The 112,453-nt window shown below is 40.8% G+C and overlaps 4 protein-coding genes and 1 long non-coding RNA gene across 6 annotated transcripts; 4 read left to right on the forward strand and 1 right to left on the reverse strand.

Moving 5' to 3' along the window:
- Positions 1–538: 538 nt before the first annotated feature.
- LOC141905888 (proprotein convertase subtilisin/kexin type 6-like) lies at positions 539–23,783 on the reverse strand. The gene is made up of 24 exons (XM_074794969.1): positions 23,318–23,783; positions 18,274–18,378; positions 17,343–17,474; positions 14,558–14,692; positions 13,252–13,328; positions 11,587–11,675; positions 10,323–10,495; positions 9,530–9,751; positions 8,078–8,178; positions 7,781–7,884; positions 7,586–7,703; positions 7,185–7,495; positions 6,911–7,110; positions 6,155–6,243; positions 5,879–6,072; positions 5,462–5,618; positions 5,022–5,177; positions 4,817–4,932; positions 2,437–2,539; positions 2,001–2,210; positions 1,678–1,883; positions 1,458–1,570; positions 1,218–1,383; positions 539–1,137 (listed from the first exon to the last, which is right to left on the reverse strand). Exons 1-24 carry the CDS (start codon positions 23,483–23,485, stop codon positions 773–775), a joined length of 3,810 nt encoding a protein of 1,269 aa, XP_074651070.1. The 5' UTR covers positions 23,486–23,783; the 3' UTR covers positions 539–772.
- A 209-nt stretch (positions 23,784–23,992) lies between these two features.
- LOC141905710 (coiled-coil domain-containing protein 171-like) lies at positions 23,993–40,960 on the forward strand. The gene is made up of 29 exons (XM_074794687.1): positions 23,993–24,076; positions 24,813–24,890; positions 25,120–25,353; positions 25,431–25,731; positions 25,866–25,945; positions 26,206–26,380; positions 26,453–26,565; positions 26,655–26,743; positions 27,361–27,496; positions 27,577–27,669; positions 27,757–27,851; positions 28,083–28,148; positions 28,244–28,382; positions 29,043–29,133; positions 29,972–30,075; positions 30,158–30,409; positions 30,578–30,616; positions 30,740–30,907; positions 31,130–31,318; positions 32,151–32,670; positions 33,237–33,386; positions 34,059–34,273; positions 35,221–35,403; positions 35,742–35,933; positions 36,287–36,487; positions 38,945–39,223; positions 39,712–39,821; positions 39,896–40,015; positions 40,339–40,960. Exons 2-29 carry the CDS (start codon positions 24,858–24,860, stop codon positions 40,376–40,378), a joined length of 4,407 nt encoding a protein of 1,468 aa, XP_074650788.1. The 5' UTR covers positions 23,993–24,076; positions 24,813–24,857; the 3' UTR covers positions 40,379–40,960.
- Positions 40,961–42,706: 1,746 nt separating this feature from the next.
- On the forward strand, positions 42,707–61,681 carry LOC141906485 (sodium- and chloride-dependent taurine transporter-like). 2 transcript variants are annotated; one of them, XR_012619346.1, is made up of 14 exons: positions 42,707–43,084; positions 48,691–48,822; positions 49,225–49,462; positions 54,361–54,493; positions 54,655–54,789; positions 56,374–56,477; positions 56,560–56,684; positions 56,849–56,961; positions 57,041–57,178; positions 57,266–57,365; positions 57,484–57,584; positions 57,666–57,842; positions 58,010–59,862; positions 60,062–61,681. XR_012619346.1 is itself a non-coding variant. In XM_074795802.1 (13 exons), exons 1-13 carry the CDS (start codon positions 42,823–42,825, stop codon positions 58,187–58,189), a joined length of 1,938 nt encoding a protein of 645 aa, XP_074651903.1. In that variant the 5' UTR covers positions 42,707–42,822; the 3' UTR covers positions 58,190–61,681. The 2 variants fall into 2 exon arrangements, 1 of the variants encoding a protein (XP_074651903.1); XM_074795802.1 differs by having other exon boundaries at positions 58,010–61,681.
- A 7,360-nt stretch (positions 61,682–69,041) lies between these two features.
- On the forward strand, positions 69,042–69,881 carry LOC141905143 (uncharacterized). Its single transcript, XR_012619242.1, has 3 exons — positions 69,042–69,077; positions 69,156–69,251; positions 69,865–69,881. It is a non-coding gene; the product is annotated as an uncharacterized LOC141905143 (long non-coding RNA).
- A 7,317-nt stretch (positions 69,882–77,198) lies between these two features.
- On the forward strand, positions 77,199–106,433 carry LOC141906105 (cadherin-related tumor suppressor-like). Its single transcript, XM_074795302.1, has 17 exons — positions 77,199–82,503; positions 85,042–85,240; positions 85,899–86,242; positions 86,470–86,671; positions 90,417–90,607; positions 90,690–91,605; positions 93,680–93,860; positions 94,155–94,405; positions 95,113–95,294; positions 96,069–96,701; positions 97,011–101,021; positions 101,130–101,233; positions 101,500–101,828; positions 102,110–102,339; positions 102,432–102,546; positions 102,775–102,921; positions 103,056–106,433. The coding sequence occupies exons 1-17, from the start codon at positions 77,278–77,280 to the stop codon at positions 104,762–104,764; spliced, it is 14,970 nt and encodes a 4,989-aa protein (XP_074651403.1). The 5' UTR covers positions 77,199–77,277; the 3' UTR covers positions 104,765–106,433.
- The last annotated feature ends 6,020 nt before the right edge of the window (positions 106,434–112,453 follow it).

The raw sequence follows: 112,453 nt of genomic DNA on the forward strand, positions 1-112,453 counted from the left end.
TTGTTCTAGATTTGAGCATTAATAAACTACGCGATGAATGATGATTATCTGTTTATAAAATGATTGGTTAAAATAATTATCTAAAAATGCAAATTGAAGCAATAACTAAAAAAGCATTTTGAATCGGGGGGACTGGCTCCCTGATTTCAGGGAAGGAGGGCCCCACTTCCTCCCTGGTTACATCAAGCTCTATCGGTTTGAATTATTTACACTGGGATTGGATGAAAACAAACAGCTTGATCGTCCCAGGGATCTGGCTAAGTCGAACACAATGTAGGTGTAAGTAGCCTGCAGTAGGTGTAAGCCCACTGTAGGAGGGAGGCCCAGAGTGGGAGGGAGCCCACTGTAGGAGGGAGGCCCAGAGTGGGAGGGAGCCCACTGTAGGAGGGAGGCCCAGAGTGGGAGGGAGCCCACTGTAGGAGAGAGGCCAGAGTGGGAGGAAGCCCACTGTAGGAGGGTGGCTCAGAGTGGGAGGGAGGCCCAGGAGTCAGCCGGAGTTCATTCTTGTTTTCATTAAGAACAGATACTTTGGTGGAAAATGTTATTATTTGAAGTAAAAGAACTTTGTTTAATCCCGGCTACAGACAGACCTGGTCCAATTACCCAATCGAGGCTTGGATTTAAGATCAGTCTCAGTTCTATTCAGAGCCGGTCGGTCTGACAGTTAAACCGTGTAAGTTTTAAACGCGCGCGTAGCCTGTAAGTAAGAGCTAACAGTAGTTTATACTGAGCAGTAAATATAAAAACATCTTATACTAAAATCATCGTATTATCAATCAATAATAACATCCTCATCACCAGGATACAGCTCCATTTCCTCTTCATTATCCCCCTCCTCATCATCGTTATAGTCATCTTTAGTTAATAATATTTTATCTGTGTGATGGTTGTATTTGGTTGGTAAAGCCTGATATCGGACTTCGGGTTTGAAACATAATAAACCATTTGAATACAACTGTAACGCGCCGAATACAACGAAATATAAACACACTATAACGATACAACTCATTACCGCGACAACGCCAAAATAATGACTCGATAAGAGAACGTCGCTCCCGGTGATCGGAGACTGGCGATTCTCAATCCCGACCTCGAGCGGGGACAATTCTTTAATATTACGATCTTCTAAACAAATACCTGAAAATGACATCAGGTTTATAGATTAGTGATCCTCAACCACGTTTTACTGTTAACTGATTATAGCGTAAACCACCTACCTGAATCCGGATGACAATTACAGCAGTTATCTCTAACGGTATCCGAGCAACAGAGGACGCATTCACGACTCTGTTCGTTATAAACACGCGTAGGGTAACAGGAAGTACAATTACTAGATCCACGACCTTGACACGTACGACATAGCGGGTCACATGACTTACATTCCTGTAATAATAGTGAGAATGTCGCGAGGATTTCTCCAATAAATTACCGTCTAACTTTAAAAACAATGTTTATACCTTCGATGAAATGCTGTAGTATTTATCTAATGGACAGGAAGGAACTCGTTGACATATTCCATTTATCAGCATGTAACCATGGTTACAACTTCTACAACTACGAGGACCTTCATCTGAATAGAGAGAGAGAGAGGAACACATTGAATAACAGCAGCGGCAGCAGACGGACAGATGGAGGGGCAGACGGGCAGATAGACAGCTTCAGAGAGATGAATCTTACCTGAACATGACCTACAGGTCCGGTGACATTTAAGGCACTGAGTTTTCAAAGATTTGTAATATCCGGCTGGACAATTATTTAAACATCTACCGGATAATAAAACCTTCCCAGTCGCGCACACGGTACACTCATTAGAACTCAGTCCAGTACACTCTATACATAACTTACTACATCGTTTACAAACACTAGATACATCTGGGTAAAACCTAGAAAACAGTTATAACAGAAACTATTTAAAGTATCTTCAAAATAGAGATTTTGTTATTATAATCATCGAGTTCTATAACTGTGAAGTCCGGTAACAGATCCACTTTTATACATACCCCGAATTACATTTTGTTTGACATTCTCCATTTGATAAAACGAGACCATGTTCACATTTCGTGCATTCGTTTATTCGACCACCGGAACACCTGCGACAATTCATGTGACACTCGCGACACTCTGACACCTGCGATGCGTCCTGGCCGCGGTCCGTATGGATATAATAACCTCTACCACAATGACTGACACATTCACCCTGATCTAAATACCTGCAAACAGATTAACCCTTTAGTCATTAATCCATTAATCTCCTTAAATCCATCTGACACAAAATCAACAAACATAGGTTTTAGGGCCATTTATATAAAGCATGTTTGCATCAATAGAAGAGTGAGAAGGGGGACTTGACATTTCTCCCTTCAAACTACTTCATGTATGACCCCTAAATCTAGGTGAAAGACTGGAGAAATTGGGTGAGATTTTGATATTTCTTACATGTTTTGTTTGCAGGATAAACAATCAAATCTCGTTTCACTGCTGCATGTTTTACATTTGTTGTGACATCGATGACAAATTCCTGATTCATCTTTATATTCATCTAAAATACAATGACAATACAATTCATTACTAATAACATCAAAGAGGATCAGTTTGATACGACCACAGTGAAAGGAGAGTAGTTTGAGGTGACCACAGTGAAAGGAGAGTAGTTTGATAAGACCACAGTGAAAGGAGAGTAGTTTGATATGACCACAGTGAAAGGAGAGTAGTTTGATACGACCACAGTGAAAGGAGAGTAGTTTGAGGTGACCACAGTGAAAGGAGAGTAGTTTGAGGTGACCACAGTGAAAGGAGAGTAGTTTGATAAGACCACAGTGAAAGGAGAGTAGTTTGATATGACCACAGTGAAAGGAGAGTAGTTTGATACGACCACAGTGAAAGGAGAGTAGTTTGAGGTGACCACAGTGAAAGGAGAGTAGTTTGAGGTGACCACAGTGAAAGGAGAGTAGTTTGATAAGACCACAGTGAAAGGAGAGTAGTTTGATATGACCACAGTGAAAGGAGAGTAGTTTGATACGACCACAGTGAAAGGAGAGTAGTTTGAGGTGACCACAGTGAAAGGAGAGTAGTTTGAGGTGACCACAGTGAAAGGAGAGTAGTTTGATACGACCACAGTGAAAGGAGAGTAGTTTGAGGTGACCACAGTGAAAGGAGAGTAGTTTGAGGTGACCACAGTGAAAGGAGAGTAGTTTGAGGTGACCACAGTGAAAGGAGAGTAGTTTGAGGTGACCACAGTGAAAGGAGAGTAGTTTGATAAGACCACAGTGAAAGGAGAGTAGTTTGATATGACCACAGTGAAAGGAGAGTAGTTTGATACGACCACAGTGAAAGGAGAGTAGTTTGAGGTGACCACAGTGAAAGGAGAGTAGTTTGAGGTGACCACAGTGAAAGGAGAGTAGTTTGATACGACCACAGTGAAAGGAGAGTAGTTTGAGGTGACCACAGTGAAAGGAGAGTAGTTTGAGGTGACCACAGTGAAAGGAGTGTAGTTTGATGTGACCACAGTGAAAGGAGAGTAGTTTGAGGTGACCACAGTGAAAGCAGTGTAGTTTGAGGTGACCACAGTGAAAGGAGAGTAGTTTGAGGTGACCACAGTGAAAGGAGAGTAGTTTGAGGTGACCACAGTGAAAGGAGAGTAGTTTGAGGTGACCACAGTGAAAGGAGAGTAGTTTGAGGTGACCACAGTGAAAGGAGAGTAGTTTGAGGTGACCACAGTGAAAGGAGAGTAGTTTGAGGTGACCACAGTGAAAGGAGAGTAGTTTGAGGTGACCACAGTGAAAGGAGAGTAGTTTGAGGTGACCACAGTGAAAGGAGAGTAGTTTGAGGTGACCACAGTGAAAGGAGAGTAGTTTGAGGTGACCACAGTGAAAGGAGAGTAGTTTGAGGTGACCACAGTGAAAGGAGAGTAGTTTGATACGACCACAGTGAAAGGAGAGTAGTTTGAGGTGACCACAGTGAAAGGAGAGTAGTTTGATACGACCAAAGTGAAAGGAGAGTAGTTTGATGTGACCACAGTGAAAGGAGAGTAGTTTGAGGTGACCACAGTGAAAGCAGTGTAGTTTGAGGTGACCACAGTGAAAGGAGAGTAGTTTGAGGTGACCACAGTGAAAGGAGAGTAGTTTGAGGTGACCACAGTGAAAGGAGAGTAGTTTGAGGTGACCACAGTGAAAGGAGAGTAGTTTGAGGTGACCACAGTGAAAGGAGAGTAGTTTGAGGTGACCACAGTGAAAGGAGAGTAGTTTGAGGTGACCACAGTGAAAGGAGAGTAGTTTGAGGTGACCACAGTGAAAGGAGAGTAGTTTGAGGTGACCACAGTGAAAGGAGAGTAGTTTGAGGTGACCACAGTGAAAGGAGAGTAGTTTGATACGACCACAGTGAAAGGAGAGTAGTTTGAGGTGACCACAGTGAAAGGAGAGTAGTTTGATACGACCAAAGTGAAAGGAGAGTAGTTTGATACGACCAAAGTGAAAGGAGAGTAGTTTGAGGTGACCACAGTGAAAGGAGAGTAGTTTGAGGTGACCACAGTGAAAGGAGAGTAGTTTGATACGACCACAGTGAAAGGAGAGTAGTTTGAGGTGACCACAGTGAAAGGAGAGTAGTTTGAGGTGACCACAGTGAAAGGAGAGTAGTTTGAGGTGACCACAGTGAAAGGAGAGTAGTTTGAGGTGACCACAGTGAAAGGAGAGTAGTTTGATATGACCACAGTGAAAGGAGAGTAGTTTGAGGTGACCACAGTGAAAGGAGAGTAGTTTGAGGTGACCACAGTGAAAGGAGAGTAGTTTGATGATGTGACCACAGTGAAAGGAGAGTTTACCTGGTTTACACGCTACCGATCGAATACAAACTGCATTGTTTAACTGTAAATTAGGTTTACACGATAAACACTGATTATATTCGGGTCCAGAACACGTTTTACAGCGACCATCACAACTAAATACAAAAATACAAATACAAATCAATATTACAAACCCCCTTCTCAACGCTGTCCTCAATACTGTAAGGTTTTGTTGATTACAAACCTGAGACATTCAGCTGCTAGTTTATTGCCGTAGAAACCAGGCGGACAGACAGACACGCAGGTACCGTTAATAAAAAATGCACCTGTCAGACAAGAGATGCAGTTACGATCAGTCGATCCGGTACATTCTTTACATTTACTGCTGCACGTGTAACAACTAGATCAATAAACAACAATATAAACAATCACAGTTAGATTGATTACAGCGCCACCTGTGAGGAGAATATAGAACTACACAGCGCCACCTGTGTGTAGAATATAGAACAACACAGCGCCACCTGTGAGTAGAATATAGAACTACACAGTGCCACCTGTGAATAGAATATAGAACTACACAGCGCCACCTGTGAGTAGAATATAGAACCACACAGCGCCACCTGTGAGTAGAATATAGAACTACACAGCGCCACCTGTGTGTAGAATATAGAACTATGTACGTACCCTCCATTAGCTCCACGGAACTGATTCATTCTACACCGCGTAACACATCTATTCTGATCGAGTGAAGCGCCACCTGGACAACTAGTACATTTATCAGCACGATGTCGACACGTCTGGCATGTCGGGTCACACTGTTTACACGTCATAGCAGAGACATCTATCAACAATACATTATACTAAATTATCATCTGAGATTCTCATATCTATCTGAGATTCTCTCATATTTATCTGAGATTCTCATATCTACGCGAGATTGACACATCTATCTGAGATTCTCCCATATTTATCTGAGATTCTCATATCTACGTGAGATTGACACATCTATCTGAGATTCTCAAATCTATCTGAGATTCTCGAATCTATCTGAGATTCTCATGTTTTCAGTTAATTTCGAGGTTTAACACGTAATGTTGTTACCTGCGTAATATTCATCAGGACAGGTGGCAGCACATGTACCGAGTTGATCGATGAAATAGAATCCGTCTGCGCACGATGAACACTGAGTGCGATCTGGTCCGATACACGTCCAACACGACTGATCACACTGGATACATGACCTCTGTTCCGGGTTACTATAGTAACCAGTATCCGGACACTGTGACACGCATCGACTATATAAACAATCAAATATCAATCAATAATCTAATCACTAAACTGCGGCAGCGGATTACGGATTGCGGATCAGTTTTTTACCCGTTTGTTCGAATTCTAAAATGTCTACAATCAACGCACTCATCAGCTGAGGGACCATGGCAACCACTTAAACATTCTACATTACATTTCTACAACAATCAAAACAGTTTTAAACAATAAACCATCGGTCGTTAATCCTGTCGGTCAGTCAGTACGCCAGCCAGCGCACCGGTCACTCAGTCCGCCAGTCAGCCGACCGGTCAGTCAGTACGCCAGTCAGCCCACTGGTCAGTCAGTACGCCAGCCAGCCGACCGGTCAGTCAGTACGCCAGCCAGCGCACCAAACACTCAGTCCGCCAGCCAGCGCACCGGACACTCAGTGCGCCAGCCAGCCGACCGGTCAGTCAGTCCGCCAGCCAGCCGACCGGTCAGTCAGTCCGCCAGCCAGCCCACCAGACAGTCAGTACGCCAGCCAGCGCACCGGTCACTCAGTCCGCCAGTCAGCCGACCGGTCAGTCAGTACGCCAGCCAACCCACCAGACAGTAAGTCCGCCAGCCAGCCGACCGGTCAGTCAGTGCGCCAGCCAGCCCACTGGTCAGTCAGTACGCCAGCCAGCCCACCGGTCAGTCAGTCCGCCAGCCAGCCCACCAGACAGTCAGTACGCCAGCCAGCGCACCGGTCACTCAGTCCGCCAGCCAGCCGACCGGTCAGTCAGTGCGCCAGCCAGCCGACCGGTCAGTCAGTGCGCCAGCCAGCCCACCGGTCAGTCAGTCCGCCAGCCAGCCGACCGGTCAGTCAGTCTGTCTGATACTTACCAGTTGATCGTTTCCATAGTAATCAGGATCAGTAGTTTGATCGAAGTAATCAGAATCGTATTGTGTTGTTGGATTCATCTCCGTTCGTTCAGTAACTCGACTATTTTTAGAGCGGCCATTTTTATGATGCATGCTGGTATGTTTAGTAACTGGATTATGCTCTGTTCCGTACATGATGATCTGCCATTCTAACAATTCACCTAGAAATACAATCAAAACTTCTCTGAATTAAAATCTGAAAACAGCTGCGCCACCTATAATCAGTGATACGTACCGTTATTACTCATACTGCCAGTATTCTGTATAGTAAGCGTCCACTTGCCGCTCGGGTTTTCCCCCCAATATTGCACGGACATCAGCGGCCATCTATCGAATTCTCCAGCCTGCGTGTCGTGTTTCCGTGGTACCAATAGCGTCGATTCAGTTCCGTTCGGTGACAACAATAGAATCTTTAACGCTCCCCGGCGACTGTATCTTAGCGACAGCTTCAACTGAACGTGTTCTAAAAAGCGCACCGTACTATCGGCTCGATCGTGACAACCATTCGTTTCTATAGATACAGCTATTCCTCCACCCTCTATTAGTCTATTAATTACAGAAAATTACTCTCAATACTTTTAAATCTAATGGTTTTAATTGTTGTGAAAACGATAGTAACTATAGTAACGGACAAACCTGTGAGTATTATCGGTGACGGATGAACAGACGTGTTGAGGAGGGACAGTCGACCAAACCTCAGCGAGGTCTACCATAGCGCTAGCATCCATTAAACCATAACCATACTTTAAACTCACTAAACGACAATTCACAATCAGTTTGAATTCACAGTGAATGAAATTCAGTAGTTTTAATAGTTTATAATAAATGTACCTTTTCTACCGACTCCATTTATAATCCATTCGCCATCGATCATAGGAGCAGGATTAGCAGTTAGTACGACTATATGCTGTAAATCTCTCCATGTTAAAGAAGGACTGAAATGATAACATGGAATAAACACCGCGATGAATCTCACAATGAATCTCACAATGAATCTCACACTGAATCTCACAATGAATCTCACAATGAATCTCACAATGAATCTCACAATGAATCTCACAATGAATCTCACAATGAATCTCACAATGATTCAGCTGATTCTCTATGTTACAGTTTATACAAACTTACTTTGCCTCTAAAGCTAAAGCACAAATTCCCGCAGCAAGAGGAGCTGAAGCCGAGGTTCCTGTATGACTCTCTGTACACTGATTACGTAAATCTGTCGTCACCTAAATATACATGATTACAGGAGTAACAGGGGACCTGATTATAGGAGTAACAGGGGACCTGATTACAGGAGTAACAGGGGACCTGATTATAGGAGTAACAGGGGACCTGATTACAGGAGTAACAGGGGACCTGATTACAGGAGTAACAGGGGACCTGATTACAGGAGTAACAGGGGACCTGATTACAGGAGTAACAGGGGACCTGATTATAGGAGTAACAGGGGACCTGATTACAGGAGTAACAGGGGACCTGATTACAGGAGTAACAGGGGACCTGATTATAGGAGTAACAGGGGACCTGATTACAGGAGTAACAGGGGACCTGATTATAGGAGTAACAGGGGACCTGATTACAGGAGTAACAGGGGACCTGATTACAGGAGTAACAGGGGACCTGATTACAGGAGTAACAGGGGACCTGATTACAGGAGTAACAGGGGACCTGATTACAGGAGTAACAGGGGACCTGATTATAGGAGTAACAGGGGACCTGATTACAGGAGTAACAGGGGACCTGATTATAGGAGTAACAGGGGACCTGATTACAGGAGTAACAGGGGACCTGATTACAGGAGTAACAGGGGACCTGATTACAGGAGTAACAGGGGACCTGATTATAGGAGTAACAGGGGACCTGATTACAGGAGTAACAGGGGACCTGATTACAGGAGTAACAGGGCACCTGATTACAGGAGTAACAGGGCACCTGATTACAGGAGTAACAGGGGACCTGATTATAGGAGTAACAGGGGACCTGATTACAGGAGTAACAGGGGACCTGATTATAGGAGTAACAGGGGACCTGATTACAGGAGTAACAGGGGACCTGATTACAGGAGTAACAGGGGACCTGATTACAGGAGTAACAGGGGACCTGATTACAGGAGTAACAGGGGACCTGATTACAGGAGTAACAGGGGACCTGATTACAGGGTATCTACCTGAGGTACAGCACAGGCACACAGTAACAGGGTATCTACCTCAGGTATGGCACAGGCACACAGTAACAGGGGACCTGATTATAGGGTATCTACCTCAGGTATGGCACAGGCACACAGTAACAGGGGACCTGGGGCGCAGATGCTCAAAATTTGGTCACAGTTAAGAAGTGACATAGTGACTACTGAGATTGTTGGTCCAGCTAGTAGGTAACTTTAACCAACCCAACTGATGAGCCAATGGCTCTACTAGCAGGTATTGTGATAACTGGCTCTTCTAGCAGGTATTGTGATAAAATCATCTAAATGAACCTTTACTGTTCTAATGTGAAGTTTAGACTGTGATATAGAGATCATCTTATTCCCTTATTTTACAAACTGAATAAATCACGAATTGAAACATGAAATCTTACAATTTGTCGTTCCTTGATGGGTAGATTTTCTCCACTACTGTAAGTTGTCGCTAGTGTTGATGAACACTCTTCGAGATACCAGGGTTTTTTATTATTTTCCGATACGCTACTGATCGATAGGGTATACACACTATTAGTGTATCCATCACAGTTACATGAATCATCGTTATTACCACCATTACCTGACGCCCAAACAAATATAGATCCTTTACCGTTACGACCCTACAACAACAACAAGATAACAACAACACGCTGTTTGTATCACATCATATCAATAGATGTATCTCTCTGCTGGACTGGATATGTATCTCATAATCTCGTTACAACATTAGTATTTCTGAAGATGACTCTGAAGGACTCAGAGTGTTTCATCAATGGTTATTGTGTACTGTATTTAAAGCAGGAGGATCAATTTTTCCAACATTTTTACGGTTGTTCATTTAACTTGTTCAACTATAAGAAGAGGTTAAGACTCCAGTTCCACAGTTGTGAATTAAGAGTTAACTCAATCAGGGGTGGATCCTAGCACTATTCCACTGTATTCCAGAATATAGCCAGAAAAATATGAATAACAACATATTTTCTACAAGTACCTAATCTACCAGGTCCAGAATGCCTTTAAATACAAGGGAAAAGAGTGAATTTTTTCTTGGGGAGGAACCCAAACCCCCCTTTAATGAGCTCCGCCGCCGGCATATCATCGTGCAATAATTTGTAGGAATATAGTTATATTGAATACAGAATTGTGTAATTGGATCGCGAACATTCGCAATCTTCAGTAAACATATCATACCTTCTTAGCTCCTTCCTGAAAAGCTTTTTTAGCGAGTGCAGCTGGACCATCTACAACTTTCCCATTATCATCCGGTCCCCAACTAGCTGAATATATATCTATATGTTGTCTGTTTAAACTGAGAGATGAAGCTTCTACGACGTCACTGACATCACCATCTAACATACGAACTCCTGGAAATATTATTCATCATCGGTTTTATTATTATTGTTCTGTTCATGACGTTTACTATCAAAACTTAAACTCATTTATCAGAGTCAAAACTAACCAAATTTATCCGTCAAAACTGCATAATACACCAGATTTAATCTGATCATAGATATATATTGTCAAATCTAAATATTCATCATGTAGTTTTGACTGTACACCCACACCCTATAGTCTGACATTTGACTTCATCCCCCCTGATGAAGTTCTCTAACTTCTAGTATTAGACACTAGTCAGGTGTAGACACTAAGAGTGTGTAAATAAAACCTGTTTAATCAAATACTTCGATCCAAATGACTTCATCAAATACAGAATGCGTAACCGTGATATTTCATCGAGAGATTTTTGCGTGGTTTTTATTTTTAAGGATGTGAACATCTTAGAACGGTAAGTAGAGTCTGAGGGCAGTAAGAGAGGGGAGGGGAGAGGGGGAGAGGGGGAGAGGAGAGGGGAGAGAGAGGGGGAGAGGGGGAGGGGAGAGGGGGAGAGGAGAGGGGGAGGGGAGAGGGGGAGAGGAAAGCAGGTTTGATATAATATTTATGGAATATGGATTATGGAATAAACCCAGGTACAGACTGAGAGTAAATAATAAATATCTAATGGAGATTGATTGAGATTATAGGAGTAATGGTACAAGGAATGATAGTAACTACGACTCCCGGAGTAACGCTATGGGTGACACTAACTACTGACGGGTAGTTACTACTCCCGGAGTAATACTATGGGTGACACTAACTACTGACAGGTCATCTTCAAATGTCAGAGATATTTCATTGTACAATACGTGATGCTTAATTCAGATTTATAGCAGCAGAAAGAGACAGTCAGCCCTCCCCCTCCTCTCCCCTCCCCCTCCCCCCTCCCTCCAGCCGTTATCACAATACCCCTGGGTCAGAGATATTTCACTGTCATACATCATATTTCAGATGTTGTGTCCTTGTAAAACAAACTGCCCCCAGCATACAATATATACATAAATAAATAACAGAGAAAGTGAGACAGAGAGAAAAGAGGAGACATTTTGACGGTTCAGTGCCCCCCCCTCAAACCGCGTACCTCCTATTCTAGCGTTATACGCTACACCTACACCACATTTATTGTTATTAGCGATAGCGGAAACTTCTCCAGCGCAACGAGTTCCATGTCTGAAATAAATATACAGTTTAATCAATTCATTGTCATTCTATATACAAGGCCGGATCATAGGCTATAGATCACTGTAAGATTATCTCTCACCATTTCTATTTTCTGAATATAATTTTGAAATGTTTAAACTGCTGTTGGATGACGTAGGGTTTTACTGGATTCATTGATTCTATTTCTGATAAATATTTCATCTATTTGAAAAGGTCTTAGTTTTATTCTTAAATTTGTTTTTCTCCAAAAAATAAATCGATTGTTTTTGTAACTCACGAAGCCGAATTGAAATAGTTTAAAAGCGTCGAGTATAAATAATTCACAACTAATTAAACGGCACCGATAATTAGACAATACTGAAAACGGCACTGATAATTAGTCAATATTGAAAACGGCATTGATAATTAGACAATACTGAAAACGGCATTGATAATTAGACAATATTGAAAACGGCACTGATAACTAGACAATATTGAAAATGGCACTGATAATTAAAGAATATCCGATAGTAATTAATGACCGTCACCAGACAGACCCCCCATCAGCCATTACCGGTATTCTAGTGAGACCTACGAATAATTGAATTTAGTTTCATTTATAAGAGATGAAAGTACAAGCCTTAAAGGTACCATTAACCGAGTCAGTATCAGTCTGCAGGTGAAGCATTAAAACTGCCGACAGCGGCATCCATTTACCAGCGGCCGGCTTTTAGCTATTCATTCTATTATTTCGTATCGAATTTGTAACGCAGTATAAACACTATATATTCTATATAACAAACAAAAAAACACCTGAAAACCATAAAAAAATGTCGAGGTTTATATCATATTGTATTTATATAAAATAATCAGATTCATCCTTAACCAGAAACTAAAACCGAGCAGCAGGGAGAGAGAATTCATACCACAATCAGTTACTGAAAACATCAAAAACATTAATGTGATTAGTGAGTGGACACTGAGTGGATGAGTGGAAGAAGTGGATGGAGTGGGAACTCGTGTGATTAATGTTTTATCATATAAAGCACTGAGTAGGATTTATAGCTCACTATCACACACATAGTTAAATAGACCGGTAACATTTATACCATACTAGGAGAGTATGTAGGGTGTATAAACCAGGAATTATTTTTACGAAGAAAACCTTCTCATTTTCACTTTCTACAAAGTTATAAACCGGTTATTCGTTCCTGGACATTTATTGTCTGTTTCGAGATTTATGTTAGTTTGAAATGGAAAGTGAAATCGTAAATATTTTTTCAACAACTGATTTTAATGGTCTCCGTGGCTGCACACACACACATCGTAGTCAGCCGTGTTTTAAATTAAAACACGCTGAAATTTTCAACCAGAAAAACGTGACACGTAAAACATTTGAACGTCAGAAAAAATATTCTTAAAAGAGTGAACAACATAAAGGCATAGACAATGAGTGTGGAGCTGGTGATTGTCCCGACAGCTCGCCGGTGATTGTCCCGACAGCTCGACGGTGATTGTCCCGACAGCTCGCCGGTGATTGTCCCGACAGCTCACAGATACACAAACACACGTAACATTGTATTTTAATATCAAATATAAATTTTACCGGTTTTCGTTTTTATCGTCGTATCTTGGCATCGGATCATTATCATTATCATTGATATCATAACTCGCCTCAGGGTCCTACAAATATATATACAACACATGTATTAACACCTGTACACCTAAACCACACTTACTAAACACCCACACTTACTAAACACCCACACTTACTAAACACCCACACTTACTGAACACCCACACTTACTAAACACCCACACTTACTGAACACCCACACTTTACGCTCAAGCGGTGGATGTTTGTAAGCTGGTGATTGCAGGCTGAAAGGGGGTGCTGGTTACAGGCTGCAGGTTCATACAGACATAGTCTGGGCCCACGGACGCATAATCAAGATATAATCTACAGTACTGGATGGGCTGGTGATGGGCTGGTGATGGACACGTGATGGGCTGATGGGCTGGTGATGGGTTAGCGACAGGTTTTAATTAGTGTCAGATTGGTTTTTGGAATTGAAGAATATGTTTTGAGTTCAGTCTCTTCATCGCGACACCAGATACCGGTATCAGATATTATCAGTAATGAAATATCTAAAGCTTGACATTTTAAAACAAGAAATGACTTTGTTGTTGTTGTGTGGGTTTTTGTATTGTGTGTCACTTAAGAATGATAGCAAAAAAGATCCCTGAATAATTTCAGCTCAAATTTCTTCATGCAGAACATGAGAAACCTGATACACGTTTCCGCAATAGAGTCTGTTATTAAATACCACAATCAAAACAACCACAGAGAGGAAAGATTGTCATAGCGGAAATAGGTGAAAACCTGATGTGTACTCATTAGAATTCCCACACCTCTCCCCCTCTCTACCCCCTCTCTACCCCCTCTCTACCCCCTCTCCCTCCCCCTCTCCCTCCCCTCTCTACCCCCTCTCTCTCTTCCACCCCCTCTCCCTCCCCTCTCTACCCCCTCTCTACCCCCTCTCGCTCTCTCCTCCCCCTCTCCCTCTCCCCTCTCCCTCTTCCCCCCTCTCCCTCTCTCTACCCCCTCTCCCTCTCCCTCCCCCTCTCCCTCCCCTCTCTACCCCCTCTCTCTCTCTTCCACCCCCTCTCCCTCCCCTCTCTACCCCCTCTCGCTCTCTCCTCCCCCTCTCCCTCTCCCTCTTCCTCCCCCTCTCCCTCTCTCTACCCCCTCTCCCTCTCCCTCCCCCTCTCCCTCCCCCTCTCCCTCCCCTCTCTACCCCCTCTCGCTCTCTCCTCCCCCTCTCCCTCTCCCCTCTCCCTCTTCCTCCCCCTCTCTCTACCCCCTCTCCCTCTCTCTCCCCTCTCTCTTCCTACCCTCTCTACACTACTCACATAATTAATGTATAGATCTGTGTGATTGTGCTCGAGTCCATCGTCTAATAGAGTTACTACGACTCCCTTGCCAGTGTAGCCTTTAGCCCAGGCAGGTTTAACGTTCATATCATAACCACTGTTACCACCACCGTGCTAGAATTATAATCAAATACATCATCAACTTCAACTTCAACATCACACAATATACAATTTATACAATGTTTTCCAAGTAAACCATCGTGGATCTGTGTTCTAAAATCCTACAATAAGATGAAGGAGTTTAAATGAAACACTATCTACGTTTCCTTGAGTTTATCAAATATCGATATCATTAAAACATTGAATAAATGAGATGATATTTCATGGTATGAGATGAATTCTCATGTAAATTATCTAATTATCATCATTTATTATCAAATTACACCAGGCCAATTTCCTCACATATTTATTCAAAGGATGGATTTTTAAAACTTTTAATGAAATTAGTTTTCTCTGAATTCAAAGCATTGTAATATTGAAAATAGAGTATCTAGATTACGACCGATCAACGGATCTAGATTACGACCGATCAACGGATCTAGATTACGACCGAACAACGGATCTAGATTACGATAGATCAACGGATCTAGATTACGACCGATCAACGGATCTAGATTACGACCGATCAACGGATCTAGATTACGACCGATCAACGGATCTAGATTACGACCGATCAACGGATCTAGATTACGATAGATCAACGGATCTAGATTACGACCGATCAACGGATCTAGATTACGACCGATCAACGGATGAATCAAGTCTCCTATCATTCAATTAATTGAATATAATACTTGATAAATAAAGATATTTCTATGTTTAATTTCCGGGTTTCTTTCATTTCAAATTCAACTTTGAAATCAGGGATTTTGTGAAACAAGTTTTTTTTAAATTTCAAATATCTAATTTATTTTCCTGTAGTTCTGGATACAGGGATAATAATCAGTATATTAATACTGATCTTTGGTCTATTGTAATTGATATTTTCAGATATTACATATCTGAAGTGTAAATAAATGCCTCCTAACTCTAGATGTGATTGGCTGGAGTTGGTCACCTGATATTGACAAACAGTCCCCCCACCTAGGGTTAGCACATGGCCACTAACCCTAACCCTAGCTTCTGATTGGTCAAGAGCTGGTCACCTGATATTGACAAATAGTCCCCCACCTAGGGTTAGCACATGGCCACTAACCCTAACCCTAGCTTCTGATTGGTCAAGAGCTGGTCACCTGATATTGACAAACAGTCCCCCCACCTAGGGTTAGCACATGGCCACTAACCCTAACCCTAGCTTCTGATTGGTCAAGAGCTGGTCACCTGATATTGACAAACAGTCCCCCCCACCTAGGGTTAGCACATGGCAACTAACCCTAACCCTAGCTTCTGATTGGTCAAGAGCTGGTCACCTGATATTAACAAACAGTCCCCCCACTTAGGGTTAGCACATGGCCACTAACCCTAACCCTAGCTTGTGACTGGCTGAAACTGGTCACTTGATATGCAAAATAGCATCCACCTAGGGTTGACCCTAGCTTAAGATTGGTCAAGAGCTGGTCACATGATGTAAACAGTCACCAGATTATGAGTTATGACAATAAATATCAATAAATAAGATCTATCAGCAGACAGAATTAGAGATTAGTAAAACAATCAATTTGATATTGAAGAGAGGGAATTAGCAGGGATGAGGAGGAAGATATGAGGAGCGAGAGAGAAGAAAAGAGGTTATATTTTTAAGAACTGTACTGAATTTTTAAAGCACTGAGTGAAGATGAACTGAACTGTAGTGAATAAACACAGGATGCTGAAGACAGATTATCTGTAACGCGCCCTCTCACAGATAGACACAGATTATCAGTAATCCCCTCGAACTCACTCATTGTATAAACAATCATTACATATCTCAGTTAATAAGACTATTACTCAGTGACGTATACTACTAGTAGTAGTAAAGATGATTTTTGTGTGACTGATGGATGTGCTGCTGCTGCTGCTGCTGCTGCTGCTGCTGCTGTCGCTGCTGTGACATTGTTAAGTGAATTTGATTATGATGAAGCTATAATTAAAACTATACGGAGACCGAGACAAGCACTGACCAGTGCTGACCACTGACCAGTACTGACCACTGACCAGTACTGACCACTGACCAGTACTGACCACTGTACCACTGACCAGTACTGACCGCTGTCCACTCAGTCACCTGTCCTTTCTCACTATTTATTCCAGGTAAATATAACTCAGTGTTCAGTATTTGTCCAACCATAAAACTGCTTCCTACGCGACAATGCCTCCTGCCAACCGGCCTCCTGCCAACCGGCCTCGCTCGATCAGTAATAGCATCATCTCAGGTTTCTGTGTTTATATCAATTTGAAGCTAAAGGAGCAAGAGGATGAAGAGGAGGAAGAGGAGGAAGAGGAGGAAGAGGATGAAGAGGAGGACGAGGAGGAAATCTTTATTCAAATAAACGCATATAGAACCAACATGTTTATTTGAAACTATTAAAATGTCCGGTATTTTTAAAGTCTATTGTTTGATATCTGTCGTGTAGTTGTTTATGTGGTTGTGACAAGATTTAATGATGAGCGAAAATACAAACTCTGACATCTCGATGAGGCAAAAAAAGATTCTATTTCCATCTAAACAAAATGCATCAATATCAGAGATCTTATCGACTCACAGCACACTCTCCCCCGGACTCCCTCTCCCCCTCCCCCCCCCCGTAGACCTGTTGTGTCAACGAGATAACAGCATGATACTTACTAGATACCATTCCTTAGAGTATAACGGATCATGAAACTGAGGAGAGTCGACTCCGGGAGTCTCACGGCGAGTCTTCTCAATATAATCACGTTTCACTCGTTTCTTAGCAACTTGTTGTTCACTCCATAAAACCTGCAAAATACTGGCACCATTATTATCATAACATGTGACACAGAAAGAGCATAGAGGGAGAGAGAGAGGGAGAGGGAGAGTGAGAGGGAGAGAGAGAGGGAGAGCGAGAGGGAGAGCGAGAGGGAGAGGGAGAGAGGAGAGGAGAGGAGAGGAGAGGAGAGAGAGAGAGAGGGAGAGGGAGAGAGGGAGAGGGAGAGTGAGAGAGGAGAGAGAAAGGGAGAGAGGGAGAGAGGGAGAGGGAGAGGGAGAGGGAGAGGGAGAGGGAGAGAGAAGGGAGAGAGGGGAGAGGGGGAGAGGGGGAGGGAGGGGAGGGGGAGAGGGAGAGGGAGAGAGAAGAAGGGAGAGAGGGGGAGAAGGGGAGGGAGGGGAGAGGGAGAGGGAGGGAAGCTTGAGAGTGAAATGAGAATGCTGACTAGACGTCTGCTCATTGTGTTGTTTTTTCAGCTCAGTTATTTTTGGTGAGAATTAGTCTAAAATGTTAATGATTAAATGTATGTCAGACGTGGTGTAATCCAATAGACAGAGCTGCACAGTCTGCACGCAACTAATCTCACTGAATCTCATCTTTCAAGTTAAATTACTTTTCTCAAGTGCCATTTACCAACATCATCAGAAACATCACGTTATCCTCATTAGACTCGAGGAACTCGAGGAGCGCGAGGAAATCGGATACAAAACTCTGCTTATCCGGATTCTTACCATAAACAACATCAGACATCAAACTGTGATTGAATTCAATGAGGGGGTGGGGAAACTCTGTCACGTGGGGGTGGAGAGGATTCAATCTATAAATTCTTACCTGTGAATGTGTTATCAGTTTAATATGGTGATGTCTATGAGGAACAGCTGAACGTTTTTCTATCTGATGATGCTCAAATATATAATGATTCTCTAAACTTCCAACCTGAAAAATACAAGACAAATTCCAGGGTACATGAAATATCCGGTGTAAACTGTGGACAGGGGTATCCAGTGTAAACTGTGGACAGGGGTATCCAATGTATCTGAAACTATGGACCGAGGTATCGCTGGACGATCAGTGATCACACACAGGTCTAAACGATACGATCAGCGATCACACACAGGTCTAAACGATACGATCAGTGATCACACACAGGTCTAAACGACACGATCAGCGATCACACACAGGTCTAAACGATACGATCAGCGATCACACACAGGTCTAAACGATACGATCAGTGATCACACACAGGTCTAAACGACACGATCAGCGATCACACACAGGTCTAAACGATACGATCAGCGATCACACACAGATCTAAACGATACGATCAGTGATCACACACAGGTCTAAACGACACGATCAGCGATCACACACAGGTCTAAACGATACGATCAGTGATCACACACAGGTCTAAACGATACGATCAGTGATCACACACAGGTCTAAATGACACGATCAAGCTCACAATGAACGTTACTGATGGAAACAGGAAATTAAACATCTCATACAGAGACTCGGAAATAAAATGGTTTTCAGTGAAACACAAGTTAATTGCATCATAAACACTGTGACCCTCTCCTCTCCCTCCCCTCTCTCTCCTCTCCCTCTCTCCTCTCCCTCCCTCTCCTCTCTCTCTCCTCCCTCCCTCTCCTCTCTCCCTCCCTCTCTCTCTCCCTCCCTCTCTCTCTCTCCCTCCCTCTCTCCTCTCCTCTCCCTCTCTCCTCTCCTCTCCCTCTCTCCTCTCCTCTCTCTCTCCCTCCTTCTCTCCTATCCCTCCCTCTCCTCCCCCTCTCCTCTCCCTCCCCTCTCTCTCCTCTCCCTCTCTCCTCTCCCTCCCCTCTCTCTCTCTCCCTCTCTCCTCTCCCTCCCTCTCCTCTCTCCCTCCCTCTCCTCTCCCTCCCTCCCTCCCTCTCTCTCTTCCCTCTCTCCCTCTCCTCTCTCCCTCTCCTCTCCCTCCCTCCCTCCCTCTCTCTCTTCCCTCTCTCCCTCTCCTCTCTCCCTCCCTCTCCTCTCCCTCCCTCCCTCCCTCTCTCTCTTCCCTCTCTCCCTCTCCTCTCTCCCTCTCCTCTCCCTCCCTCCCTCCCTCTCTCCCTCCCTCTCTCCCTCTCCTCTCTCCCTTCCTTCTCTTTCTCCTCTCTTCCCCTCCTCCCTTGTGTCTCCACTCACTCCACTCTCTCTCCCCTCTCCCTTCCTCCTCTTGTCTCATCTCTTCCCCTCCTCCCTTGTGTCTCCATTCTCTCACTCCACTCACTCTCTCCACTCTCTCTCACTCCACTCTCTCTCTACTCTCTCTCCCCTCTCCCTTCCTCCTCTTGTCTCATCTCTTCCCCTCCTCCCTTGTGTCTCCATTCTCTCACTCCACTCACTCTCTCCACTCTCTCTCACTCCACTCTCTCTCTCCACTCTCTCCACTCTCTCTCACTCCACTCTCTCTCTACTCTCCCTTCCTCCTCTTGTCTCATCTCTTCCCCTCCTCCCTTGTGTCTCCACTCACTCCACTCCCTCTCCCCTCTCCCTTCCTCCTCTTGTCTCATCTCTTCCCCTCCTCCCTTGTGTCTCCATTCTCTCACTCCACTCACTCTCTCCACTCTCTCTCACTCCACTCTCTCTCTACTCTCCCACTCTATCACGGTGAGAAGATATTAGCCTCAGTCATCGGTCGTATGTGAATTAATGAAATGAATTATGATATAAATATATAAATCAGACACACTGTCAGAGATCTGATATTAGTTCTATTTATAAATACCAATAATATTAATATACAGACAATAATCACAAATAAATTCAATTAATCATATGAGAGAAGAGATGAGAGGGAAGAGGAAAGAGAGAAGAGGAAAGAGAGAAGAGAGGCTACAATAGAAGGTTTTACTGAGATGATGATTTTCTCTCTTAAATAGCCACAGATGGAGCAGTAACAGAGATGTCTTAACTGTCGCTGCTGCTGCTGCTGTTGCTGCTGCTGCTGCTGCTGCTGCTGTTGGTTTATGTGACATGAAAATACAATTCCAAACTAAATTCACCAGAAACAAAATCATCACCAATTCCTCGTGAGATTTAAATGTTCTCTGTGTCAGGATAATTAAATCTAGTGAACGCAAAATTCCAAGAAGATGTTAAAAAATCTTTCCATCTTTAAAGCAAGAATTCTGTTTCCTTTGAAGGTTTAAAACTGTTTGTTGATAGGGTTGATATCGTCATAGCGATTGCCTCCCTCTCTCTCTGAATGCTGCTGTAAATGTTGATGAAGATCTCCTATTGTCCTTGTCGTATCATGGTCAATAAACAACAGATCCATTAATACCGGTAACAAAAACTGATCTACAACAATCTGTCAGTACTGTGTCAGCCTCAGTCTCCTGTGTCTGTCAGTCTCTCAACTGTCTGTTAGCCTCTCAACTGTCTGTCAGCCTCAGTCTCCTGTCTCTGTTAGCCTCTCAACTGTCTGTCAGCCTCAGTCTCCTGTGTCTGTCAGCCTCTCAACTGTCTGTCAGCCTCTCAATAGTCTGTCAGCCTCAGTCTCCTGTCTCTGTTAGCCTCTCAACTGTCTGTCAGCCTCAGTCTCCTGTGTCTGTCAGCCTCTCAACTGTCTGTCAGCCTCTCAACTGTCTGTCAGTCTCTCAACTGTCTGTCAGCCTCAGTCTCCTGTGTCTGTTAGCCTCTGAACTGTCTGTCAGCCTCAGTCTCCTGTGTCTGTCTGTCAGTCTCTCAACTGTCTGTCAGCCTCAGTCTCATCTATCTGTCAGCCTCTCAACTGTCTGTCAGCCTCAGTCTCATCTATCTGTCAGCCTCTCAACTGTCTGTCAGCCTCAGTCTTCCTGTGTCTGTCAGCCTCTGAACTGTCTGTCAGCCTCAGTCTCATCTATCTGTCAGCCTCTGAACTGTCTGTCAGCCTCTGAACTGTCTGTCAGCCTCAGTCTCATCTATCTGTCAGCCTCTGAACTGTCTGTCAGCCTCAGTCTCCTGTGTCTGTCAGCCTCTCAACTGTCTGTCAGCCTCAGTCTTCCTGTGTCTGTCAGCCTCAGTCTCATCTATCTGTCAGCCTCTGAACTGTCTGTCAGCCTCAGTCTCCTGTGTCTGTCAGCCTGTCAACTGTCTGTCAACCTCAGTCTCCTGTGTCTGTCAGCCTCTCCTTCACCTGTTAACTTACTCTACTTCATCATATCAATTCTCTAGTTCGATATATCAGTATCATAATTTGATATATCAATTATAATTTTAATCTCATGAGTGTTTAATTAGTTTCTACTTGACAATTTCCATATGGTTGCGCTGTGTCTGTGATATATTCAGAAATCTATTTCATAAAGATAATGATTTTATGATAACGATACCAAAAATCAATAAATATCACTTATTTTTAAGAATTGGGAAATTTGTGAAATGATATTGAAATAAAAACTGAAACGATTTAGATATCTCTATATAATCTGTGTCAATTGATATGAAACAAACTGCATGAACCCGTGATCAATCATTTCTATCAGATATAGGTAATTATAACAGTTATATCAGTACAGGGATCTGTCGTAGCAGGGGTCTCTGATTTAGGGTACCCCCCTAACGCACATTGTTCTACTGACACACAATATGAATAATTCACTCATACAACCTTCGTTTCCTCAGTAACTTGCATCAATTAGAATCAGACACATAGTTCATCGCTGAATCGATTCATTTCAATCCGGTTTTATTCGATAAATTAACATCACAACTCTCGACAAAGAGTTGTAAAAATCAGAGAATGATTTCGTTTTAATAAGCAGTTATTACCGTAAATAGGTTGTAAAAACCAGTTACAGACTCATTCACACAAATATGCAGCTTATTTTTAAACGTAGACTTCCGTTAATTGTTTTAGTCTGACTCCCAGTCGCAGAAAAACCTCTAGTAGCCGTGTTTGCTCGAAAAACAAAAAAACCACAAAAAAATCGACCGAATCGTTGAACTTAAGCTGCTCCTGAGCCCTCGATGAAACATCTGTAATAAACTTCATCTAATTAGGGAAAATATTTTTTTGGAAAAAAAAAAACCTTTCAGAAAGAAAGATTTCATCTGTTAATCAATCACTCCAGAATACAGCTACTACTGGTCCAGCTGTCATTACATCCTCCCCTTTACTCCCCATCAACCCCTTCCCCCTTATAATCTCTTTGTTTAAGCCCCCCCGACCCTCTCAATCTATACCTACTCTTTCTCTCTTGTGAGATGAATATTTGTAGTTTATAAATCAATTTCAAACAAACCATAAAAAATGGAAGCTATTTTCAACCGTGAAACACTCATAAAAACCTTCCTATCTCTCTAGAGGAGTGCGAGGTAAGCCAGTTAAACTCTTAAACTCAAACTCAATAAACAAATCTCAAGGATTTTTGTAATAAAAAATCTTTTTATCTTAATGAGAATCTCGGAAGCTGATGATGTACGTTGTGGAATTAGGGCCACACACATTTTTATCATAAAGATGAAAGGAGAGTGAAGTGTAACTGATACAGAGTCAAAATCAGTTCAAATCCAACTCACTGTGAAACTGGGTTACTGTGTCAAAGTTCAGTATAAACATCGGGGCCCCTTTAATACTGACCCCCCCCCCCCCCAATATCTTAGAGAAACCCTGGACGTATAAATTAGATTATAGGTCCATCGAGAGACTGACCGTGGTACAGCAGGGTGGTAAGTGAAATAGTATTACCAGATTCAGCTGGTTCTACGCTCAATTTCATCAATTAGATATTCATGAATGCTGCTAGGCCTCATCAGCAGCAGTGAGATATACAGAGCAGAACCACACAGTTCATTAACCACACAACCAGTCATTCATCCATCCGTATTCAATTTACTATAATTACTGCAACAAAATTAATTTACGGCTTACCTGTCCTAAATTAATAAATCCCAGTTGTTCGGCGACCCGGTCAGCCTGGTGATGACCCCCTTCTATTTCAACAGCGAATTTATTCAGATAAACTTGTCCTTTCACTCGATCGATAATTGTATTAATTGTAATTATAGCGAATAGATAATTAATCGCCGAAAACCGCATGATGTAAAACAAACGACGGTAAGACCGACAGTCACTCGATTCTCTGCTCGGTGTGATCTATTCACCGGTTTGGTTGACTAATTTATCAATTCCGAGTACACTAAAGCAGGAAGTGTTTTAAAAAGTATAAATCTATTGATCTGACGGGTTAAACCTGCCGGTTACAGGCACACTGAACCTGTCAGGATATATACATCGTTTTTGTGCCGGTTCTAACGTCCTGTTTGGCTACAGCAGCATCAACTGACGGCTGAAGCATAGCGATGATGACGTTTCGGGGATTCTGGCTCAGCTGATCGATACGCCATCTTGTGGATTTCTAGATCGGAATACGAACCGGACTCATCCGTACCACAATCGGTATGTCCTTCAAGAACTCATTTTCATCAATAAAAAGATTAGCAGCCATTATATTTATGTAGTTTGAGAGCTTATTTACGTATTCCTAATTTAAAAATTTTATATTCTGTTTAATATTTACGGAGAGCCGTTACACAGGGGGTCAAGGTCAACGGTTAAAGATGGCGGTATAAACAAACAAGTTCACACATGCGTCGTTATTTCAACATTCATAGCTTTCACTCCGCTAAAGTAAGAGATTTTTTACATCAAAGGCTAATTATGATTAATGTTTTTTAATCGTGTGTTTAACGAGCGATGTTTGAAAGTTTTAATAGTTTGAAATGTGGTTCAAATTCTTTGATTTATCTCGAATCATTTTGTTGTCGTGTAGTAGGTAGTCTGTGTTTATTATGTTTAGTCAGTAGTTAAATGAATTGTGTGTATTTGAATTATTTATGCAGAAAAATCGTTGACATTTTATTATAAAAACAATAATTGCTCGTGTGCAGAATGTAGAATACTCTCGTACTGGTATCTGGGTGTCACAGGGGCCTGGACGCAAAAAAAGCTCTTTTTTGACCCCCAGTGAGAAATATCGAAATTCAAACAAAACTGACTGCCCTGGCTCCTGTCCAGTGTCCAGGGCCTGCTCCTGTTGGTGGGCAAGGACTTAAGTTAAAGAAAAATTCACTGTGTGTCGTGCGAGATTTGTTTTGGTTGTGATGACTAGTCTTTACTCATCTATCGAACTTTCTACTATAATTAGAGACAGTTTGTTTGTGAATCCGAGAGGAGTAGACCTAACGCTAACTGTCTGTTCAATTTAATACAGTCTGATGAGTAATCACTGTAATTACTAACCATAATTAGTCTGATTAATTCATTTAGTCTTGTTAATTGATTTGTTTATAAGTGAAATAAAGACTAGTCCATCATCCAGTGTGAGTTGATTTGTGACACAGGAAACATCTCTCTGTATTTATAGTTCACTCAGTAAAGACTAGTAGAGAAGAGAGAGAGAGATATTTCAATGTCATTCGTAAGAAATCCTCCTCATTCAAAGGTAACAGTTTTCGATCCATATTCATCTTCATTTTAAGCTTCCCATAAAAAAGACATAAACTAATTCAACATTTGAAGATAAACTCATTCATCTTAAAGGGTTTTCATATTGTACACAACAAATTATGTTGGGAAACCTTAACTGGATCGCAGAAGAAAATACATTAGCGCCACCTGGTGGATCTTGAATTACCACAGTCGACTGCAGGTTGTTTATTGTTGTTTTACAGATGTCTGGTAAGACGGGGGGTGCTAGAACAGCAGCGCCATCGGGGAGTAAAACTAACATCACTCAGCAGCAGCAGCAGTCATCGCGAGCTGGCCGATCAACGAGTACCGGTAGAAACAGAGCGCCATCTACCGGCGTGAAGACAAACCAACGTCCGTCATCTACCGGTCGAATTCAAACTAAACAAACCGTTCAAAAATCAGCCGAATCTGAACAAACTCAAAATATTGATTTGGTAAGTGGACGAATATTCCTCTCAGTTCTTAACTTGGTCCGTGGAATGAAATATTTTCTATTTTCATAATTTTACAGATGGAATTAGATAAAATATTGACTCGAAGTTTGAGTCCAAGTCGAGGTGATGAATCTGAATTACGTAGCGCCGAGCGTGAGTTAGGTCGCGAGGTACCGGTCCTCGGAGGTCGTGAGGAACCCGTACTCGGTAGTCCGATGAAAGATTCAGCGTTTCACGAACCGGATCCGTCCGTTTTAGCTCAAGGGGCGCGACTCGCGATGTCTCTGAATCTGGAAGAGAATTTCAAAAGTAAAAGCGAATTGAGGTCGGTGAAAGGTCAAATGAAACAACTTCAGGACGCTTACAAAAATGAACAAGGTAAAAATGAAGTGGTCTTGTTTTTGGTTTTACATCTACTAGTGAAACTAGAAGGATTTATGTTACTTCCATGTTTTGGTTGAAATTTATAAAACATTTTGTAAAATGTTGATCCTTTTTTTTTGGATTTTCAGAAATTGTTCTTCAGCTTCGCAGAAAATTGAACACAGTTGAACGTGAAAGATTAGAGGATGGAACGAAGGTTAACGATGAGGTAAAATATCAGAACACGTTTAAACTGTAGAATATCAACCAGGGATCGGAATCAAAAACTGAATTTTGATAACACTGTTGACCACGTATTTCTTTATCAGTATTTGATTCAACTGTATCATTTTAAACCTAGGAATTTCTCTGATTCACTCTGTGGGTATTTTGTGTGATCACGGGGAAAAATCAGGCGCCACCCTGACTGTATAAAACATGGAGTTTGTCGACACTATTTAAAGGATGGATGTTTGTATTGTTTTGTAGATGGTTACGATGCAAACTCAGGTTACGTCTCTTCGATGTCAACTCGAGCAACAAATGGCTGAAAATCAGAACCTAGCGTATGAACTAACAGTCGTCAAACGGGAAAAACATAACACCCTCACCGATAGCAACCAACAACAATCGGTTCTAGTCAATGAAATAGAACAATTGAAAAGTAAATATCGAATATGGTTATTGTTGCGGTAAGTGTGAAATAGCGGGAGATAATTGTATATTTGAATTGCAGGTCAGTTGAGATCGAATGAGAACAGAATGGAAGATTTAAAACAGCAATGGGGTCAGAGTTTACACGAGGCTAAACATCAAACTGAAAAACTCAATAATAAATGTCTAGAAAAGGTAAATCTCGTTACGAGAACTCATGAAGATAATGACAATCGAGATATAGCGAAATTCGATTGTATTTTTGCGTTGTCATTTTGTTGAAGGATAAAGAAATAGAAACGTTGAAAACGGAGGTTGAAGTCGTAAGAGCTGAAAGAGAGAGACTTGAAACTGTGATGCAGTCACATGAGAGGTAGGTATACTGACTGACCTCTCTCCTCCTTCATTCCACATACTGACTGACCTCTCTCCTCCTTCATTCCACATACTGACTGACCTCTCTCCTCCTTCATTCCACATACTCACTGACCTCTCTCCTCCTTCATTCCACATACTGACTGACCTCTCTCCTCCTTCATTCCACATACTGACTGACCTCTCTCCTCCTTCATTCCACATACTCACTGACCTCTCTCCTTCATTCCGCATACTGACTGACCTCTCTCCTCCTTCATTCCACATACTGACTGACCTCTCTCCTTCATTCCACATACTGACTGACCTCTCTCCTTCATTCCGCATACTGACTGACCTCTCTCCTTCATTCCGCATACTCACTGACCTCTCTCCTTCATTCCACATACTGACTGACCTCTCTCCTTCATTCCACATACTGACTGACCTCTCTCCTTCATTCCGCATACTGACTGACCTCTCTCCTTCATTCCACATACTGACTGACCTCTCTCCTCCTTCATTCCACATACTCACTGACCTCTCTCCTTCATTCCGCATACTGACTGACCTCTCTCCTTCATTCCACAGAAACTGCAGATATTTGTAAAATTCTCTTCTAAATTCTATTCGTAGCAATTTAACGGAGTATAAAGAAAAAATACAACAATTACAAGATGAAATACGTATCCATAGCGATACGATAAGACGTCAGGTTAATGAACTGGAATTTTCTCGAGATCGAGAATTACGTATTAAACAGGATACAGAGGTATTAATCATTGTGATCATCACACACTGTGAATTATACATCTGTCATTTATTGATTAATGTTTGTGTTTGTGTTTGTAGGCGGCTCAACAAAGAGTAAGAGGTTTAGAGGAATCAGTAGAAGCCGAACGAGCAGCTCATCTAGAAACTAAATTCAACTCGGAAATTATTCAGGTTTGTTGTCGGTTGCCGTTGACGAGTGAATATTTTAAACTCATCGCGATCGGATTATCGTTCATTCTCTCCGTCATGTGTTTGTAGTTACGAGTTCGAGACCTAGAGGGCGCTTTAAACTCGGAGAAAACGGCTCGTACGCAAACGGTAAATAACGCGGACACCGTCGAAAAACAACTGAGGTAAAACATTTTAAAAACATTTCATCAACTTTTTACACATGACACGAACAGCTTATAGTAGAATCACTATTAACACACGGTTCTGAACTAGTGAACCCGGTTTTACAGGGTTCACCGCCGAATCATTCGTTAGAACCATGATTTTAGTTTAAACTGCTTATTAATGCTTGACGATGGTTTTCATGGTTGTAATTGTTGCTTATCGCCGCTAATTGTTGTTGTTGTTGTTAGGGATTTAGAGGAAGCTTACGCTAACGAACATAAACAATGTCAAACGGCGACCGGGAAACTCAGCGTGTAAGTGCTGCCCTCTATAAGTGTATTCTAACCCTCCCCTACGCTCCCCGTGAATCCGGTGTTTGTAAACGGAAGGATTAATGTATTTATTGTAGTTTGGAACGAGAACACGAATCTGTGAAACAATTACTCACTAAACAATTGGACGAGAAAAAATCAATCATTACAAATTTATCGAAACAATTGGAACTTCATGAGAAAAACTTTGACGAATTAAAGAAAGAATTATCAAAGGTAAATTGAACTGAGATTGTAAACTGATATTCCCTCGAGGTGAACTGAACTGATCCCCTCGAGGTGAACTTACTGATCCCCTCGGGGTGAACTAACTGATCCCCTTGGTCTGAACTGACTGATCCCCTCGAGGTGAACTGACTGATCCCCTCGAGGTGAACTGACTGATCCCCTCGAGGTGAACTGACTGATCCCCTCGAGGTGAACTGACTGATCCCCTCGAGGTGAACTGACTGATCCCCTCGAGGTGAACTGACTGATCCCCTCGAGGTGAACTGACTGATCCCCTCGAGGTGAACTGACTGATCCCCTCGAGGTGAACTGACTGATCCCCTCGAGGTGAACTGACTGATCCCCTCGAGGTGAACTGACTGATCCCCTCGAGGTGAACTGACTGATCCCCTCGAGGTGAACTGACTGATCCCCTCGGGGTGAACTGACTGATCCCCTCGGGGTGAACTGACTGATCCCCTCGAGGTGAACTGACTGATCCCCTCGAGGTGAACTGACTGATCCCCTCGAGGTGAACTGACTGATCCCCTCGAGGTGAACTGACTGATCCCCTCGAGGTGAACTGACTGATCCCCTCGAGGTGAACTGACTGATCCCCTCGAGGTGAACTGACTGATCCTAATAAAATGTGTGTATGGTTATTTTCAGGCAAAGAAACGTCAAGTTCATCTGGAAGAAACTTACGGTGGAAACATGAGAGAATTAGAATTATTACTCGACAATTTCAACTTAGAATCAAGTAAGAAAAATACAATTCGTCGATCATTGATTGGTTTTGACTTAAACTTTACCGTGAATAGTTAAAACTGGATCAAGTAGAACTGTGGAACTGAGTTGTGAACTGTGGAACTGAGTTGTGGACTGTGGAACTGAGTTGTGGACTGTGGAACTGAGTTGTGGACTGTGGAACTGAGTTGTGGACTGTGGAACTGAGTTGTAGACTGTGGAACTGAGTTGTGGACTGTGGAACTGAGTCTTTAACTGTGGAACTGAGTCTTTAACTGTGGAACTGAGTTGTGAACTGTGGAACTGAGTTGTGGACTGTGGAACTGAGTTGTGGACTGTGGAACTGAGTTGTGAACTGTGGAACTGAGTTGTGGACTGTGGAACTGAGTTGTAGACTGTGGAACTGAGTTGTGGACTGTGGAACTGAGTCTTTAACTGTGGAACTGAGTCTTTAACTGTGGAACTGAGTTGTGAACTGTGGAACTGAGTTGTGAACTGTGGAACTGAGTTGTGGACTGTGGAACTGAGTTGTGAACTGTGGAACTGAGTTGTGGACTGTGGAACTGAGTTGTAGACTGTGGAACTGAGTCTTTAACTGTGGAACTGAGTCTTTAACTGTGGAACTGAGTCTTTAACTGTGGAACTGAGTTGTGAACTGTGGAACTGAGTTGTGGACTGTGGAACTGAGTTGTGGACTGTGGAACTGAGTTGTGGACTGTGGAACTGAGTTGTGGACTGTGGAACTGAGTTGTGAACTGTGGAACTGGATCCATAACTATGGAACCGGGTCCTGAACTGTAGAACTGTGTTTTACTGTTTAACATGTTGTTATTTTGTTTTGTTAATTGTAGAATCAGTAAAGAAATCACGTACAGTAAGTCCGTCTGTCGTGCTGGAGAATCTACGTCATACTTTACTCGATTATAAACGCAAATTAAACATGACTTCTGAAGAGGTAATTATTCCAAACAGTCGCGATTGTTGTCTCATATGTTCGTCGGTTATAATATTTGAAATTTGAATTCGAATATTTTCAGTTATCCAAAATGAAAACCCATTGCGAAACGTTGGGTAAAGAATGCGATTCTTATAAAGATATGATTTGGACGAAGGATAAATCACTGGAGGAAACACAACACGCTTACAGTCAGTCGTGTAAAGAATTGAGTCGGTTGAGAATTGAATGCAGTGAATTACAGAGCGGTTTAACATCGACTAAAACTGAACTACAAGATAAACACGTGAATCTGAGTAGAGATAGATTACGAGTTGAAGAGCTTACTAATCAGGTACTATATACTACTGTGTGTTAAACCAGCGGATAAATACGGCAGTTACAATGAACTGTTAATGGTCACTATGTCAACTATCCGCCAGTTATAATTTTGACCAACTTTTTGAGCAACTGCAGCCACTAAACTCTGAATGTGAATTATTATCATTTGTTCGATTTTCAGATGGATAAATTAGAAAAGAAAAAGAAGAAAGAAGATCAGGTAAATACAGGATTCATCTCGAGAAAATCATTCAGAATTTCATGAATTCGTCATCGTTTTAATCACATTTTCATTGAATAACTCTGAATAATGAAGTGATTTTATTTGTGTTTGTGATTTCAGGATAAAATGAACAGTTTACATTCGATCTATCAGAGATTGTTAGCAGGGACTCGAGTACCGGATGTCAGAACGACTCAAGTCGATGGTTTCACGTGGTCCGATGTTTCTAACATGGTTCACGAACAGATATCTGTTCTAGTCAACAGTCTCGGTCGTTACGAGGAAAAGGTGCGTGTTTTAAATTTTGAAATAACGGTAGACGATAATCCTCACCTCGAACTGTGACCCCGGGAAAATTAAATCAGTGCGAGTTTAAGATCAGGAAATTATATTTGATTATTGTTTGAATTAATCAAGGTGTGAGTTGAACTGTAATTAATTAACATCGGTTTTTGTGAAACTTACTGCGGCATGTAGTGAAACTAACTGTGGCATGTGTGTTTTTAACAGAGTAAACACCTAGAAACGGTCGTGGAAACGAAGGAAAGTTTATTAGATCAGATGCAACTGAGTCACGAGAGTCAAATTAATAAACTTGAATCACTGTCGAAAGAGAGAGAAAATTGTTGGCAGAAACAGAAAACTGAATTAGAGGATCATTATACACAGTTACTGACCGATATACATACCAGACAGAAGGTATAACACCTCCCTCCCTCACCTCTCACCTCCCTCACCTCTCACCTCCCTCACCTCTCACCTCCCTCACCTCTCACCTCCCTCACCTCTCACCTCCCTCACCTCCCAGAGGATCATTATACACAGTTACTGACCGATATACATACCAGACAGAAGGTATAACACCTCCCTCCCTCACCTCTCACCTCCCTCACCTCCCAGAGGATCATTATACACAGTTACTGACCGATATACATACCAGACAGAAGGTATAACACCTCCCTCACCTCTCACCTCCCTCACCTCTCTCAACTCCCTCACCTCTCACCTCCCTCACCTCTCACCTCCCTCACCTCCCAGAGGATCATTATACACAGTTACTGACCGATATACATACCAGACAGAAGGTATAACACCTCCCTCACCTCTCACCTCCCTCACCTCTCACCTCCCTCACCTCTCACCTCCCTCACCTCTCACCTCCCTCACCTCCCAGAGGATCATTATACACAGTTACTGACCGATATACATACCAGACAGAAGGTATAACACCTCCCTCACCTCTCACCTCCCTCACCTCCCAGAGGATCATTATACACAGTTACTGACGGATATACATACCAGACAGAAGGTATAACACCTCCATCCCTCACCTCTCACCTCCCTCACCTCTCACCTCCCTCACCTCTCACCTCCCTCACCTCCCAGAGGATCATTATACACAGTTACTGACCGATATACATACCAGACAGAAGGTATAACACCTCCCTCACCTCTCTCACCTCCTTCAACTCACAACTGTGGAAGTGGATGTAGAGGGATCAGTAATGATTGATGATTAATGTATTTGTAGAAGAGTCAAACGATGGCTGATGAAGCGTGGGAGAGAATGAAACAAACCGGTTCAGTTCAACAAGCTTTAGAATCAGAGTGCTCAAAACTACGCCAATTACTCAATGATAATCACGAACAGAAATCTGGATTATTATCGGTTACCGCGCTGATAATCGGTGCATTTTACCCCCTCTACCAGCGATATAACGCACTAACCGCTCAATGTCAGTTCCTACAAGGTCAAGTATCGCAGGGTGAATTATTGAAGTATCAAGCGAGAGTATTAACGGATACCATATCGGCGTCGCTGGATACCGAGGGTGATCTGATACTGCCGTTTCACCGCGCGATAGGTCGCAGTAAATACAGCGCGATATTGAGATTCCGTCGAGCGGTGATCGCTGTCCTAGCCGCAAATAGACTCATTTACTTCAGCAACAACACGACGAGATTATTCACTTCTTACGATATGACAACAGGATTCAATTCTATCAACATCGTCAGCGGTTCATCGAATAAAACACACATCAAATTGAAAGGTAAAAGAAAATAGTTTTGTAAGAGGATCATTTATTGAATGGATAGGGGTCTAAGGGGGATCAGTGGTCATGATAGATTACCTCGGAATCCAGTGGGGTCAGAAATAGTTGACCAATTTTACCAATGATGAAACACTCTTTAATCCAGTGTTGTAATAATGATGTAAAACCCCATAATAAGAAGTCAGAAATGTTTTCTAGAGCTAGCTGTAGTTTATTCAACGTTCCACCCGGTATAGGTTGATATGTATTCCTGAAGATGACTATATGGGATATAATTAAAATGTTGAATGTTCTTTCATGCTTAATTTAGGATTTTATGTAATTGACCAATTCTAATCGGCGGCACTATTTAGTGAACATATTTCATGAACAACAGCCCACCTCGCTTGACACTGCAGCAGCCCACTCCCTCCCTTGACACTGCAGCCCCCCTCCTCCCTCCCTTGACACTGCAGCCCTCCTCCTCCCTCCCTTCACACTGCAGCCCCCCTCCTCCCTCCTCGACGCTGTGATTATATTATCTCGCGTACTTTTATTTGTAAAGTAATTTCATTGATTTGCAGGAGTGGGAGTTGGCGGTGAAGGGAAATCGTCACAGAGTAGAGCTGGTTATGATACAGTATTAGAATGGTTATCCAGTCCACAGTTGTTACAAACACTGATGAATTCAACGAATGAACTTCAGGATCTCGTTAATACCGTTCGTAAAGATGGTAAGAATCAAAATCCTCCGATCGAGTTCCTCCTTTAGACTGAATTAGAAATTATTTGGTTCATTTCCAAATATTTGACCCAATAGAGTCTGATTTTGTGAGTTAACTCTGAACTCGGGACCCAGTTCTACAGTTGTGAGTTAGAGTTAACTCTGAACTCGGGATCCAGTTCCACAGTTGTGAGTTAAGAGTTAACTCTGAACTCAGCATCCAGTTCCACGGTTGTGAGTCAAGAGTTTACTCTGAACTCAGGATCCAGTTCCACAGTTGTGAGTCAAGAGTTAACTCTGAACTCAAGATACAGTTCCACAGTTGTGAGTTAGAGTTAACTGTGAACTCAGGATCCAGTTCCACAGTTGTGAGTTAAGAGTTAACTCTGAACTCAGCATCCAGTTCCACGGTTGTGAGTCAAGAGTTTACTCTGAACTCAGGATCCAGTTCCACAGTTGTGAGTCAAGAGTTAACTCTGAACTCAAGATACAGTTCCACAGTTGTGAGTTAGAGTTAACTGTGAACTCAGGATCCAGTTCCACAGTTGTGAGTTAGAGTTAACTGTGAACTCAGGATCCAGTTCCACAGTTGTAAGAGTTTACTCTGAGTTACTCTATTGATAATTCTGTCTTACAGCTGTTGAACTGTGGTGTAATAATGATATATTTGTTTGTTTTTTAGGAGGTGAAACCGATCCTAAACTGGTCGTAAACGCCGCTAGGAATTCATTCCGTAAATTAATGGATAAATTACCGACGTTCTTTGAACAATCGGTTCAAGATTCAACGGCTGGTTTCCACGAGAAACATTCACTGATTAAAAACCTACGAGTCGGATTGAATTATACCCTTAAACAACGAGCGCCGGATGAGAAAATACATCTTACTACTTCAACTGTAAGTTATTGCCTCCCCTACTTTCTACTATTCTGGTTGGCATCGAGATCCTGAACTAATTGTGAATGGTTCAGGTCATTAGGCATCGCGGTATCAGCTTGATAACTACTTATCTAATCATTGTCTATTATGAATATTGCATCGACATCATTCGAAATTTTGTCCAATTATAACGGTTTTATATTAATCGAAATGTGGGATGACATTAAACCATCATCAGACGAGATTCCGTAAAACCGGGATTCATCTCTAAACTAGACACGGATTACCGTAATCAATGTCGACGATGTAATTGTTCTAAATCATTTAATATATTCAATACTCTGCTAGGTTATCAGTAGAGTGAATGTAATTACCTACCTGCCCACACCAGAATACATTAATTATTGACACAAATGTTTTAATAGCATTATTTTAATGGCTTCACATTATTGAAATGTGGATAAATTTTGAAACTGTGATGAGACCGAATTTCGTATTATTGAGGTCACTGTGTACCTTAGTTATGGATTTTAACCGTAATTCTTGTAAAGCTGTCGAATTTATTAATTTAGATACCGTGAATTGTAATGACTCGGTGTGGATAGTTCTTACAGATCAGAAAAAACAGGAAATTCGGAATGGTTTCTTGAAAAACAGGGAATTTGTATTTTGGTGTCTTGTTGTCCTTGCTGAGTGGCACAAGGAACCCTTTGATAGGAAACAGCCCCCGCTGAGAATATCTTATAAATCAATCGGGGAATTTGAAGTTTTTGTGTCTTGTTCTCGCTGGTGAGAAGTGACAAAAAGAAACTCTTGATAAGAAACAACCCACATTGAGATTATCTTATAATTTGATTGCAAAATCTTTGATCAAGGGTCAGGGAAATATCAGGGTATTTTCCCTGATTATGAATTGAAATAGAGTATTTGATTCTCGTGTTTTATTTATAATGATGATGTTTCAGGATTTGATGAAGACACTTCAGACTCAGTTGTTAGATTTAACACAAGCTCTACACACAGCAGAAATAGAACGGAGAGATTTAAAAACTACTGTTAATTCTTTACAAATACTCAACGAACAATTAACGTCAACATCTCAGAGAGCGCAGGTGTTAGAATCGGAGTTATCAGCGCTTAAATCACAGGTACTGCCTCCATATCTATACATATCATCATTCATTTATCTGCTACTGATTTCATCTATAGATCTTACCATTAAACATGTCTGTCTCCATAAATCACCCTATGACATCATCAAATTGTTAACTAGTGATTTGATCCACAGACACTTCTAGAAAATATGTCCATCAAGTGATTGGATCTTTTGAACATTGAGTCTAGTATAGATCCAGTCACTTGTAAACTATTTGATGTCATTATCTTTTATGGAAGGGAGAAAGAAGCGGTCTCACTCCCCCCCCCCTGACTCCCCCCCAACTAGTTAATGAATTGTTATTGAATGTTGATTGTATTTGAAATGTAGGCTGATAAACTCGTTGAAATGGAGAGATTTGAACAAGTTTGTTTAGAATTGAACGCGACTTTGAAACGAGAGCAAATCGCGCAGGAAATACTGAGTGAACAAAATAAACAAATACAAGAAATGTCTGATAAACTGGACGTCATGACAGACGATGATTCGAGGAGAAATACAGCTTTAACTGATGCTATGCAGGTAAATATCGCTCGCTGACCTCCAGCTGTCCTGGTGCCCCACCCCCTAGATACCTGTCCTGGTGCCCCACCCCCTAGATACCTGTCCTGGTGCCTCACACCCTTGATATCTGTCCTGGTGCCTCACACCCTAGATATCTGTCCTGGTGCCTCACACCCTTGATATCTGTCCTGGTGCCTCACACCCTAGATATCGAAGTGGCCTTGACTGGATGCCATGCATCACAAAGGCTAGGATACAGGTCACGCTCAGTCAAATCCTAAACAGTTGTGGAACTGAATCCGGAACTGTTGAACCGTTAACAAACTGTGATTGTATACCGTTAATCATGTTTTATTTGATTATTATTTCAGGGATTATCAGAGGCACGAATTGAATTGAAACGTAAAGAACAAGTGATTCGTCAACTCAATAAACAATCGACACATTTCCAGGAAGATAATAAACTATTATTGCACAATATAAAAGATGCTGAAAATGCTTTGAGAACGACTTCTAAAGATAGAGATATATTAACACAATATATGAAAAATGTTGAATCGGTTTTAGAGAAGGTTTGTGGTTCTTTCAACTCTCCAGCCCCGACAATTGATAGTTTGAATCCTGACAGTGACAGAGTTTCTATCTGTAGTTCCACTCTGAGCTCTCCACCCCCGACAATTGATAGTTTGAATCCTGACAGTGACAGAGTTTCTTTCTGTAGTTCCACTCTGAGCTCTCCACCCCGGACGATTGATAGTTTGAATCCTGACAGTGACAGAGTTTCTTTCTGTAGTTCCACTCTGAGCTCTCCTTCCCGGACGATTGATAGTTTGAATCCTGACAGTGACAGAGTTTCTTTCTGTAGTTCCACTCTGAGCTCTCCACCCCGGACGATTGATAGTTTGAATCCTGACAGTGACAGAGTTTCTTTCTGTAGTTCCACCCTGAGCTCTCCACCCCCGACAATTGATAGTTTGAATCCTGACAGTGACAGAGTTTCTTTCTGTAGTTCCACCCTGAGCTCTCCACCCCCGACGATTGATAGTTTGAATCCTGACAGTGACAGAGTTTCTTTCTGTAGTTCCACTCTGAGCTCTCCACCCCAAACAATATTGATAGTTTGAATCCTGACAGTGACAGAGTTTCTTTCTGTAGTTCCACCCTGAGCTCTCCACCCCCGACGATTGATAGTTTGAATCCTGACAGTGACAGAGTTTCTTTCTGTAGTTCCACCCTGAGCTCTCCACCCCCGACAATTGATAGTTTGAATTCTGACAGTGACAGAGTTTCTTTCTGTAGTTCCACTCTGAGCTCTCCACCCCCAACAATTGATAGTTTGAATTCTGACAGTGACAGAGTTTCTTTCTGTAGTTCCACTCTGAGCTCTCCACCCCCCACAATTGATAGTTTTAATTCTGACAGTGACAGAGTTTCTTTCTGTAGTTCCACCCTGAGCTCTCCACCCCCCACAATTGATAGTTTGAATTCTGACAGTGACAGAGTTTCTTTCTGTAGTTCCACCCTGAGCTCTCCATCCCCGACAATTGATAGTTTGAATCCTGACAGTGACAGAGTTTCTTTCTGTAGTTCCACTCTGAGCTCTCCAGCCCCGACAATTGATAGTTTGAATCCTGACAGTGACAGAGTTTCTTTCTGTAGTTCCACTCTGAGCTCTCCACCCCGGACGATTGATAGTTTGAATCCTGACAGTGACAGAGTTTCTTTCTGTAGTTCCACTCTGAGCTCTCCACCCCGGACGATTGATAGTTTGAATCCTGACAGTGACAGAGTTTCTTTCTGTAGTTCCACTCTGAGCTCTCCTTCCCGGACGATTGATAGTTTGAATCCTGACAGTGACAGAGTTTCTTTCTGTAGTTCCACTCTGAGCTCTCCACCCCGGACGATTGATAGTTTGAATCCTGACAGTGACAGAGTTTCTTTCTGTAGTTCCACCCTGAGCTCTCCACCCCCGACGATTGATAGTTTGAATCCTGACAGTGACAGAGTTTCTTTCTGTAGTTCCACCCTGAGCTCTCCACCCCCGACGATTGATAGTTTGAATCCTGACAGTGACAGAGTTTCTTTCTGTAGTTCCACTCTGAGCTCTCCACCCCAAACAATATTGATAGTTTGAATCCTGACAGTGACAGAGTTTCTTTCTGTAGTTCCACCCTGAGCTCTCCACCCCCGACGATTGATAGTTTGAATCCTGACAGTGACAGAGTTTCTTTCTGTAGTTCCACCCTGAGCTCTCCACCCCCGACAATTGATAGTTTGAATTCTGACAGTGACAGAGTTTCTTTCTGTAGTTCCACTCTGAGCTCTCCACCCCCAACAATTGATAGTTTGAATTCTGACAGTGACAGAGTTTCTTTCTGTAGTTCCACTCTGAGCTCTCCACCCCCCACAATTGATAGTTTTAATTCTGACAGTGACAGAGTTTCTTTCTGTAGTTCCACCCTGAGCTCTCCACCCCCCACAATTGATAGTTTGAATTCTGACAGTGACAGAGTTTCTTTCTGTAGTTCCACCCTGAGCTCTCCATCCCCGACAATTGATAGTTTGAATCCTGACAGTGACAGAGTTTCTTTCTGTAGTTCCACTCTGAGCTCTCCACCCCAAACAATATTGATAGTTTGAATCCTGACAGTGACAGAGTTTCTTTCTGTAGTTCCACCCTGAGCTCTCCACCCCCGACGATTGATAGTTTGAATCCTGACAGTGACAGAGTTTCTTTCTGTAGTTCCACCCTGAGCACTCCACCCCCGACAATTGATAGTTTGAATTCTGACAGTGACAGAGTTTCTTTCTGTAGTTCCACTCTGAGCTCTCCACCCCCGACAATTGATAGTTTGAATCCGGGACAGTGACAGAGTTTCTTTCTGTAGTTCCACTCTGAGCTCTCCAACCCCAACAATTGATAGTTTGAATCCGGGACAGTGACAGAGTTTCTTTCTGTAGTTCCACTCTGAGCTCTCCATCCCCGACAATTGATAGTTTGAATCGTGATTGTGATATTTGTGTTTCAGGTTAAGAGGAAGCTAGCAGTATCTAAGAGAGTTTCCGATAAAGACACAATGACAATAAAGAAGCTGTTAGACGGTGATCTGTTACCAGCCGATATCTCAAGAGTTGGTCCGGAGGTTCTATTGTGTCAGAATCTAGTGACGTCATTCGTCGATGCGCAGCAGCAATTGTTCTCTAAATTCCGCGGAATCGAAGACGAATTAGAAACACATCGGAGACACATAACACTTCTAAAACAAGAGTTAAACGCGGCTTGTTGTCGTGAGTTTGATGTAGAACAGGTGTGTATTAACTCCATCCGACTGCAGACACCGGGCGCGAACTCTTTTATCAGATCGGATAATCCGTTCGCCTCCAATCATACTCTTTTATTGGTCACGTCTCGGAAATCTCCTTTCTGTCAAGGTCGTGTGATTCGGATTTGTGTGGAGCCAATTGGGAGATTTCGGACGGAGACTTCGGAGGTCATAAAAGAGTACGCCCGAGGATACTCGATAAACTGAGCTCTAAGGTCGGGCTGAATTCATTCTAAACCCATTTGGAAAGAAATTCATTTTAGCTTGATTCTCATCTCCGGTGTACCGGGTGAAATATTCATTAGGGATCATTCATTTATTATGTAATGATTAGAAATTTGACTTTTTCATATACATTAAGTATTACAGTACACAATTGCACTGACCCCTCCCCCTCCCCCTAATGCGTACGTAATAAATGAATGATCCCTAATACAAACTATTTATTGTTTGTTTGTTTATTTGATATACAGAACGATTGTTTGAATACGGTCGTGATTCCAGTATTAGAGAAAGAAACAGTGATTCAAACTGATGATAATCATTCAAACAATAACGGCTCGAATTCATTCATTCCACTCGCGTAAGTCTCCTCACTGATATTTACTCTAATCATCTAATAAACGTAGTAATCATTCTAATAATTCACACACACAGATTGGATGACGATACTTCGTTCACGTTTCTACAAACGAATAATTCAGCACCGGTCGCCGTGGCTACTGTCGGGAGGAAATCAGATTTGACTCCGGTCGGAAATTCAATAGATTCTAACAGGTTAATTATTCTGTCCATCTCGTGCTGACCTCTAGTGACAATTAACTGAATGATAATCAAAACTGTCGCGCTGAGAATGAAGAGAGTCTGAATGTATCTATGAGTTAGTGGTAGTTAATGTTGAATAAACTACACTAGCTCAATGAATACAGTAGTCGTAAAGATGACTATTAAGATTTAGTCGAAACTTTGAAATCGACAACTAGTTCAAGGAAACATTTCATTCTTTTTATTCTTAGTGTGCAGGGATTTTTATATGATTTTTACTACACGAACTCATTGTGTTTTTATTATCTAAACGATAAATGTTTTATATTTTGCAGAATGTCGACTGAACCTACAAAACCATATGAGAATAACTAACCTGGTCTTCCATCCACTAGTGTTTATAGTTTATATTTCAACTGAATTTTAATAAAAGCCAAATGTTTTATAGGTATATTTATAATTATGTAAGCAGGTTTAGGGTTTATACAGTGTAGACAGTGCCTGGAGCAGTTAGTCTATAGTTCTATAGTAATCTCTCTCTCTCTCTCAATGGCTGGTCCCATTATCTTACATTCCATTTACATTTATTTCTCTTTAATCTTAGTTTGTTTGACACATGATAAATTTAATACTGTCTCCACACAGACACCTTGTATATCCTATTATTATTATTAATTTGTCATAGTTAATTAGTAGTTTTAATAATTAGTGGCCTTTTAACAGTTGTGAAGTGGAGGGTTTAGTTAGTGCTAATTGTAGAGCATTTATTCAGTGAGTGTAGTTATTGTAGGTAATGTCTGGTTCACCACACAGCTGTGTCATTGTCACTAGACCTATAACAATAATGTGTTTAACTAATTACCCCCAATTAATTATTACATTATTCTATTATTTATTAATAACTGCGAATAATTTATACTGATTTTTGTATTTTCTGAATTGATTTTGCTATGAAATAAAGACGACATATTTTAGAATATAATTCTATAGCCTTGAGTTAATGATATTTCCTGTCCTATTGACTCTCCTCCCCCAGAAGTCACTCGTTGCTGCTGTCACTTATTGTTGGAATTGAATGACCAGTAAAGCTGTCCAATTTGTCTATGTGACTCTCATTAAAGTGTATCGAATGATTACGCCCAATCAAGGACGTAGCCTGGCAGATTGGTTAGTTCATACAGACCTAGCACAATGTCGTTGGTCGTGGAGAAATTCTTGGAACTAAAAAGAACAGCTCTTTGAATTCCCAGTTACTGGGTTCTGATAAGAAATCCTCGTAAACAATATAATAATTTGACAACCAGTGGACAGAGATCAATCACCGGTCTGGTCACTGGTTTACTGACCAAACAAACTAAAACTTCTGGTCAGTTCTGTGGTCTAGAGGTTCGCGTGCTGGGCTGGAAAGTCAGTGATATCGGGTTCGAAACCCAAATTTCCGCCCAGCTACTCGTTTACTATGACTCAAGGTTAGGACAATTAATTTTACTGAAAATTAATTTTACTGAAAGATACCTGAAATATCTCCTTTTTAGAATAAAGAAATCCAATTGAAAGATGACCCAATCTGTAATTGGCAATATGCTAATTAAGTCCATTTAGAAAGGTAATTCTTTCTGTCGTGTATCTAAGCCACACGTTAAATTAATGATCTACGTTACAGAACACGATGTTGTCTGTAGCATCGATAAAGCGTTAAAAACAGTTTGTCGAACAAGACGTAAACTACAAACAAACTTAGTTTTACAAGCGGAATAGTAAACAGGAGTAACGAATACTAGTTTAATGTTGTTAGACATGACGTACTCAACTAACACTAAACCGTCATCTTATCTGAAACTGATAAAACCATTTCAATTCCATATTGTCCGCTTTTTCACTGTGTACAGGGCCGCCCAGATTAAGTCACTCGTAAATTTTCTGAAAAGTAAATTCTTATTGCTATATCACCAAATCAGCCCTAGACCACTTGATCGTCAGCCCGACATTGCCTTTATGTAGCCTGCGACTTTTTTTTGTTTTGTGTTGTGACTTATGTGTACGACCCTCAAGATTTGGCGGAGCCCTACTAAGATCGAGAATAATAAATTACCTAATCGTTAGTGGTAAGCTTTTATAATCGGATGGGCTTTGTGAAAATATCCGATCTTGAAATTAAACCACAGAGTGTTACGACTAAGCTGGGAACAGATGTTTATATACTCAAGTCTCGCTTATGATAAAAGTCTTGAAAAATGTTAAAATTTCATTGTTAAGAATTCGAGGGACAAGGACAAGTTTTACGTCATTGGAAGCTTACATAGAATATCTACTTCACTTTCTTCACTTGGAATAATTTGTTTTGATCGAAACATTGTCGAACGCTCGTCCTCGACTTGGCCGAGAGAGTCTAGCTACTTGACCTCCTGCTGATAAAAGTGCCAACGTTTGATAAGATTTGTATATAAAAATACAATCCTCAGGTGAACCCGCTTAAAACTGAACTTAACAGATATCTAAAACATCACTACAGTCGCCAGAGTCTTCGAGAGAGGAATAGTTTGACAGTTTTTGGCGGTAAGTGAAGTTCGTCCCCTTCTAGTCCTCATTACACTCCTAATGCGCCACCGTTCTATCGGATTCGATCTCCTCGCGCGCCACCTTCCTCTGCCAGGTATAAAAACAGCTGAGATTCTGGGAAGTGTTCATTCGTTGTTCAGCTCGAGCGTGGTCCACATGGGATTAGTGAATTCAGCTCTAATACAAATCCGAATGCGTTTAGAAGTTTGTCAGATTGTCATTACCATCTTCGATATTGCCATTTTTAGACGGGAATCAACATGAAGGATTATTTGAATTGCTGCCAAAAAGCGCCTAAATCCATCCGTTCTGCTGACCAGGATGGAGACCGAGAGCGCGAAGATACAGCTCCAGAAAAACAACCAATCAAAGAAATTAGTACCGTAGATGTTGGTGACGACGGCTACCAAAAACGAGAAACGTGGTCCCGAAAAATAGACTTTCTTCTGGCTTGTATCGGATTCTCTGTGGGTTTAGGCAATGTTTGGCGGTTCCCGTATCTTTGTTACAAAAACGGAGGAGGTGAGTTAAAGTTTCTCAAAATAGTCCTTCTTTTCTTCAAAAAACAGCAATGTGTGATTTAACGGGGTTTATAGAAAAAAAGTAGAGGCCGTTTAGCAGGTTAAGAACACCTGCCATTTTACTCGCTACGCCTTAAATTATCACCTACCACCGGTACTGAAAAGAACAGGTTCTATTCTGATTTAGGGCAGGCCTGAGAATGGGTTAATTACCGGTTCTGTTTTTTTAAACCAAATTGCTAAGAATAGTCTGTAAATCCTGTAGAATATCTGGTGGCAATAAAATGTTTTTACGTGTATGAAAATGAACTGTTCAGAAATTCTATTCGCGCCGCGCTTAGAAAAGGGAAATTTCATTTCTACGATTGAATATAATTACACTCCTGATTTAAAGATGGAGGGGTTACCACGGTTACGGTGGTAGACTGCGTGTAAAGTTGCAGTGGAAAATTCCCAACCTTGATACACGGAGCTAACGGAGCCTGTGCGCCGAGTGACTCTTATGAATGTCATTAGACAGAATCGAACCATTCACCATACTGTCTGCTTCATTGATAATTCCGTTACTATAGAAACCGTATCTCTTGAAGTTGTTGGATTATGCTAAACTAGTGTCGCGCTGGGTGCGAGATTGTCTCAGGGTGGAATGACTGAGCTAGCCGAGACTGAGCTAGCCGAGACTTGAGTTCACTGAACTTGTTTCAGTTTAGACAATAGAAATTGATGATGTCCTTTTTTAGCATAATTGTGATTTGTATTAAAGTGAATGTTAATGTAAATGACCTTGGGCCAGTTGCTCAAAAGTTGGTTACAGTTAACCAGTGGATAGTTGATATGGTGACAATTGAAATTTCATTGTTACTATGGTATTTAACGGCTGGTTATCTTTAACCAACTTATGAGCAACTGGCCCCTGCTGTGTATAATGTGTCGTCAGTGTTCTGTGTGATATTTTACTAGAAAGTTTCCTGTGCATGTCCTGTACACGAGGCTGTACATGGCGACGAGGCCGTGCATTGTATGCAGATTGTGTATGCAGTGATTCATCTGATTTATATTGCGTCCATGATACTCCCCTTCACCCTCCCCCCTTCACCCTCCCTCCTTCACCCACCTACACAATGTTATTGTTACATGAACACTATTTTATTCGCACTAATTTCAATCAGTCATTAATTGTTCTTAGTCCCTGATTAAGAGCTGAGAAAAGTCCTTTGTCTTGTTGAGTTGCCCTGTAGTTTGGGACAAAGGAATGTATGGTCAGTTAGGAGGTTTGACATCAATCTGTTGTACCTGGTGGGAAGTGTTTCTAGTAAAACTCAGATAAAGATGAATCGATTCCAGGTGGTGGTGGGGGGAGGGGAACACAGACTGATTTTGTTTAATTGCTAGTTTGATGTTTGAGTTATATGAATAATTCCATTGAAGAAATATCTGTAAAAGGGGTTTAACTGCTGCGTCGTCGTGGTTACCAAAACTATTCGTTCATTTCCAAGTTGAAAGATATAACTCTGTGAGAGACTTTTCTGATTTCTAGTTTTATGGAACTGTTTGTAGACAATTACAAATTGAATCCTCAGTTTTACAGTGAGGCTTTCTACTGAACACTATCTAGCCTGTCTCTTAGTAAATTGAATTGAACTCAAAAATGAGATTAAATAAAATTGAGATAACTTCAGAAGTGTTACGATTTATCAGATGTTTGACTCATGTTCTAAACAATCATTTCCATGGTTTTTTGTAGTTTAGGTGACGTTTGTTGATAAGATATTCAAATGTGACAGGTTGAGTGAATACTGTATACGAGCTAACTGGTCTATTTTATCTCATCTCTGTCTCTCTGTTATTGCTGATACAGAAATCTAGATTTGGCGAGATTGTTAAGATTGAACATCGTTTTTCTTGAATTTTGAAAACGAGCTGAGATTTATTTCATAGAAAATTCTGCGTCCTTTGTTTGAGTCTTGTCTGTTTGAGTCTTGTCTGTTTGAGTCTTGTCTGTTTGAGTCTTGTCTGTTTGAGTCTTGTAGTTGTGAACAAAGAAATGCAAGTATAGCATTTTTCTCTTTCAAAAAGGAACAACATCATGACATGTTCCTGTTTCCATGTTTCCCTATGTCGGCATGTGTTGGGCTTCCTCATGAAAAAAGTAGTACTTTAAAGCCTAAATCAGGCAAAGGGATTATTACACTGATAAAGAAATTAGATGGGAACATGTTTTCTCTATTGCTATTTTAAAGCGTTTGAGTGAAATGAATTATTAAGGAATATCTTAAAAGTGATTCATCATGTTATTTAATGTAGGTATATTCTGTAATGGTAACCAAAGTTACCGTGTATTTCCAAGCTGACAAATATTTCATAACAGTGATTATGGTCACAATTGAAGACATTTCTAGTTTTAACTGAGGTATTAAAATCAAATTTACATTCTATACCGAAGGACAAGTTGACAACTTGACGACAAATGACGACTTTGCACGCTTAGTAAATTGAATTAGAAATATGAATTTAGACCAAAAAATATAAATGATTTCAGGTGAGAATCCACACACACTAATCAAACCAGAGAGATGAAAAGTTAAAGCTAATGATTTATTATTCGGCTATAAATTAATAGTCACCTTCAGGAAACCTTACGGACATCATCTCCTTTTATATGAGTGCAGCTTCCTCTATGTATAATTATTGAGTTCATGATTCCAGTGATTACATTTCAGATATTTTCTATAAAACCTTTTATTCGTCATATATAATTCAAGTCTTATGATATATTATTGTTGATAGATGATATTGTTGATAAGATCGATTTAAATGTCACTTGAATAATACTCAGACTGGTCTCTGATATCTCGTATCTCTTTAAAATTGACACAAAATTCTAGATCAGTTTCAAATATTGGACTACAATTTTTCTGAATGGTTTGTTTGTGAAGTGTATGTATCGTGTGATGGTTTAGTACTGTCTAATTAATGATGTTCCGGTCTCTGAGACTATCAGACTTCTCATATCGATCTTACACCAAATTAGTGCCAAGAAAATGGGATTGACCATAAATACTAAATCAATACATGTAATCAATATCAATCGATACTGTATTGTAATGATATTGATATATGTCGATGTGAAGCTGGTAACTAAGTTTCATGTCATTTCATATATTCGGCAAATTGTTAGACCTATATAATTTCCGTTTCTGATGGAAGGAAGTAATATTAACATTAGCTGTGTATTTATCCCTGAGGCAAGGAATACATCAGAATACATCAGAATAAATAAGCGAGCGTTTGAGATTGAATCAGTGACTATCATCAGATACATGTCTAGAGGTTGATCATACACAGCCGGCTTGTGCAGATCATTAACCCTCAATGAGGACCCTATACACCCCTCACAGCGTGTGCCCTACACCCCTCACAGCATGGACCCTACACCCCTCACAGCGTGGACCCTACACCCCTCACAGCGTGGACCCTACACCCCTCACAGCGTGGACCCTACACCCCTCACAGCATGGACCCTACACCCCTCACAGCGTGTGCCCTACACCCCTCACAGCGTGGACCCTACACCCCTCACAGCGTGGACCCTACACCCCTCACAGCATGGACCCTACACCCCTCACAGCATGGACCCTACACCCCTCACAGCGTGGACCCTACACCCCTCACAGCATGGACCCTACACCCCTCACAGCGTGGACCCTACACCCCTCACAGCGTGTGCCCTACACCCCTCACAGCATGGACCCTACACCCCTCACAGCGTGGACCCTACACCCCTCACAGCGTGGACCCTACACCCCTCACAGCATGGACCCTACACCCCTCACAGCATGGACCCTACACCCCTCACAGCGTGGACCCTACACCCCTCACAGCGTGGACCCTACACCCCTCACAGCGTGGACCCTACACCCCTCACAGCGTGGACCCTACACCCCTCACAGCGTGTGCCCTACACCCCTCACAGCGTGGACCCTACACCCCTCACAGCGTGGACCCTACACCCCTCACAGCGTGGACCCTACACCCCTCACAGCGTGGACCCTACACCCCTCACAGCGTGGACCCTACACCCCTCACAGCGTGGACCCTACACCCCTCACAGCGTGGACCCTACACCCCTCACAGCGTGGACCCTACACCCCTCACAGCGTGGACCCTACACCCCTCACAGCGTGGACCCTACACCCCTCACAGCGTGGACCCTACACCCCTCACAGCGTGGACCCTACACCCCTCACAGTGTGGACCCTACACCCCTCACAGCGTGGACCCTACACCCCTCACAGCGTGGACCCTACACCCCTCACAGTGTGGACCCTACACCCCTCACAGCGTGGACCCTACACCCCTCACAGTGTGGATAGGCTGATTCCAGGCGCTATATTCAGATGTGTATTACATATAAGAACAGTAACGATTAGTTTTACTACAGTAATCCAGCTGTTATCTCTGCATTTTATAAAACTATGGAATTATAGGCCTATATCAGCTGTTAGCACCCTCTGGCTTGTCCCCCAGTCAGCCTGTATCTGTATCCCCTCCCCCAGCCAGCCTGTATCTGTACCCCCTCCCCCAGCCAGCCTGTATCTGTATCCCCTACCCCAGCCAGCCAGCCTGTATCTGTCCCCGTACCCCCTCTCCCGATATTGATACATTTACCTATGATTGAGTATTAAAACTGTGAATACATTGTTAAAGAGCTGTTTAAACCTATTTACAGTAGCCAGGTCTGTTTCAACAATCTCTGCTGCATTTTTATATCGGTGAAAACTGATATCAAATATAAAGTGGTTTTATTTTATGAGTGAGTAGACTAGTATTTCAGCCTCTCAGTCAGTAGGGCAGTATGTACTTAACACGGATTAACCTTGAACTTTCTATAATACATTGAGTTAATCAACATAGTTAACAGTGACGTCATTGATAAACCAGTTCTATTCTGATAAAACTGCCCCCTGCACAAACTGCACCCTGCGCGCCTCTCAACTGTTTCTAGTTACGTTTCTAGTTACGTCTGGCTTTTTGTTATTATGATAAGATATGTAGGTGTGTTGTATGTATGGATGTGGAATATGATTGAAGTATCACTTCAATACATCTGTCTATATATAATATATCTATCTGTAATGTGTTGGTTCAGTTAGTACCTCTGCGCTGCTTGTGCAGTGCCTGAGTTTTGTAGTGTTTGGCAAAGTATCAATAATTCCCTGTCTCGATTTACGCCTAAACAAAATTACAGACCGTTTAATTTACGCATAGAATGACAAATAGTAATCACAACAATACATAACATATATCAAAAGAATCGACGTAAAAAACTAACACATCAGTTAGTTTGAACGTGTCTGTCTATCTGTCAGTGTGTGAGTGGTGGAGGTATGTGTGATCTCTAACCATCATCCGCTTGCTTCAATCAGGTTTACACATATTCCAAACAAAATCTACGTGAAAATTGCGGGTAGAGATAGAGACCAAATGTCAAACTTGTCAAATAGAGAAGGGGTTGATTCTATCTAATCTTTGTTGTACAGAAAGTGTTGACAATTTTCCCCATCAGTTGATTTGTGTAATTGTATGATATGATATGATAATTTGTAGGTGCGTTTCTGATCCCGTATTTGATCTGTGTACTAGTCGGAGGTGTCCCGTTATTCTTCCTGGAGGTCGCTGTTGGACAATTCATGTCTAAAGGTGGAGTTGGAACTTGGTCAATTTGTCCGTTATTCGAAGGTAAGTTTTAATCCATATTTCGATGATCATTGATTAATGTATTTGAACTTTGACCTCGATGTGAAACTAGATTACATGTATGTGTTTTATCAATATGAGCTGTTTATATGAATGATTAATAACATCCTGAATAGTGAGTCGTTTAGAACAGCCCAGAGTGTTTTATATATAGACTCAGCTATCGCTGTACAATTTGATGAGATTGATGAAAACACATTATTGAGTGTATGGAAGACTCCGCTCACACCTTTTGGGACCATAAAACAATACATTTTATACAGTTATCAAGTTATATAATTATCTTCAAGTTGAATAGTTTCCTCAAAGTTTAATAAACCTCTTGATAAAGAAGTTATATCTCTGAATAAATCAATGAGTAAAGTGTAGTGTTATTGTTTGTAGGTATCGGTTGGTCTTGTGCAATCATCGTTTTCTTCCTCAACTGTTACTACAACGTGATTCTGGCCTGGGCGTTCTACTATCTGTTCGCGTCATTTACCTCCGTGTTACCATGGTCACACTGCAACAATCCGTGGAATACTGAACACTGCACCCTGGCGTTTAATGTCAGTAAAAGCAACCTGACAACTGATGCGGCCAACAAAACAGCAGGAGTCGATCCGGTCACAGAATTTTGGGAGTAAGCTTACAAAAACTGATTATTTAATTTCTCAGCATGTTTTTTCATCAGAACCATGTCCATCCATTCACCATTATTTATTTTTGATTAAAGAAAGGCTTTTTGTAACGTCGGGATCTGAAACAAATTGAAGTCCAACTTAGAACGGTACAAGTTTTTATGGAAGATATCGGAATTTGAATTTGGATTATCACAGCCGTGGAATTGTACTGGAGCAGTTTCCACAGCTCAGCAGAATTAACTTAGATCTTGTAATGGGTTGAACTGTCTTCAGGCCGTGTGTTCAGTGGAACCGTGTGTTCAGTGTAACCGCGGGTTCGGTGGAACCGCGGGTTCGGTGGAACCGCGGGTTCGGTGGAACCGCGGGTTCAGGTTCGTTACAAATTGGTGATATATGTCTGAAAGATGAAAATAATTGATAAAATCAGGAAATCAAAAAGCCTTTCTCCATGTTTATAGGTAATTTAATTATATGTATATGTACAATGTATTGTTAGCACTGCACACACACACAACGTACACCACATTGTCACGTCACTGTTCAAATAGATAGATACATCCTTGTCTCTCTCCTCTCTTTGACTGTCATTCATCCCTCTTATCTTTCATCCCGTTGCTGCTGCTGCTGCTGTGTCTATCATTGTGTATCGTGTGATTCATGTTAATAGCTGGAAGCAATATCCACCACTGATACAGAGCTGACTGAATCGAACGTCAGTGATTCAGTCTAGATTCCTCTGATTCTTGAATCATGCTCTATGCTCTTGAATCATGCTCTATGCTCTACGTACCTGGTACGGGCGCACACTGTTATACCTACCGGTATACCTGGTACGGGCGCACACTGTTATACCTACCGGTATACCTAGTACGGGCGCACTGACTGGTGTGCCATTTCCATCATGTGAAGTATGTATGTGACAATAGTTTGAGTGTGAAGTGAGTTCTCTCTTCTCTTCTCTCCTCTCTTTCCTCATTCTTCCTCTACCTGTCAGAACTATTGTGGTAATTTATTCACTGTAAGTGAACCCCTTGTTTTCTGTTAGTTGTGGTTTAAATGATGATACACCCAATAACTACCACATCTATTCCAGTTACATTATTTCTCATCTGGCTCGTTGCTATAGTTATTACTCTGATATAACTTTTATTTATTTATCTCTATTTTCCTAGGAAAACACTGAATTCATCATATCCATATTTTCCTAGTTATGATGAGTTCAGTGTGAAGGGTATTGGTATCAGTATTAATGTTGTGTGATGATTTAACCCCCCTCCCCCCACCCTCAGCTGCCGCCCGCTGGCAGGCAGACATAGTTTGTGTTGGATTTGCGCGTACTTCATATCAGTCATTTGTTTGCTATCATTGTTGTGTTATGTTATGTTATTTTGTTATTTCTAATGAATTTGAAGATTAAAAAACTCCTTTTTAGATGATATTTCTGTAAGCAGTGATTCTACCCGATTTCTGAAATATTGCTTCTTTTATTTTCTGCTTTCAAAATTTCATTCGTATCTTTGTTTTTTGCTTCCGAATAGAAATTTAAGTTGGAGTTTTTTCCATTTGTTTTTAACAACTTTTTCCGGTGAGACAAAAAATGAACTAAAAAAATAAATCAATTTCAGAAAAATATCAATAACGTTAGATATTATTTCTCAAGTGGCGGGTTAAAAAAAGTAAGCTACAATTGAAAGGTCGTTGATAAATGCTGGTAATTTTCCATCATCTGTTAAGTTACAGCTCCGTGTCTGCTGTGTCTGCTGTGCTTGCTGCCGTGGCGACCAGACGTAGGTTGATATTGATTTAGTTTCACTGTTACATTATACGTGGCTCTCATTGATTGCTGTTTTGTATATGCGGAATATTTTACCCTTAAAAATACATTTCATATCGACTTGAAAATGTTTAGTATTAATTCCAACTACATTTCTCTGGTCTTCTAAAAATTCTGATTTTATCATAACGTCACTCGTCGTTGCCTAGCAACTTAACATAAAAAATGCTGGTATCAATGAAAAGTGCAGTCGGAGAGAGGCTGAGTGTATGTGTGCTTCATACATTTCCTTATTTGGATACACAGTCTAGACATCGGTTACATACATTATTCAAATCAAACACTCGTGTTTATATTGTGACCCGCCTTCAAAACGTAGCTTACTTTTAGATATTTTCATATTGCAACAATTTTATTTCGATAGTTCTCTTGTATTAATTACCGGTAATTATAATGATTTAGTTTGTGTTGTATGTTGGGGGGGGGGCTGCATGCACCACTCTCATCATCACTGCTGCTGCTGCTGCTGATGATTCATCAATGCTTCCTGCTTATCACTAACATATCATAAAATGCTGCAATATGAAAATAATAGATTCCGTTCTCTACTGGTGAAACGTTTTACATTTATCATTATTTTACTGTTTAATTACGATAAAATGATGTCGATGAAACAATTAAAATGATTTTCTGATTGCGGCTCTAAGTTTAAACGGTTCCACTTTACAAATTTGTAATAATGTATTTTAATTGTTTTTATCGTTGACATCATTTCATTCATAAAATGTTTTTATTTCAGGAATCTGCAAACTTGAAACTCATCTGGAAATGTTTTTTGTTTTTCAGCTCCTTCAGTTCACAGTTCTCTAGACAGAAGTTTTAATCACAACAAAGTTTTATTTCAGCGAGAACCAAACCAATATTTAACTAAAAACTGATAAAAATAACAGTTGTTTTAATATAAAATGCATTGTTAATATGTAAGATAAATGAGAGAAGTGCCGGGGATTTAGAAACATCACAGATAGAAGTGCCGGGGATTTAGAAACATCACATCATACATTCCCCTCTTGAGAGCTGCTTTAAGTGAGAAATCAAAAAAGTTATTCCTAATTCATTTAAGAAATTCAAAAACCCTTTAAACAATTCACAGCATCAAAAATCAAGATTTAATAAAACTGTCAATTTATGTACAATGATTATCATTATATACTGCCTTGTTACTCGTTTGGCCACTAGATGGCACTGCTAGTAATGTTGCGCTCTCTGATCCTAAAAAGGCTGTTGTAATACAACCTTTTCACTTTTGGAGCCTGGTTACTCCAGTGGCCACAAGAAGGCACTGCTAGTAGTGGCGCCCTCTGTTGCCTTCGTAAGGCTAATGCGGCGCCCTCTGTTGTCTTCATAAGGCGGTATATCATGATTATATTTGATTTTTAACCTGTATCATAATCATATCCCTTTCACCCGATCCAATTCGACACAAATTCAAATTCAACCAATTTCCATTCATATTTTCGGAGCTATTTGAAATTTTGAAACGGTCCCTCCACTTGTACATGATTTAATTGTCCGATAATCATAATTTCTTTTTCTATCCCTTTGGTGCTGAATTAGAAATGCTATGAATGATATGCTCACTAGGGGGCAGGCAGGCTGTACGTCAGTCACAGTGTATACCCGTTGATGATGGCATTCTCTGCCAAACTGTGATCATACTATAAATTGCAAGGTATGTAAAACTTCGCGGTTTTTACGTCCATGCAGAAATTCACTTGGTACGTAATAAATAAACTGAACTCAGCTGCGGCTGCTGCTGCTGCTGCTGCTGCTCAGGATGGAATATAGTCGATTCCTTATGACTAATCTAAACCAATCTCTAATCAAACTACAGTAAACTCTAATTGCCTCGGATGATCGCCTCCTCACGCAATGACGATCCTGCTTCTCTATAACTGGCTCGGAGTTGATTTATTACTCAATCCTACAATATCTGACGCGAGAGTTGAGTTTACTGTAGTACCTACTAATGCTATACCTCTTAGACAAACCTATAGTTATATATACATACAGATAGATTGCTAAATATTTGATTGAGAGGCCACTCTATTAACATATGAATGATATTGAATTCTCTTCAAGTTTGGACAGATGTGTCAAGAGATCTTTCAGTCAGTCGGTTCTACCAATAATTCAATTATTCTCCTAATTGTTCGTGAAAATTTTTTTTTGATTAGTCGTAAGGAATTTCTATATTTTGTTTCGCAATCATCAGATTGATATGACTGTATATGAACTGCCTCCTCAGATTGATATGACTGTATATGAACTGCCTCCTCAGATCATCATGATGTGTTTTGATGTTATTTTAGGAATTCTATTTCCATTCGTTTCGCTTTTCGTTAAAAAAGAAATCGTCAAGAAATTCGCATAAATTATTGATTAATCAATTAATAGCCATTTTGATTGACAGCTTCTAATTACCTCTTGTCGAGATGAATTTTTAATGAGTAATTATTTTGGCTGAAATATGAACTGATTTAGGTTAAGGTAATTTAGGAATCAATTTTTTCAGTAGATTTTAGGCTTTAGGAATTTAGTTTCCTGAATTTGTTCTATCTTTTTCCAGACTGCCGGACTTTATTATTACGGTGCTTCACAAACTGTTGGTAATCGCTAGGGGTGAAATAATAATTAGAATATATATATATATTTTTTTTTTTTGAAAAAGGCGATGACTTAACTTTGTAAAAACGCGTTTGAAAGTCCTGCGAATATAACCTACGATATTTTAACGGCCACGTTTATAATGTGGTTGTCTGTATTTGTGTTTAACCCTACCCCCCCTCGTAAGAGATGGCTCCTGTAAGTTCTTTTTGAAATATGTTTTTCAGACGTCAAACTTCGGATGAAATGTTTAAGTATGAATATTAGCACTTATACAGTATTTTTTTAATGTGAATGTATTTTTATGTAGACACATTTTCGACTCATGTGGTTTTACAAATAACCCGTTGAGTCGATTGAGGATGAATTTCTAATCCATGTATTTTTATAAATTTGTAGGATATGTTTCCCTAGTGGCTGAATGTCTAACCTTGAATTCTATTCTATTTTCTATAGGCGTAAAGTGCTCGGTATCAGTTCTGGTATTGATGATATTGGCAATGTTAAATGGGATTTGGCGTTATGTCTCCTGTTGGCCTGGATTGTAGTGTATTTCTGTATATGGAAAGGAATCAAGGGTTCTGGAAAGGTATCGATAAATTATCCATTTCATTTCTCAAAATTTCATATCTCAAAATACCATGTCTTGTATTCATAGTTTTATGTCTTTAACTAAAGAATTTTCCATTATTCGAACCTAAAAAGTCTTTGAAATGGTTTTAAAGTAAATGTATGATTGTATAATTGTAGGTGATGTATTTCACTGCTCCCTCTCCGTATATATTCATGTTAGTTTTACTGATCCGTGGAGTCACTCTACCAGGAGCGTATAATGGTATTATCTACTATTTGAAACCAGAATGGTCGAAACTTGCTTCAATTGAGGTACACAAAATATAACTTGAAATGACAGACACTAGACTCAAAAGACTAAAGAGTCTCTTAAAATCTGTCCTTGAACTGATATTTGATAAATGAATGAATACTTGCTCTTGCTATTGTCTATGAAAGGGGTTGATTTTGAGGGTGTAAATGGGCTATATGTTTTATATTAATAGCTGTAATAGTTGTTTGATTGAAGAGACTGTCTGCCCTCTCTCTCTCTCTCAATATTCTATTAGTGAGTAGACATAGTAAACAAACTGGTCATTCACTGTTTATTCTACAATAATAGCTTGTCCTAGGGTTCTAATTGGTCTAGAGCTGGTCACCTGATATTGACAAACAGCTAGGACTCTGGCTACTAACCCTAACCCTAGCTTCTGATTGGCTGGAGATGGTCACCTGATATATGCAAATAGCCCCAAGCACATGGTCACTAACCCTAACCCTAGTTTGTGATTGGCTGTTGCTGGTCATCTGATATATGCAAATAGCCCCAAGCACATAGTCGCTAACCCTAACCCTAGTTTGTGATTGGCTTGAGCTGGTCACCTGATATATGCAGATAGCCCCAAGCTCATGGTCACTAACCCTAACCCTAGCCTGTGATTGGCTGGAGCTGGTCATATGACACTGGCAACAATATCCATATAAAAATAATTAGCATAAGTAAATAAATTAATAACATAGTATTTCTACTTTTTAGAATATATATATTAGATACAGTTGTTGATAGTACTGTTACGGCCTATAGAACTGTTAGATTTATATTTGGGTGTGGTTGATGTCTAAAAGTGTCTGCTCAATATTGATTTACCCTATTTATATGTATAATCATTGAACACTTCACTTGTCATTTCTGTATCTGAACTTGTACAACTCTGCTAACAGAAATTGCTACAAATCACTTCAGGCAAAACACAAATAATAAGCATTAGATCACAGGGACTTGTCACAGTTGATAGTGAATGAATAAAACCAATATCAATGACCAGATCCACTATCCCTGTTTAATAAAAAAAAACATTTATTTTATTATACAGTTGCAGGGATACTGGTACCCCCATCCTTTGTCTCATCCATTATCTCGACAAGTCCCTGTGCATTAGATCTAATAATTGCTACCCTACTACCAGTTCCTTAACTCCACTACCGAACTACCAGCAGGGTCCGATCTAGGGAATGAAAGCCACTTGCCCCGGGGCAAGCATATCTAAAATTTCGCTTGCCCCCTCCAAAAGCTACTTGCCCTACACAGGCAGTCCGATTGGTGGCACTATCATCCGTTGTATCGAGTGGGAAAAAATCTTTGTGACATAAAATTGCACTAGCCCGGGGGACAAGTGATAATGATTACCTACTTGCCCGATGAGAATTTACTTTCAATTGGACTAGTGCTTAGATGGGACTCTGTACCAGTTCTTTAATTCCTCAGTTCACTTGGTTCTTATGTTCCATAAATAATGTCCTACATATACAAGGGATCTGGTTCTATATTTACAAGTTTGAGTTCTATATTTAAAAGTTTGGGTTCTATATTTACAAGTTTGGGTTCTCTATTAACAGGTTTTGTTTCTATATTTACAGGTTTGGGTTGATGCTGGAACTCAGATATTTTTCTCATATTCGATTGGCCTCGGAACTGTTACTGCTCTCGGTAGTTACAACAAATTCAATCACAATTCGTACAGGTATGTTGTGTTGCTATAGTAACAGCGGACACGCTTGATGTCTGATATGGTTGTTTATAAGGTTATTTTGTTTGTTTTTTAGAGATGCTGTCATATTTTCGTTAGCTAACAGTGGAACCAGTTTATTTGCTGGGTTTGTCATATTTTCAATTCTCGGATATATGGCTCATGTTCATCAAGTAGATATAAAAGATGTCGCTGCTGGAGGTTCGTTCTGTAGATTGTTTGCTGCCTATTTCAGAAATATTCAAAATTCACTTCAGTAATCATTCTATTAATTGGTCATTCGGTGTAACGAAGGATCACTTTCTCTGTAACTATGGGTCAATCGATGTAACTATGGGTCATTGTGTGTATTGTTGATATTTCAGGTCCCGGTTTAGCGTTTATCGCCTACCCTAAAGCCGTTGCTGAGCTACCTATATCAACATTCTGGAGTATATGTTTTTTCATTATGATTATTCTTCTCGGTCTAGACAGTCAGGTAAAAATCAATAATATTGATTCGGTGTCCGTAGCGACGGTATCTATAGTAACAGTGTAATGTATGTATATTGTTGTAGTTTGTCGGCGTTGAAGGGTTCGTTACAGCGATTGTTGATGCCTACCCGACTCAGTTACGTAAGGGTTACCGTAGAGAGATTTGTATCGGTATTATCTGTTTCATCTCGTTTCTAATCGGATTATCGATGGTTACTAACGTAAGTTGAATGATTTTCTATTTAAACGCTAGATGGCAGCACAAGCTGGTGTTCCGTATTTATAAATATATATATATATATTTTCAGGGAGGAATGTACGTGTTCCAATTGTTTGATTATTATTCTGGAAGTCGAATTATTTTGCTGGTTGGATTCTTTGAATGTATTGCTATCGGTTGGGTTTATGGTAAGTTTTTCTCATTGTGAGTTAACCACAAGTTAATTGTGAGTTTACTACGAGTTGATTGTGAGTTTACCGCGAGTTGATTGCGAGTTTTAATGTTGAGTTTAATTGTTTTATTCAGGAGTGAAAAGATTCTATAAGAATTTGGAAGTGATGCTCGGATTTAAGATAAATTATTTTATGATGATAAGTTGGATTGGTTCATCACCGTTGTTCTGTTTGGTAAGGATCATCTCTTCTGCCACATTCTCAAATAGATTACAGTAAATACTCATTGATTTCCAATTATTTATGTGTTTGCAGGTAATATTTATTCTGAGTGCGATAAATTATTCTGAATTGACTTACGAACGCCCTGACGGTGTCTACACCTATCCACGCTGGTCCGTACTAACTGGTTGGGCCATGGCATCGATTGCTGCTATATTTATTCCTCTCATTATGATCTATAAAGTTGCCAAGACTATCAAAGAAAATAAGGTAAAATATCGTTAATTTCACTGTTGAATTTTTCTTTCGTTCTGGACCCAGTTTTGCGGTTGTGAGTTAAGATTTCACTCGAGCACCAACTTCGGGATCATTCATTTATTATTATGCTCAAAATTATTGCGGTTTAATGAACTATATAATCGTCTATTGATTTTCAGCCATTGGTTTCATTGATTCAACCTCATGGTCTGAAACCTCATCAGATGCTGGAAGGTGACTATTATCAAGGTCAAATGATGGATGTGAAAAAAGTTCAAATGGATGAGAACGCGTGTATCCCGGCCTCTCCTCGTAAACAACCTTCAGAAAACTTCGGTTACGACTTGAACCAGATTTGAATTAAACGGGCTTAGTTTTACCCCGGTTTATATTCCTACTAATAGGTGGCAGTAGTTGTGAATCTCTCTGTAGATATCAACGTATTTTAGGGTCACATTATTTTCTGTAGTTGAAACAACATATCACAAAATACCATCTAAAAAACAACATCCAACAACAATTGGTTCATTCATCGTCAACAATTGGTTCATTCATCGTCAACAATTGGCTAATAGTATTGATTCACCTTGGATACTTGGTATTGTTGTAATGTGATTATTTTGATGTCAGTGTAAGTTTCATTGTTGTATAACGTGACGAGCAAAAGGTGTAGCATAAATAAAAAACCCGGTTTAGAATACAGGGCAACAAATACTATCGCGATAGAATGATCTCATTCTGTTTATTGTGCGTTTCAATTAATCAGAAAAAAGATACATTTGTCTGGACATTTTTTTGATAATCGGAAATGAAGAATTTGAGGTCATTTTTTATTAAAGTCGATTTTTTTTATGAAAACTTGTATGAATTCCACATAAAACTTTGCTCAGTTTTTAAAAAATGCTACATGTGAAAATTCACAGTTTCTCTAGAATGTAAACAGGTATAAGATTGTTTTGGTAGCGGATACCCCTCGTTCCCTCCCCTCCTCACTCCCTCTCCTTCCCTCCCCTAGTCTCTTTATCACAGTCAGTGTGCTATAAACTACAGGACAGTATTCTCTTTATTTCGTATCCATTTAAATTTGAATTTTCAACCAAACAATTTGTTGTTATCTGAAACTGATATGAACTGATAGTAGTGCCATAATATGATTAGAAAATAAGCCTTTTTAGATGTATGTATATAAAACGCATACTCTGGCAAGTGAGGCAGCAAAAATATCACCAAAAAAATGAATCTTTTTTTTTTGTTAAATGGTAATTAATTCCCACTCATTTCAGTTTTTGACGGTAGTTTGGAGGTATTATCACTCCTCGTAAGAAGGGACCCGATATCTGTCGTAACCACGACGACGGTATTGATTCCGCCTCAGGGATCCGGATATACCGATCTCATCAGTCATGTGACTGAATTATCCGATCAATTCAATCAAAATGTATACACCTTTATTGACCTTATATTATAATGTATGTATGTAAAATGTATAATGAACTTCCCAAATTAATGTCTCAAAATGATGAATCGTCGCTTAATGAATTAATTGTGGAATCAACAGTGGACTTGCAAAAAAACAACAACAAAAAAATAGAAATATGATGAACATCAATGTAAATAATAATGAAACAGTTATAGTGAAACTAGGCTCAGGTCGTCACATTTCTAAATTCATCTCTATTTTAGAACCTTTGTATTTACAATTCAATTTACTTCAAGTCATTATTTGGATGATAATTGATAAATAAAGCGACCTTCACGACTAAGACGACCTAACCGAGTTTCACTGTACAGATATCAAATACCGATACTCACTTTGTCGGGAGTAGATTATTATAGTTTACTCTCTACGGAATAAAGATATCTAAGCAATAAAAATAGCAATGATTATAATTGAATCAATCCTCCATCCATGAGATACATTATTTCACGAATCCGATCAACTTTAATTTCATTTATTGGAAGTTACTAAATTTTGCACAAAAAGAAAACTAGCAAAGAATTTCGGCTTGAAACATTCCCACCACCTGCTGAGGTCGTCCCGCTCCTGTGAGTGAGATCCTCATGTGAGGACTTGTTCATGTGAGGTCGTCCCGCTCCTGTGAGTGAGATCCTCATGTGAGGACCTCCCGCTCCTGTGGAGTGAGATCCTCATGTGAGGACCTCTTGTTCATGTGAGGTCCTCCCGCTCCTGTGAGTGAGATCCTCATGTGAGGACCTCTCGTTCATGTGAGGTCGTCCCGCTCCTGTGAGTGAGATCCTCATGTGAGGACCTCTCGTTCATGTGAGGTCGTCCCGCTCCTGTGAGTGAGATCCTCATGTGAGGACCTCTCGTTCATGTGAGGTCGTCCCGCTCCTGTGAGTGAGATCCTCATGTGAGGACCTCTCGTTCATGTGAGGTCCTCCCGCTCCTGTGTACAGTATTTATCCTATTTGAACATTGCTCAATTCAATCCCAATTGATTCCTTTATTGTGTTTTTTAATGATGAAACATATCTCTCTTTCACTTTGTTAAATGTTTTTTATATATTATTGACTAGAATAATTGCTGATTGAATTGATATAATTTTTATGTTGGGATGTTCAATCTGTATAATGTATATGTGTGCAATTTAAGTTCCTTCTTGTTGTTAGTTCAGTAACTGACACTATATATTGATTATATAACTCCATAACCCCATCAGCATCACGTTCAAATTAACACTATTGATTCCAATTTGAGAATAATTTGAAGATAGATTAGGCATGAACCGGCGTGAATCTGTTCTGTCTTATTAAATACTTGACAGGTTTGTCTACTTAAAAAAAGCAGTTTCTTTTTTTGTGAAAAGTTCGCACTTCATTTAGTTGGTGATTTCAAAATCAGAGATTTAAGTCCATTTGAATGTGATAAATGTGTCTGAAGATCAAATAAAAACTATGAATTCAGCAAATTTATATGTGGTCTGACTGACAGTAGCATTGGGCCTAAATCTGATCCAGATATTAGTGCGGGTCAGTCTGGCTTCTGCTGGACTCAGTTTCATGAAAATCATTGTTTAGTTGTTTTTGGTTTCTAAATGTTTTCAATAACTACTACAATTTACAGTTTTAAGCTCTATAACAATTTTGCTCATGAAACTGGACCCAGGCTTCAGAACATAGCATAATTTGGCAAAAATCTTGTGTTGAATTTTATTAATCTTTTCATTTTTTAACGAAATGAGTTTTTATCTTACACTAAATAGCCATTAAATTAAAAATAAATTAATCAATTATCTTTAATTAATCAGTTATATTTGATTGGTTAATAAGCTTCCCAAATGAAATATCATTGTACATGTATAAAATAGAAATAGTTTCTGTGATATTCACTAAAATGAAATAACCTTCACTGAATAATAAGTATTAAGTATTATTATTATTATTATTTAAATATTTGATGATCAAATCGAAGGGTATGAAATCGATTAATTTCTTGATTTGGTCTTTATTTATTTATTCAATTTTAGTTTAATAATGTATATTTATGGTAGAATTAGAATTGAAGATCTAATCTTTAACTTATTTGTAGCCTTAAGAAATATCGAGAACCAAAAACAAACATTGACCCATAAACTTTAAATGATTTGATTTGTGTCTGATTAGTAGTGAATTTGAAAATCAAAATTTCTACAGTGTCACAATGGTGAACAGTAAGTCGATTATTGTGTATATTTTAGTTCACTCATATGTCTGTATATTATTATCATTCTCTTATTGTTTATATTTTTGACTCTGATTTAATAAAAGAAAACATCGAAATGTCGTGAAAGCTTCCCTTGTACTTTATTGTGCCCGGGTTAATTATTGTGTAAATAAAATTCAGGTCTGCAATGACAAAAACATCTCAGTATTTTATAGTTTATCTCTATCCATGGTTGTTCTTCGGTTCACATGAAATATCTTCACTATCAATGCAAGATTATTCGTGGTTCTGCGTCCTGTGGCTCTTATAAATTATTCCTGGGGCACGGGATTTAGAGGGGTTTGTGACATGCGAAAAGCTGATTATTCTCTTCAGAGAGCCTGAATGTCTACGAAATGATACGTTAAAAATAAAGCCAAATAGTGTTGAATTAGTAGAAAAACCTCACTCGAACGTGGTGAACGGAAAATTAGATCAAAACCCACTATGTACAAATTAAGTTTTCCAAAAATGGAGAATCTATTTTACGGTTTATTTATGGTTGAATGATGTCTCGGAATCGTCGCGTGCCACAGTAATAAAAGCTCATCTGTCTGGATCACAACCGTCAAGTGCTGCCCTTAGAGATAACGTAGGCGGTAAATTTGTGAACTAACTTTCTACGCGCCGTCAAAACCGGCAACCAGTCTACTGGGAATTCAGGTGGCGGCGACCAGTCTAGCGGCGGGAATCCCAATCTGAGGTACACTATGACGCAATATCAAAATGGCGTGCTTTAACACGAAATTAAGCAAAAACCTCACCTAATACAAACATTGCCACCCTCCTTCCCGACCCCTGAAATCAGTATTTCAATATTTGGTAAGTGTTTGTAACATTGGTTTAAATTGCGAAAAATATTCCATCTCAGATATTGTGGGAAATCATATTATTTCAGAGGTACATCCTACAAACGGCGGCGCACATGGTGGCGCTCAGTCGAGCATATCGTCGTTATTCCATCCTGATATATCTAGACCACGATGGGCTTCACCTCGCTGTGTTGTAATGAATTTGTTCTAAAATGATTCCATTGACTGATTACATCAAACAGTGAAAACAATGTAAGTATATTTCATCTTTCACCTCTAAACCGATATTATTAATCACCACAAACAAACCTGCCGGACACAGGCCTCCATTCGTCCATGATATTGATGATGATCTTCATCGGTTTCAGTAACAGGTAATATTCACGCGCGTTAAAAGCAATTTTTGATTGCTGCGGCCTAATACAATTTTGGACAGGTTCTAAATATTGCCGCGGCGAATTTACTTAATTTCTTCGAAAACGTGATATTCAAAGACAAAAAACGTCATTCAGTAAATTATTGGCGTGGCTTTCACTGCTGCAGTCGCTGCACTTCCAACACTACTGATATTTAAACTGTTCATTTCTTCATTACTTTCTTGTTTATATTTCATGTTCAACTCTAGATGCAAAACCTAAACTGTGGATAGAAAAACCCCGTGAATAAATGAACTGCAGATTGGAGTGAACAATCTAATTTGTAAGTTTGAATTTTAGATTTGATATTTCTGCAGTTATTTCTAAGGAAAGAAAACAATCTTAGATTTGTCTATTATAGGTATCACTTCAACATGTTCAACGGGAATTTTGATTCAGCACAGGAAAACAAGAATCACTCTTAGATTCAGCACAGGACAACAAGGAATCAGTGTTTCACAATCAGACTTTTTTGGTTTCGCACAGGACTTCAGGAATCATTCTTGGATTTAGCACAGAACATCGGGAATCACTCTTGGATTCAGCATGACATCAGGAATCACTATAGCCTATGTGGAAATTCAAGATAAGTTACATTAATCTTCTTTATTTATCGGTTGTTGAATTGATTTTAAGGGACCAGTTTTATATTGTTTGTTATAAACCATGTTTTGAAATGAAATCTCAGAAACCTGTTACAGTTATTCAATCATTTCAAATTTCTTTTGGTGAATATTTGGCTATAATCAGTTCATGGTTGGGATTGTTATTTCAGTAAGCGGGTTTACAGGTTTTCTTAATTGTGATCAACTCAAATGTTATTTCTAATCAATATGAAACTGGTTCCTGATGTCAATAATACAACTGTTATCAATCATGTTCCTTCGTGACAATCAGATCATGTGTATCTTAAGAGTTAGAATTTCTATAGATTAAACTGCTGTACTTATTTCATACTGATTGTACAGTTACAGATACATGTAACATTGTGTACAGATACAGAGTACAGATCACTGCATTACTTCATCCTGTGATTGAACAGTGATTTAATGTTCTTTCATCTTCATTAGATTCCCATCCGTCTAACTAAAACATCAGAACATTTCAACTCATCTAACCGTGGGGTTCGGGGAGGGTGGGTATGGTTGGGGGGAGGGAAGGGGTAGAGGGAGGGTGGGAGGGAAGGGGTAGAGGGAGGGATGGGGTGAGGGAGGGTGGGAGGGATGGGATGAGGGAGGGTGGGATCGATGGGACGAGGGAGGGCGGGAGGGATGGGGTCCGGGCGGGTGGGAGGGAAGGGGTGAGGAGGGTGGGAGGGAAGGAGTATGGGAGGGCGGGAGGGATGGGGTGAGGGAGGGTGGGAGGGATATAGGGGTGGTGGTAGGACGTTGGAGGGAGGGATATAGGGTGGGGCTTTAGGGTTTAGGTACAGGTTTGGTCGTAGCTTGTTTTAGTCTTGAAGTTCAGGATATTTCAGAAAATGTGTCCCATCTTTTTATTTATTCTAAGAAAGGATTAATCATTATGAAACACGTGACTGCAACATGTCATGTTTCAGTTGTTATGCATGACAAGCTGTATAAGCATTGGCCAATTGGACTCGTTCTATTTTACTGGTTGTTATTTCTATGAGACCCGGGTTTGATCCCCGGTGAGTGCGCACGTAATTCCACCGTCACTTCTCTCAATCGTTATGAGATAATTGCCCCCAGATTTTTGAATTCGGACGTTTCAATTTTTAGGGCCATTATTAAGGTGTTGAATGATCACAAACTGCTCCTTGGCTCCTACCAAATTACGACTTAATGAACAATTCAATGAAACAACAATCATACGTAATAATTACTGTTGATATCTGGCGGTTTACTGATACATTTCCAGCTGAAAGATGTATTTTCTTCTGTGCTATTTTAGAAACGGCTGTAAATACTGAGAACTGTATAGGACGAAATTGTTGACGAGAGTCGAGATGCAGTCACATTCATCGCTGCTTCCTCTTTTTTCTGCAGATTTTTAGACAGAGACCTACTCTTCATTTTTTGAAGAAGAGTATAGAACTTATTAGAATAAGTGATATGTTTTGTAATCACTATGGATTTTCAGACACTTCTTCATTTGCCTTCATGGCACAGTATATCACTATTCATAGATATCCTTAATAATTAGTTAAATCCTTTTTAAAAAGATGGGACACATTTGCTGAGAATAAACTTTACAATTTATAGGGGATATCTAGTGTATTTTGCCATTTTTCACGATCATATCAGTTTATGAAAGTCATTTCATCCTCCGCAGTTATTTAAGATTCTATCAGTGCTCGATCAATTTGTCAGTTTATAATTGTTTTTAGACTTCGATCAATGTATTATTTGACAGTAGACTCAAATTAGTGAATTATCACATTCAGTGTGTATGTAATTCTTAACTTAGTGATGAGTGATTAGTCCAATTCTCCTACTCAAAATATGCAACTCTCAATTTCTCATGTTTTCTCATATTATAAACTGCTCCACGTATGAAAATTCATCTCTAGTGCAACCTTTATATACAGTTACTGAACTACACTTAGTTTATCAAACCAGGGCCATAAAACTGACTTAACCTTTAATGAAGGCCATGAGCCAAATTTATTCTCATGTTATCAAACCAAAGCCGTGGGCTATATTTACCCTGCGTGGTCACCAAATCAGAACCATAGATCAAACTTTAACTCTTTGGTCACCAAACCAGAACCATGGACCAATCTTCGACTCTTTGGTCACCAAAACAGGGCCATGGAACAATCTTTGACTCTTTGGTCACCAAAACAGGGCCATGGACCAATCTTTGACTCTTTGGTCACCAAAACAGGGCCTTGAATGAAAAGTTGTACAAGTTATTTCTGTTGCCTTCACGACTCAGTGTTTGAGAATGAAATGATTTATGTGGAACTAATGACGTAGTTAATGAAAGATTCATCTGTATCAGTGTTGCTGCTGGTGCTGATGCTGCTGGTGCTGATGCTGCTGCTGCTGCTGCTGCTGCTAGTGCAACTAACACAAACTTTTGTTGTTTGTCTCTAAAAGATTAAACTTGATCCCAGTCAGAACTGATGAGAGTTCTAGTGAGATGACAAAATAAGGAAAAGCCATATGAAAAGAAAAAAATAAAGCGAACGCGTGAGCTTCTAACAACAAGATAAAACAGCATGAAATGCTGATATAAAGAGTGGGGTCCGAGAGCAATTCGAAGGTTTAGTGTCCTGCACGCTTAGAGGGCGGGCAGGGGTCTATTCCTACCTCGACTCAAAAAAAGATGAAATATAAAGAGTGGGGTCTGAGAGCAATTCGAAGGTTTAGTGTCCTGCACGCTTAGCGAGCGAGCAGCGGTCTATTCCTACCTCAACTCATGCGCTAAAAGTCAGAGAAAATAGTAAAAATGAAAAATGGCAAATGAAGGAAAATGGCTGGAGTTTGATTTGTTCCACTGGGTTCAAGTGTTAACTTGAAAAGACAAACAGATTTACAATCAAACGGATTATTAATAATCCGTTTGACGTATATATTTTGTAAACATCAGCAGATCATAATCAATAATTAATAAATCTTATGAGTAAGTTTCCATAAAACAACTTGCTTATATAAAACCTTTAGTAGAGAGTAGAAATATCTCATCTAACTGTCATTAGTCCACAACGGTTTCATAATAAGAGTGACGTCATGTTGAATTGATGAAGCAACATAAATAGCATTAATTGTTTTGATCTCAGCCATCATTCTTGTCCTTGGTTTGTGTTTGCCTTTCTCACGACATTTTGTGAGTGGAGGTTTGGTTCGGGTTTATTTCCTCGGTTCGGGTGAACCCTCCGTATACCTCCCCCTCCCTTACAACATTAAGTTCCTCAGGTTTGGTTTGATGTTTTGTAGATGAAACCTCTACAACTCAAACTCGCATCATTTGATGAAATGAAATCTGTTTACAGACGACTGCTGCAACTTGTCGTGAAACTGAGATATATTGTGAATACTTATTAGAGGGAGTAGAAATAATAGGAATAATGTGATGAAATTGATAAAGAAATCATCTAAAATTCAAGTCATGTGATTTTCAAGACCAACCCAGGCATATAATCATTTGAATGCCTACAAAATTGTAGAAAAGTATCTGTGAGTTCCATCAATGATGCAATTGATTAAGGATTTCAATTTATATATGAAATTGATATGATCGTCGAAAATGGCAAATCGTTTTTTAGTTATTGTACAGATGAGTGGTGTGTGAAGAGGAGACAAGAGAGTTGAGGAGGCATGATGGGAGGGCATTGAGGGAGGGCTAGGTGGGAGGGCATTGAGGGAGGACTAGGTGGGAGGGCATTGAGGGAGGGCTAGGTGGGAGGGCATTGAGGGAGGGCAGGGGTCTGGGAGGGCGGAAGGGAAGGGGTCCGGGAGGGCGGGAGGGAAGGGGTGAGGGAGGGGTGGGAGGGAAGGGGTGAGGGTGGGCGGGAGGGAAGGGGTCTGGGAGGGTGGGAGGGAAGGGGTCCGGGAGGGTGGGAGGGAAGGGGTGAGGGAGGGGTGGGAGGGAAGGGGTGAGGGTGGGCGGGAGGGAAGGGGTCCGGGAGGGCGGGAGGGAAGGGGTCCGGGAGGGTCGGGTCGGGAGGTTAGATGAGTTAAAATGTTCTGATGTTTTAGTTAGACGGATGGGAATCTAATGAAGATGAGAGAACATTAAATCACTGTTCAATCACAGGATGAAGTAATGCAGTGATCTGTACTCTGTATCTGTACACAATGTTACATGTATCTGTAACTGTTCAATCAGTATGAAATAAGTACAAACGTTTAATCTACAGAAATCCTGTACTGTTTCTGTCTGATTGATTGATAATTTGAGATGTTACATTCTGCTCTATTGTCACTGATTATTGTTTCTTTTTCTTTTCAGAATGAAATGAATCCAATAGAATTTACTATTTAAACAGGCTCATTTAAAGGTAAGTACAAAACTGGTAATGAATTTCTCTACAGAATTCTTCACAGTCTTTGTTATTGTTTTACTCTCATTTACAGGATGAGATACATACTGCAGCACCAGTAGCAGCAGCACCAGTAGCAGCAGCAGCACCAGTAGCAGCACTAGTAGCAGCAGCAGCAGTAGCAGCAGCAGCAGCAGCAGCAGCAGCAGCAGCAGCAGCAGCAGCAGCAGCAGCAGCAGCAGTAGCAGCAGCAGCATCAGCAGCAGCAGCAGCAGCAGCAACAACAGCAGTAGCAGCAGTAGCAGCAACAGCAGCAGTAGCAGCAGCAGCAGCAGCAGGTAAAACCTGTTTGGAAATTCGTTATTTTTAGAGAACTGGTCTATATAAATTATTCTATCTGTTTATGTTTCCAGGATTCAACCACACAAAGATCACGGCTTAGTTTGAAGTGAGTTTTCAATTGTTAGAATTCATTTAGTTGGAATTATCAACATCTTAATATTTTCCGTACATATTTTCAGTGAACAGAGCAATGGAGGTTTTGGTACCCAACAGCAGTCGACCTCAAATACCGCTGGCTTAAAAACATTGGCGAAAATGGTAAGTCTTTGATTTGGTTTGAAACTGCTCTTATTTCATTCAACAACTTAACTGACAATTTCTAAAATTTGTATTTAAGAGCTGAAATAACTGGAACCCTTGATAGAATCTGTGAACAGTAAACATTGGGAATTCACTTCACATTTGTTTAAGATGGACATCGCTTTAGATCCTCAAAACCAATACAGTACCGGTAAATATCTCTACAGATTCTAGTCTCTGTTTGACTGTACATTTATAAACTCATTTCCTGATTAGAAGCTACATTAATCAGTGAAGGCGAATTTTCAATCACTTCTATTCTGGTCAAAGTTCGAATCATCAAAATTATACAACTGTTGTATTCTAGGGTCTAAAATAAAGCTGAACTTGAAGTAAACATTGCGCTCTACAAATCAAACAAGTCAGAAGTGGTGAGTTTTATACCGATTTATTGCAGTAATTTGTAGTGATCTTCAAATCAAGTCCAGAAAATGATGTGTTTTTGATCGGTCTTTACTAGAGGATGCAGTCTAAAGCTACCATCAAACACCTCAGAAATCTGCATATACTCGACACATTGTGATTAACTACTCATTAGCGTGGTAGGTCTTCTGTCAATCGAACACAAACAAGTTGCAGTTTCTATTTATTTCATTAACCATTTTCTGGCATAATTTTCTCTTTCCAGAATGCAATACGCCCAACACTTATTGGAGCTGGAGAAATTATAAATATTCACAAGAAGCTGTGATCTAGTTGCTGAAGCTGTTTTAAGAAACTAAGTAATATTCTCTATACAATTCAACCTGGTTCTCGCTTGTTACAAAACAGTTCAATTATTTATGTATTTATTTTCTCAGAAAATCATCAGTTCTCTTAACTTCATGACATTATGACTGTTGGAAGTGAAATCCTGCTAGATGGCACTGAACTTATCTGATACAAGTTTAGAAATGGTGAGTTTTATATCACTCCACTGTGCTCTAATACAGTCAACCCCGCATAAGTCGTAGCCCTCGAGACTGACTGCCGCTTTTTCTACGACTTACGTGATGTACGAGTCACGTGTAAGTTGTATTTTTATGAGTTATCTATAAGTCGTGGTTTTATACGAATTCCACGAATAACCTGTAAAAATACAATATATACGATGCTCAGATTCCAGCTCGGTTCGTCATATTCCCGGTCGTATCCTGAGCTGCAGATCTGAAATCTACCCTCAGCCACGTGCACCATGCAGACAATGTCATAAGAAAGTTTAAACACTGACACAGACAATATTGTAGCGTATTTTTATCTGCTGCCGGCATTTCGGGCTACGCGAGGTATTTTGAATGGATCAGAAGATTTGGCTTCTAAAATTGATATTTACGTGAAAATATGAGTTATAAGCGTAATATTATGAGAAGAAAAAACTTGAGTGATTCTCCGGAAAGAAGTGCGGCTGCTGCTGCGGCTGCGGCTGCGGCTGCGGCTGCGGCTGCTGCTGCTGCTGCTGCGGCTGCTGCTGCTGCTGCTGCTGCTGATGACTGTTTATTCAATCGAACATTTTCAATGTAATATTTGCAGACGCCATTGGACAAGGACAAGGACCAGCCGTCTACCTGGAGATTGATATGCTGCCACTTATTTAGGAGATCTGCAATTGTAAAGTTTAAAGTCAAATATATTACTGGTATTATATTGTGTTGGCCGACACGGGCAGGTGACTGTTGTTCTGTTTGTGATAGTTTCATAGACTGCGTAATCACATATCCATAAAAACAATGGAGTCATCCCCTGATTCGTCTCTCAAAGCTATGGTGTCATTTTTGCTAATAGAAAAATAGCCTGACTCGGGCATAGAATATATAATTTAAACCCTGCTATATGCAAATTTAAAAGGCGTGATTTATCATTTTGATTCTGATTCTTGATAAATAAAAGTAAATGAAGAAATAACTAGAACAGCCTATGCACAAAATAACAAAACCTCTCGACCTAAACACTTAACAACCTCTAGCTTTACTTTTCTCAATTAACTTGTTTTTCCCTCACTATTTTTCCCTGTTTTAGTTATTTCTTCAGACTTGACGATGGTCTCTACAGAGACTCATAAATGTTGTGTCTTCAAATCCCTTTAAATTTGTGTGATGTGGGTTTTAATTTTTTAGTGAAAATTAATTGATTTAATTTTAGATTAAATATAGCAGCGATAATGGGTTTTCTGCCTCGCTAAGCTAATCACAATTGAGGGAATTAGAGAAAACCCTAATGATGGGCTTTCTGAGATGGATCAAGGGCATGAGATAATTTACGCACTCCATCCCAGTAAACACGCGACCTGAAATCAATGTTGATTCAATGTTCATGTTGAGATATCAACGTTGATTCCATGACACCAGCTCTATTTCAATGTTTATTCCATATTTTATTATGATATTTGAGATAACGATGATGAATCAATGTCCCAATTTGCAACCGTTGCCACTTTGATCAAAATTCAACCTAGATTAAACATTGCTTTTTAAATGTCGATTCAATGTAATTCAAAATTTGTTTATTTTCTACATATAAATAGTTTATGTTGTTTATTTTCGTGTCTACTTTACCGTGCGAGTATTTTGTGTGTATAATATTTGCTAGAAAATAGCATGCTGGTAGTTTTTTTGAAAAGCTTAAGCAGGATTCGAACCCATCTAGAACATGCCGTCTTCGAGGTGAAACTGAGAGATCTGAATTATACCACACCTTGCAATAAGCTGATCATCCAATATGGCGTCTAACAGCGACGTTTCTTGCTCATCAAGGACAGTAAGTTAATCCACCGCCATCCCGGCGTTCAAGAATTAATATTAATACACAGTTTTTATAAATGATTGGGAGATTAACGTTCGAGCCTATTTTGAGTTTCCTCAACTCTAGGGCCTATGCCGTTCAGCAGTGCATGCCATCCCATGCGGATTTATTTATATTTGCCACGCCAAAATTAAAAAGGCGGCGCTAGTAATGCGGTTTCCGGTGTTTAGTAACCCCACATGAATTTTTTTATTTCATCGTAAGATTTAGGCCTATCAAGGTTTAAGTAAATCAAAATTTTTGATAATTTTTTCAATATCAATTAAAATCTATTTTATTGAATTTGAATTATAAACGCGAATCAAAAATTATAGGCCTACTGAAAATTATAGGCCTAATAATTGACAATTGTCACGCTGTGTACCCGCACGTGACCGTAGGCCTACTATTCAATTCAGTTTGTTATGAGTAGGCTATATGATTCATTCTGGGCATGCTTTGACTTAAAAAATTACTAGAAGCCTGAAGTCCAAAGCTGCGCCAACACTAACCGTCCTGGATTCGCCGGTACAATGACGGATTCATTTGTCACAGACATTTACTGGTTGTCCCGGTTACCCCTTCATAAACATCCCGGCGATATTTTTGTTTACCTATTCTGGGTTTTAAAACTTTGTGGTTTCGTAATGTTCTACCGGTATTTCATCATCGTCCCATGCAGAGCGACTCCTTATCTGCCCATGTCACTCAGTCCCAGATTTCTTTCAGGTTTATGGGTAATTTTCACTATATCTGCACAATTTAAAATCCTTGTTGTAATTCTTTTTATGCATTAAATGTTTTTGAATATGAAAACACTCGTGCAGTTGAGTAATTTCCAACAATCAATAATTTGTACCATGCTCTCGTCTATGCGTATCATTGCAACATAGTTAGGGTTGTTGAAGTGTTTGAATCGCGGCCCGTGCAGCGTCCCCAGTTTTCATAAAATCTTGTTATTTTCAAACACGCCATTTTACCGAAAAGACGGGTTTTGAAAACCTTGCAATTAAAGAAGGGTTTGAACCCGCGTTCGAACCGAGCTCTGCGATTTTATTGTGTGTAGATGGTGGAACCCGCGTTCAAACACGGCTTTGCATGTGAAGCGTGTGAACTGTATGTGGGATGCCGTTATCAAAATAAACAATGTCTATTATTATACACTCTAATGGAGGTGTAAGATATCTCGTGTGTAGACGCTACAGCATTCAAACACGGATTATAAGCAGAACCCCGGTCCGAGGAAACCCGCATTCAAACACAGGTTTACGCGCTAGTAGGCTATAGACAAGGCTTATGTTTCAGACTAATTTTGCACTGATAACTGTAGAATTAGGGGGTATGGAAGTGAATTAACACCAACCTTCCCCGATTTAAGTCTACAGCCACACTGAAGTACACCATTCTGCAAAATTGACAGTCTGGAAGTCAATATGTCCTTGATTAGACGCAATTATCAGTGTCTTAGATATGATAATCAATCATACAATAAAGCTCGAAAGATATAATCCCTCTCGTTGGGATTAGATCTTTCAGTCCTTATTATAGGATTATCAATCATATCAAATCAATGTAAAGAATTTACTTTCTTGTTCTTAATTTTCTTACAGTAATCCTGATTCAATGGCCTCAGGACGCCAAAGACGCTGGCGATTTGTTGACAGACAGCTTGAGAACTTATTATCTCATAGTGAGGGGGAGTTACAGTTATCATCAATTGATTCTGATACTGAGGAATACTCTGATCATGAAATAGAGTTTAATGAACCTGATTTGTTAGATCAGAATGTCGTGTTATCTGGTAATGATGAAACTGAACCTCTTTCTAGTGATGGTGTGGATGATAATGATGATGATGATGTTTTTGATCCTGATACCAGCTTGCATCAAGATTTAGCTGCATGGGCAGTTGAGAGCAAATGTTCGCAGTATTCGCTTAATAGATTGTTAGAGATTTTGCGAAATCATGGTTTTGATGAGCTTCCTAAAGATTGCCGAACTTTGATCAAACGGCCTAAGTGCATCGAAACCACAGAATTAAGTGGGGGCCACTACAAATATTTTGGTATCAAGACTGGTGTGATACAATGTCTAGCGGCAAATCCACAATTTATTCAAGAGAATAACTCTATCGATTTGGTGATTAATGTCGATGGACTACCATTGTTTAAGTCTAGCCGGAAACAATGCTGGCCGATCCTTGCGTACTTCTCGGATTTTGTTCCATTTATCATAGCTTTATGGATCGGAATTTCTAAACCAAATGATGTAAATAGCTATCTAAACGACTTTCTCATTGAATATCAGCAGTTACAGGAATCTGGCATCATCCACTCTGAAAAACATTTAACCGTTGTAATTAAGGCATTCATATGTGATGCTCCTGCCAGATCTTTCGTTAAATGTACAGTAGGGCATACAGCTTACTTTTCTTGTGAAAGATGTAAGACCAAAGGCACTTATACCCGAGGCAGAATTGTTTTCAATAGTTTACGGATCAAAGATTTAAGAACTGATGAGAAGTTTAGAGAGTGTGCGTATAACAAACATCAAAAGGCAAGGTCCCCATTGATAGATATAGGGTTCAATTGCATATCAGCCTTTCCTCTAGACTACATGCATTTATTGTGTTTGGGTGTTACCAAGAGGATGTTATTGTTCTTGACTGGTAAGCAAAAAAATGGACCTATATGTATAAAGCAGTTTCTTTACATTTCAGAGATTGTGAATATGCCCTAATGGTATTTGAAGCATTTATATCTCTTGTAAAAAAGAGAGATTTAAGATTTCAAAATATTTTAAACATTTGATCTCGCCAATCATTTCTAGATTAAGCTGAAATCCAGATTCGGCTGGTTCGATTTTGCTAAAAAAAAGCACTGAAAGCCACTGAATTGTTGGCCCATAGTTCTGTGATCAGTCAATATTGTAATCAGACAGTATGTCTTTTATATGATTTTATTTTTACAGGTTTTCAACAATAAATTTTAATTTTAGTTCATATGAATCTTAATACTTTGTATTGATGTCGGAGTAACGTTTGTTTAATGTTGGTGTATGAATGTTGAATCTACATCATGAGGAGATGGTTACCATGTCGACATTGAATCGATGTGCGAATTGATGAATGTTGTAGTAATGTTGGTTGTCACAACTTACTTATACACCCAAAAATCAACTTTAATTCAATATCAGGATTTAACATTTCATTAACATTGTAATAACATTGACATGTTTACTGGGATGTAACTGCATTAGTTTGCAATTGTTTGTACCTCGGGACCCGGTTTCATTAGTTTGTAATTGTTTGTACCTCGGGACCCGGTTTCATTAGTTTGTAATTGTTTGTACCGCGGGACCCGGTTTCATTAGTTTGTAATTGTTTGTACCTCGGGACCCGGTTTCATTGGTCTGGTTTTGTATAAATATGTATGATACTCATGTATAATGTGTAATGTAAACTTGTGTGATATATTTTGTAAAATGGACATATTTTGTACGACTTTAGTCTCACAATCAATGAAACGAAGAAGTTGAAATATCGACAGGTTTTCTTCATTATGAGACTATGATATTTCGTTCGAACTGATGTTACTGTTTTATTTGAAATAAAGATGAATTTTCTGTGTTGTTTTAGTTGTGATTACAGACGCCAGCAGTTTCACACACACTCAGTGCGTCGAACACGTAAATCCCACGGGTTCAGTTTCATAGAAATAATTTACTTTACTCAATTCGAGTTTGAACGAATACTTTTTGAGTAAATTATTTCTAAGTTAAGTTTTTTAAGAAATTGAGCCAAGGGTCCAGTTTCACAAACCAATTGTATTCAAACATGTTTTATTTTGGAAAAAGTTTGAATCAAAATGAAGTTTGTTATGAAATTTAGCCACGGGTCCATTCGACGAATTGCAGTTGACCCTATGTACCGGTTATGTGAAACTGATCACGTGGACCCAGTTTCCTGAACATAGTTTTACTCTAAAATTCATACTTAGTGAAACTGGACTCGAACTAAATTAAATACCATACTCGCTATTTTAGTGTGTGAAACTACAGCTTCTAAACCTGATTGAAACCCTGCATCATAAACCAAATCCTACTAAGGGTACGGTTTCACAGATATGATCATCATGAGATAATGAAGAAATTAATCTACGTAGTCTTTTGTGAGACTTGACCCCCCGCTATCGCTTAAACTAATTTCTTCAAAATTGATCGCGTTTGTGAAATTGCGACCCCTGGTGTTCGGCACATATAGTTCATACCCTGGCATGCGGAGTTATCATTCTTACCTTGGTATGCGAGGGTTTCAATTCGATGCTTTACCACACCGTACTAACATAGTATTTACGTTTTGAATAGAGATGCCTTCCTGAAATAAATGAGCAATTGTTAACAAATTTGGAAAACAATGAGAAATAAATAGGCAAATGTTGCTGTAAGTTTTGTGTACGTTATTTAAACATTTTTCGAAAACAAACGCACTGTTGGTCTGGTGAATAAACGCAGAAACCCTTGTGTTGGCCTGATAAGTAAACGCAGTAACCCTAGTGTTGGCCTGCTGAATTAACGCAGATATCCTAGTGTTGGCCTGATAAATAAACCTAGAAAACCCTAGTGTTGGCCTGATGAATAAACGCAGTAACCCTAGTGTTGGCCTGCTCAAATAAACGCAATTTTCCTAGGTTTGGCCTGTGAATAAACGCAGTAACCCTAGTGTTGGCCTGCTTAAATAAACGTAGTTCCCCTAGTGTTGGCCTTTCAATAAGCGCAGAAACCCGTGTTGACCTGCTTGATAAACGCAGAAACCCTAGTGTTGGCCTGCTTGATAAACGCAGAAACCCTAGTGTTGGCCTGTCAATAAACATAGTTATCCTAGTATTGGCCTGATTAATAAACTTAGTAACCCTAGCGTTGGCCTAGGAATAAACGTAGTTATCCTGGTGTTGGCCTGCTCAATAAACGCAGAAACCCTAGTGTTGGCCTGTCAATAAACATAGTTATCCTAGTATTGGCCTGATTAATAAACGTAGTAACCCTAGCGTTGGCCTAGGAATAAACGTAGTTATCCTGGTGTTGGCCTGCTTAATAAACGCAGAAACCCTAGTGTTGGCCTGTTAATAAACACAATTTCCGTAGTGTTGGCCTAATTAATAAACGTAGTTTCCACCAGATGGCGAGTGTGATTTCAGCACATTGAGGAAGAGTCAGTGAGACAAATAAGAGCTATTAGTCGGTTCAGCCAAATTCCAATAGATGGCGATCAAGTTAGAAATCTTGATAATAACTCGCAAAACTCGTAAGACCTTTGAGGAATTCCATTATATTTTGGGAACTTTGTTTTCTTGTTTACTCTGCTTCATGAAGATTCATGAATGGGACATTTTTTGAATGAAACCGCAGACATTGTGAAAAAACTTCACCTGGAGAAGTGATTATCAAGTGAAGTTCAGTTTCAATGCCATAAAGTGTATCCCGGGCTCGAAACCCAGTGAATTGACTCGGGCGCCTTAAAACTGTCAATTGACACTTGTTTATGCTGGGTAAGATTATTTCATTATGATCGAAGCAGGAATTAGAATTAGTAGTTTGGTCAACGTTTGGTGATCAAGAGTGATGACAGTTTTTAGATCGGTCAATTTGCCATTCATGATTCGGTTGTAATGTTTTTCACCCAAGTGTCAGCAGATCATGAATAGTTTGGTAATTAACACGAGGATTAATTACTATCCTTAATTGTCATGTTAATTAACTACCGTTTAATTGTCGTGTTTGTGCAAGTGTTGCCAGTGTGTGAGCATGTTTGATGTTAATTACAGACACGAGGCGGCGCCAGTAGTAGTTACTATGTTTTGATGTTTGATGATGGAAGTCGGTGTCGGTTCGGAAGTTTACAAATTGGATTAAAACTTGATTGTCGGCTGCGGATGAACGCGATTTAAACGTTTCAATTTGAAGATAGTAACATCACGATATATCAGAAGAGGAATAAACGATAAATCTGGATTATTGGCAAGATTAGAGCAGTTTATTGGATGAATATTTCACTCTATCGGATTAAAGAGAGTAGTCTGTATGGTTTACGTTCAGACTGAAGGTAGTTTATGAAAATGATAATGTCAGTATTAAGATAGCAGCGTTTAAACCAGCAGTTGAAGAATCATGGTAAATTCAAATATGATTCTAAAAGGGACGAAAAATTTCATGTTTCTGATAATTCTACAGTTTCTGGTGTCGACATCAGTTCAGGGTCAAGGCCCAGGCGCCGGGCAGGGGCCCGCGGGCGATGGCGGGCTCATGTCGGCTCGTACAGCGGAGGAGAGGGTAAATTTCACGATATCTGAGGAATTAAAACCCGGGACTATCGTCGGAACGATTCCCACTAAACCCGGATTTACTTATCGTTTTAATCAACAACCAGATGAATTCCGGATAGATGCGGTTACCGGGACGATTACTACAAACATCTCGCTCGATTTAGAATCGTTGCCTAGCGATCAGATCAATTTACTCGTGCTCAGTTCAAACCCGATTTATCCGATAGAGGTTTATATTAAAGTCACCGATGTCAATGACAACGCCCCGGTTTTCCCCAGATCGGAAATATCGGCGACATTCTCCGAGCAATCGCTGATCGGGACGCGGGTCATCCTCGATACGGCGTCTGACGCGGACCGCGGCGATAACGGACGAACTACCGGTTACGCTATCACCGCCGGTAACCTCAACAATATGTTTGAAATCGGTCTGGACGCCACTCTCACCGAGCCTCTGCTCTATTTACAGAACTCTAAAAAACTCGATCGAGAAATAACGGATTCTTATCGGTTAACAGTAACCGTTAGAGATATGGGGAATCCCCCGAAATACGGCTCATTTCACGTAAATATTACCGTTTTAGATATCAACGATAATCCACCTACGTTCGATCACAGTCAGTATAGTTCTAAAATCCGTGAACTCGCGCCAGCTGGTACCTCTGTTATTAAAGTACACGCGACCGACCCGGATTCTGGACCCAATCAGGAAATCTGGTATAAAATAGCGGACGAGTCTGATACGGATCAGTTCAGTATCGATTCAAACACAGGAGTCGTTAAAACACTTCGTAAACTATCGTGTAAAACATGCGTGAATCCTAGAAACTGTGACCCGAATACGTGCGTCGTTACGTTAGAGGCTTGGGATCGGGGAAATCCCGCTCAGAAAGGTCGAGCGTACTTACACGTAGAGATAGAGGATGAGAATGATCACGCTCCGGCGATCGAATTCCGTTACCCTCACAACCTACCGTACGCCAGCGTAGACGAGAACGTAAATATCAGCTACGTCGTCGCGTTCGTTACCGTTAACGACCAGGACGAGGGTATCAACGCTAGATCAACGGTGTCCATTATCGGCGGTAACCGCGGTAACGCGTTCCGGTTAGATACGGACGGTTCGAGATTCGGACAGATAAAAGTGAACGGTACTCTCGACCGGGAGAGGGTTAATACGTATAACCTGACGGTACAAGCCGTAGATCGGGGAATCCCCGCCCTTAGTTCGACCTCGTTCCTCATTATCAAGGTCAACGACGTCAACGATCACGTTCCGGTTTTCTTACAGTCTCATTATACAGCGACCCTCGGTGAACTGGTACCGATAGGAACGTATGTAGTGAGCGTGACGGCGACCGATGACGATACCGGTATCAACGCTCAACTGTGGTACTCTATTGTATCGGGAAACGAGGCCGGATGGTTGAATATAGATCACTACACGGGACTAATCACAACCCGTAAACTACTCGATCGTGAAATACTCGCGACGTTAGCATTAAATATCTCGGCTCAAGACAGCGGTTCGATTCCATCGAGATCTTACACTAAACTCATTGTTACGATCACCGACGACAACGATCAGATACCGATGTTTAAAAATGATTCATTCCACGTGTTGTTGACAGAGGGCGCTCCGAGGTCGACGCTCGTAATGAAACTAACGGCTCGCGACGATGACTCGGGTAGTAACGGTACAGTACGATACATCATCGATCCCGATACACTCAGAGATTATCCCGATACATTCACCATCGATACAAATAACGGTGAATTGAGAACTTTAATCGTATTGGATCGAGAGTTAATCCCGTTTTATATAATCCGGATTAAAGCCGAAGATAGCGGTACTCCTCCTCTATCGTCGTCGGCAACCGTTTATTTAACAGTCACCGATATAAACGATAATCTACCGATATTTTACCCGGTGAATTATTACGGGAACGCGTTAGAGAGACAGGCTGCGGGAAGTGAGGTCGTACGAGTTGCCGCCACCGATAGAGATAGCGGTAACTACGCACAGGTTAGTTACGCAATAATCAACGGAGCGGATGGGAAATTCCGGATCGATTCCCGGACTGGACTTGTAACTACTACAACAATACTGATTAAATCTGATAAATCAGTATTTACTCTAAGAGTAAGAGCTAGCGATAGTACAGGAGTAAGAGTAAATGAGATCGATGCTGTAGTTAATATAAGAGTTTACTCTGTATCCGACTCGACGTCTGCTCCGGTATTCTCACAACTCAACGGTTACCGGTTTACTATCGTCGAGGACAGCGATTACGACAACCCAACAATCGGACGTAACGTCGGTACCGTACGAGCTACTAGTCCACTAGGAGGCGCTAGTATTCGTTACGTAATATCAGCCGGAGACCCGTACGGAGTGTTTATTATTGACCCGGTTACCGGGGCGATCACGACTCGCGATAAAATCGACCGAGAATCGCGAGAGTCGTACCGTCTAACAGTCGTCGCCACGGGAACCGTCAAATTCACGGAAACGGTTGTCGAGGTAACGATAACAGATAAGAACGATAACGAACCACGATTCCCGAGTTTAAACGCTGTTGCTAGGGCCGTCGAGAACTGGCCGATCGGACAAGAGATATACGTCGCCCGGGCAACGGATATAGACGCGGGAACGAACTCTCAGATCACTTACACTCTTAAAAACGATCCCGATAATATCTTCAACATCTCACCTCAAAACGGAGCCGTTCATTTAGCTAAACCTCTACGAGAAACAGACCGTAAACAGTTCAGGTTGGTTATCACTGCTACGGACTCCGGCACTCCTCAACAATCATCGACGATGCATCTATCGGTAACCGTTGACGACGTGAATGATCATACACCAACGTTTACTCAATCGAGTTATGAATTATCGCTGAGCGAATCTTTACGGGTTAACTCACGATTCTTCTCAATTACCGCTACCGATAGAGATACCGGCAACAATGCACGAGTTTTATACTCTATCACTAAGGGCAACGACGACGATAAATTCGGTATATTCCCCGACGGTGTTCTGTATATCGCTCACGCTTTAGATCGAGAATCTCGTGATAAATACGAGATCGAAGTGAAAGCTCGAGATGAAGGTGAACCGTCTCGTAGTTCGGACGTCGGCGTTACGATTTATATCATCGATTCTAACGATAATCCACCGCAGTTTACAAATACGACATATACGTTTAAACTATCGGAGAATGCGGCTATCGGGACCGCGGTCGGGACCGTACACGCTACTGATCGGGACATCGGCAGGAATGCTGAAATCACGTATTCTATTAAAGGTCGCGGTAGTTTATTTACGGTTGATCAGTTTAACGGAGAGATTCTCAGCGATCACGTGTTCGATCGTGAAGGATTATTCCGAGAGTCCGGACTCGATTACGTGATGATTAAGGTACTGGCGACGGATAACGGTATTTCACGGTTACGGACTGAGGTTGATGTTCGTGTTTATATCGGTGATATGAATGATAATCGTCCTGTATTCGGTAAGAATCGTTACGAGGCATCTTTATACGAGGATTCATCGGTTAACAGTCAGGTCGTCAGGGTAACCGCAACAGACCTCGATGAGGCCGATAATAGTTACGTATATTACACGATCGAATCCGGAAACGAGTCCGGCGAGTTTAAAATAGAATCAGGAACCGGACAGATTCGTTTAGCGAAGAAACTGAATCGGGAATCGGTCGATTCGTATAAACTGGTCGTCATGGCGAGCGACGCGGCGACGACGAACCCGTTAACGACGCTGGTTACCGTGGAGATCACCGTGTTGGATAGCAACGATAACGCTCCTAGTTTTGTAATGTCTATTCCTCGTACGGCGACGGTATCCGAGATGACTCTAGCCGGAGAATTAATCGGACGAGTTTCAGCGACCGATCGCGACCTCGGTAACAACGCTCTTATTACATATCGCATAGCAACCGGTAACCACGGAGATTCGTTTAATATCGATTCGAACACCGGTAGAATATACCTGGCTAAAACCGTCGACTACGAGACTATTAATAGATATACTCTAGGAGTAACGGCTACGGATTTCGGTAATCAGAGATTAACGTCGAGCGTTACGTTCACCGTGGAGATCGTAGATTATAATGATAATTCACCGGTATTTACACCGGAGTCTAGCGTTAGACAGATTATAGAGGGCGTTAGTATGAATACTCCTGTAGTAAGAGTGTCAGCGACGGACGCTGATTCCGGATTAAACGGACAGATCGTATACTCGATCAGTCGTCAGGATCCGAGCGGAACGCAGTTTAAAATCGACCCGATTACAGGTTGGATCAGTACGAACGGAAACATCGACCGAGAACTGGTCGATAATTATAGAATAACGGTCGCCGCGACCGATCAGTCGACCGATCTGAGAAAAACTACTGAGAAAATCGTCAATATTATAATCTTAGATCGTAACGATAATTCACCGCAGTTTGTATCGATGAATTCAGCGATTGTATCGGTAACCGCGGCAGCCGGAGCAACAGTAATGACAGTTACAGCGGTGGACGCGGACTCCGGATCAGCCGGGACCGTTTACTACGAGCTCGTACAGGGCACCGGACTAACCGTCGACCAGAATAACGGAAACTTAATCCTCGCTAATAACTGGAACCCGGCTTTATTAACCTACGATTTAACGGTGAAAGCGTTAGATAAAGGTGGCGCCGATCAACGATCGACTCAATCGTCTATAACTCTAATCGCTACCGGTCCGACCGAGAACGGACCAACGTTCTCTCGGACCACTTATACCGGTTCAATCACCGAGAATCAACCGGTATCCACGGCGATTGTAACAGTAAGCGCTAGTTACCCGGGTAACGCCGCTGCGGGGAATACCCGAGTTGAGTATTACGTAACCGATGTGAAATCTAACGGTATAAATACAGCCAGATATTTCCAGATAGATTTAAATACAGGAGTCGTCAGTAACTGTGAAATACTCGATAGAGAGAAAGGAATTCAACAGTTCGATGTCACGGTATACGCCGTGGATAAAACATCAACATCTCCTAAAATCAGTCATACACAGGTGAGTACTACCGGACTACCTCGGACTACCGGACCGGACTAATGTCTGTCTGTTTGTATTTATTCATTATTCAGGTCTAGTTTACTACTGAAACTTTCTCTTCTTTGGTTAGAATAAGTTTTATAGAGAAATGATGGGTTTTAGATGATTGTTAAAGGGTTTTAAAGTAGTCTAGGGTTCTAGGGGTAACTGCATAGATCAGCTAGTTATAGATGATAATAATGTAAAGGAATTTCAGTGTCCCTCTAAACTCTATATTCTATTGTTTCTGCGGACAGTTGAAGACACTTGACTGACACTCACTCACTCTAGTCTCAATAACACACTCCTTTTTACTCCTTCACAATTCTATTTTTTGTTCTCGGAATAAACTTGTTCACACTGATTCAAGTTGGTTAAATATCCTGTCATTGGATTCAGTCTTAGAAACTCTGAATGTTTCTGATATTGATTTTACTGACAGGTCAAATAACATTCACAACTCTCTCTCTCTCCCTCGTCAGTCTCTCTGGGGTAGACTGATTATAAATACCGCTGACATTTTTTGTCAAACCACAAAAGTGCAGGTCATAAAAAGAGAGAATTTTCACTGCGTAGAACCTTGATTTCATAGAAATAGAATCACGATTAGTAAGAGAGTAGCCCCCCCTAACCCCCGCACTGACCCAGGCATCCAAAACCTGCCCCCCCGCACTGACCCAGGCATCCAAAACCTAACCCCTGCACTGACCCAGGCATCCAAAACCTGCCCCCCCGCACTGACCCAGGCATCCAAAACCTGCCCCCCCCCCGCACTGACCCAGGCATCCAAAACCTGCTATAAATTTAAAACATTGGAAATTACATTTGTAAAATCAACGATTAACAATAAACATGGTATTTTGGATTTCAGCATTCTTTTTTAAAGAATTACGATTTATTGCTTGTTTTCGATGCAAATTAAAATTCATAATTAATTTAGCTGTATGAAACAGGGTTGGTTTAGATTAGGTTAGTGTATTATATACGTGTGTGGTGTACTAGTGTTTCATGTACGTGAAGCGTTGAAAATCAGTCCTAAACTCTTTCATTATTTATTCTGAATAGAATTCATTCTTCACTGAATATATGAACACTGCTTAAACATAGACAATAAACCTCGCATGCCAGGGTATGTTATACGCAGCAGTACTGTTGATCTGGAAATGTAAGCATAGTTCACTGAGTGATCGGCATGACTGAATTCAAACAGTTTATTACTTACAAAATTTGACCACACCTTAACGAGTTTTAAACACATAGTATAATTAGTACGCATACTGTCGCGTCAGAGTTTGGTGGTATCCAAGTTAGCTTTGGATTTAACTTTCTAATGGTTTCGAATATGATTAAATATCTTCTAATGGTTAAATCAGAAATTTCTTGTATCCTGTCGGGATAGTTTAGTTTCAATTTTAAAGCATGACCCTAATAAATCTAGTGACACTGAGATACTGCCGATAGGAAGCCCTGCCACGCCCCTCACTAATATTATAACTATAGATACGGCTACTATTCTACATGGCTCAATGGCGGGCGCTAGATTCAAACAAGACTAAATATAACAATTACAATAGTTTAATATTGACACCGATAACAATGAAAAGTGTTATCAAATAAACCGGGGACGGGGCGGTTGTTAATGGTTTACCACTGTGTACAGAATTCTAGACCCCTTAATAATCACTAACCCTTTATCATAAACCCTTTAAGTTAAAAACATCTGGTGACTTGAAATATTCTAATAAAGTCAGAGATTATTATTATTATATACTCTGAATCATACATGAATTCCACGCAGCGTTTCATGTGTGAAAACCACCCCTGGCGAGTCAATGAATTTAAGCTTTTAAGTAAAGATTTCTTCGAGTCGGATATTTTTTTTGTCTGAAATGTCACGCAATGTCCAACAATAGAATTCAATTATAGCCTTATATAGCCACAACCCCCTCCCTCCCCCTGGGGAGTGTGTGAGGGGGAGGCGGCTCATCTAGACTTGTTTCACTCTGTATATGTGATTAATCAATTATTGAGTAATGATCGAAGCCTGTAGCAATTAATCCTAGATCATCTGAAATGAAAATATTTTTCTGACTGGTCTATGAATGATTGATGATATGTGATTAACTATGTGAGCTTGGTGTGATGTGTGATATTATACAGTTCAATGTTGCTATCTGATTCCGATCCAGGAAATTTGATCATTATATGTCTAAAGTCTAAGAATGGTTGGAAAATTGCTTCAACACTTTTTGTAAAGTTAATCAATTTCATCCCCTAAATAAGAGAGATAGCCTTAAATACTAAACATTGACACAATTTAAAGTCTTTTATCAATGAAACTTGCTGATCTTTATGTTGATCATGTTGATCAAAATAACAAACTTACACTTTTAGTAAATTGATTTATAAATAGAAAATTGGACTCAAAGATAGAGATGTTTAAAGACTCCAGTTTCCAACTGATGATTGAACTGAGTGTAACAGTAAAATGTAACATTAATATGATGTATATTGTAGGTATCTATAACATTATTAGATGAGAATGACAGCGTTCCGAGATTCAATCCCGCCACCTATAGTTCACAGATAGCAGAAGATGCACTCGTCGGGCAGACGGTTTCTATAGTTTCAGCTGCAGACGCCGATCAACTTCAGAAAGTGACTTACTCAATTTTATCCGGAAACGATGGCAGATTTACTATTAATCAATTCAATGGTTAGTATTCCTCGCCCCACCATCAGCCCCACAGTTCCGTAATAGCCCCACCATCAGCCCCACAGTTCCATAATAGCCTCACCATCAGCCCCACAGTTCCGTAATAGCCCCACAATCAGCCCCACAGTTCCGTAATAGCCCCACCATCAGCCCCACAGACCCATATCACTCATATAGCCCCGTAGTTTCAAGCATAACTTGTGTTTATAGCTTACAGTAAAACATCATACCAGAACCTCTGAATATCGTTGAATAGATTTGTGACCCAAATACCTGCGGCAATAAAAACTAGACTGATTGATATTGAACTTGTTATTTCACAGAAAATTTAAATGATAAAAACGAGTTGTTTTACAAAATAAACCTCACATTTCGTTACAATACAGAAATATGTACAATAAAAACCGGCGACAAAACATCAGATTCACCGATTAAACGCTTTAACATGATTTACGGAGCATAACAAGTTTTTTTCAAGTCAGAAGTTTTTAAGCGGATTAGAAAATAAAGCGGAATACTTTACTTCTCCAATCATCATCTAAATCCAGTTGCACAGTTGTCAGTTACAGTTGATATGTTAACTCTTTGTGTAGAACTGGATATAGAGTAACTACCGTTTTGAGAGTATTAATTCAACGATGTTGTTTATTTATTTCAGGAGTTATAACGACTGCATCAGGTTTAGATCGAGAATCTCAGTCAACGTATAATCTAACGGTCGAAGCGACAGACGGATCTCATCAATCTACGGCTACCGTTAACGTAGCCATCACAGATATCAACGATAATCCACCCGCGTTCACTAAACATATCTACTCATTCGACGTCTCGGAGAATACACCCGTCGGTACAACAATAGCGGCAGTGGTCGCTAACGACGACGACGAAGGTTTAAACGGAGTTGTATCGTACAGCTGGATGACGAAGTGGGGCAGTAATATATTCTCTATAGATCGCAATAAAGGAACGATCATTGTCAACGGTGCTTTAGATTTCGAACAGGTAAAAGTAATGTACTCCCCTCCACTCTCAAGGGTTCTATTTCATGAAAAAAGTTTGAAATATCCTCCTTTAAAACATTTTAAACTGAAAATTGCTGATTGTAATTAAATCAAGAAGATGACTTACAACTCCTTGATACACATTTCTGAGCCCTCTCCTCGTCGATGAAAAACTCTTAGATCTTTGGCTCCAAATGAAATCTTAAAGAATGATGTTGTGTTTTGTAGGTGCAGCATTACGTATTGACAGTGAAGGCAGAAGATAGCGGTAACCCTATAAAGAGTAGCACGGTTACTGTGTATATGAATGTTATAGATGTGAATGATAATACTCCAGTGTTTGATCCGTTATCCTACAGTAATCAAGTTAAAGAAGATATTCCTATCGGAACCAGTTTACTGACGGTTAAAGCTACCGATATCGATTCCGGTACGTACCTATGTGTGTCCGTTAGTTTACACTATTTACAGGCTTAGGACTCCGTAGTTCTCGGTCATCAGATTAAAAATGTACATTTGTCCAGTTGTGACTTAAGTCTTAAGAAAAGTCTTAATACTGGTCTTAAGTTGTTAGTTAAGCTATAGAATGAAGATGGCCTTAGACTGGTTTCAAATCTAAGCCATGACTACAACTGGCCTCAGGGTTAACATTAGAAATGAAGTTATATCTAGTCAAATAAGGAATTGGGTCCACGAGCAGCAATCATCTCAATGTAAACCTGTTTTGTGTATGTCTGTTGTGAACCGATGTTGAACTCTGGTGCTTATAACAGTTGAAGTGCTCTGGACCCAGTTCCATATTCACTGATGATATGTTAGGATTTGAGATTTGAGAGAAATATCTGTGTGGAACTCAGTGTTTGACTCAATGTCCAATTATCTAATATTTAGAAAACTCCTGTCAGTTCGATGGGAAAATGACTCGCGATAGACTCTTGAGTCATTGACTCCTCCTGAGTGATTAGCTGATCAGACAGTAGACAGTCAATAGACCCCTACCCCATACCGGGTTACCCTACCCCATACCGGGATACACTACCATACCGGGTTACCCTACCCCATACCGGGTTACCCTACCCCATACCGGGTTACCCTACCCCATACCGGGATACCCTCCTAGCATTACCCCATACTGGGATACCTTCTAACTGTGTAAATTACTATTATCATCATAGATTAAGTGTGGGTGTTAAGTATTTATATATAATTACTCCACAGTTAAACAGGTTATAATTAAGTCAGTTGGTTTTGTAACCGCGGCTACTAAGACTGATCAGAGACCAATTGTTTTTGTAAAACAAAGATAATTCATATATCGATAATAGTAAAAATCTACTCATTCCTAATATGGTATTGACAATGATTTTGGCCGAAGGTTTATTTTGAAGTTATTAACTAGAAATGAGTAAAAGGAAATACCCGATAAACACATGAAATAGAAATATTCTTGGAACTGTTTAATGTACTGTGTTTTATTGGTGTAATAACACTGTGTGTATGTATGCATTATATAATACTGTATGTTTCACAGAAGTCAATCCTATTAATTGTAAATCCATTCATTCTACTGTGCAGAATAAATCATATGCAAATGAGTTTGTGTGTTTGTCACCAGCTGACCGCTTGACCACTCCGAGAGGTCTTTTACTACTAGTCACTGAGAGGATGTCCATCAGAGCCCTCTACTGACTCGCACATTCACTATAATGGTAGAATAGCCACGTGTGCAGGACATCGTGATACCCTTCAGAGCCCTCTAGTGTATCATCGCGACACTATAATCACCTATGGACACTGATTCAGAGCCCTCTAGCGGATTACGGAGACACTATAGTCACCGGAATACCCGTAATAGCGCCCTTTACTGTGTCGTCATGACACTAGAATACCCAGCGTCAGGACGATACGGAGTAACTAGACTGGTCGCCTACCCCTGACAGTCACGACACTAGAATACCCAGCGTCAGGACGTTACGGAGTAACTAGACTGGTCGCCTACCCCTGACAGTCACGACACTAGAATACCCAGCGTCGGGACGATACGGAGTAACTAGACTGGTCGCCTACCCCTGACACTATACAGCAGAGAGCGACACGTGTTCACTTGACATTGCATACACCTCTACAAACAACACTTCATAAATATCTGTGTTGAATTTAAATGAAAGTTGAATAGCATTTTGTCAGCCAGTTGAGCACCATTCCACACTTCATAATTTAGGGCTATGTATTGTTGATGAGGACCTATTAGATCAGACTCCTAAATGGGGGTTTAGAGGGGGAGGGGGGCTGATCATGATCTATTTATATTTTACTAGGTTTACAATGATTCTATTCAAGGTTGTGAGGTAGAATTGATGAGTATTCTGTGAGGCTGAATAGAAGGGATTGGGGTGTAATTTTAGCTGCTAGGGATCCAGGGTTGAGGGGGAGGGGGTGGAACACCTGATATCGATCTAATATGACTCTAAATGATGTAATATTGTATAAGACACTGTTTTGATGAAGCTGAAAATGACTGTGAAATGAGACTGAATTCAATGGTTGATTAATTCAATATAAACACAGCCTGAAGCAATCAATAATTGGGTTGAATAAAAGAGAAAATATTTCACATCCAGGTGCAACATTATTTATATCTTACATAAATTCAATGCAATAATAAGACAAAGACATAGAGGCTCATAACACAGGGACGCTGCTCTTTTATACCCAAAGAAAGACAGTTCTAAAAAAAATGATCCCTCCAGTGAGGTGTTTTATTGGAAAATACCAAATGACCAAATTTACCAAAATGGGCCCAATCAAGCCAGCACAGCTCTGCTAACCCTAGGTCATTAACCCTAGCTCCAGTCCCAACTGGGATTTGAACCGGGGTCTCTTACTTGTCAGTCCACTGTCCTAACCTCTAGACCACTGAGCTCTAGTGACTGATAGGGTTTGAAGGTTTGTGCAATGGTCAGTGGTGACCAGTCAGGTGTGGTGAGGTAACTCTATTCAATGACAATACTCCCCCTCAACCCCCCTCCCCCTCAACCCCCCTCCCCCTTCGCCTGCTATCATCTTCTGTTTATAAAGAGATGAATTATGAAGTAGTTTAATCCAATGAATCTCCTGTTGGCTTCTCAGAAAATATTGAGAATTAACTGATGAATTTATCCCCCCCCCCAATTACTCAACTTGTACATAACATATTCATAATGAAAAAATCAGAAAAACACATCAAACAAAATAATAAAGCCCCAATAGAGGAGAGAGAGGAGAGAGTGTTTGAAGAGAGAGGAGAGAGTGTTTGAAGAGAGAGGAGAGAGTGTTTGAAGAGAGAGGAGAGAGTGTTTGAAGAGAGAGGAGAGAGTGTTTGAAGAGAGAGGAGAGAGTGTTTGAAGAGAGAGGAGAGAGTGTTTGAAGAGAGAGGAGAGAGTGTTTGAAGAGAGAGGAGAGAGTGTTTGAAGAGAGAGGAGAGAGTGTTTGAAGAGAGAGGAGAGAGTGTTTGAAGAGAGAGGAGAGAGTGTTTGAAGAGAGAGGAGAGAGTGTTTGAAGAGAGAGGAGAGAGTGTTTGGAGAGAGAGGAGAGAGTGTTTGAAGAGAGAGGAGAGAGTGTTTGAAGAGAGAGGAGAGAGTGTTTGAAGAGAGAGGAGAGAGTGTTTGAAGAGAGAGGAGAGAGTGTTTGAAGAGAGAGGAGAGAGTGTTTGAAGAGAGAGGAGAGAGTGTTTGAAGAGAGAGGAGAGAGTGTTTGAAGAGAGAGGAGAGAGTGTTTGAAGAGAGAGGAGAGAGTGTTTGAAGAGAGAGGAGAGAGTGTTTGAAGAGAGAGGAGAGAGTGTTTGAAGAGAGAGGAGAGAGTGTTTGAAGAGAGAGGAGAGAGTGTTTGAAGAGAGAGGAGAGAGTGTTTGGAGAGAGAGGAGAGAGTGTTTGAAGAGAGAGGAGAGAGTGTTTGAAGAGAGAGGAGAGAGTGTTTGAAGTACTGTATTGACAGACAGTGTATGTGTTCGAGGAGACACTTATACTTCAGTGATATATTTGTATGAGCAATTTATATTTAATACATTGTAAACTACAGTACTGATAATCTATATTCCATCCCCCCCCCCCCCGTACTCCCCATGAGACTCCCCCTCTCCTCCTCCCCCTCCCCCCCACTCATGAGACTACTCACTAATCTGTATTATATATTTGTAGGTAAGAATGGAGAGATAGTTTATAGTATAATATCAGGAGACATCGATGGATATTTTACGATCGGATCCAGAAATGGTACAATCTGCTCGGCTCGAGTTTTAGATAGAGAAATGACTAGTGTTTATAATCTAGTAGTGAAAGCATTAGATCAGTCGACTGATACTAATAATAGATTCTCTAGTACGGCTCAGGTAACAAACTCTATCTCATTAATTTAAACCGACTCATTTACACAAATTTGATTCTAATATTCTGATTATTGTTTGTTGCTAGGTAACGATTCGTCTATTAGACGTTAACGATTGCGCGCCTGTGTTCACCTCGGCGACGGTTGCCCGGATACCGGAGAATACCAGTCCTAACACGGTAGCGTATACGGCGGTTGCCGTTGACGACGATGCGGGTACTAACGGTTACGTGGAGTATTCGATTGTTGCGTCTCCCGGCGACGGTTTATTTACGATTAACGCGTTCGACGGAAAGTTACGAGTTATCGGTAAATTAGACCGAGAAACGACCTTGAATTATACGATCGTATTACGAGCTCGAGATAAAGGTCAACCGACGCGGCAGACGGATATGAGTTTACACGTTTGGGTCGAGGATGAGAATGATAACTCACCTGAGTTTACTCGTAAACAGTACTCGATACCGGTGAGCGAGGATGTAGATATCGGGTTTCAACTAATTAAAGTACGAGCCACCGATAAAGACATCGGTCTAAACGCAGCTATCAGATACTACATCGTCAACGGCGACGATAATCAGGATTTCATCGTCGGAGAAAAAACGGGAATTCTAACGGTGAATCGTAAATTAGATTACGAGCGTAATCGCGATTACACTCTTTACGTACAGGCTGAGGATAGCGGGATAGTAACACGTTCCGATACCGCTACTGTAACTATCTCGGTTCTAGATGTGAACGATTTCGCTCCGATATTTCAACATTCTCCGTATATCGGATTCATTCGAGAGAATGTTTACAGTTTACCGGTTCACGTATTAACCGTTACCGCTAGAGACGATGATTCTACGGCTAACAATCGGATCGTTTATTCGATACGCAGCGGTGCGAGGGGTATATTCACTATTAATGAAGACACCGGTGAAATATCGGCGACTAAAACTCTGGATCGTGAGAAACAATCGGTTTATCAGTTAGCGGTCGTAGCTTACGACTCCGGAAGTAAGTTACTCTAGCCTCAATTACATCGGTTTAAATGTCCATAGCATCGGTTACCACTCCTCACTAACATATTACATTACAATTCCTCATTGGAGAATTCCCTCACACAAAAAATGAAAGAACAGAATCTGAAATGTTTCTTTCAGCTAATACGGTAGTTTATTCAATGTTATGACTATTCTAATAGTGCATTCAATGTTTTGACTTTATCCTATTAGGATACAGTGGAAAGGTTGAATAAACTACAGTTAGCTCAAGGAACATTTTTAGGCTCTTTTCTCAACGTGCATAGATTTCAACACCTTAATCTTTAAAACACAAACTCAAATTGTTTCATTTACACTAAAATATCGATATTCTTCGGTGTAAATGTTCTCATCACAATCGTAACTGTTTGAGTTCAATCAAACTCTTAATTTATCAATATCTAAACATGCAGGATTTTGTATATTTCTAAACTATTCTTTAGTATTTTTCTCAACTGTGTTAAACTTTGTGACTTGTCTGATCTTATAGAAATATTGAAATATTCTCTCATTATATTCAATAATGGACTAAGGAGTATTATTTATAAATCAGTGAATCACGTATAAATGGATTATAAACCGGTATTGAAAGGTGTTTAGTTGTTACTGGTGACACCCGGTTCCGGTTAATGATTTCCCTATAATCCGCCCTGTATTCCCTCGTTTAATTGTATTTCCCCATTAACGGTCACCAGCCGCTTCTTAAACACATTCCTCACATTTACAATTAACAACTAGGGCAATTAGATTAAAGTTATATAAAATTCATATATTGCGCAACAACCACAGTGTCGCCCCAGGCCGGGCCCTTCATGGCTCAGTGTGGCTCAGGCTGGACCCTTTGTGGCTCAGTGTGACCCAGTGTCACCCAGGCTGGACCCTACATGGCCCAAAGTCGCCCAGGCTGGGCCCTTTATGGCCCAAAGTCACCCGAGCCAGACCCTTCATACTTCTTAGATAAGAAAGTAGAATAATCCTGGTTCCCGACCTGTACGTATCTAGCTAGCAATCTGATCATCGAAACACCAGTAAAATAAACTTCAACTTGTTGCATTGTGGCTGATAAACTTACGCATCAGCTGTTAGTAGATGATAGATGAAATTTGATCATTGAAAATCTGTTTAATTTCACACACTTTAAACTCATTACAAAAAACAACAGTTTCAAATTTCACTCCGAGATTCTTCATTCAAGAGTCCAGTCTGTGATATCAGTTCGACTGACTGTGGAGCAGCTGCTGGGATTATAAAATAAAGAGAAATGTTGCAGTTGATTCTAGTAATTTGATTCTATATTGATTGGACACATGTTCAGCGAGTTTTTATTTTCCCAGATACTCCAAACAATAGATACACCAGATACTCCAAACAATAGATACACCAGATACTCCTACACCCTCCAGTACATGTATTTTATTTCATTATCAAATTTCGCTCATGAAAAATTATTTAATTTTCTAATAAATTCTACCATGTTTTTCAGTTCATTGGATAGCAACAAATATCGCACTAGATCTCGATATAAGAGATCTTAATATGAGATCTACAGACTGAGATATCAGTCATGTTTGATTTGATAATGTCTTGTGTACAATTTCAATATCTCATATTTATTTTATGTAACATTTCTAGATAAATTGTGAACATTAAAGTGGCGACCACCGGGTCCCGACTGACCGGCACCCGACTGACCGGCCCCCGACTGACCGTCAGACATTGAGTCAATAATAAACAGTTGTTTATCAAATATACACATCACACTCTAATGTATAAAGTGGTTTCTTACATAACATCAATTCAACCACTTTTCAAAGCCCTGAATTTATGAATGATTGAATTATAAGTTTATTACGCCTGATTTCCAGCTCTGAATTCCACAGTTTTGGGTTCGAATTGAATCTAAAGTTAAAAATTTGAAAATCATCTGATTTTATTGTAAATTTAAAGTTGAATTTTAAGTTCTTCCAGATTTCGATCTAACTGACAACTGTTGAACCAGGTTCCTGAAGAATTGTTATTGATGATAGAATAATATTATGTATTTATAGATGATATCCGACTGTCGGGTTCCGGATCTGTAACTGTTTATGTAAAAGATGTCAATGATCATCAGCCACAGTTTGAGAGAGATGTTTACACAGGTTACGTACAGGAGAATTCTGCTGTTTATACCAGTGTAGCTATAGTAACTGCCACTGATTCAGATGAAGGAGTTAACGCTGAAATAAGGTATGAAAGTAAAAACACTCTGGTCGGGGGGGGGGGGGGGTGGGGGGGGGTGTGTGTCGGTAATATTGAGGTTCCTTCGAACCATTGAACATCACTCCAGGGTAGTATTAGAGCACTACTAGGTTCCCCTAAACCCGCTAAGCTCCACTCGGGGCATTATTTGTAGCAGGTTCTATGTTTCTTTTTCACAATTAAGACAAGAGAAGAACATGGATTCAAACTCATAAACCCTAGATTGATGATACCAATTTATAGACTGTAAACCTAATGATGAATGTATTATATATTTTGTAGGTATCATCTGAAGGATAGTTTAGGTGATAAGTTTACAGTTGAACCAGCTACTGGTAAAATAGTAACGACGGCGCAATTAGACAGAGAGTTTAAATCGGAATATGAACTGACAGTTATAGCAGAAGACAGCGGTAGTTCACCGCAATCCAGTTCGGCTAAAGTAATAGTATTAGTTGAGGATGTAAATGATAATGGACCAGTGTTTGAACAGAGAGTTTATAACGGATTTGTAATGGATCCGACCAGATCTGGTGAGTGACGATGTGAAACTGAAAAAATAATAATTCCCACTTGAACGAGGGGCTTATATAACAAATAAATGAATGATATTTTTCCAGGGTTTTGCCTTCGCTTTGTTTTCGTGTCGATTTAAATTCCTGTTTGTTCAGATAATTATATGAAAATACTGATTATTTGTAGTCGTGTTGTGATAATTGCCTTCAGCGCAAACGCTTTCTATGTAAAACTCTGTATACTAATCGGATTTATTAAAAACTTGATCCTCCTTACTGCATACTAAAGCTGCCCAGGTGTATTTTATAAAATAGATTTATATTTCGTTGTAAAACCTGTTTTTATCTAGAACTGGGTCATTTAGAAAGATCAGTTATTCCTATTCAAAAATACTTCACCTTTATTTTACACCTAATTTTTATGTAGATTCAATTTTTGCCTTCATTGTTGAATAATTTAAATGTACTCGGTATTCAGTTACAACTACCTGACGCTTTGTATAAAGTATATGAATAACTCACTATTGATGATAGTTCAATGTTTACTGTTTTCTGTGAGAATGAAATTTAGATCGATCTCAAAACTTTCATATTGATTAACATGAAATTATCCTCAATTGAGGAATAATTGAATATCTCATCAGTTTATCTGGGTTCATCAGTCTCTGTGTGAAATGTATGAATTTGTATTGATTGTTTTTGTATTATTTATTGTATGATTATAGGTGATTTTGTATTAGGAGTGACAGCTGTAGACAGTGACAGCGGAATCAACGGACAGATCACGTATTCATTAAGTGGAACTGATAAATTCACTATAGATCCAAACACTGGAGTTATTAAAGCTACACAAACAATAACGGCTTCAATGGGTGTTTTTAAATTCACGGTTCACGCTTCAGATCGGGTAAGTCATAGCTCTACTAGGCAGCTATAGAACCTGCCTCCCCCCTTCAGCCTGGAACCTGCCTCCCCCCTTCAGCCTGAAACCTGCCTCCCCCTTCAGCCTGGAACCTGCCTCCCCCCTTCAGCCTGAAACCTGCCTCCTCCTCAGCCTGGAACCTGCCTCCTCCTCAGCCTGAAACCTCCCTCCCCCAGCCTGGAACCTGCCTCCCCCTTCAGCCTGGAACCTGCCTCCCCCTCAGCCTGAAACCTCCCTCCCCCAGCCTGGAACCTGCCTCCCCCTTCAGCCTGGAACCTGCCTCCCCCTTCAGCCTGGAACCTGCCTCCCCCTCAGCCTGAAACCTCCCTACCCCAGCCTGGAACCTGCCTCCCCCTTCAGCCTGGAACCTGCCTCCTCCTCAGCCTGGAACCTGCCTCCTCCTTCAGCCTGGAACCTGCCTCCCCCTTCAGCCTGGAACCTGCCTCCCCCTCAGCCTGAAACCTCCCTCCCCCAGCCTGGAACCTGCCCCCTTCTTCAGCCTGGAACCTCCCGGAACCTCCCTCCCCTTCAGCCTGGAACCTCCCTCCCCCCTCAGCCTGGAACCTGCCCCCCCTTCAGCCTGAAACCTGCCTCCCCTTCCCTCCTTCAGTGAAGTGTGGACAATCAGTGTTTGAAAGTTTGCTGATAAAATGTTGAATGTGTGGTGTTACTTGTTGATGTGTGTGTGAAGTGTGAATGGTGCTGCAGGATCCGTTGACTCTAGTTGTGAAGTAACAGTTGATATTGTTGTATTTGTAGGGTTTGAAGTCACGTACGATGCAAGCTTCTGTGACGATATCATTCTCAACACCTGTCAATAATCAACCGACTTTTCAAATCACCCAGAAAACATTCAGTCTCAGCGAATCGGTATCGGCTAATTATCAGGTAGCGAGTCTCCGCGCGACCTCGCCGCTGGGGTTACCTATCACCTACACGATCGTCGGCGGCAACATCGGACCATCGTTTAATATCGGCTCGCGTAACGGACAATTAATCGTCGCTAGGCAACTCGATTACGAAATCACGCATAATTACGATTTATGGATCAAAGCGTCCGATAATCGTAACCCGGCCGGAACGGTGCTGACATCTATATCCATCGCGATACAAGATGAAAACGATAATCCACCGAAATTCGATCAATTGTTTTATAACGTCAGTTTGACGGAGAACGAAACTCCCGGTAGACCTATCGTCACGGTAACAGCATCCGATAAAGATTCGGGAGTGAATTGTAAATTGTTGTATTCGTTAGCGACAGCGGGAAGTACGGGAGCTGGATTAAACCGGTTTACTATCGGTGCTGATACCGGTCAGATACAGACTATTACTCCGTTAGATAGAGAGACTAAAGATAAATACACATTGATTGTAAGAGCTACCGATCAGGTAAGAAATACTTCTACATCTTACTACATTCTTATAAGAGTAAATTGATAAAAATGGCTTTTTGATTGGAAAAATTACCTTTTTAAAAATTTTTAGTGAAATTGAGTATTTGTTGTGCCTTTGAATAAAACTGTGCTCACAGTTCATGCTTAACCTTGTTGTCAAGCACCATTATAACAATGAGAAGCCATGGTTATAACTGACGAATATCAATAGAATTGTTGTCCCCCTAAGTCTGTAAAACTCTGCCTGGATCAATGCCGGTAATTGATACGAGTTATAATGAATGATGTATGATGTTTATTACAGGGTATCCCGACACTGAGCGCTACGGCTCTAGTTCAGATAAACGTATTGGATGAAAACGACAGTCGACCGAGATTCACGCGACAATACAGCGCCGAAATACCGGAGAATTCAAACATCGGTGAATTCGTAATTCAGATCACATCATCGGACGCGGATAGCCCTCCGAATTCAATAGCGTCGTATTCATTTCAAACAAACCCCGGTAATAAATTCACTATCAACCCGTCTAGCGGTAACGTCACTGTTACCAGGCAACTAGACCGCGAGAAACAATCCGAATATCAACTGAAGGTCAAGGCCACCGATAACGCGTTCGAAATTCAAACGACTTTAATTATAATCGTCACGGATATGAACGATAATTCACCATCATTCTCGTCTGATTCGTATCGGTTTGATTTTAAAGAGAAGCAGACGGCTGGTAAGAGAGTAGGTCATGTGACGGCGACAGACGCAGACGATCGCGGCCCGAATTCACGCATATTTTACTCGTTTAAACAATCGACCAGCGATTTCCGTTTAGACGCGAAAACTGGCGAAATATTCTCAACTCGTTCCCTCGAATACAAACACAACAATGGAATAACGTCGCCGCAAAATATATATACACTGATCGCCGTAGCGACCGATCAAGGTACGCCTCCGTTATCGAGCGAGGTTACCGTGACGATAAACACGGTAGACGCTAACGACCACGAACCGGTGTTTACGGAGAACGAGTATTTAACGGCGGTTCCGGAAAACGTGAAAATAGGCGATCGGATCGTGAGGATCATCGCCAGGGACGACGAGGATTTCGGAATAAACGCGCAGATTGAATATTATAAAACGGGAGGCGGAACGGCATCGCTTTATTTCAATATCGATAAAAACACCGGCTGGATCACCACGTCGCGATCGTTGTCCGGACAACGGAATCAAAAACTAGATCTGATCGTTAAAGCGTCCGATCGAGGAACGCCGGTTCAATCGGCGCAAACTACCGTCCGATTCCAAATCACCGATATAAATCAATATATACCTCGATTCGTCGGAGGAATCTACGAGAAAACGATTCCCGAGAATTCAGCCGTCGGTCAAATCATCGCAACAATCTCCGCTACCGATAACGATCCCGGATTAAACGGATTAATAGATTATATCATCGTCGGCGGCAACCGACTCGGATTGTTTACGATCGATAAGAATCAGGGAGACGTTAAAATCGCCGGGGTTTTAGATTACGATACGGTCCCCGTTCATCGTTTGAATATATCGGCGAGAGATCGAGGTCTTCTCTCGAAATCTGCGTTTAAAATATTTACGATATTTCTAACGGATGTTAACGATAATCCACCGGTATTCAACAATACGCAATACAGCGTAGATATAGCGGAGAATTCACCCGCGGGTACCACGGTAACGACCGTACGAGCGACCGACGAGGATTCCGGAAATAACGCCGAAATCGAGTATTCAATAATCGGAGACGATTCATCGCGATCGACGTTCATCATTCAACCGTCGTCGGGTGTAATCCTCGTACAGGGGGCGCTACTAGACTACGAATCTAAACGCGATTATACGGTGAAAATACTCGCTTTAAACCCGAGTAAATCTAACATGCAGAGTACGACTACTCTTAGAGTAAGAATCACCGGAGTAAATGAGTATTATCCTCGATTCGTTAGGAGTGAGTACACGTTCGCGTTGAGTGAATCGGCACCGCTCGGACACACGGTCGGTAGAGTCTACGCTACTGATCGGGACTCCGGCCAGGACGGCGTTATTCAGTATTTCCTGATCGGTGAAAGTAACGCGTTCGGGTTCCAGATAAAACGAGATACCGGCGAAATAACCGTCGCTAGGCAACCGGATCGAGAGAAATCATCGGTGATAATTCTCGACGTGATGGCGAAGAATCGAGGAGAGCTCCGCGGTAACGATTCCGATTCGTGTAAAGTACGAGTGATCGTAAGCGATTCAAACGATCCTCCGAGATTCCATCAACAGATTTATAACGGTTACGTCTCCGAAAATAAACAACCCGGACAATCGGTTACCGTAGTAACGGCTACGGATACCGATTTAAACCCGCAGGATAGTCAGTTCGCTTATACAATACTGAGCGGTAACCGCGGTAACGCGTTTCAGATTCATTCTATATCGGGACTGGTGACGACTCTATCGGAGTTGGATCGGGAAGTGAATTCGATGTTTAATCTAACGATCGGAGCGGTCGACTCCGGGACTCCGGCGATGACTGGATCTACGACAGTTCGGGTTCACGTTACTGATATTAACGATAACGCTCCGTATTTCACTCCGACTCGTCCGGAGGGATATATCACTGAGAATGAGGCTCCGGGTACGAGTATCGTATCTCTGATTGGTCATACACGAGATCGAGATTTACCCCCGAATCAGGGACCGTATCAGTATCGTATCGATTCCTCCGCTGATTCCTCCGCTGATTCCTCCGCTCTGTTCACGGTCGGAGTTAACGACGGAATATTGAGATCTCGAGTGAGTTTCGATCGCGAACTCGTATCTCGATATATCGTACCGATTATCGTCTCAGACGCCGGTAATCCGAGATTATCGTCGACTCTCGATACCGAGGTCATCGTACGAGATGTAAATGATAATCCATCTCTATCTCGACCGCTGAATATCGTCGTGAATACGTTTATGAACCGGTTCCCGACCGGACGTATCGGTAACGTGGCTCCGCGCGACCCTGACACTACCGGTCAATACGTGTGTCAGGTTGTACGGGGAGACCCGATGTTTCACGTGCCGGCCGACTGTAACCTACACGCCTCGCAACCTAAAGGTGAAAACTTGTACAGTTTAAATATCAGCGGAACTGATGGAGTTCATAGCAGAGTTTACTCCGATATTTATATCAAATATCAAGATATATCGAATTCGACTTTAGATAACTCATTTATCCTGCGTTTAGTCGATATTACAGTCGAGATATTCTTACAACAGTTTTATAGTAAATTCGTTCTTATCACGTCAGAATTATTCGAGAAAACTTCAACTGTTTATGTTTACAGTTTGACTCAAAACGGTCGAAATCTCGATATTATATTAGCGGTCAAAAAACAGAACGGTCAATACGTGTTCCGTAATGAACTGAGGACGATATTCACTACTAATAAACTTAATATCGAATCTCAAGTGAAAGTGAGAATCTCGGATATAGATTACGATCCGTGTAGCGCGAATCCGTGCGATAATTCGGGAGAATGCAGTAATATCGTTTATATCTATCAAACTACAAACATCGTATCGACATCGTCTATTATATTCACATCTCCCGATACTAACCGAGGATTTAACTGTCGATGCGGGAAGGGTTTTACCGGAACGCACTGTAACGTAACCCGCGATCTCTGTACCCCGAACCCGTGTTTACACGGAGCGCGTTGCTATAACAACGCTATAAACGGAGGAGGACAGACGTGTGAATGTCCCCCGAACTGGACCGGACAGACGTGTGAAACTAACGTTAACGAGTGTTTGAAGAATGTTTGTAAAAACGGCGGTAAATGTCGCGATACGGAGGGTTCGTTCGAGTGTATCTGTCGTCCCGGTTACAGCGGTCCGACCTGTACGAAGGATGATAACTGCGCTAATGTAACGTGTTATAACGGTGGTGTTTGTAAAGTGACCGGCGGTCAGTCGTATCGGTGCGAGTGTCCGTTCGGTTACTGGGGTCCATTGTGTCAGAGAGGATCGATAGGGTTTCCTGGTCTATCCTATATACAGTACAGCACTCTAAAACCAGCTCTAAATACATTCCACATCGTGTTCACTACGTCTCAGAATAACTCACTACTGGCGTATAACCCGGGAACTACCACGGGATCATTCGGAGATTTCATCTCTCTCGAGATTCTAAACGGATATATCAGATTCTCGTTCGCTCTCGGAGACGGACCCGCTACTCGTATCTGGTTACTAACGAAGAAAGTTAACAATGGACGCTGGTATCAGGTCGAAGCTCATAGGAGTCATAAGGTAAGAATCAAACAGTTATTGAACCCTGTGTGCGGTGTATAGCCCATCCTGTTAGACTGGGTCCTGATCCTGAAACCTCTGATTAATCTGTATTTGGTATATTTTCAGACTGGTTACGTTAAAGTCACCGATTGTAATGATAATGATTGTTCTGATTGTAATGAATTTGACAAATCTTGTTATAACAGTTCGTCGTCTAATCTACAATATGAGTAAGTATTATCTCTATACCAATACACTGTAAATCACTGACTTATATTCATCCAAATAAGGACTGGACTAGTAAATTGAATAGAAATTTGGACTCAAATTCACAATTTCAGTAATGTTATGATGGCTTATACAAGTAGATTGAATTAGCAATGTTAATTAGGATTCAAAAATATGGATGATTTTAGTGACGACACATTTCACTGAGTTTGACTTCATCTTGTATTCTACTTGTAACTGAGATTTCTGTGATGGATTCTATTTTTAGATCGTTAGACGTGCAGGGATTTCCCCTGTATATCGGAGGTTTACGAGATCTCTCAGATATATCTCAACGACCCGGTCAAATATCAACTCATAATTTCATCGGTTGTATGCGTGAGATCGTTATTGATAAAGTGGCTCATTTAGTGGAGAGACCCGAACAGAGACAGCAGTCCGTACTGATAACGAACACGTGCCCGCGGGCTGCCGGGCTCTCCGGGCACGGCTTGTGTAGGAACGATACTTGTAAAAATGGTGGAGTTTGTGTCGATGATTGGACTTCAGTTTATTGCGTTTGTCCGAATGGACTGATACCACCTGACTGTACTACGTGTAAGTATTATCTCTAACCAAGGGATGCATCAAGGGGTCCCATTGAGGGGTTCCATTGAGGTTACCACCCAGGGATGCATCAAGGGGTCCCATTGAGGGGTTCCATTGAGGTTACCACCCAGGGATGCATCAAGGGGTTCCATTGAGGTTACCACCCAGGGATGCATCAAGGGGTCCCATAGAGGGGTCCCATTGAGGTAACCACCTCCTAGCTGCAAATTGACCTCACACCAGAATTTATGAAATTATTTACACTGTTAATTCTTCCTGTTGTTTTTCAGCTCCGAAGCCGTTTACGTTTGGTGCAAATTCTCGTATAGAATATCAACCGAAACAGACTTATATCAGAGATCAACAATTCAAACAGATTAATTCACCAGCTCAACAAGGACGCAAGAAACGCTCCGTTTCCGTTAGCGACCAGAAAATATCGTTCAGATTTCAAATATCTACCGATAACGATAATCTATTGTTCATCTCAGAAACTCAGGCTGATTACACAATGATCCTGGTCAGTATCGCATCCCTGTTTAACACCGCGGAGATTCATTTTAGAATAACACAGAAATAATTCATGATTTATCATTGTTTTATTTATTGTAGATAAAGAATAATAAAGTGACGTATGGAACTAATACAGCAGGATTTCTGACATTATCAGTCGATGATGTTACAATTACTAAAGGAACTTGGTATCAAGTTTCACTAACACTAAGAGGTAATTTACTTTATTCATGCAGTAGATTTACAGTAGACAGTCAAACCTTGGAGTTTCTTGGTCGAAACTTTTTCTCTGGTTCTCTGGTCTCTCCCCCATTGGAAAAAAGAAACATTGCACCCACTTATGGCGCTTAACAGGTTGAGGGTGTTACAAAAAAAGCAGTAGACAGTAGCATTGTGTAATATACATGTGAGGTAAATAATATGAATGATTTATTTATTGTAGGAGGTCAAACTGTGATACTGGACGTGAATGGAAAACAAACATCAAAAACATCTGCGAATATTCATGATTTTATCGCTACAGATATAACGGCTTTATCGCTAGGAGGTAAATCCACTGCGGTTCAGTGGACTGGTGAAATCATTCCTGGTACGTGTTTTCAGTATATCCCATCAACGCGTTACACATTGTCTTAGATCTAACTGAATTGATTGTTAAACTATTTGAATTGATTGTTGATCTAACTGAATTGATTGTTGAACCATTTGAATTGATTGTTGTAGGTTTTGAAGGATGTATGGAAGAGTTTTCGATAAATGACGAAATTCAACCGTTCTCGGGAAGTAACGCGAGGTTTAAAGTGGTCGCCGTTGGAGATGGATCGGGATCTAGTTATCAGTGTATCCCGGTACCGGTTGCGGTGCAGGATTCTCTCAGTCCCGGAATTATCGTCGCTATTTGTTTCTTTATTTTATTACTCATCGGAATTATAATCAGCGTTATTATATTCCGTCGTCGTCGGAAACTAAAACAACCGAAAGAGAACGGAGCGACAACAATCGGAAATAAATCAATGGTCGACACGGGACACGCTAACCATAGTTACCAGGATTCGGGATTCACGGAGAACGGAGAATATCACCACGACGACGCAATAATCAGGAATCATATCAGCGAGGAGCTAGCCGCGATGAAATACAGCGAGAGAGAGATAGGTGGCGTCGGTGTAGCGCCTCGTCCCGATATAATAGAACCAGAAACTACGAGAATAGGAATGATGTCACCGGTACACATGGAGGACGGGACAATAATTATAGAGAATGGGGAAATCCCGGGAATGGACGAACCTCCAGAACATTACGATTTAGAGAACGCCAGTAGTATCGCTCCGTCAGATATAGACGTCATCAAACACTATAAAAACTACCGTAAACATAAAAATACACCGCAATTCCCGTTACTTAGTCATCGCAATAGTCCGAACCTATTAGTCGGAGCGACCAGGGAAAGTCCGGTTAGTTTAAACAGACACAGTCCGAGCGTTATTCTGTCGGAGAGTCCGGGTGTGTTAAAAATGCAGAGTACACCGATAACGCGACAGAGTCCGCTGAGTGTCGAGACTAGTCGTCCTAATTCACGACATAGTTCCTCTAATAGACAATCACCTATGAATCAAATAATCAATAATAAACAGAGTCCTCGCAATGTCGGTGCTAGTCCTCGCAATGTCGGCGTTAGTCCGTTAACAATGTCGTACGGTATCCGAGAATCGCGTTCAAACTCAGAGCATAGTTTACACAATCGACCGATGAGTAACGGTAGTCGTAGTTCACACGATACGCTCTCCGGGCAACGCTCGCGAACTCCTAATCGTATTCAAAATGGCGGCGCCGCCGGCAGTCGACCTAATAGTAAACTGAAACAGCCTATAAAAGGTTTAACCGTGGAGGATATCGAGAGATTAAACGCTAGACCGAGAGTAATGGCTGCTAGTCCGGTTAGTACGACCGACGATATCACCGAGGACGGACAACAACGTCCTCCTAAATATAACGATATATTTCAACCGAACTCATTGTTGCAACCTCCGGAGTCGAGTACCGACGAGGGTAGCAACGATTCATTCACGTGCTCCGAATTCGAATACGAAGATAACGCTAAAATGCGGCCGGACTCGGGTGTAATGATATTCCCGAAGTTACCGGAAGAGAATGAAGATAGTTGTCGAGAATCTGTTCGATCTAATCGATCTAATTTAACGAACTCGTACGAGGGAGATGAGTCGGCTCACGGCTCGTACAGCACATTCCTCGTATCGGATGATGAAATACCGAAAATACCCGGCAAACCGATTAACGGAGCTTTCAGTTGGGATTATTTATTAAATTGGGGGCCGAGTTTCGAGAAATTAGTCGGAGTTTTTACTGATATAGCGGAACTTCCCGATGATATTCCGCAAGCTCCTAAATCTAACGGAGAGGAATATGTTTAAATAGTTAGTCAGGGATTAATCGCGACTAAATCATTAAACCGGTCTTAAGTTGTTAGATTAACGACACCGAGATAAGCTGAGACCGGTATTAAATCTAAACTCGGTCGGTAAGTTCTGTTAGTTTTTTATGATAAGCTGTTTTTATATTCGATGATGTTGATGTTTTTTATACGAATGAAGAAAAAAAGTGAAGAGCATTTTTTATTGTTTGCTGAAATTGTAAATATCTTTTTGAAAGACATGAAACAAAAACTTGAGAATCTCAGAAAAATAGCGAGACATAATAGAATAGAGAAATCTCAATTGAGGACTGGTTTTTTTTTAGATCGGGTCTTTTTTTACGGCCAGTTTACGGTTATATTTGGAATGAATATTTCTCATAAACATTCCATCCATTTTTATGACTCGTCTGAAGTTCAGGTACTGATGCATTCCAGTTTATGTTTGTTGCGTCCAATGATTTCCTCACTTCCCAGGGCCGAATAAAGCTGAGGGATTTGAATTGATATTTTGTTCATGGTTAGCGTGATTTTGATATGGAATATGTACATGTTAATGTATATATGGAGCCAGTTTGAGCTTATTTAAAACAGAATTATTTTCTAGATATAAATGAATATTTTAAGGAACCATTTCTAAGGAGAATTGAAATGTGCTGAATGATCAGATTGCGACAGTATTCCATTACTGAAGGTCAGGGTTGTTTATAACTACTGAAATATGACCCTCATTAATCTATAGTAGAACAATGCAGTTCTTAATAAAATAAATTGAATTTATTTATTGTTTGTGAAGGATTGAAAAATTACAGGCCCTGCTTAAACTGGGAACTTGGAACTGGGTTTTGAATCATGGAACTGGGTTCTGAACCATGGAACTGGGTTTAGAACTGTTGAACTGGGTTCTGAACCATGGAACTGGGTTTAGAACTGTTGAACTGGGTTCTGAACCATGGAACTGGGTTTAGAACTGTTGAACTGGGTTCTGAACCATGGAACTGGGTTCTGAACCATGGAACTGGGTTTAGAACTGTTAAACTGGTTTCTGCAATTCGATTAACTATATTTGTAGTCAGAAAATCGGTCCATTTTGTACAAGTGTTTTTATATACTTTTGTTTTATAAATGGCTTAAAAAAAGTCTGGAAACTTGAAAGTTGAAGATACAGGGTAATAATTTATACACTGAGTAGGAATAGATGTGTAGTTTATTCTTTGTACTTAATTCCTTCCATCTATTTACTGTCACTAATCAGATTGTTTACTGTAATTAATCAAATTGTTTACTGTAACTAATTAGATTATTTACTGTGACTACTGTAATCAATCAGATATTTTCTGTCCATATATTTATATATTTTGCTACTCTGTATATTAGATAATCTACTTAGTATAAAAACTTGAACATTCCGAATCATTTTTTACTCTCCAAGAATGAAGTGTTTGGGTAATTACGAGTAATCAGTAAAATTCGTCCTATGTCACGTTTTTAAGACATGCTGTTTACCGATATTTCTGTCCATTCATAGAAGCAATCATGTGTAAATAGATGTTTAAAAATGGGAATAAACTATATATAATTAAGAAAGATATTTATATAAATTATGTTGGTTGATTATGATGTAAAATGTGTATTGGAATTTGCTGCAATAACATGAAAATAAATTTCTATCGATACAAAAATACAATTTCTTCTTTACATTTTATTTCAATCAGAGGAGTAGAAAAGACAATAACAAAGAAAAGGAGGTTTTATTGAGGATTCAGCGTCGGTGTACTGCCAACATACAATGTGCCTTGTTGGTAAATAGGATTATTGGAGTAGACTGGTCGACGTCGACTTGGATAGGCAACCAGTCTATTGAGAACTTGGTGGCAGCAGCATACGGTCCCCTAGCGGAATTTCTGTGAACTAATCTTATAACGCGGGCTGATATACTCACAATGACCATATGAACACTTTTAGAATTCGGATACACAACCAATTCCACTCTAAAATAATCAATATAGTCGGCAGCAAAGCAGGTTACCAGTAAACAAGGGTTTTCAACTACCCGGTACACTTGCTTACTTCATAGAAATTCCGCTTGGTGACCGTATGGTGCTGCCACCAGGTTGGTGCTTCGATGATTGGTAGACTGGTTGCCTGTCCGATTCAATATGAATAGCATCTTCACCCGTCAAGGGATTCGAACCCACTACGCTAAAGCTGTTCGCTGGTGGAAGCGAGTTCGGCAGTGATACCTGACCCCTGGCAAGCGAGGATGTATGAATAGTTGATTCTAATTGAAGATAGAGACCGGTAACCAGTCAACGATGATTGGTCGACTTAGCCCATTGACATATCTCGCGTAATTGAAGATAACTTGATTCACGATCCATCGCGTGTTCTGGATTCTGAAACCTGGGATGTCCAATCTAGTCAGCATTCAGAATAACTCAGAATCAGTATCAGTTATTCCTCGAACCTGGAACACCCCTGTAATCCCTCTATTCAGCATCGGAATCACTCTGAATCAGTATCAGTAATTACTGGGTTCAAACCCGAGACACCCCTGTACATCCTCTATTCAGCAGTAATTACTGGGTTTGAACCTGGGAACCCTTAAACTGGCTACTGGTTCAGAGTGATCCTGATGCTGAATAGATGATGTACAGGGGTGTCCAGGGTTCGAACCCAGTAATTACTGATACTGATTCAGAGTTGTCCTGATGCTGAATAGAGGATGTACAGGGTGTCCAGGGTTTGAACCCAGTAATAACTGACACTTATTCAGAGTGGTCCTGAGGATGTACAGGGGTGACCGGACCGTACGGTGCTGCCGCTATGCTCATCGTTAGCGGGGTTTTCATACACTAACTAAAGTCAACTCTGGCAATCGACGTGCTGTCCAGTTATACTTCGTAATCCTAGCTTGCCAGAGTTGACTAACGTTAGTGTATGAAAATCCCACTAACGATGAGCATAGAGGCAGCAACGTACGGTAAAATGTTGATATTCTAACGAAGGTAATTACTGATTGGTCAGAGTGGTCCTGATGCTGAATAGAGGATGTACAGGGGTGTCCCAGGTTCGAACCCAGTAATTACTGATACTGATTAAGAGTGGTCCTGATGCTGGATAGAGGATGTAAGATGGGTGTTCCGGGTTCAGACCCAGTAATTACTGATACTGATTCAGAGTGGTCCTGATACTAAATAGAGGAAGTACCGGGGTGTTCCGGGTTCGAGAACCAGTAATTACTGATACTGATTCAGAGTGGTCCTGATACTAAATAGAGGATGTACAGGGGTGTTCCGGGTTCAGACCCAGTAATTACTGATACTGATTCAGAGTGGTCCTGATACTAAATAGAGGATGTACAGGGGTGTTCCGGGTTCAGACCCAGTAATTACTGATACTGATTCAGAGTGGTCCTGATGCTGAATAAAGGAAGTACCGGGGTGTTCCGGGTTCGAGAACCAGTAATTACTGATAGTGATTCAGAGTGGTCCTGATGCTGAATAAGAGGATGTACAGGGTGTTCCGGGTTCAGGGGTGTCCTGGGTTCGAGAACCAGTAATTACTGATACTGATTCAGAGTGGTCCTGATGCTGAATAAAGGAAGTACCGGGGTGTTCCGGGTTCGAGAACCAGTAATTACTGATACTGATTCAGAGTGGTCCTGATACTAAATAGAGGATGTACAGGGGTGTTCCGGGTTCAGACCCAGTAATTACTGATACTGATTCAGAGTGGTCCTGATACTAAATAGAGGATGTACAGGGGTGTTCCGGGTTCAGACCCAGTAATTACTGACACTGAATCAGTGTAGTCCTGATGCTGAATAGAGGATGTAGGGGTGTCTCGGGTTCGAACCCAGTAATTACTGATACTGATTCAGAGTGGTCCTGATGCTGAATAAGAGGATGTACAGGGGTGTCCAGACCGTACGGTGCTGCCGCTATGCTCATCGTTAGCGGGGTTTTCATACACTAACTTAAGTCAACTCTGGCAATCGACGTGCTGTCCAGTTATACTCCGTAACCCTAGCTTGCCACAGTTGACTAACGTTAGTGTATGAAAATCCCGCTAACGATGAGCATAAAGGCAGCACCGTACGGTAAAATATTGATATCCTAACAAACGTAATTACTGATACTGATTCAGATAGATCCTAATACTGAATAGAGGATGTACAGGGGTGTCCCAGGTTCGGACCCAGTAATTACTGATACTGATTAAGAGTGGTCCAATAGTTACTGATACTGATTCAGAGTGTTCCTGATGCTGAATAGAGGAAGTACCGGAGTGTTCCGGGTTCGAGAACCAGTAATTACTGATATTGGTTCAGTGGTCCTGATGCTGAATAAGATGATGTACAGGGGTGTTCCGGGTTCGAGAACCAGTAATTACTGATACTGATTCAGAGTGGTCCTGATGCTGAATAAAGGAAGTACCGGGTTGTCCCGGGTTCGAGAACGAGTAATTACTGATAACTGATTCAGAGTGGCCCTGATGCTGAATAAAGGAAGTACCGGGGTGTCCCGGGTTCGAGAACCAGTAATTACTGTTAGTGATTCAGAGTGGTCCTGATGCTGAATAAGAGGATGTACCAGGGTGTTCCGGGTTCGAGAACCAGTAATTACTGATACTGATTCAGAGTGGTCCTGATGCTGAATAAAGGAAGTACCGGGGTGTTCCGGGTTCGAGAACCAGTAATTACTGATACTGATTCAGAGTGGTCCTGATGCTGAATAAGAGGATGTACAGGGTGTCCAGACCGTACGGTGCTGCCGCTATGCTGATCGTTAGCGGGGTTTTCAAACACTAACTAAAGTCAACTCTGGCAATTGACGTGCTGTCCAGTTATAGTTCGTAATCCTAGCTTGCCAGAGTTGACTAACGTTAGTGTATGAAAATCCCACCAACGATGAGCATAGAGGCAGCACCGTACGGTAAAATGTTAATATCTTAACAAAAGTAATTACTGATTGGTTAGAGTGGTCCTGATGCTGAATAGATGATATACAGGGGTGTCCCAGGTTCGAACCCAGTAATGACTGATACTGATTAAGAGTGGTCCTGATGCTGGATAGAGGATGTACAGGTTGTCCCGGGTTCGAGAACCAGTAATTACTGATACTGATTCAGAGTGGTCCAATAGTTACTTATACTGATCCAGAGTGTTCCTGATTCTGAATAGAGGATGTACAGGTTGTCCCGGGTTCGAGAACCAGTAATTACTGATACTGATTCAGAGTGGTCCAATAGTTACTGATACTGATTCAGAGTGGTCCTGATGCTGAATAAGATGATGTACCGGGGTGTTCCGGGTTCGAGAACCAGTAATTACTGATACTGATTCAGAATGATCCTGATGCTGAATAAGGGATGTACAGGGTTGTCCCGGGTTCGAGAACCAGTAATTACTGATACTGATTCAGAGTGGTCCTGATGCTGAATAAGGGATGTACAGGGGTGTCCAGACCGTACGGTGCTGCCGCTATGCTCATCGTTAGCGGGGTTTTCATACACTAACTAAAGTCAACTCTGGCAATCGACGTGCTGTCCAGTTATACTTCGTAACCCTAGCTTGCCGGAGTTGACTAACGTTAGTGTATGAATATCCCGCTACCGATGAGCATAGAGGCAGCACCGTACGGTAAAATGTTGATATCTTAACAAAAGTAATTACTGATTGGTTAGAGTGGTCCTGATGCTGTATAGATGATATACAGGGGTGTCCCGGGTTCGAACCCAGTAATTACTGATACTGATTCAGAGTGGTCCTGATGCTGAATAGAGGATGTACAGGGGTGTCCCGGGTTCGAGAACCAGTAATTACTGATACTGATTCAGAGTGGTCCTGATGCTGAATAGAGGATGTACAGGGGTGTTTTCCGGGTTCGAGAACCAGTAATTACTAATACTGATTTAGAGTGGTCGATGCTGAATAGAGGATGTACAGGGGTGTCCCGGGTTCGACAACCAGTAATTACTGATACTGATTCAGAGCGGTCCTGATGCTGAATAGAGGAAGTACCTGGGTGTGTCCCGGGTTCGAGAACCAGTAATTAGTGATATTGGTTCAGTGGTCCTGATGCTGAATAGAGGATGTTCAGGGGTGTCCAGACCGTACGGTGCTGCCGCTATGCTCATCGTTAGCGGGGTTTTCATACACTAACTAAAGTCAACTCTGGCAATCGACGTGCTGTCCGGTTATACTTCGTAATCCTAGCTTGCCAGAGTTGACTAACGTTAGTGTATGAAAATCCCACTACCGATGAGCATAGAGGCAGCACCGTACGGTAAAATGTTGATATCTTAACAAAAGTAATTACTGATTGGTTAGAGTGGTCCTGATGCTGAATAGATGATATACAGGGGGTGTCCCGGGTTCGAACCCAGTAATTACTGATACTGATTAAGAGTGGTCCTGATGCTGAATAGAGGAAGTACCGGGGTGTCCCGGGTTCGAGAACCAGTAATTACTGATACTGATTAAGAGTGGTCCTGATGCTGAATAGAGGATGTACAGGGGTGTCCAGACCGTACGGTGCTGCCGCTATGCTCATCGTTAGCGGGGTTTTCATACACTAACTAAAGTCAACTCTGGCAATCGACGTGCTGTCCAGTTATACTTCGTAACCCTAGCTTGCCGGAGTTGACTAACGTTAGTTTATGAAAATCCCACTAACGATGAGCATAGAGGCAGCACCGTACGGTAAAATATTGATATCTTAACAAAAGTAATTACTGATTGGTTAGAGTGGTCCTGATGCTGAATAGATGATATACAGGGGTGTCCCGGGTTCGATCCAAGTAATTACTGATACTGATTCAGAGTGGTCCTGATGCTGAAGAGAGGATGTACAGGGGTGTTTTCCGGGTTCGAGAACCAGTAATTACTGATACTGATTCAGAGTGGTCCAATAGTTACTGATACTGATTCAGAGTGTTCCTGATGCTGAATAGAGGAAGTACCGGGTTGTCCCGGGTTCGAGAACCAGTAATTACTGATACTGATTCAGAATGATCCTGATGCTGAATAGAGGATGTACAGGGGTGTCCCGGGTTCGAACCCAGTAATTACTGATACTGATTCAGAGTGGTCCTGATGCTGAATAAGATGATGTACAGGGGTGTCCCGGGTTCGACAACCAGTAATTACTGATACTGATTCAGAGTGGTCCTGAAGCTGAATAGAGGAAGTACCGGAGTGTTCCGGGTCCGAGAACCAGTAATTACTGATATTGGTTCTGTGGTCCTGATGCTGAATAAGATGATGTACAGGGGTGTCCAGACCGTACGGTGCTGCCGCTATGCTCATCGTTAGCGGGGTTTTCATACACTAACTAAAGTCAACTCTGGCAATCGACGTGCTGTCCAGTTATACTTCGTAACCCTCGCTTGCCGGAGTTGACTAACGTTAGTTTATGAAAATCCCACTAACGATGAGCATAGAGGCAGCACCGTACGGTAAAATATTGATATCTTAAAAGTAATTACTGATTGGTTAGAGTGGCCCTGATGCTGAATAGATGATATACAGGGGTGTCCCGGGTTCGATCCCAGTAATTACTGATACTGATTCAGAGTGGTCCTGATGCTGAATAGAGGATGTACAGGGGTGTTTTCCGGGTTCGAGAACCAGTAATTACTGATACTGATTCAGAGTGGTCCTGATGCTGAATAGAGGAAGTACCTG

The sequence above is a fragment of the Tubulanus polymorphus genome, chromosome 5 (genome assembly GCF_964204645.1).
Source record: "Tubulanus polymorphus chromosome 5, tnTubPoly1.2, whole genome shotgun sequence".
Lineage (NCBI taxonomy): Eukaryota > Metazoa > Nemertea > Palaeonemertea > Tubulaniformes > Tubulanidae > Tubulanus > Tubulanus polymorphus.

Excerpts from the sequence above, each read along its gene's own strand:
- LOC141905888 (XM_074794969.1), bottom strand. The coding sequence starts at position 23,485 with ATGCGGTTTTCGGCGATTAATTATCTATTCGCTATAATTACAATTAAT. Across the intron at positions 13,329-14,557 it reads CAGATCTATACATTAATTAT|GACCCTGAGGCGAGTTATGA; the intron begins GTGAGTAGTGTA and ends ATATATTTGTAG. Across the intron at positions 7,496-7,585 it reads GTCACCGATAATACTCACAG|ACTAATAGAGGGTGGAGGAA; the intron begins GTTTGTCCGTTA and ends TGTAATTAATAG.
- LOC141905710 (XM_074794687.1), top strand. The coding sequence starts at position 24,858 with ATGTCATTCGTAAGAAATCCTCCTCATTCAAAG. Across the intron at positions 35,404-35,741 it reads TATCAGCGCTTAAATCACAG|GCTGATAAACTCGTTGAAAT; the intron begins GTACTGCCTCCA and ends TTTGAAATGTAG. Across the intron at positions 39,224-39,711 it reads GTGAGTTTGATGTAGAACAG|AACGATTGTTTGAATACGGT; the intron begins GTGTGTATTAAC and ends TTTGATATACAG.
- LOC141906485 (XM_074795802.1), top strand. The coding sequence starts at position 42,823 with ATGAAGGATTATTTGAATTGCTGCCAAAAAGCGCCTAAATCCATCCGT. Across the intron at positions 43,085-48,690 it reads TTGTTACAAAAACGGAGGAG|GTGCGTTTCTGATCCCGTAT; the intron begins GTGAGTTAAAGT and ends GATAATTTGTAG. Across the intron at positions 57,366-57,483 it reads TGCTATCGGTTGGGTTTATG|GAGTGAAAAGATTCTATAAG; the intron begins GTAAGTTTTTCT and ends TGTTTTATTCAG.
- LOC141906105 (XM_074795302.1), top strand. The coding sequence starts at position 77,278 with ATGGTAAATTCAAATATGATTCTAAAAGGGACGAAAAATTTCATGTTT. Across the intron at positions 86,243-86,469 it reads GTGCTTTAGATTTCGAACAG|GTGCAGCATTACGTATTGAC; the intron begins GTAAAAGTAATG and ends TGTGTTTTGTAG. Across the intron at positions 102,547-102,774 it reads AGTTTCACTAACACTAAGAG|GAGGTCAAACTGTGATACTG; the intron begins GTAATTTACTTT and ends TATTTATTGTAG.